This window comes from Pseudophryne corroboree, chromosome 3 (genome assembly GCF_028390025.1).
Source record: "Pseudophryne corroboree isolate aPseCor3 chromosome 3, aPseCor3.hap2, whole genome shotgun sequence".
In the NCBI taxonomy this organism is placed as follows: Eukaryota; Metazoa; Chordata; class Amphibia; order Anura; family Myobatrachidae; genus Pseudophryne; species Pseudophryne corroboree.
The window spans coordinates 732231078-732375256 of NC_086446.1; the positions used below are offsets into that span (position 1 = coordinate 732231078).

General features: G+C 48.1%; 1 protein-coding gene across 3 annotated transcripts; it reads right to left on the reverse strand.

Moving 5' to 3' along the window:
• Nucleotides 1-25682: 25682 nt before the first annotated feature.
• Nucleotides 25683-107773, reverse strand: MKI67 (marker of proliferation Ki-67). Of its 3 annotated transcripts, none has more exons than XM_063962217.1 (21): nt 107331-107773; nt 88799-88910; nt 88645-88726; nt 87803-87918; nt 87545-87611; nt 87430-87460; nt 86498-87346; nt 80868-81106; nt 78823-80599; nt 78230-78366; nt 77967-78138; nt 65856-65984; nt 61993-62696; nt 61255-61297; nt 60993-61076; nt 50117-54160; nt 49401-49574; nt 48025-48282; nt 30001-30081; nt 28357-29910; nt 25683-27651 (listed from the first exon to the last, which is right to left on the reverse strand). In XM_063962217.1, exons 2-21 carry the CDS (start codon nt 88888-88890, stop codon nt 27578-27580), a joined length of 10707 nt encoding a protein of 3568 aa, XP_063818287.1. In that variant the 5' UTR covers nt 88891-88910; nt 107331-107773; the 3' UTR covers nt 25683-27577. The 3 variants fall into 3 exon arrangements, with proteins under 3 accessions (XP_063818287.1, XP_063818286.1, XP_063818288.1); XM_063962216.1 differs by lacking the exon at nt 107331-107773 and adding an exon at nt 107117-107276; XM_063962218.1 differs by lacking the exon at nt 107331-107773 and adding an exon at nt 106973-107068.
• Nucleotides 107774-144179: the final 36406 nt, after the last annotated feature.

Here is a 144179-nt window from a genome sequence, read left to right on the forward strand (position 1 = left end):
AATAAAAAACCTAACAAATACTTTCATTTCTAGCAAGCTCAGGAGAGCCCACTAGGAGCACCCAGCTCTGGCCGGGCACAGATTCTAACTGAGGTCTGGAGGAGGGGCATAGAGGGAGGAGCCACTGCACACCAGATAGTACCTAATCTTTCTTTTAGAGTGCCCAGTCTCCTGCGGAGCCCGTCTATTCCCCATGGTCCTTACGGAGTTCCCAGCATCCACTAGAACGTCAGAGAAATATATATATATATATATATATATATATACTGCCCAGGGCGCTCCCCCCCAGCGCCCTGCAGGCCGATGGCGTGCGGGAGCGGAGCGCTACCACTGCTGCTCCCGCCCGTTCGCGGCGTACTGGCGGGGCGGGCACCGAAGAATGTCCCCCCGCCAGTGAACTACATACAAATATATATATATATATACTGCCCAGGGCGCTCCCCTCCAGCGCCCTGCACCCTGCAGGCCGATGGCGTGCGGGAGCGGGGAGTGCAGCGCTACCGCTGCTGCTCCCGCCCGTTCGCGGTGTACTGGTGGGGTGGGCACCGAAGTATGTCCCCCCGCCAGTGATAGTACACAAAATACAAATATATATATATATATATATAAATATACTGCCCAGGGCGCTCCCCCCCAGCGCCCTGCACCCTGCAGGCCGATGGTGTGTGTGGGAGCAGGGAGCGCAGCACTACCGCCGTTGCTCCCCCCTGCGGCACACTGGCGGGATGAACATACCCGGTGCCCGGGCACCTAAATATGTCCCCCCGCCAGCTCCTAGACCCTCAGCAACATGCCCCCAGGGCGCTCCCCCCCAGCGCCCTGCACCCTCCAGAGACGTTGGTGTGTGGGAGCCTGGAGCGCAGCACTACCGCTGCTGTTACCTCCGTTACTGAAGTCTTCTGCCGTCACTGAAGTCTTCTTTTCTTCCAATACTCACCCGGCTTCTTTCTTCTGGCTTCAGTGAGGGGGGTGACGGCGTGGCTCCGGGAACAAGCAGCTAGGCGCACCAAGTGATCGAACCCTCTGGAGCTAATGGTGTCCAGTAGCCGAGAAGCAGAGCCTTTAAACTAAGAAGAAGTAGGTCCTGCTTCTCTCCCCTCACTCCCACGATGCAGGGAGCCTGTAGCCAGCAGGTCTTCCTGAAAATAAAAAACCTAACATAAAGTCTTTTGGAGAAACTCAGTAGAGCTCCCCTAGTGTGTGACCCATCACTCCTGGGCACAAAGTCTGAGGTCTGGAGGGGGGGCATGGAGGGAGGAGCCAGTTCACACCCAGTTTAAGTCTTTTCAGTGTGCCCAAGCTCCTGCGGATCAGTCTATACCCCATGGTCCTTTTGGAGTCCCCAGCATCCTCTAGGACGTAGAAGAAATAAGATTTTAAACCTACCGGTAAATCTTTTTCTCCTAGTCCGTAGAGGATGCTGGGGACTCCGTAAGGACCATGGGGTATAGACGGGCTCCGCAGGAGACATGGGCACTATAAAGAACTTTAGAATGGGTGTGCACTGGCTCCTCCCTCTATGCCCCTCCTCCAGACCTCAGTTAGAAAAACTGTGCCCAGAGGAGACGGACAGTACGAGGAAAGGATTTTGTTAATCTAAGGGCAAGATTCATACCAGCCCACACCATCCACACCGTATAACATGGAATATACTAACCAGTTAACAGTATGAAACAAAACAGCATCAGCCCGAGACTGATCAAAACTGTAACATAACCCTTATGTAAGCAAAAACCATATACAAGTCTTGCAGAATTTAGTCCGCACTAGGACGGGCGCCCAGCATCCTCTACGGACTAGGAGAAAAAGATTTACCGGTAGGTTTAAGATCTTATTTTCTCTTACGTCCTAGAGGATGCTGGGGACTCCGTAAGGATCATGGGGATTATACCAAAGCTCCAGACCGGGTGGGAGTGCGGATGACTCTGCAGCACCGATTGAGCAAACATGAGGTCCTCATCAGCCAGGGTATCAAACTTGTAGAATTTGGCAAAAGTGTTTGAACCCAACCAAGTCGCCGCTCGGCAAAGTTGTAATGCCGAGACGCCTCGGGCTGCCGCCCAAGAAGAGCCCACCTTCCTAGTGGAATGGGCCTATACCGAATTTGGTAACGGCAATCCAGCCGTAGAATGAGCCTGCTGAATCGTGTTACAGATCCAGCGAGCAATAGTCTGCTTAGAAGCAGGAGCGCCAACCTTGTTGGCTGCATACAGGACAAACAGCCTCTGTTTTCCTAACCTGAGCCGTCCTGGCTACATACATTTTTAAGGCCCTGACTACATCAAGGAACTTGGATCCTCCAAGTCCCCCGTAGCCACAGGTACCACAATAGGTTGGTTCATATGAAACGATGAAACCACCTTAGCAAAAATTGAGGACGAGTCCTCAATTACATAGTAACATAGTATCTGAGGTTGAAAAAAGACAATTGTCCATCGAGTTCAACCTATTTGTGGTCTCCTATGCATGATGATTTGACTAAAATTTCTGACTGATGCTGCTGTCAGCCGTTGCATTTTATCCCTATTTATAGTAACTATAATGCATGACTATGCACCATACCCCTGGATATCCTTATCCATTAGGAATTTATCTAACCCATTCTTAAAGGTGTTGACAGATTCGGCCATTACAACTCCCTCGGGCAGGGAATTCCAAACACGTATTGTCCTTACCGTGAAAAAGCCTTTACGCCGTATTGTGCGGAATCTCCTCTCCTCTAACCTGAGCGAGTGTCCACGAGTCCTCTGTGTTGATCTAACCAAAAACAGGTCCCGCACAAGCTCTGTGTATTGTCCCCTTATATATTTGTAGATGTTGATCATATCCCCTCTTAGTCTCCGCTTTTCCAATGTAAACATGCCTAATCTTTCAAGCCTTTCCTTGTATTCCATCGTCTCCATGCCCTTAATTAGTTTGGTCGCCCTCCTCTGTACCTTTTCTAGCTCCAGGATATCCTTTTTGTAGTACGGTGCCCAGAATTGTACACAGTATTCAAGGTGTGGCCTCACTAGTGATTTATATAACGGGAGTATAATACTCTTGTCCCTAGCATCAATACCCCGTTTTATGCATGCTAATATCTTATTAGCCTTCTTTTCTGCAGTCCTACTTTGGGTACTACTGCTTAGCTTGCTATCTATGAGGACACCTAAGACCTTTTCCAATACAGAATCCCCTAATTTTACCCCATTTAGTAGGTAGGTGTAATTTTTGTTCTTGTTACCACAGTGCATTACCTTACACTTGTCTGTGTTGAAGCACATTCTCCATTTGGCTGCCCATGCTTCTAATTTAACTAAGTCGTTCTGAAGAGACTCGGCATCCTCCTCTGTATTTATAGCCTTACACAATTTGGTATCATCTGCAAAAATTGACACCATGCTCTCTAGACCTTCTGTTAGGTCGTTAATGAAAATATTGAACAATAGCGGTCCTAATACTGAGCCTTGCGGCACACCACTTAGCACTTCAGTCCAAGTTGAAAAAGATCCATTAACCACAACGCGCTGCTCCCTATTATCTAACCAGTTTTTGACCCAAGTGCATATTGTGCTTCCTAGCCCTGATTCTTGTAGCTTGTAGATAAGTCTCATGTGTGGTACAGTATCGAACGCTTTGGCAAAGTCTAAAAAGATTACATCTGCTCTATCTACATGGAAAATCAGATAGGGGCTTTTGTGAGACAAAGCCGCCAATTCGCACACCCGCCTTGCAGATGCCAAGGCCAACAACATGACCACCTTCCAAGTGAGAAATTTTAACTCCACCGTTTGAAGAGGTTCAAACCAGTAAGATTTTAAGAACTGTAACACCGTGTTAAGGTCCCATGGTGCCACTGGAGGCACAAAAGAAGGCTGTATGTGCAGCACTCCCTTTACAAAAGTCTGGACTTCTGGGAGAGAAGCCAATTCTTTCTGAAAGAAAATTGATAGGGCCGAAATCTGTACCTTAATGGAGCCTAATTTCAGGCCCATATCCACTCCTGTCTGCAGAAAGGGGAGAAACCGGCCCAGATGGAAATCTTCCGTAGGAGCATTCTTGGCCTCACACCAAGATACATACTTTCTCAAGATACGGTGATAATGCTTCGCCGTCACCTCCTTCCTAGCCCTTATCAGAGTAGGGATGACTTCTTCCGGAATGCCTTTTCCAGCTAGGATTCGGTGTTCAACCGCCATGCCGTCAAACGTAACCGCGGTAAGTCTTGGAACACGCAGGGCCCCTGTTGCAACAGGTCCTCTCAGAGAGGAAGAGGCCACGGATCTTCTGTGAGCATTTCCTGAAGATCTGAATACCAGGCCCTTCGAGGCCAATCTGGAACAATGAGTATTGTCCGCACTCTTTTTCGTCTTATGATTCTCAATATCTTTGAGATGAGTGGAAGAGGAGGAAACACATAGACCGACCGAAACACCCACGGTGTCACCAGGGCGTCCATCGCTACTGCCTGAGGGTCCCTTGACCTGGCCCAGTACCTCCGAAGCTTCTTGTTGAGGCGTGACGCCATCATGTCTATTTGAGGAAGTCCCCAATGACTTGTTATCTCTGCTAAAACTTCTTGATGAAGTCCCCACTCTCCTGGATGGAGATCGTGTCTGCTGAGGAAGTCTGCTTCCCAGTTGTCCACTCCCGGAATGAAGACTGCTGTCAAAGCGCTTACATGATTTTCCGCCCAGCGAAGAATCCTGGTGGCTACCGCCATTGCCACTCTGCTCCTTGTTCCGCCTTGTCGGTTTACATAAGCCACGGCTGTGACGTCTGACTGAATCAGAACTGGTAGGTCGCGAAGAAGATTCTCCGCTTGACGCAGGCCGTTGTATATGGCCCTCAATTCCAGTACGTTGATGTGTAGACAAGCCTCCTGGCTTGACCATAGTCCCTGAAAGTTTCTTCCTTGTGTGACTGCTCCCCATCCTCGGAGGCTCGCGTCAGTGGTCACCAGAACCCAGTCCTGAATGCCGAACCTGCGACCCTCTAGAACAGAGGTTCTCAAACTCGGTCCTCGGGAGCCCACACAGTGCATGTTTTGCAGGTAACCCAGCAGGTGCACAGGTGTATTAATTACTCACTGACACATTTTAAAAGGTCCACAGGTGGAGCTAATTATTTCACTTGCGATTCTGTGAGGAGACCTGCAAAACATGCACTGTGTGGGCCCCCGAGGACCGAGTTTGAGAACCTCTGCTCTAGAAGGTGAGCACTGTGTAGCCACCACAGGAGAGACACCCTGGCCCTGGGGGACAGGCTGATTTTCTGATGAATGTGAAGATGGGACCAGGACCACTTGTCCAGAAGATCCCACTGAAAAGTCCTCGCATGAAACCTGCCGAAGGGGATGGCCTCGTAGGACGCCACCATTTTCCCCAGTACTCGAGTGCAGTGATGGACTGACACCCTTTTCGGTTTCAACAGGTCTCTGACCATGTTCTGGAGTTCCTGGGCTTTTTCCATCGGGAGAAAAACCCTCTTTCATTCTGTGTCCAGAATCATGCCCAAGAAAGATAGCCGAGTCGTTGGAACCAACTGTGACTTTGGCAGATTGAGAATCCAGCCATGTTGCTGCAGCCCTCTCAGGGAAAGTGACACGCTTTTCAGCAACTGTTCTCTCGATCTCGCTTTTATCAGGAGATCGTCTAAGTACGGGATAATTGTGACTCCCTGCCGGCGCAGGAGCACCATCATTTCCGCCATTACCTTGGTGAAAATCCTCAGGGCTGTGGAAAGCCCAAACGGCAACGTCTGAAACAGTTAATGACATTCCTGTACAGCGAATCTCAGGTACGCCTGATGAAGGGGATATATGGGGACATGAAGATATGCATCCTTTATGTCTAGTGACACCATAAAATCCGCAGGCTGGAGATAACTGGGCGGAGCGATTCCATCTTGAATTTGAACTTTTTCAAGTACAGGTTTAGGGATTTTAGATTTAGAATGGGTCTGACCGAGCCATCCGGTTTCGGGACCACAAACAGGCTTGAATAGTACCCCTGCCCCTGTTGAAGAAGGGGAACCTTGACAACCACTTGTTGTTGACACAGTTTTTGAATTGCAGCTAAAACGATCTCCCTTTCTGGGGGAGAAGCTGGCAAGGCCAATTTGAAAAACCGGCGAGGGAGGAGGCACGTCTTCGAATTCCAGTTTGTAACCCTGGGACACAATTTCCATTGCCCAGGGATCCACATCTGACTGAACCCAGACGTGGCTGAAGAGTTGAAGACGTGCCCCCACTGGAGCGGACTCCCTCAGTGGAGCCCCAGCGTCATGCGGTGGATTTAGTAGAAGCCGGGGAGGACTTCTGCTCCTGGGAACTAGCCGTAGCAGGCATTCTCTTCCCTTTACCCTTACCTCTGGCGAGGAAGGAAGATCCCCGACCTCTTTTGGATTTATGCGACCGAAAGGACTGCATCTGATATTGCAGCGTTTTCTTCTGCTGTGGGGAAACGTAAGGTAAAAAAAGTAGATTTACCCGCGGTAGCTGTGGAAACCAGGTCCGCGAGACCTTCCCCAAATAAGTCCTCACCTTTGTAAGGCAAAACTTCCATATGCCTTTTTAAATCGGCATCACCTGTCCATTGCCGGGTCCACAGGGATCGCCTAGCAGAAATCGCCATGGTTGTTGGCTCTCGAACCTAGCAGGCCAACGTCCCTCATATATAAGACTGCGTCTTTAATGTGACCTAAGGTCAATAAAATGGTATCCCTATCCAGGGTATCAATGTCAGCTGACAAGGTATCTGTCCAAGCTGCCACGGCGCTACAAACCCAAGCCGACGCTATTGCCGGTCTGAGCAAGGCAACCGTATGTGTAGAAATTGATTTCAAGGTAGTCTCCTGTCTGGGATCAGCAGGATCCCTGAGGGCTGCCATATCTGGAGACGGCAGCACCACCTTTTTGGATAAGCGCGTCCACTCTGGGTGAGGATTACCACCGTAACCTGTCTTGCGCAGGGAAAGGATACGCCATAAGAATTCTCTTGGGAATCTGCAGTTTCTTGTCTGGAGTTTCCCAAGCTTTTTCAAATAACGCGTTCAGCTCATGAGATGGGGGAAAGGTTACCTCAGGTTTCTTTTCCTTAAACATGCATACCCTCTTGTCAGGCACAGAGGGGTCATCTGTGATATGTAAAACATTCTTTATTGCAATAATCATATAATGAATACTTTTGGCCACGCTTGGGTGTAACCTCGCATCATCGTAGTCGACACTACGGAGTCAGAATCCGTCTCGGTATCAGTGTCTGCTACTTGGGACAGGGGACGTTTCTGAGACCCTGAAGGGCCCCGTGACACAGCCAAAGCCATGGATTGACTCCCTGTTCTATTTCTGGACTCTGCTAAGTCCAATCTCTTATGTAACAAAGACACATTTGCACTTAAAACATTAAACATATCCATCCAATAATGTGTCGGCGTTGCCGACGGAGACACCACAATCATCTGCTCCACCTCCTCCTTAGCTGAGCCTTCCGCTTCAGACATGTCGACACACACGTACCGACACCCCCACACACTCAGGGAAATAACTATATGGAGACAGTTCCCCAATAAGGCCCTTTGGAGAGACAGAGTATGCCAGCACACACCCAGCGCCACCAGACCCTGGAATAAAATCCCAGTTAGGACAGCGATTTTATATAAATATATATATATATATATATATACACTCACTGCCCCAATTAAAAGTGCCCCCCCCCCCCTTTTTGCCCTCTGTCACCGTGTTCAGCAGGGGAGAGTCCGGGGAGCCAGCTTCTCTGCAGTGTGCTGTGGAGAAAACGGCTAAAACAGAAAAATGCAGCGCTTGAAATGGTCACATAAGCAAAAACAAGTAGTGTATAAAATCCTTATTTTAATAAAACATATGTTAAAAGGTGATCTGTAATAAATGAGTATATGTATCTAATAAGCTTTCACATGGTTCTCAAATCTCAATCATGATAGGTGTTTTTCAAATGTCAAAAAAGTCCTTGTGGAAGGTCGGTAATACGGAACCTGTTCCTATGATAGTCCCCTTGCATAGAAGGACCCTATGTCCTATCCGTGAATTTATAGTTACCACCAGCGTCCCTTGAGGTAATTAGGCGAAGCTGCGTCCGCAAATTGCTGTTCCTCAGAGGGTGGTAGATGTGGCTCCTCCACGGTAAGTATAGGTTCTTTTAAGGGTCCAAGTTGTTGAAAAGGTAATTGCGGGGGCTTGGTCCAGGTCCAATCCTTCCAAGGTTTAGGCAAACACACTATCAGGCAAGTCCCACCAACGCGTTTCGTTGCTTGCATGCAACTTTTTCAAGGTCCCGCTCAATTTTACAATACTGAGCGGGACCTCCGCAGTGTATATATATATATATATATATATATATATATATATATCAGCCAGTCCCTTGAGGTTTATTATTGCAGCCCAGGGCACCCCCCCCTGCGCCCTTCAGTGCCCGCTGTTAGTGTGTGTGTGTGTGTGTGTGTGTGTGTGTGTGTGTGTGTGTGTGTGTGAGCAATGAAGATCTGAAGTCTTCAGCCGCCTTTGAAGGCTTCTATCTTCCGGCTCTGTGAGGACAGCGGTGCGGCTCCGGGACGAACGGCGAGGGTGAGACCTGCGTTCCGACCCTCTGGAGCTAATGGTGTCCAGTAGCCTAAGAAGCAGAGCCTATCATTTAAGTAGGTCTGCTTCTCTCCCCTCAGTCCCACGATGCAGGGAGCCTGTTGTCAGTAGTGCTCCCTGAAAATAAAAAATCTAACAAAATTCTTTTTCAGAGAAACTCAGGAGAGCTCCCCTGTAGTGCACCCAGTCTCCTCTGGGCACAGGATCTAACTGAGGTCTGGAGGAGGGGCATAGAGGGAGGAGCCAGTGCACACCCATTCTAAAGTTCTTTATAGTGCCCATGTCTCCTGCGGAGCCCATCTATACCCCATGGTCCCTACGGAGTCCCCAGCATCCTCTAGGACGTAAGAGAAAACACAGTTAACCCACAAAGAGCCCTTCCAGGGAGACACAGAGGTATTTGGAGCCAGCACACCATGCCCTTATTGCTTATGCAAAGTTTAGCCGGGGCGCAGACTAAGGGTGTCATTCCAACCCGTTCGCACGCAGTTCTTCGCTGCGGTGCGAACGGGTCGGAACTGCACATGCGGACGACGTGCACAGCGAAAAAAGAAGACGCAGCGCCCATCGCATGAAGACTGACAGTGGAGAGACGTTCCGTGGTGGATACTCACCGTTGGATGCAGTTTTCGGGGAGCAGTCGTCTAAACGCAGGCGTGTCCGGGCAAACGGAGGGCGGATGTCTGACATCAAAGCCGGGAGGAACGTCGCTGGATCAGTCGCACAGGGTAAGTAGCTCCAGACTTAATCCTAGGTTGATGAAAACTTTTTTGCTTAGCAGGGCTGCACAAGCGAACGCAGCCCTGCTAAACTAAAATACACCCCCCCACAGGTGGGGATTAGTTGATCGCACCAGCAGCAAAAAGTTGCAGGCTGCGATCAACTTGGAATCACCCCCTAAGTACCCAGATTGGGGACTTAGTACACTAATAAATTGCTCCCCCTCTACTATGACCCCATGGTACTGCTGAGGTAATCTGGAGTCACACTAGAGGAGTTGTGCGTCTGTCAGTCAGCGTCTGTGTCCACTGCAGAGGGAAAATGGTGCTGGTGAGCTGCTGGATCTGCTCTTAGTGAAGCCCCACCCCTTCAATGGTGCACGGTCTTCCCGTTTTTTTTTTTATACTGGAGGAGGTAATTTTGCTTAAAATGGAAACAGAACCGTTTTAAGGGTTTGTTTGCCAGTGTGGGTACTGTGTACAGTGCACTGAGACGCAGTTGTGTACCGAGTCTGGACACAATCCGCCCGTTAGAAGCCGTGCGTCTCCATACCCTCATGCCGCCATAATGGCCGGCAACCCACTAACCGGGATGCCGGTTTAGTACTCACCACTCTTCTTTTTCTGGCTGCTAGGGGTGGCGGCGTGCTGCGGGAATGTACACTCGCCGTGGCAGGACTTGCGAATAGTTCCCTCTGGAGCTAGTGTCCTGTCAGTGGGGAACGGAACCATTAACCCTTCAAGAGGTTGGGCCATTCCCAACCCCTAAGTTCCACAAAGCAGGTAGGCTGGTGCCATCCAGTCCTGACTGAAAATAACAAAAATAAATGCAGAAAACTTTTCAGGAGCTTCCATAAGCGTGACCGGCCCCTCCAGGCACATTTTCTAAACTGAGTCTAGTACGAGGGGCATAGAGGGAGGAGCCAGCCCACACTATCAAATTCTTTAAGTGCCCATGGCTCCTAATGGACCTGTCTATACCCCAGTGTTTGCAAAAACGCGCTATAACGCGTATTTTACTCGGTTTTGATGACTGGGGACTCACATTTCAAACATGGGTCGATCCGTGGGACGCGCTCCGCTGCATCCAATCCCTAGCCTGCCAGATTATTGGTTCTGTGGCCTGGCTGCAGGCTTTAAAAAATAGGATTTTGGTACTTACCAGGTAAATCCTTTTCTTTGAATCCATAGGGGGCACTGGAGTACTCTTGGGATATGGACGGTGCGTAGCAAAGGAAGGCACATTTAAATAATAAGAATTTACTTACCGATAATTCTATTTCTCGGAGTCCGTAGTGGATGCTGGGGTTCCTGAAAGGACCATGGGGGATAGCGGCTCCGCAGGAGACAGGGCACAAAAGTAAAGCTTTTACAGGTCAGGTGGTGTGTACTGGCTCCTCCCCCTATGACCCTCCTCCAGACTCCAGTTAGGTACTGTGCCCGGACGAGCGTACACAATAAGGGAGGATTTTGAATCCCGGGTAAGACTCATACCAGCCACACCAATCACACCGTACAACTTGTGATCTAAACCCAGTTAACAGTATGATAACAGAGGAGCCTCTGAAAGATGGCTTCCTAAACAATAACCCGAATTAGTTAACAATAACTATGTACAAGTATTGCAGATAATCCGCACTTGGGATGGGCGCCCAGCATCCACTACGGACTCCGAGAAATAGAATTATCGGTAAGTAAATTCTTATTTTCTCTATCGTCCTAAGTGGATGCTGGGGTTCCTGAAAGGACCATGGGGATTATACCAAAGCTCCCAAACGGGCGGGAGAGTGCGGATGACTCTGCAGCACCGAATGAGAGAACTCCAGGTCCTCCTTTGCCAGGGTATCAAATTTGTAAAAATTTACAAACGTGTTCTCCCCTGACCACGTAGCTGCTCGGCAGAGTTGTAATGCCGAGACCCCTCGGGCAGCCGCCCAAGATGAGCCCACCTTCCTTGCGGAATGGGCCTTAACAGATTTAGGCTGTGGCAGGCCTGCCACAGAATGTACAAGTTGAATTTTGTTACAAATCCAACGAGCAATCGACTGCTTAGAAGCAGGTGCACCCAACTTGTTGGGTGCATACAGTATAAACAGCGAGTCAGATTTTCTGACTCCAGCCGTCCTTTAAATGTATATTTTTAAGGCTCTGACAACGTCCAACAACTTGGAGTCCTTCAAGTCGTCTGTAGCCGCAGGCACTACAATAGGCTGGTTCAGGTGAAACGCTGATACCACCTTAGGGAGAAAATGCGGACGCGTCCGCAGCTCTGCCCTATGTCGAATGGAAAATTAAATAAGGGCTTTTATAAAACAAAGCCGCCAGTTCAGATACTCTCCCGGCCGAAGCCAGGGCCAGTAACATAGTCACTTTCCATGTGAGATATTTCAAATCCACATTCTTTAGTGGTTCAAACCAATTGGATTTGAGGAAATCTAAAACTACATTTAGATCCCACGGTGCCACCTTAGGCACCACAGGAGGCTGTATATGCAGTACTCCTTTGATAAAAATCTGGACCTCAGGGACTGAGGCCAATTCTTTTTGGAAGAATATTGATAGGGCCGAAATTTGAACCTTAATAGATCCCAATTTGAGACCCACAGACAATCCTGATTGCAGGAAATGTAGGAAAACGACCCAGTTGAAATTCCTCCATCGGAGCACTCCGCTGCTCGCACCACGCAACATATTTTCGCCAAATACGGCGATAATGCTTCGCGGTGACTTCCTTCCTTGCCATTATCAAGGTAGGAATGACTTCTTCTGGAATGCCTTTTCCTTTTAGGATCTGGCATTCAAACGCCATGCCGTCAAACGCAGCCGCGGTAAGTCTTGAAAAAGACAAGGACCCTGCTGAAGCAGGTCCCTTCTCAGAAGTAGAGGCCACGGATCGTCCGTGACCATCTCTTGAAGTTCCGGGTACCAAGTCCTTCTTGGCCAATCCGGAGCCACTAGTCTTACTCCTCTTTGCCGTATAATCCTCAATACCTTTGGTATGAGAGGCAGAGGAGGAAAACATATACCGACTGGTACACCCAAGGTGTTACCAGCGCGTCCACAGCTATTGCCTGCGGATCTCTTGACCTGGCGCAATACCTGTCCAGTGTTTTGTTGAGGCGAGACGCCATCATGTCCACCATTGGTTTTACCCAACGGTTTAATAGCATGTGGAAAACTTCTGGATGAAGTCCCCACTCTCCCGGGTGAAGGTCGTGTCTGCTGAGGAATTCTGCTTCCCAGTTGTCCACGCCCGGGATGAATACTGCTGACAGTGCTATCACGTGATTCTCCGCCCAGCGAAGGATCCTGGCAGCTTCTGCCATTGCCCTCCTGCTTCTTGTGCCGCCCTGTCTGTTTACATGGGCGATTGCCGTGATGTTGTCCGACTGGATCAACACCGGTCTTCCTTGAAGCAGAGGTTCCGCCTGGCTTAGAGCATTGTAGATTGCTCTTAGTTCCAGAATGCTTATGTGAAGAGACTTTTTCAGGCTCGACCACACTCCCTGGAAATTTCTTCCCTGTGTGACTGCTCCCCAGCCTCTCAGGCTGGCATCCGTGGTCACCAGGATCCAATCCTGCATGCCGAATCTGCGGCCCTCCAATAGATGAGCCTCCTGCAACCACCACAGACGGGATACCCTTGTCCTCGGCGACAGGGTTATCCGCAGGTGCATCTGAAGATGCGACCCTGACCATTTGTCCAACAGATCCCTTTGCATGGAATCTGCCGAAAGGGATTGCTTCGTAAGAAGCTACCATTTTTTCCCAGGACTCTTGTGCATTGATGTACAGACACCTTTCCTGGTTTTAGGAGGTTCCTGACCAGGTCAGATAACTCCTTGGCTTTTTCTTCGGGAAGAAAAACCTTTTTCTGAACTGTGTCCAGAATCATCCCCAGGAACAGCAGACGAGTTGTCGGCATTAATTGGGATTTTGGAATATTCAGAATCCATCCGTGCTGCTTTAGCACCTCTTGAGATAGTGCTAAACCCATCTCTAGCTGTTCTCTGGACCTTGCCCTTATTAGGAGATCGTCCAAGTATGGGATAATTAATACGCCTTTTCTTCGAAGAAGAAATATTATCTCGGCCATTACCTTTGTAAAGACCCGAGGTGCCGTGGACAAACCAAACGGCAGCGTCTGAAACTGATAGTGACAGTTTTGTACAACGAACCTGAGGTACCCCTGGTGTGAGGGGTAATTGGAACGTGGAGATACGCATCCTTGATGTCCAAGGATACCATAAAGTCCCCTTCTTCCAGGTTCGCTATCACTGCTCTGAGTGACTCCATCTTGAACTTGAACTTCTTTATGTACAGGTTCAAGGACTTCAGATTTAGAATAGGCCTTACCGAGCCATCCGGCTTCGGTACCACAAAAAGAGTGGAATAATACCCCTTCCCTTGTTGTAGAAGAGGTACCTAGACTATCACCTGCTGAGAATACAGCTTGTGAATGTCTTCCAAAACCGTCTCCCTTTCTGAGGGGGACGTTGGTAAAGCAGACTTCAGGAAACGGCGAGGTGGCTCTGTCTCTAATTTCAACCTGTACCCCTGAGATATTATCTGCAGGATCCAGGGATTTACCTGCGAGTGAGCCCACTGCGCGCTGTAATTCTTGAGACGACCGCCTACCGCCCCCGAGTCCGCTTGCGAAGCCCCAGCGTCATGCTGAGGCTTTTGTAGAAGCCGGGGAGGGCTTCTGTTCCTGGGAAGGAGCTGCCTGTTGCTGTCTCTTCCCTCGTCCTCTGCCTCGTGGCAGATATGAATAGCCCTTTGCTCTCTTATTTTTAAAGGAACGAAAGGGCTGCGGTTGAAAGGTCGGTGCCTTTTTCTGTTGGGGAGTGACTTGAGGTAGAAAGGTGGATTTCCCGGCCGTAGCCGTGGCCACCAAATCCGATAGACCGACCCAAATAACTCCTCTACGCATCGCCTGTCCACTGTCGTGTCCATAAAGCTCTTCTGGCCGAAATGGACATAGCACTTACCCGTGATGCCAGTGTGCAGATATCTCTCTGTGCATCACGCATATAAAGAAATGCATCCTTTATTTGTTCTAACGACAGTAAAATATTGTCCCTGTCCAGGGTATCAATATTTTCGATCAGGGACTCTGACCAAACTACCCCAGCACTGCACATCCAGGCAGTCGCAATAGCTGGTCGTAGTATAACACCTGCATGTGTGTATATACCTTTTTGGATATTTTCCATCCTCCTATCTGATGGATCTTTAAGTGCGGCCGTCTCAGGAGAGGGTAACGCCACTTGTTTTGATAAGCGTGTTAGCGCTTTGTCCACCCTAGGAGGTGTTTCCCAGCGCTCCCTAACCTCTGGCGGGAAAGGGTATAAAGCCAATAACTTCTTTGAAATTAGCAGTTTTTTATCGGGGCACCCCACGCTTCATCACACACGTCATTTAATTCTTCTGATTCGGTAAAAACTACTGGTAGTTTTTTCACACCCCACATAATACCGTTTAGTGGTACCTGTAGTATCAGCTAAATGTAACATCTCCTTTATTGCCAAAATCATATAACGTGTGGCCCTACTGGAAAATACGGTTGATTCGTCACCTTCACCACCGGAATCAGTGCCTGTGTCTGGGTCTGTGTCGACCGACTGAGGCAAGGGGCGTTTTACAGCCCCTGACGGTGTTTGAGGCGCCTGGACAGGCACTAATTGAGTGTCCGGCCGCCTCATGTCGGCAAACGACTGCTTAAGCGAGTTGACGCTATCCCGTAATTCCACAAATAAAGGCATCCATTCTGGTGTCGACCCCCTAGGAGGTGACATCCTCATATTTGGCAATTGCTCCGCCTCCACACCAATAACGTCCTCATACATGTCGACACACACGTACCGACACACAGCAGACACACAGGGAATGCTCTATACGAAGACAGGACCCACTAGCCCTTTGGGGAGACAGAGGGAGAGTCTGCCAGCACACACCAAAAAGCGCTATATATGACAGGGATATCCTTATGATTAAGTGCTCCCTTATAGCTGCTTTTATATTAATATATTGCCATTTATTTTGCCCCCCCTCTCTGTTATACCCTGTTTCTGTAGCGCAGTGCAGGGGAGAGACCTGGGAGCCTTCCTGACCAGCGGAGCTGTGACAGAAAATGGCGCCGTGTGCTGAGGAGATAGGCCCCGCCCCTTTTTCGGCGGGCTCGTCTCCCGCTATTTAGTACATTTAGGCAGGGGTAAATATCTCCATATAGCCTCTGGGGCTATATGTGAGGTATTTTTAGCCTTTTTAAAGGTTTTCATTTGCCTCCCAGGGCGCCCCCCCCCCAGCGCCCTGCACCCTCAGTGACTGCCGTGTGAAGTGTGCTGAGAGGAAAATGGCGCACAGCTGCAGTGCTGTGCGCTACCTTAAGAAGACTGCAGGAGTCTTCAGCCGCCGATTCTGGACCTCTTCTTGCTTCAGCATCTGTGAGGGGGCCGGCGGCGTGGCTCCGGTGACCATCCAGGCTGTACCTGTGATCGTCCCTCTGGAGCTTCATGTCCAGTAGCCAAGAAGCCAATCCATCCTGCACGCAGGTGAGTTCACTTCTTCTCCCCTCTGTCCCTCGTTGCAGTGATCCTGTTGCCAGCAGGAATCACTGTAAAATAAAAAACCTAAGCTAAACTCTCTAAGCAGCTCTTTATGAGAGCCACCTAGAATTGCACCCTTCTCGGCCGGGCACAAAAATCTAACTGGAGTCTGGAGGAGGGTCATAGGGGGAGGAGCCAGTACACACCACCTGACCTGTAAAAGCTTTACTTTTGTGCCCTGTCTCCTGCGGAGCCGCTATCCCCCATGGTCCTTTCAGGAACCCCAGCATCCACTTAGGACGATAGAGAAATTTAAATGAGCAACCCTCCACTTCCCTCCTCCATACTCCCTGGATCCTCAGTGTTTTTTACTGAGCCGAATAGGAGCGACAGAGAATTGAACAATGGAGAATTACTTACATTATAAAATAACGGACAACAATAAAGTTGACACATAACGTTACTGACAACTAAACAGTTGACACTATAACCGATAGAACTTGAAAGTTTAAACCAGTCGGTGAGAATGTGTTACCATAAGATCCCCTGAACTTACCACAAAACCAGGTAAAACTGCTCTGGGTGGGCGTCCAGTGCCCCCTATGGATTCAAAGAAAAGGATTTACCTGGTAAGTACCAAAATCCTATTTTCTTTTTCATCCACTAGGGGTCACTGGAGTACTCTTGGGACGTACCAAAGCTTCCCCCGTGGGCGGGAGAGCTGTTTGGCACCTGTAACACTAGGCGGCCAAAGCTAGAAGCTGATGCCGCAACGTATCAAACTTGTAAAAGCGCACCAAACGTGTGCACTGCTGGCCATGTAGCCGCATGGCAAAACTGCGTCGTAGAAACCCCACGACCAGCTGCCCATGAAGTTCCCACAGAACGTGTGGAATGAGCTGTTACTAATGGAAACAGCTGTAACCTAGCATGAAGGTAAGCTTGACGTATGGTCAGTTTAATCTATATGAATAAGATCTGTTTAGAAGCTGGCCAACCCAGCTTGGCCGCATCAACGTATTCGTCTTACGAAATGTAGACGTTCGATACATAAACGCGTAATGCGCGTACCACAACCAAAGTTTCAGAATTTCCTGTTAACACAGGACCTATTATTGGTTGATTGAACTACTATTGTTAATTGATGTGAAAAGATGACACTATTTTTGGCAAGAAGGCGGGATTGGTCCGAAGATCCGCTCTGTCATCATGAAACATTAAATACGGTGGCTTGCATGACAAGGCACCCAAAGTTGAAACACGACTTGCCGAAGCTAGGGCTAGAAGAAAAATAGTTTTCCAAGTGAAACACTTAATATTCACTTGTTGCAAGGGTTCAAAATATGAAGACTGTAAGAAATCTAAAACCAGCTTCAAGCCCCATGGCGCTGTAGGTGGAATGAATGGAGGCTGTACTCTGAGGACACCCTGCAGAAAACGGTGTACAGACGGCAATAGAGCCAAACGTTTGTGAAATTAAATTGACAAAGCAGATACCTGCACCTTTAGTGTAGATAAACGCAGTCCTCCATCTAACCTAGTCTGTAGAAACAACAAAAGACGGAATAACTTGAAAGATGATGTCGGAAACTTCCGAGCTTCCCACCAACCTATATAGGCACGCCATATTCTGTAATAATGAGCTGCCCTAACCGGCTTCCTAGCTCGTAACATGGTTGTATAAATTTTCTTAAGAGTGCGGTCTCAATAACCGCCCCGTTAAACGCCGCCGCGCTAACTCGGGGAGCGGACAAACACCTCGGGACGGCAGCGGAAGCTAGCCGCCCCACTCACATACCTGCACGTAGCCCTGGTATGGTTAAGTTGTTTGGTCCTGAATTGGACGCATGGATTGCTGAGGCTACGGGAGGAAAGTCTGTTTTCTTACCATTGTCTCTACCGGTAGCGAGAAGGAGGTACGCTGGACCTGCGCGAACTCCACGGAGATCCGAGAACCAAGCTCTCAGAGACCAATGAGGCGCTACTAGTATGACTGTGGCCGACTTCTTGTGATCCGTTTTAGCAACAAAGGGGAAGAGCGGAAACGGTGGAAATAGATACACGAGGCTGTACAGCCACGCGATTGTGAGCCTCCGCCGCCACTGCCGTTGGATCTTGCGTTCTGGACAAATACTGGGCGTTTGATGATTGTTGTATGCGACCGTCGTCGCGTTGTCTGACTGCAGCTGGACAGACTGAGACCAAAGCATGTGCACTGCTTGTCGGAGCGCATTGTAAATTGCCCGTAGTTTCAGGACATTTATAGACAGCAATCTTTCGTGATCCGCCCAGAGACTCTGGAGCTGATAATTTTGAACTACAGCTCCCCAACCTCTGAGTCTAGAGTCCGTCATTAGAACTATCCAATTACAGGCGCTGAATTGTTTTCCTGCGGTTAGATTGTGTACTTTGAGCCACCAGATTAGAGATACTCTGGCCCGTGGCGACAACCTCACTCTGTGTTGAATCTGCAGATGCAAGCCCAACCACTGTGCGAGCACCTCCAGTTTAAAAGTACAAGAGTGAAATCTTCCGAACTGAATAGCTTCGACAGCCGTCACTCTTGTGCCTAAAAGGCGAATGCACAAATGTACCGAGACTGTGCGTGGCTTGAGCCCGAATTGTATTAGATGACGAAAACTCAGTACTTTATGTTTTGGTAGGTAATTTCTTTGATTTACCGGATGGAGAATCATTCCTAGGAATTGAAGTGATTGAGACGAATTCAGAACTGATTTCTTGAATCTGACAATTCCACCGTGTTGAACTAGTTCATTGTACGTTAGTAGTATTTGTTGAACTAGAGCTGTGATGAGAAGGTTATCTAAGCACAGAACCATTATCACCAGCCGGGATCTGAGAATAACTTATCCCAGACACCACCCTTGTGACAACCCGAGACGCTAATGAGAAACCAGAGAGTTTGAATGATGGACTGCCAACGTCTAAGTATGCCAGATGTAGTGGCAAAATTTTGAACACGCAAAAACGCATTCTTGACTTCTAGGGAGAATATGATTTCAATGGTTGTAAACCTGCAATCACTGACCGCATGAATTCCACTGATTGAGCCACTTTTGGTATATAACAGTCGGCCGGGTGCGGTACTACAAACAAAATTGTACTAAGCTTGAATCTAGGAGACACTGAATTGCGGTCTACAGAACTGCCTTTTTGTCGTCTGACACAGGTCGGCTAGTTTTGGAACTAGCCTTGACAAACCACAGCAAAGGTGGTAGACAATGGAACTCTATGTGTGATTGAACACTAATTATGTAACCGCCGATCTGTAACCGCAGATCTGTGGATTTCAGTAATAATGTCGAATGAGACATCCGTTCTCGACCACGTGTCGTGTGTTGTAGAACAACTGGAAAAGACTGAGGGTTAAAAGATTTGAACCCTGGTGCAGTTTTATTTGTAAGAACTGGTGTGGCAATGGCTGTAAATAGACTCTCACACCGGAGCGTGAGAACTGAAACGTTCTAATTTAGGAGTAAAGAACACATTTTCGTGTAAGGCCACGCAAAGCGTCTGTCAACCACAAAGAGTGATGATGGACTACGAGAACTAACATGGCTGACAGCTATAGCAGACATGCGTAAATTCTCAGGCGACATACCAATGTGAGTAACAAGTCGTCGAAACTGTTTTGAGGCCAGAACTGGCTATTAACTACGTCTGCGACTATAATGTCGGTAACCCAAACCCCAACTACAGCATAAACATTGTCTTTAGCATAGGTGGAATGTCCACACTGACTAGTTATTAAGTGTAGGTGCAGGCGGGACCCGGACAGTTTTGACACCAAGAAATGCTGTCATAGACTCTGGTATATTGAATGTCTTAATAATAGAATTAGAACTATGAACGCACACACACCCGCACAGGCGCTCGCTGCGTTCTATCCTATAGGAACGCTTGCCTCTGAACTAGGTTCCTTAGTGACATTAAAACTCAGAACCTTGCGTCTGGCATTGAATCTTATTGTACCACACAGCCGATGTTAGCATGCGCCCTCTGATGGGTACTGTTTACTTATTATATATTATCAGTTATTTATATAGCGCACACCTATTCCACAGCGCTCTCACAGAGAATACATAACCCTCCAGATGAGCATGTGACTACGTTATAAACAGTTAGATGTAGCCGCTCAAATAGGATTAGGATATATATCCGGATGCGTACTGGTATTCCCACCGTGCACGTGGACCCTTAAATAAGTAACGTGCACATAACTAGACAAGTATTGCTGCACACTTTTTTGTGACAGAAAATTCCTAACACCACCCCTGCTCCTCTAGTGGGGAAGTGTTGTAGGACAGCAGATAAAAATTCCTGGACAAAGAAACCGGAAATTGAGGTAAAATGGTGTCCAGCCATGTGCTTAGTGCCATACGCTTTCACCATATGTTAAGTATAAGAAAAAATAAACAATAAAAATCAATTTCCACTTTACAGTAATATTAGTTACCACAGATCAGGCATACATTACATATTACCGCCTATATACATATGTAGTATACTTCCTATACTACAATATCCATATTGAATCACCATGCATATATTAGTTTTAACCTAAGATGCATATCATTTATAACCTATGCCTGCACCTCGTGCTGCGGATATAATCATCCCCCCCTGTGTCCCGCGATCTCCCCCTGTGCAGCCGCAGTGCTGTTCCCTCTCCCACCGCCATAGCTAGCAGAGGGGAGCCGGGGAGCAGCGGGGGACGGATGTAGAAGCCCAGCGGCGGCAGCCTGTCTGTCCGCGGCTGGGCTGAATAGCGGGCAGCGGGAGTGCACTGTGATCAGTGTGCTCCCGCTGAGAACAACGTGCGGCCAGAGCGCCGGACGTCTATGTAACGGCGGCCAGCGGGGAACCTGGAGCGGGCGGCCAGCCGGGTGTATGTAGCGGCGGCCCGCAGGGTCTGTAGCGGCGGCCAGCGGGGAGCATGAAGCGGGCGGCCAGCGGCGGAAGACCACGCTCCCAGCACCTGCTGTCTGGGAGCGCATCGGCGGCTAGGTAGCAGCGGCCAGCGGGGAACATGGAGCGGGCGGCCAGCGGCGGAAGACCACGCTCCCAGCACCTGCTGTGTGTCTGGGAGCGTGCAGTACTGGGGGAGTACACTAACCTTGCGGAAGCTGTGGAAGCTAACCGCACGATCTCCCCCTGCAGTCTCTCCTTCGTCTTGTGGCAGCAGCGCTGAAAGCGCTTGTTAGAAAAAATCACGACTCCTCTGAAATCTCCTCCACCCAGCTGGAGGAGATGGCCGCTCAATCCTGGACCCTCACTTCTCTGTAAGTGGGGAAAGGACCGCATGTTGCCTGGCTGACACGGCCGTGCTTCTCCTGCAAGCGCCCACGTGTCAGCAGCGGCTGGAGGCAGTACAATTCCGGACCCACACTTCTTAGTAAGTGGGGAAGGTATTGTCTGAAAAATCAAAAATGAAATAAAAAAGTAAAATCAAATGTGAGCTTTCAGCTCATGATGTGCTTCCTTTGAGGCACATAAAAACACTGAGGATCCAGGGAGTATGGAGGAGGGAAGTGGAGGGTTGCTCATTTAAATGTGCCTTCCTTTGCTACGCACCGTCCATATCCCAAGAGTACTCCAGTGACCCCTAGTGGATGAAAAAGAAATAAGAGGTGGAGCCTTGCCAGTCCGGACTTGATAGCACAGCTCTCCTCGATTTGGTGAGTTGTACCTCTGACAGCAGATAACCTGTGCCTGGAGGAGGGTGTTGAGTCTGAGTGCTGCCAGTGTTCCGCAGCCGGGGAATGGGGCTGGGTACTCCGTGATCCCGCTGCCAGCTCCAGGTGGTGATGCAGATTTAGCTCTGAGCTGTTAAAATCAGCGGCGGCAGAGGGGCTAACTGTTCCCACGGTGGGTGCTGGTTCAGGGACCCGAGCTGCCGGCATTACAATGAGTCTCACTGACTAATGCCGCCACCAGCGCTGCGCCTGTCTGCCCACCACCAATGCCCCAGAGCCCTGTGCATTAAGACGGCCACTGCAGTGAGTGACTCGGGTCCAGTTTCTTGGCCAGAGGGGGGAGGAGACACTCTCCCTTCTCCTCCACCCCCAGACTCAAATGCTGCATGTGCCTGACTTGTTTAACTATTCCAAGTCCCTCCCTCTATTGCTGTTGACACGGACACCTGGCTGTTGCACCCCGGTCCTGATGGTCACCGGCGCCAAAAGTTCTTGGGAGGGATGCAGAGGCCATCTCCATGTACAGTAGCAGCCCCTGATTGTAAGCACTACTGATGCCAGGCAGGAAAAGCAATACTATTGTAGTACAAGTGGAAAGTGCTGCCATCCTCTCTCGGTCACTCCCTCTCCCCCCCCATCCACTGTCTCCCAATCTCCGTCTCTCCCCCCTCTGTCCATCACCTCGCTATCCGTCTCCCCCCTCAGTCTCCTCTCTCCGTCCTCCCCGTCATTCTCTCACCTCTTCTTTCCTCCCTCCCCTTCCCTGATATAATTCATCTTCTATCCCTTTACTAAATTATTCCACTAGCATTTCCTTTAGGGCACGTGATATAGCAGCTTATTTGTTTTCTGCCCTTCACCCCCACTGATACTTTCCCTTCATGTCCCGGTGAACCCTTTCAACTCAGTTTACCCCCTTATCTCCCTCCTACACATGCCCTCTGCTTCTACCGTCACCCTCTCCATCCTCCAATGCCTCTCTGCATCACCCACTGCTTCTCCCTCTTACCCTTTTCTTGTAACCCATTGCCCTCCATTTCTCCGTCCCCATTACCCTGTACCTTTGCCCGTCACCCAATGCCATGTGGCATATTGTGAACTCGGGGTGGAGGAGAGGGGCCCAAAGAATAATTTTGCACCTGGGCCCACCACTCACAAGTTTCACCACTGGGTTGGAGGGATTTAAAACTGGATTTAGAGTAAACTGTCTTTTTTTTATTTTTTAAGACTAGCTTAAAATACAGTAGTGTTACAGCATATAAAGAGACATTTAAATAAAAATACACCGGTTTATACAGCAGAACTTTGCATTCCCAGAACAAAAAGTTAAGCTACTTTTGGAAGAACAACTATAGTTTCTTCTGATTGTCCCCCAAGTTTGGCATCACTTTAGTAGTGTTTGCGCACCATGTGTTTTAATGGCTCATTAATGGCAATGCTGCAACTACTGTATTTTAAGCTCCGGTATTACAAAAAATAGTATTTGCCTTCATTCTGATGACCCAGGAAAAGTCTTATAGGATCCAATTTTTTTTGAAAATGAGGGGTCCTTATGACCCATTTTTTTTTGGCTCAGCGCGATCACTGTACCCCATGGTATTACATGGATCCCCATTATCTTCTAGGATGTAAGAGAAAACCATGTTTTAGACTATAAATGTTAGATACTTCCTTTCTGTTTATTAGTATCTTTTCTGTATTCCTTTTCCCCATAAGGCACAGAAGTCTAGAATATGACACTCACAATTCCTAATCCAACTTGCAAGTTGGTAAGGAATTGCTGGGCTTTCCCCGACATTGTCACATCTGTCAAAGTCGAAAAATATCATGATGCATACCCCTTGTACTAACCCCTCATGCACACGCGTGCTGCTCGTGCACCTGTTCCCCCGTGCGTACACATACCCGCAAGTTGCGTAGGGGACGCTCCTGCGTCTCGTGCGCATGAGATGTGTATTTACGGCGGAGTTTGTGAGCGTGCGACTCGATCGTAGCATATTTAACCCAAATAGTGCATTTTGTAGATAATATTCCACTAGACCAAGTCAGCGAGTATGATTAGTTTAAACAGTTCCTGGACAGAGAGATTCCTCTTTGCATGATAGGAAGGGTCAGATAAAGGTTGAAAGGTGGTGTCTAGTATCCAGCTGTATGGTATTTTAAGGGTAACATTCCGGTGTTAGTTAGGAAAGGATCGCTCGCTCCTGCGTATAGTTATGTACAGAAGTAGATTATGAACATTAACTGTATTTGCTTTAAATTACACATGCGGGGGGAATCCAGAGGATACCACCCACAAGAGCAGTTGGGGAAAGACACAGCCCACCTGTTCAAATCCACCTATGACCTTTCCTGTAATGTAGAGACACATCCCTGTGTCCAATGAGATTACAGGGATCATTGTATTGTGAAGGTATGTTGTGTATATAAAGACCACTGTTGCCTGGCCCTGGCCAGCCTCAAGACTCTGAAGGCTTTCTACCTGAGGACTGGATCCAGGTCGCGCTTGCGAATGATTTCCCACGTATGTATATTCTCTGTAGCCATTGTTCGTCTTATTCTCTGTTATTCTGTTAGTTTGTAGTGTAAAACTTGTACTGTTTTCCCCTTTTTCTCTGAATAATCCACGGCAGTGTTAGAGCTGCTGTGGTTTTAACCAAACCCGGTGTTGTGTTTTCACTTTCCTGCAAAGGGCTCTCTTAGCGTCTCAATCGCTCAAACAGCATACACATTAAGGTTTTTAAGCGTTACATCATTACAGTATTTGACTACTAAGGTTTAGAGTATAAGCATATTCTTACTGTGTTTTATTAATAAGGTTTAAGGGTTATCAACTGTGTGTGCGCCCGCTGTGTATTCCGTACACTCAGCGCAGCGTGTACGCCAAGTGCGTAGCACGTGCGGGACTCTGTACGCAAATAGCGTACAAAGTGCGTAGCACGTGGTCTAGCGGCTCCACGGAAATAGTGTATAGCTTTATGTTTGAAGATAATAATTGACATTATCACATCTGATGCACCTGGGTGGCTGCTGTAAGACCTTCCATTAGATGACACTCAGAGGGACCTCCCAGCCCCTCTGCTTCCCTCTATCAATGCCTGCCATGCAGCCAATCACTGCAGATTAGCAGCCGGCTGGGAAAATATAAAGACAGACCTCACCTTCCCTATGTACATCTGGTAGCTGTAGAGAGTACCAGCTGCCATGACAATGTACGGTCATAATGTTCCAATCATCAGCAGACCAAAAAGCCAAATTTGAACAGTTTTTGGGAAAAAAAAAAAAAAAAAAACACACTAGCCAGTTGACGAATGGAGTAAAATGTAAATGTCTGCAAACTGGTAAATTAGCAGATAGAAAGTATACCGTGTAGACAGAAGTGATTTGACAGAAAGGAAATAGATTGATATTTTATTGGTGTCAGTATTTTGTAGGTCCACCACATGCAGTGATTACTGCAGGAACCCTTCTTGGCAAACTGTCCATAGTTCTTGGATAACAGCAGGCAGTATGGTTTGCTATTCCATCTTAAGTAGAGACCAATTATGACACTGAAGATTGAGACTGTCTAGAACGTACCAGAAACTTCAATTTATCCCAGAGATTCTCAGTGGTGTTAAGATCTGTACTGAGCTGGACAGTCCATCCAGGGTTGCCAAACTTTGTTTACCAGTCCAACATCACCCTGGAAACATGACATTGCACAGCCTACGATGATCCCCTTTTCAAACTGTTAGCTACTCCCAGCAAGCAATTTCGTTAACTAATCAGAGCCCCTCTACCCATTATATACCTTTATAAAACGTGTCTGCTGCTGGAGCACACCATTATGCTGGGGGGAGGTTTTGTCCAATCACTTGTCTACATATTGTAGCTCTTACCCATCAACTCCTTTTTGGATTTCCTCAGTTCAGGATCAAAATACATTACCTGCCGATGGGTCTAAATTCAAGAATTCTTCACATTCATGCTACTATATGTATACAACTGATGTACTTGTGCCAAAATAGAAGCATTACATGTCCGTAAAAATAAAAAACAAAACAAAAATACAAATTCAATTGAAACAGGTCTAAAAAGAAAATCAATTTGCTAACCATCCAGAAAATAAATTTTAGTTTATTGATTGGTGTTTACAAAGCAATCATGTTTCATAAAATCCAACTAAATTGGATTCAGCCCTTAATAGGACTGTCTGTAAGTAAAATGCTAAACTTAAAGACTGCACAATCCTTTAAAATGGAAATACAGCAACATTCTTAAACATTTGCAAGTCTATTTTAAAATTTGGCAATCATTTGCTGTCTTACAGAGTCAGATATTAAACCAAGGCTTCACAGCAACAATACAAGTTAGACTTCTTGTGCACTGTACATTCTCAATAAGTAGCAAACAGGTAAGGTAGCAGGGGTGTAAATGATCACAATATTAAGTTTTCACCAAAACATACTTGCTCATCATGTATATAAGCAAAATAAAATGCTCTACATTAACTATAAAAACAGCAAAAAATGTAACAATCTGCAAGGGTAATTACTAATGGGTAGTATTACGTTATAAAGGAAAGTATGCCTGAAGATCACTTTAAATATAGCATTTAATGTTTTTTTTTTCTTTGTTTAAATACACTACTCCAACATAGAAAGCAGTCTTAAATATACCAAATGTTTGATAAGCAGCTGTCTCCTGGACACTTAGGAGACAGTCCCCATAATATTTATGAGACTGAAGAACATGAACCCATCTGGAACCAGTTACTGGGGGTGTGGTTCATTGGGTCAACATTAACTAGGTCGACAGTCATTAGGTTGACCACTATTGGTCAACACTCATCAGGTCGACATGGAAAAAGGTTGACATGAGGTTTTTTTTTGTCTCTTTTGTCGTAAAGTGACCAGGAAACCCAATTAGTGCAGTGTCCCCTCGCATGGCGAACCAAAGGTGCCTCGTACAGGTTACTATTCCCAATCGTAGTACACGTGTATTGTCAAGTATGAACGTTTTAAAGAATAAAAAAAAATATGGGAAAAACTTTGGTCGACCTAATGACTGTCGACCTAAGTATGATCTACCTAAAGACCGGATACCATTACTGGCCTGAAGCAACAACTGAGGTAACAGATTTGGGGTACTCATGTGAAAACAGATTCAGCCCACAACCGGACTGTCATTAATGTTCTTTAATATTCCCTGGCCTTTAAAAATGTGCAGTGTTGTGAACGGCAACAATATGATCACACTTCTAAATAGAAAAGGACAAAACACACTATATTCACACCACAAGCCACACAACACTAATATAAAAGGTTAACTCATCTTTATGCATTGTAAAAATATTTTTAGATGTCTTCTCCTAGCTGCCAATGGTCTCACCTGCTCAATGTTTAAATAGAAACAGCAGTGACCAAACATTTCAGCTACTAAGACTGACAGGATATAGAACAGATAGCAAAAAACAACAAATCACAAGAACACCTTTAAATAGTTAGATATGAGGTCTAAAATGACATTGTTAAGACATCATGGTGATTTTGGCTTTAAATAATTACAGACCTAGCCAGAGTGGAATGATTTGAAATACAATGAGCTTTACTATTCAGCAAGGCAAATTACAAAATGTGACAATCATTCCAATATTTTATTTAAAACCCCCCCCACAATATATATATATTTAAAAAAAAATTAAGACTGGCAGTTTCGTTTATTAAACATACAAGCCAATCGGATATTAAAGCGCAAGAATAACCATGTTAAAAAAAATTCAGAAACAGCAAATTATTCCCCAATCTTCAATCCGTTTTCTGCACAAGACTTAAAACAAGCTTTTTCATGACAAAGATGATAAAAACAATAAAATGTTTTTTTCTTTTCTTTTTTACAATAGTAAGAAGCAGTGCTAAAGATTTAAAACATCTAGGACGAAAGTTACATTTAAACTGTAATCTCTAGCTGGTTTGGCTTTATTTACAAATCATGAAAAATTCATGCGTTCCGCTATTTCCTGTTACGTGTGCTTGTCCTGGTTTTAAGTACTATAGCTTTTTTCTCAGCAGCAGTCAGTGTGGTCTCTGAAGAGAAATAGAAGGACAAAAAGTGAGTAACCATGTACATTTAGAACTTTACATTACCTTAGTCATACAGGTTTTACAACCACACATTTAAAGTTACTAGTTCCCACGGGACCAAGTTAAACAAGGAGGCTGCTACCCGCACTGCCAAAAGCCATTATCACAGCTCTCTTCTCTAGCATTTCAGTAACAGTCATCTACTCAGTGGACATTTAGCCCAGAATTACTCTTGCTCACAGCCATTCCTCTTGGAGACAAGTTCCACCCTTCACTGATTTCCTCTCTCACCTTGCTTACCAGCTGTATTGTGTACAGAGAATTGTGGTAGTGATCTGTGCTCTGTTTAGGTCTTGATTATTGTAATGTTATGCAATGTTCAGTGTACCATGTACTGTCCCTACAGTTGGTACTGTGGACCACTTATGGAGACAAATAATAATGCCACCCCACCCTGCATTTTTAAAGGGACAACCCATATTAGTTTACCTGTAATGCATTACAAAACAAGTCCCTAGAAATCCAGCTAGAGGCAGTAGTGGAAGGTCAGTAGGTAGCAGTGCATCTTTAGCACACTCAGTATAGCAGAAACCAAATAAATGGTTTCAGAGAACAGGTTGCTAACCAGCCTACAATGTAAAATTGTATTTGGCAATTATATATAGTTTTAAAACGACAAAAAAAAAAAAAAATATTACTTTCAATTACCTTTTTTACTTCTTTTTGCTGAACTAGATGTTGCTATCTGCTTTTCTTTCAATAAGGACTCTGTTTCTTCACCTTTCTGCGTTTTGCTATTCCTTGCATTTCTCTTGCCACGACCTGTAGGACTATTTAGAGTTTCTGGTTGCTCAATCAGATTGGGTTGGGAGTGAGATCCCTCACGAAAGTCACTCGGTGCTGCAGAGCTTGCAATCTTTCTTTTTACTCCTCGTGTGGCTTTTACTAAAGTACTCACTGCTTCTTCAGCCCTTTCTTTACTTGAAACACCCCTCCCCTGATATTTAGGTTTAACAGGAGACTGGCTACTTATATTCTCAGTAGAAGCCTCCTTAGCAGCAGCCACTGCCTTTCTTCCTCTTGAAGGTATGAGTTTAGGGATCTTCGCAACGTCTTTATTTTCACTATCCAATTCCTTAGCTGCAGCTCTTCGTCCACGTGCATGCTTTGAAGTGTTCTGATTCACGAGTTCTGAAGATTCAACACTAGATGCCTGCTGTGTAACAAAATAGGACTGAACATCTAGCGTTTTAAGCATTCTTCTACCTGTACTCCTTTTAGTTCCTAATTCTTCAGTTGTTTGCAACTCGGCTGAAACATTTGCATCCAAACTGCGTTTCTTTGGTCCATCCTTTTCTGGCAGATCTGAAGTGCTAATTTTCGATGCTCTCTCTTGTGAATTTGCTGCTCCTCTTTTACGTGTATCAGGAACTTCTTTAGCAACACTGTTTATGGTTAGAGAATCTGCTGAAGGTTCCACTTTCTCCTCTGTGTCTGCTTCACGGCGAGGCCTTTTAGCTGATACAACTAAATCTGGTGTATCTAGTTTGATTTTTGCCTTAGACCGACCACCACGAGCAGATACCTCAGTGTCCTGTGCGGTCGCTTCATCTCTTGAATTTCCAACAGTGACCACTAGAGGGTGCCATTGTACAGATTTTGTCCTAGATGAAGTTTCAATAGAAGTATGCTGTGCACCTGAAGACTGTAATGTTTTGCTTCTAGCAGACCTCTTTTCTTTTACTTCAGCTGGTTTGGATTTGACGATCTTAGATACAATTTTTTTACCCCGCGTTGCTCTTGTAGACTTTTCAGTTTCTACTTCAGTGTCATGTTTGGGCTGCTCTTCATGACTAAGGTTGGAGCTTTCTTGCAAGATTTGATTTCTTCTTCCTCTTTGTCTGGCAGCTGGAGCAACAGGGGACAGTTTCTGCTCATGTGCATCTGAAATAGACACCTCACTAGTTTCTCTTTCAGTACTAGACTTCTTTGTTGGTGTAACTTTTTGGAGTGCCTTAACAGTTTCAGGTAACACGGTTTCAGAATTGCCTAAATTAACAGTCCCAACAGAGTTATCTCCCAAAGCCTTTCTATTCCGCCTTCCACGCAAAGCCTTAGTCGGCACCTCAGCAGCCTCTTCGTTTAATAAATCCTTCTCCCGCCTGGTTGATCTTTTGAGACCCTTCGTTTCTGGGCTCTTAACTGCTGCATCAGTATTTTCCTTTGAAGTTTCTTCTGGTTTAGAAACATTAGAATTTGCATCTAAAAAAAGAAATTGATATCAATGCTGGCTTAAATATACAAATAAAGTCGACTTCTATTATTTAACAGTATGGTATTCTATTTACTCACCTGCTTCCACATTCTTGCGTCTTCCAGCTCTTCTGGCAGCAGGTGAAGTTTTAACATCTCCTGAACTGGATTTAAGATTACCTAATGCAAAAAGAAAAATTCCATGATGGTCAAGACTTTAAAGTAAAATTCTGAGTTCACCTTACATAGCTCAGCGTTAATTACATGTAACAGCTGAACCAAACCTACAGTAGAAACACTTATCACGAGTACACACTAGACTACCTTGTTCCGATGCCGATTGGAACGATACATCGGCCTGTCCAGTGTGTACGCACAATCTGCACCCCCCTGCCATCATTAGAGGTCTTTTGGTCGGCACTGCTGTATCATTTAGAAGACAGCAATGACACGTTGCTTCATCACCCCTCTGCATCGGCAAGCGCTTATGCACCTGCCAATACAGGGTCCCGTGACGACGGTCAGGTACACATCACTCTAGTGTGTACACAGCATTACAGGAGATTGAGGCAAGAGTGCTAACCTACGCAGGCAACACAAAATCAGGATTTTGGTACTTACCAATAAATCCCTTTCTCCGATTCCACAGGGGCCACTGGAGCACAGTTACAATGGGGAAAATAGTAGGCAGTAATTGGGAGCTGGCACTTTAAAAATTCTAACACTGTGGCTAGCTCCTCCCCTACTATCTCCCCTCCAAGCCAGTCTACGTAAAACTGTGCCCGAGGAGAGCTGGAATAAACAAACTTGAAGGTAGAGGAGGTTAACGCCATGTAAACCAGGATAACACAAAACCACCCTGAAACTTAACCCAACAAAAAAGGTAAAACTGAACCCAACAAGCAGTCACAGTGATCTGCAAACCTTAAGCAAAAAAGGAGGAACAGCGCTGGGTGGGCGTCCAGTGGCCCCTGCGGAATCGGAGAAAGGGATTTATCGGTAAGTACCAAAATCCTGATTTCTCCTTCAACCACTAGGGGCCACTGGAGCACAGTTACAATGGGGACGTCCCAGAGCTCCCAAAACGGGTGGGAGAGCGCTGAGAGTCCTGTAAAACCGCTCGGCCAAACTGCGATGCAGAGGCCACAAACGTGTCAAACTTGTAGAATTTGACAAACGTATGTCGGCCCGACCAAGTAGCCGCCCGACAAAGTAGTTATCGAGACCCCACGGGCAGCCGCCCACGAAGGTCCCACAGAGCGTGTAGAGTGCGCTGAAATCGAAGATGGAGGTTCCCGAGAAGCAGCCAAATAAGCTTGTCTGATGGTCAGTCGAATCCATCGAGACAGTCTGCTTAGAAGCCGGCCAACCACGGCGGGCCGCATCGTAGAGAACAAATAAGGAATCTGACTTCCGAATAGTTGAAGTCCTCTCCACATAGATCTTGAGCGCTCTGACAACGTCCAATGATCTCGAATCCGGCGAGTCCACAGAGAGTGCCGCAACCACAAGAGGCTGATTGTTGTGAAAATCAGACACCACCTTAGGTAGAAAAGACATACGAGTACGAAGCTCGGCCCTATCCGCATGAAACACCAGGTAAGGAGACCTACACAAGAGAGCCCCAAGTTCTGACACCCATCTAGCTGAAGCCAGTGCCAGGAGAAGAACCACCTTCCAGGTGAGATTTTATCTCCACTGATTCCAGGGGCTCAAACAATGAAGACAGCAGAAGAAAGGAGAGGACCAGATTGAGGTCCCATGGCGCTGTCGGAGGGCGGAAGGGAGGCTGTATTTGAAGAACCCCCTGAAAGAAAGTCTGGACTTCTGGCAGCATGGCTAACTTTTTCTGGAAGAAAACCGAAAGAGCAGAGACCTGCACCTTTAGCGAACCCAGTCGTAAGCCTGCTGAAAAACCTGCCTGCAAAAAACGGAGAAGACGGGCTAAGCAAAACACGGAAGGAGAAAAGTTTCGATGTTCACACCAGGCTACATAAGCCTTCCAAATGCGGTAGTAGTGAGAAGATGTGACTGACTTTCTAGCCCGAAGCATAGTAGGTATAACCGTACGAGGAATCCCCTTCCTTTTCAAGATGGCTTTCTCAACAGCCACGCCGTCATACGTAGCCTGCGTAAGTCTTGATAAAGAAAAGGACCCTGTTGTAGAAGATCGTCTCGTAGTGGCAGGGGCCAAGGTTCGGCTACCGACAACAGGTGTAGGGTGTAGTACCAAACCCTGCGTGGCCAATCCGGAGCCACCAGGAGGACCAGAGCGTTCTCTCTTGATGCGCTGCAGAACCCGTGGCAACAGCAGGAACGGAGGAAAGAGGTAAACGAACTGGAAATTCAAAGGAGCTGCGAGAGCATCTACACCGGCCGCCGCCGGGTCCCTCGTCCGAGAGTAATACAGAGGCAACTGATGGTTCAGGCGGGACGCCATGAGGTCGATCTGTGGTTTTCCCCATCGGCGGACCAGTTGCCAAAACACCTGGGGATGTAGAGACCACTCTCCCGGGTGCATATCCTGTCGGCTTAGATAATCGGCTTCCCAATTGTCCACTCCCGCAATAAATATCGCAGAGAAGGACAGAGCATACTTTTCCGCCCAGAGAAGGATGTTGGTGACCTCCCTCATCGCTGCACGTCTGCGAGTGCCGCCCTGACGGTTGATGTACGCCACCGTCGTGGCGTTGTCGAACTGAACTCTGACCGCTCGGCCATGTAGTAAGTGATGCACCTGAAGCAGAGCATTGTACACCGCCCTTAGTTCGAGAATGTTTATGGGGAGAACAGATTCGTGTATTGACCAACGCCCCTGAAACCGATGTTCCAGGGTCACTGCTCCCCAGCCTCGCAGACTGGCGTCCGTGGTGAGGAGAGTCCAATCCCATACACCGAACCGCCTTCCTTCCAACAGATGCGTCGACTGGAGCCACCAGAGAAGAGACGACCGTGCCTTTGGGGATAGCCTCACCCTTTGATGAAGGAACAGATGAGATCCTGACCACTGATGTAGAAGACACAGCTGAGACGGTCGAGAGTGGAAGCGACCGTACGGAAGAGCTTCGAACGCTGCTACCATCTTTCCCAGAAGGCGAATGCACAGATACACTGATACCCGATGGTTTCGAAGAACAGACCTTACCAGAGTCTGCAGAGACAGGATCTTGTCCTGAGGAAGGAAAACCCTCTGACGGACCGTGTCGAAAATCATCGCCAGAAACAGCCGTTGTGAGGGGTATAAGTGAGACTTCGGGAAATTCAGGATACACCCGTGACGAATCAGAAGGTCCTGTGTCATCCGGATATTCTGAAGCAACAGTTCTGCCGAGCTTGCTTTTATTAGCAGATCGTCCAGATAGGGAACAATCGTCACACCCTGCTTCCGAAGTAGGGCCATCATGACCGCCATGACCTTTGTGAATACTCTGGGAGCAGAAGAGAGACCGAAAGGAAGGGCCTGGAACTGGAAATGAGCGTCCTGTATCGCGAAACGGAGAAAAGCCTGATGAGGCGGCCAAATGGGAACATGCAAGTATACATCCTTGATGTCTAAGGATGCCAGAAACTCGTTTCTCTCCAACCCCGCAATAACAGATTGGAGGGACTCCATCTTGAACTTGAATACCCTCAAATACGGATTGAGATCCTTCAAGTTCAGGATTGGCCTGACTGAGTTCGGTACGAGAAACAGGCTTGAGTAATAGCCCTGCTTTCGAAGATGAGAGGGAACAGGGATCACCACCCTTGCGGATAGAAGCTTCTGGACCGCTGCATGTAAGGCAACTCTGTCGGAAACTGGCAAACCCGTGGTAAAAAAACGCTGGGGAGGTTGTTCCTGAAAATCGAGCTTGTAACCGCAAGTGATTATATCCCGGACCCAAGCGTCTGGGCAGGACTGTACCCAGACCTCATTGAAATCCCACAGACGAGCTCCCACCCTGTGATCTCCCAGGTGGGAGGGAAGCCCGTCATGCGATGGTAGAGGACTTAACCTCTGACTGGGCTGAGGCTGCGGACTCTCTACCCCTGCCTTTACCTCTATGGCCACGGAAGGTAGAAGTTCCTCCCCTGGCCTTGAAACCTGGAAGGGGTACGAAAGGAGCGACCCCGATATGGCCTGCGAGTGGCTGGAGCAGCAGAAGGAAGATAAGTCGACTTACCTTCGGTGGCCTGAGAGATCCAGGCATCCAGATCCTTACCAAACAGAACCTCACCCATAAAGGGCAACGCTTCTGCCGCCCTTTTGGATTCTGTATCCGCTTGCCACTGCCGAAGCCAGAGAGCTCTGCGGGCCGCAATTGCTAAAGCGGAAATCCTAGCCCCGAGAATACAGATGTCCTTGGATGCTTCGCAAAGATAAAGGGCTGATTCACGGATGTGTTCCGCCCACTGTATCAATTGCTCTGCCGGCAATTCGTCACGAATTCCAGAGGACAAGTGCTCCGCCCACGCTTCGAACGCCTTGTTGACCCAACAACCTACCTGCGCCAGGCGATGCAATACCGCCGCCGCGTAAATAGTCTTCAAGGTGGATTCCAACTTCCTATCAGACGCCTCCTTAAGCGAAGTTGCTCCCGGAACCGGTAGGACAGTCTTTTTGGACAGACGAGATACCGAAGGATCCACAATCGGAGAGGTCTCATAACGTTTCCTGCTATCTGCGGGAAAAGGATAGAAAGACAAAATTTTCCTTGATACCTGAAATTTTGCATCTGGATGTTTCCAGGCAGCCGTTATGAGCGCATCCAGCTCCTCCGAAACTGGAAAGGTCACCGGCAGGCATTGGTTGGTGCCAAACCTTGAAGGGCGTAAGGCGTCCTGCTCCGTCTCTTCCACTTGTAAAACTGAGCGAATAGCAGTAATAAGAGCCTCTATACCCTGGGTTCAGAGTCCCCGTACACCTGATCGTCATCAGTATCCAGTATATCGACATCCGGAATATCCTGTACATTTAACCCTGCCTCCTCTAATTGAGGCATATCATCGTCAAAGTCCTGCAACACAGAGGCTAGCAATCTCTTTTTTGAAGCCTGCTGAGGGGGGCTAAAGGACGGGGGCTTGGGAAGGGATTACAGCCCTAGAGAGCCCTTCTACGGACTTAGCCAATGAGACAGCTCAAGCAGGTTCTGGCTTCGGTGCCGGGACAAGTTGTCGGAACCGGGCCGCCTCTCTATCTTCCCGAGAGGCCTTTAGTTCCCTAGTCAGCAAAGACATAACCTCTGAGTTCTGTCGTCCATGCAGGGGCGCTCTGGGTTTCAGAGGAGGGCTGAGCAGATGGTTCAGACCCACGTTGCTCACTTAAAAGGTGCCCCTGTTTTTGTGCTGCCTTGGAGCCTTTACTAGCCATGGCAGCCCCTAACAACCGTGACCCTCCTTTACAAGAAACAGCAATAAGCAGGAGGGGGGAGAGTAGGGAAAAACGCAGCCACAGCAGCCCAATCTATCCTACACGATACTGTGCAGCTACAGGCTTTAAAGAAGTATATAGATGCCCCCCAGTGCCCCCCTTCCCCACTGTAACAGGCTCACTGTGGTCCGTGCAGTGCCGTGGCGCTTCTCTATCCCGCGCTGCTGCAACGGAAATGGCCGCCAGCGCGCGCTGAGTCCGGCGGCGCAGAGCGGGACTAAGCTCCGCCCCCTCCGCAAAGGCGCCAAGTTTGAAGTTGCTTTGCGCCTTTTACACGATCCCCGTAGCGGCTCTGTGAGCCGCGCTGAGCGGGGATCCGAGCGAGGAGGGGGGCGGGCGGGCGACAAGCCCGATCTGAACTGAGGTCTCTGTATTTAAAATAAGAATTTACTTACGGATAATTCTATTTCTCGTAGTCCGTAGTGGATGCTGGGAATCCGTAAGGACCATGGGGAATAGCGGCTCCGCAGGAGACTGGGCACAAAAGTAAAGCTTTAGGACTACCTGGTGTGCACTGGCTCCTCCCCCTATGACCCTCCTCCAAGCCTCAGTTAGGATACTGTGCCCGGACGAGCGTACACAATAAGGAAGGATTTATGAATCCCGGGTAAGACTCATACCAGCCACACCAATCACACCGTACAACCTGTGATCTGAACCCAGTTAACAGCATGATAACAGAGGAGCCTCTGGAAAGATGGCTCACAACAACAATAACCCGATTTAGTTAACAATAACTATGTACAAGTATTGCAGACAATACGCACTTGGGATGGGCGCCCAGCATCCACTACGGACTACGAGAAATAGAATTATCGGTAAGTAAATTCTTATTTTCTCTGACGTCCTAGTGGATGCTGGGAACTCCGTAAGGACCATGGGGATTATACCAAAGCTCCCAAACGGGCGGGAGAGTGCGGATGACTCTGCAGCACCGAATGAGAGAACTCCAGGTCCTCCTCAGCCAGGGTATCAAATTTGTAGAATTTAGCAAACGTGTTTGCCCCTGACCAAGTAGCTGCTCGGCAAAGTTGTAAAGCCGAGACCCCTCGGGCAGCCGCCCAAGATGAGCCCACCTTCCTCGTGGAATGTGCTTTTACAGATTATGGCTGTGGCAGGCCTGCCACAGAATGTGCAAGCTGAATTGTACTACAAATCCAACGAGCAATAGTCTGCTTAGAAGCAGGAGCACCCAGCTTGTTGGGTGCATACAGGATAAACAGCGAGTCAGATTTTCTGACTCCAACCGTCCTGGAAACATATATTTTCAGGGCCCTGACTACGTCCAGCAACTTGGAGTCCTCCAAGTCCCTAGTAGCCGCAGGTACCACAATAGGCTGGTTCAGGTGAAACGCTGAAACCACCTTAGGGAGAAATTGAGAACGAGTCCTCAATTCTGCCCTGTCCGTATGAAAATCAGGTAAGGGCTTTTACAGGATAAAGCCGCCAATTTGACACGCGCCTGGCCGAAGCCAAGGCCAACAGCATGACCACTTTCCATGTGAGATATTTCAAATCCACAGATTTAAGCGGTTCAAACCAATGTGATTTTAGGAACCCCAAAACTACATTGAGATCCCAAGGTGCCACTGGAGGCACAAAAGGAGGCTGTATATGCAGCACCCCCTTGACAAACGTCTGAACTTCAGGAACTGAAGCCAGTTCTTTCTGGAAGAAAATTGACAGGGTCGAAATCTGAACCTTAATGGATCCTAATTTTAGGCCCATAGACACTCCTGTTTGCAGGAAATGCAGGAATCGACCCAGTTGAAATTCCTCTGTAGGGGCCTTCCTGGCCTCGCACCACGCAACACATTTACGCCAAATGCGGTGATAATGTTTTGCGGTTACATCCTTCCTGGCTTTGATCAGGGTAGGGATGACTTCATCCGGAATGCCTTTTTCATTCAGAATCCGGCGTTCTACCGCCATGCCGTCAAACGCAGCCGCGGTAAGTTTTGGAACAGACAGGGTCCTTGCTGGAGCAGGTCCCTTCTTAGAGGTAGAGGCCATGGGTCCTCTGTGAGCATCTCTTGAAGTTCCGGGTACCAAGTCCTTCTTGGCCAATCCGGAGCCACGAGTATAGTTCTTACTCCTCACCGTCTTATAATTCTCAGTAACTTGGGTATGAGAGGCAGAGGAGGGAACACATACACTGACTGGTACACCCACGGTGTTACCAGAGCGTCCACTGTTGAGGCGGGACGCCATCATGTCCACCTTTGGTTTTTCCCAACGGTTCACAATCATGTGGAAGACTTCTGGGTGAAGTCCCCACTCTCCCGGGTGGAGGTCGTTCCTTCTGAGGAAGTCTGCTTCCCAGTTGTCCACTCCCGGAATGAACACTGCTGACAGTGCTATCACATGATTTTCCATCCAGCGAAGAATCCTTGCAGCTTCTGCCATTGCCCTCCTGCTTCTTGTGCCGCCCTGTCTGTTTACATGGGCGACTGCCGTGATGTTGTCTGACTGGCTCAGCACCGGCTGACCTTGAAGCAGAGGTCTTGCTAGGCTTAGAGCATTGTAAATGGCCCTTAGCTCCAGGATATTTATGTGAAGTGATGTCTCCAGGCTTGACCACAAGCCCTGGAAATTCCTTCCCTGTGTGACTGCTCCCCAGCCTCGCAGGCTGGCATCCGTGGTCACCAGGACCCAGTCCTGAATGCCGAATCTACGGCCCTCTAGAAGATGAGCACTCTGCAACCACCACAGGAGAGACACCCTTGTCTTTGGTGACAGGGTTATCCGCTGATGCATCTGAAGATGCGATCCGGACCATTTGTCTAGCAGGTCCCACTGGAAAGTTCTTGCGTGGAATCTGCCAAATGGAATTGCTTCGTAGGAAGCCACCATTTTTTCCCAGGACCCTTGTGCATAGATGCACTGACACTTGGCCTGGTTTTAGGAGGTTTCTGACTAGTTCGGATAACTCCCTGGCTTTCTCCACCGGGAGAAACACCTTTTTCTGGACTGTGTCCAGGATCATTCCTAGGAATAGAAGACGTGTCGTCGGGATCAGCTGCGACTTTGGAATATTGAGAATCCAACCGTGCTGCCGCAACACTACTTGAGATAGTGCTACCCCGACTACCAACTGTTCCCTGGATCTTGCCCTTATCAGGAGATCGTCCAAGTAAGGGATAAATAAAACTCCCTTCCTTCGAAGGAGTATCATCATTTCGGCCATTACTTTGGTAAAGACCCCAGGGTGCCGTGGACAAACCAAACGGCAGCGTCTGAAACCGATAGTGACAGTTCTGTACCACAAACCTGAGGTACCCTTGGTGAGAAGGGTAAATTGGGACATGGAGGTAAGTATCCTTGATGTCCAAAGACACCATATAATCCCCTTCTTCCAGGTTCGCAATCACCGCTCTGAGTGACTCCATCTTGAATTTGAACCTTTGTATGTAAGTGTTCAAGGATTTCAGATTTAAAAATAGGTCTCACCGAGCCGTCCGGCTTCGGCACCACAAACAGCGTGGAATAATACCCCTTTCCCTGTTGCAGGAGGGGTACCGTGATTATCACCTGCTGGGAATACAGCTTGTGAATGGCTTCCAATACCGCCTCCCTGTCGGAGGGAGACGTCGGTAAAGCAGACTTTAGGAAACGGCGAGGGGGAGACGTCTCGAATTCCAATTTGTACCCCTGAGATACCACCTGAAGGATCCAGGGGTCCACCTGTGAGTGAGCCCACTGCATGCTGAAATTCTTGAGACGGGCCCCCGCCATGCCCGAGTCCGCTAGTGAAGCCCCAGCGTCATGCTGAGGACTTGGCAGAAACGGAAGAGGGCTTCTGTTCCTGGGAACTGGCTGTTTTCTGCAGCCTTTTTCCTCTCCCTCTGCCACGGGGCAGAAATGAGGAGCCTTTTGCCCGCTTGCCCTTATGGGGCCGAAGGGACTGCGCCTGATAATACGGCGTCTTGGAGGCTACCTGGGGTAAAAATGTGGATTTCCCAGCAGTTGCCGTGGCCACCAGGTCTGATAGACCTACCCCAAATAACTCCTCCCCTTTATAAGGCAATACTTCCATATGCCCTTTGGAGTCAGCATCACCTGACCACTGCCTCGTCCATAACCCTCTTCTGGCAGAAATGGACAGCGCACTTACTCTTATTGCCAGTCGGCAAATATCCCTCTGTGCATCACGCATATATAGAAATGCATCTTTTAAATGCTCTATAGTCAGTAATATACTGTCCCTATCTAGGGTATCATTATTTTCAGTCAGGGAATCCGACCAAGCCACCCCAGCACTGCACATCCAGGCTGAGGCGATTGCTGGTCGCAGTATAACACCCGTGTGAGTGTATATACATTTTAGGATATTCTCCTGCTTTCTGTCAGCAGGTTCCTTAAGGGCGGCCGTATCAGGAGACGGTAGTGCCACCTGTTTAGACAAACGTGTGAGCGCTTTATCCCCCCTAGGGGGTGTTTCCCAACGTGCCCTATCCTCTGGCGGGAAGGGGTATGATGCTAATAACCTTTTAGGAATTATCAGTTTTTTGTTTGTTTTTTATCGGGGGAAACCCACGCTTCATCACACACTTCATTTAATTCCTCAGATGCAGGAAAAACTACAGGCAGTTTTTTCTCACCAAACATAATACCCTTTTTAGTGGTACTTGTATTATCAGAAATATGTAAAACATTTTTCATAGCCTCAATCATGTAACGTGTGGCCCTACTGGAAGTCGCATTCGTCTCTTCATCGTCGACACTGGAGTCAGTATCCGTGTCTATATCTGCCATCTGAGGTAACGGGCGTTTTCGAGCCCCTGATGGCTTTTGAGACGCCTGGACAGGCACAAGCTGAGTAGCCGGCTGTCTCATGTCATCATTTTTGTCACGTAATTCCTTCCATAAGCTCAGCCACTCAGGTGTCGACTCTGTAGGGGGTGACAACTCCATTACAGGCAATTGCTCCGCCTCCACACCATGTTCCTCCTCATACATGTCGACACAATCGTACCGACACACAGCACACACAAAGGGAATGCTCTGATAGAGGACAGGACCCCACTAGCCCTTTGGGGAGACGGAGGGAGAGTATGCCAGCACACACCAGAGCGCTATATATATACAGGGATAACCTTATAGAAGTGTTTTTCCCCTAATAGCTGCTGTTTTATTAATACTGCGCCTAATTAGTGCCCCCCTCTCTTTTTTAACCCTTTCTGTAGTGTAGTAACTGCAGGGGAGAGCCAGGGAGCTTCCCTCCAACGGAGCTGTGAGGAAAAATGGCGCCAGTGTGCTGAGGAGATAGGCTCCGCCCCTTTTTCGCACTTTTCTCCCGCAATTTTATGGATTCTGGCAGGGGTTAAAATACATCCATATAGCCCTGGGGGTTATATGTGATGTATTTTCGCCAGCCAAGGTGTTTTTATTGCTGCTCAGGGCGCCCCCCCCCAGCGCCCTGCACCCTCAGTGACCGGAGTGTGAAGTGTGCCTGAGGAGCAATGGCGCACAGCTGCAGTGCGCTACCTTGGTGAAGACAGGATGTCTTCTGCCGCCGATTTTCCGGACCTCTTCTTGCTTCTGGCTCTGTAAGGGGGCCGGCGGCGCGGCTCTGGGACCGGACTCCGAGGCTGGGCCTGTGTTCGGTCCCTCTGGAGCTAATGGTGTCCAGTAGCCAAGAAGCCCAAGCTGGCAGCAAGCAGGCAGGTTCGCTTCTTCTCCCCTTAGTCCCTCGATGCAGTGAGCCTGTTGCCAGCAGGTCTCACTGAAAATAAAAAACCTAAAACTAAACTTTTTCTAAGAAACTCAGGAGAGCCTCCTAGAATGCACCCTTCTCGGCCGGACACAAAAATCTAACTGAGGCTTGGAGGAGGGTCATAGGGGGAGGAGCCAGTGCACACCAGGTAGTCCTAAAGCTTTACTTTTGTGCCCAGTCTCCTGCGGAGCCGCTATTCCCCATGGTCCTTACGTAGTTCCCAGCATCCACTAGGACGTCAGAGAAATAAATAATTAAAATAGCCCGAGCTACCCAGGCCTATAGTAGCAGTGGAAAAGCGGGGGAAGGAGGGTAGGGGAAGGGCAGCATAGAGCACTCAATGTGGTGGATTGGCAGCGACACACGTCGCACGCAGCGGTGTCCGGCCACACATACTTACCGCTGCCGAACTGCCAGAATCTTCAGCCGACGGAGCGGCCACGACGCGCGCCGCACGCAGCGGTGTCCGGCCGGCTCCGGAGAGCTAGTGTCTCCTTCAGCCGGGGCCCATCCCGAGCTGCACGCAGCTGCGATGGGACCCCGCCGGCAGCCTCCCGCGGTGCAGACTGGCAGTGGCAAAGCTGCCAGTCTGTGGATGTAAGTAAGAAAAAGAAAAAAATTCTTCAGAGAAGACCCCAGTGAACCAGCTCCCCTGGGCACAAATTAAAGACTGGCTTGGAGGGGAGATAGTAGGGGAGGAGCTAGCCAGTGTTAGAATTTTTAAAATGCCAGCTCCCAATTACGGCCTACTATTTTCCCCATTGTAACTGTGCTCCAGTGGCCCCTAGTGGATGAAGGAGAAAATAGGATTTTGGTACTTACCAGGTAAATCCTTTTCTTTGAATCCATAGGGGTCACTGGAGTACTCTTGGGATATGGACGGGCTTCCGTAGGAACACAGCACTGAATATTTAAATTTAGTAACACTCCACCCCTCCATATCCCCGAGCACTTACTCAGTGTTTTTTACTGAGCCGAACAGGAATTAAGAGAGGTTAATAATGGAGTATTACATATAACATAACTGACAATAACGAAGTTAACCCATAACGTTACTGACAACTAACAGTTGACACCCTAACCAGCACTTGTAACTTGAACCAGTCGGTGAAAATGTGTTACCATAAGATCCTCAGAACTAACCCCAAGTAAGTAAACTGCTCTGGGTGGGCGTCCAGTGACCCCTATGGATTCAAAGAAAAGGATTTACCTGGTAAGTACCAAAATCCTATTTTCTTTTTCATCCACTAGGGGTCACTGGAGTACTCTTGGGACGTACCAAAGCTTCCCCCGTGGGCGGGAGAGCAGTTTGGCACTTGTAACACTAGGCGGCCAAAGCTAGATGCTGATGCCGCAAAAGTATCAAACTTGTAAAAGCGCACAAACGTGTGCACTGAAGACCATGTAGCCGCCCGGCAAAGCTGCGTCGCAGAAGCCCCACGACCAGCTGCCCATGAAGTTCCCACAGAACGTGTGGAATGAGCGGTTACTGACGTAGGCGGTTGTAACCTAGCATGAAGGTAAGCCTGGCGTATGGTCAGTTTTATCCATCTGGATAAAGTTTGTTTAGATGCTGGCCAACCCATCTTGGCAGCATCATAGAGAACAAATAACGTATCCGTCTTACGAACTGAAGACGTTCGGGTTACATAAACGCGTAACGCACGAACCACATCCAGAGTTCCAGAATGTGCTGTCAACACAGGAACTACTATTGGTTGATTGATGTGAAAAGATGACACTACCTTTGGTAAGAAGGCGGGATTCGTCCGAAGTTCCGCTCTGTCATCATGAAACACCAAATACGGTGGCTTGCATGACAAGGCACCCAAATCCGAAACACGCCTTGCCGAAGCTAAGGCTAAGAGAAAAATTGTTTTCCAAGTGAGAAACTTTATATCCACTTGTTGTAAGGGTTCAAAATATGAAGACTGTAAGAACTCCAAAACCAGATTCAAGTCCCATGGCGCTGTAGGTGGAATGAAAGGAGGCTGTACCCTGATTACACCTTGGAGAAAGGTGCGTATAGACGGCAATAGAGCCAATCGTCTTTGAAAGTAAATTGACAAAGCAGATACCTGCACCTTTAGTGTAGATAAACGCAATCCTCCATCTAAGCCTGATTGTAGAAACAACAAAAGGCGGCATAACTTGAAAGCTGATGTCGGAAATTTCCGAGCTTCACACCAACCTATATAGGCTCGCCATATTCTGTAATAATGAGCTGCCGTAACCGGCTTTCTAGCTCGTAACATGGTTGGTATAACTGAATCTGGAATGCCCTCTCTTTTTAAGAGGGCGGTCTCAACAGCCACCCCGTCAAACGCAGCCGCGCTAAATCGGGGTAAAGAAAAGGACCCTGTTGTAACAGGTCTGGACGTATCGGGAGCGGCCACGGATCGTCTGCGAGTAATCCTCGAAGATCCGAGAACCAAGCTCTCCGAGGCCAATGAGGCGCCACTAGTATGACTGTGAGCGACTCTCTTTTGATCCGTTTTAGCACCAGAGGGAGCAGCGGAAACGGTGGAAACAGATACACCAGACTGTACGGCCACGCGACAGTGAGAGCATCCACCGCGACTGCCTTTGGATCTCTTGTTCTGGACACATACTGGGGCGTTTGATGATTGTGTCGAGATGCCATCAGGTCCACCTGAGGATAACCCCATCGCTGAACCAACATGTGAAACACTTCTGGATTTAATGACCATTCGCCTGGGTGAAGATCCCGACGACTGAGATAATCCGCTTCCCAGTTGTCCACTCCCGGAATGAACACGGCCGACAATATCACCTGGTGGTATTCTGCCCAATTGAGGATTCGAGCTACTTCCCGCATTGCCATGCGGCTTCTCGTTCCTCCTTGTTTGTTGATGTATGCGACCGCTGTCGCATTGTCCGACTGCACTTGGACAGGCTGAGAGCGAACCATGTGCACCGCTTGTCGTAGCGCATTGAAAATCGCGCGGAGTTCTAGAACATTTATTGACAGCAATTTTTCGTGATCCGCCCAGAGACCCTGGAGCTGACAATTTTGAATTACCGCTCCCCAACCTCTGAGACTGGCGTCCGTAGTTAGAATTATCCAATTGCAAACTCCGAACCGTCTTCCTGCGGTTAAATTGTGTTCCTTGAGCCACCATAGCAGAGAAACTCTTGCTATTGGTGACAACCTCACTCTGTGGTGAATCTGCAGATGCGAGCCCGACCACTGGGCAAGCACGTTCAGCTGAAATGGACGAGAGTGAAATCTCCCGAACTGAAGCGCCTCGAAAGCTGCCACCATTGTGCCTAACAGGCGAATGCACAAGTGTACCGACACTGTGCGTGGTTTGAGTACTAATTGTACTAGATGGCGTAGCATTTGTACTTTCTGTTGTGGTAGGTAAATCCTTTGATTGACCGTATCGAGAATCATACCTAGGAACTGAAGGCGTTGAGACGGAATCAGATGTGATTTCTTGAAATTGACAATCCAACCGTGGTGAACCAATACATTGTAAGTTAGCAGCGCATGTTGGGTAAGTATCTGTTGAGACGGAGCTTTGATGAGCAGATCGTCTAAATACGGAACTATCGTCACTCCCAGGGATCTGAGGTGAGCTATCATCACAGACATTACTTTGGTGAATACCCGAGGCGCTGATGACAGGCCAAACGGCAGAGCCTGAAACTGGAAATGGTTCTGGCGTATTGCAAATCGTAAGAATTTCTGATGAGGCTGCCAAATTGGAATGTGTAAGTACGCATCCTTGAGGTCTAGCGCAATCATAAATTCCTTGGTCTCTAACCCCGCAATCACCGACCGTAGAGACTCCATTTTGAATCTGTAGTAAGTTACGTACTGATTGAGGCCCTTTAAGTTCAATATTGGTCTGACTGAGCCATCCGGCTTCGGGACCACAAATAGACTTGAATAATAACCCTGACCCTGTTGGTGTACAGGGACCGGAATCAACACTGCCGAATCCAGTAAGGACTGAATGGCAATTTGCAAAACTGTCCTCTTGTCGTCCGACAGAGGCAAACCTGTCTTGAAAAACCGCAGAGGCGGAAGACAGTCGAACTCTATTTTGTAACCTTTTAACACTAAATTGCGAATCCAGCCCTCCGCGGACGTGTGGAACCACGCCCCATGGAACGTGTGAAGGCGTGCTCCCACAATTGGAGATCCGAGATGGGCTGGTAACCCGTCATGCCACTGGCTTGTCGGTAACCTTAGCGTCTTGGCGAGTTGTGTTGGTTTGACGGAAACCACGTCCTCGACCACGTCTAGCTGGCGTGGCGGATCCTCTGCCACGTCCTCGAAAGGGCTGGGGTCTAAAGGAATTGAACGAAGGTCCAGCGTACCTTCTTCTTGGCGCAGGTGGAGGCAATGGTAAGAACACAGACTTACCTCCCGTAGCCTCCTTAATCCATGCGTCCAATTCTGGACCAAACAACTTCTTGCCATCGTAAGGCAACGCCTCTATACTTCGTTTGACCTCTGCCTCCGCTTGATAAGTACGCAGGTAGAGTGCTCTTCGTGCCGTAACTAGCGAAGATGAAATACGAGAAGTGAGCTGACAGACGTCAGTAGACGCTGTACAGAGATACTCTACAGCCTCAATCATTTGATTCACCTGAATTATCAGGTTTTCGTCATGTAAAGCCGATTTGAGTTCTGTAAGCCATATTATGAGCGCCTTAGTGACCCAAATGCCAACCAATCCAGGTCTTAGCATCACACCTGCTGCTACATACATGGATTTAAGCATAGTTTCTATCTTACGATCTGACGGATCTTTAAGCGTAGTAGCTGATGGCACTGGTATGGTTAATTTCTTGGTAAGCTTTGACACTGAAGAATCAACTATTGGTGGATTCTCCCATGTACCCGTTACCGATTCTGGAAACGGATAACTAGACTTAAATCTGCGAGGTATAGAAAACCGTTTATCTGGATTCTGTCTGGATTCTACTAACATCTGATTTAGAGAATCCGACACAGGAAAACTTACTGGCGTCTTCCGTCGTTTAGTAAATATGACCTGATCATTGGTGAGAGGCTGCTCAGCTTCAGGAAACCTTAGCGACTGCCGTACCGCTCTGATGAGATCATCAATGCCGGAACTGTTAACATCCTCGCCGTCTGACTCCACTTCGCCCTCCTCCCCCTCATCGTGTTCCGTGAGGTCTGGGATGGAATCGTCAGACTGCAACATAGCAGACACTGGAAAATCATAAGACATATGAAAATTATCCCGTTTGCCCAAAATGGATTTGGACCCTACGCAAGGCTGAGACGCCTCCGGTAGTTCTGGCGGTCTCACCCTAGACTCAGCTCTTAGCGTTTCTCGCTCCAGACGAGCAGCGGTCATTTCTGTCTGAAATTTCTCCAGTACATTTACTAACATACCCCACGGAGGGTCCGGTGATGAAATTGGTTGCAAAACCGGAGCAGAAATGGTATTCTGAACGGAATCCACAAAACATACGTTACATGTGGTAGATCCATCCGGTAACACACTGCCACATACTTTGCAAATATGCTTTTTAGTTTTTGCTGGTGTCTTACTCATTATGGCGACAGACAATACAATACACAAAACACAGACACCTGCACGGCTCAGTAAAATAGCAATAAGGTGGCTCTGTATATATATCTGGCCCAGTGCAATACACGTGGCCAGTACTATGAAATTTGATCCCAAATTCCCACGAACACCCCTGCGCCTCCGGTGGAGAAGAGATGTAGGACAGGAACGTTCTGGAATCACAGAGGAAGACACAGGAAGCTGTTAAAAATGGCTGCCCTGCTCTACTTATACACATAATCACAGTGCTGCATTCACTGATTATACTGTAATAATCCCTCTGCTGCTGCAGTATTTCACTGATATGTCCCCCCCTGTAATGGCTGTTTATCTTATTACAGCGGCAGCGCAGCGTGTGGGCCCCCAGCGGGTATCGTAGAGCGCTATGTGCCTCGTGTGTCCCAGCGGTGGGCTCCTATATATAGCGTGTCAGCTACCCAGGTAGCGCTGCTGTTCCGAGGTGCCTGGCCGGAGGCTGTGGCCTAACGGGCGGGTACCTGAGCGGGGAGAGCCGCGGCGCCTGCACGGAGGTCTGTGTCGACCGTGCGGGCGCCTGAGTGGGGAGAGCCGCTGCGCCTGCACGGAGGTCCGTGCCGAACGTGCGGGCGTCTGAGTGGGGAGAGCCGCGGCGCCTGCACGGAGGTCCGTGCCGAACGTGCGGGCGTCTGAGTGGAGAGAGCCGCGTGCCTGCACGGAGGTTCTGAGCGGGCCGGAATGGGCGGGCGCCTGAGCGGGAAGATGCCGGAGGCTGAGAGGGGAGAGCCGCTCTGCCACTTGCCGTCACCCAGCACTATGTCCCCATACGTCGGGGCGGCAGCGGGAGCTGACCGCCCCGTTTCACATACCTCACTCCTGCAGACGTGCGGAGGCTCCGACGGGGCTTTTCAGTAAGCGCCGGCCAGCCAGTGCAGGAGGATGTGAGGGCTGTGAGGGAGCTCTTTCAGAGAGGCCCGACACGCCCGTGCTGCAATCAGCAGCTGCACTATCCCTGACCCTGCCTTTTGGAAGGGGGACAGGGATGTGTCAAACAGTAGAAAAAATAAAAATAAAAATGAAAAATAAAACTTTCTTCTGACTTCAGCTAAGCATGTGTTGCCACGTGCAGCACAGAAAAAACACTGAGTAAGTGCTCGGGGATATGGAGGGGTGGAGTGTTACTAAATTTAAATATTCAGTGCTGTGTTCCTACGGAAGCCCGTCCATATCCCAAGAGTACTCCAGTGACCCCTAGTGGATGAAAAAGAAATACACTTTGTGCATTATGAACTTTGCCCTCTTAGGGTAAAGTAGCCCAACTACCACAGGGCACAAAAGCCACCCGACAAGCAGGTCCACACCCTTCCCTCCCCAAAAATCTACACAGATTAGGTGTAGAAACAGTAATCATTTACCTACTGCATGGACTCCAAATAAAAGGTTACCTTCAACAAGAACTGCAGATTGTATGTTTTGTCTTGCTTTTCCCCTTCGTTTACGTGGCACAGGGAGTAAAGTGTGGATTTCTTCAGCTGGAATTGTGTTTTCTTCTGGTAGCGACATCTCTGGAGCATTTGTTGGTTCATCTTCATTCTGTCTTGAAGTCTTCACATTTTTAATATTCCGACGAGAAGGCTTCTTACTTGTTTTTGCATCAGTTTTATCTTCTAATGGCTCTTGGGACAAGTTAGTGGCTTCTAAAGCTAAAAGAGAGGTGTCAATTTAGTAACAAGTAAAAAAAAAAAAAATCTTTAGAGCACCCCAAGCTGAACAGGGACAACAACAAAAATTGGCCAAAAATGAAAGTAAATAAATATCTGAAGAAAACAATATCTGACCTACAGGTCAACTTCTTGGTGGCATCATAACAAATCTTTATAGTCTGACATTTTCCGAAAAGTGCACAACTTTTTCTCACACCATTTTATAAAAACATTATCGACCAAACGAAAAAGGTGTGGTTGGGAACTTCTTGCATCAGGAAGTCTTGCAAGCCCTATGATCATACCAGGCAAAGGAAATCATGGCATATAAAGGCACAGCAATGATTAAAAAGTAGCGTAATGTGCAAATTAGCACAGGAATGAAAGTGTTTGGGTTATACAGTGGGCCAGTAGGGATATATTTGTTTAAAGAGGTTTTATTATGTTCCCCCTTTCCCCTCTCTCCACCAAACTATACATGTTAAGATTTTTAGCCTTTCTGGGTAAGTTTTGTGATGTAGGCCATGCACCATTTTAGTTTACCTGCTTTGTACACACTTTAATGTATTTATATCCTTCTGGAGATATGGTCTCCAGAACTGGACACTATTCCAAATGAGGCCGTATCAATGACCTATAAAGTGGCATTATTACTTTTTCCTGCTACTGATTCCTCTCCCTATGCAACCAAGCATCTGACTTGCCTTTCTTATTGCTGTGTTACATTGCTTACCTGCCTTTAAGTCGCTTGAAATAGTGACTCCTAAATCCCTTTCCATTATAGGGTGTTGATTTGACACAGAATGAACCCATTAGTGGCAAGCTGAAATGAGCTAAAAGACCCGTTTGGGCATCCAGACTGCACTGTTATGCAAAGCAACTTGGCGGGTTTAACCATTTTAGCTAAACCGGGGCTAGTCTGGGCAGGAGATCGGGCGAGATAACCAATTGAATCACCCTCATTAAGTGTGATCACATTTAGGCTAAGGTTGGTTTAGTTTGCTACCCCATGTGCAAACATTGCTGGGGACATCTACTCACAGATACCAGAAAGTTTTAAACCTATTACATTTCAGCCAGCAGCAACTGCCAAGAACCCTCATTGCCTGGTTTCTTACCTTTCACAGTTTGCTCAGTCACATTTCTCTTTGATCGGCCGCGCATCGAAGGTCTTTCAGTCACAATTATGACTGAATCATTTAGAGCTTCTTGGTTTGACTCTTCCACATTTTCGCTTAAGTTTAGGGTCTGGGATGAAGACTCTGTTATTGACAAATTAATGTTTTGTTTGCCTAGGAGGTTAGAAAGAAGTCCCATTATTTTCAGCATTGAGTATGCATACCAATGCAGTATATGCCATAGAGTACAGTAAAGGAACAGCAGTGGGTTAAATACAGTGGTTCCCAAACTTTGAGCACCTAAGAGTCTTTTTTTCATGGCACCCCTAGTATAAAAGTTTGCTAAATTTAGATAAAATAAGTAAACTGTGCCTAGCTGTCATCCCTGGGTTCAGTTATGTGGTGGTGTACAGTTCTGATTGTCCGCATGTTTTATGATAGGCAAAACCAGTGCTAGGTCTGTCAATCACTTAGACCATAAATCTGATTTGGTCCTGGACCTCCAACCCGAGGCAGCCCAGGGTGCCTAGACACAGTTTGGGAACCACTGGTTTACTATATTAAACCTGCACATTCGTGATACATTTGAGTGTTACCAAGTACAAAAATAAAATTTCCCTCCTAGGAAATGAAAGGAATAAACAGTCTTCCCTACAATAAAACAGATGTTGAAGTATCAAATAATAATTATTATTTTTTTAAATGAGGAAGCTTACTTTGTGCAGTCTTGGCAGGCCTTCCTCTGCGCTTCGGTGAAGTAATTTTGCCCTCAGAAACCGGATATTCCTTGGGTACTTCTACAGTGTTTCTGGATCTTCCTCTGCGTGCAAACAAGGTCTCGTCGTCAGAAACTGCACCCTTGAGTACAGAAGTCGTACTTTTTAACCTTTCACTATGTGTAGAAGTAACTTCACTAACTTTGTCAGCCACAGATTCCTTTGGTACATTTGTTGCAACTTTAGGCCTACGCCTGACTGTCTGTGAAGTCACCTCACTATCTGCAACTAAAACGGTCTCTTTGGACACTTTTGTTACACCTCTTTTCCTTCCTTTGCGTTTTTTTGTAGTAATCTCATCAGCAATTAGAACAGATTCCTTTACTATCCCAGCCTTGCCTTTAGTGCTTTCTTCACGTATTGGTGAAAGTACTTTACCATCATCAACTGTTCCAGATTCTATGGGTACTACTCCAGTGCTTCTAGTGTTTCCTTTGCGTTTTGGTTTTGTCACCTCACCAGACATGGAGACAGATTCCTTGGGTACTTCTGTGTTAATTCTTCCTCTGCGTGTAGGTGAAGTCAACTCCACATCTGGAACAGCAGCAGATTCTTTTGCCACTTCTCCAGTGCTTCTAGGTCTTCCCCTCCGTGTAGGTGTAGTCACCTCACCAGACACAAGAACAGACTCCTTGGGTATCGTTGCAGTGCCAGGTCTTCCTCTACGAGTAGAAGTCACCTCACTGTCTGGCACAAGAGCAGATTCTGTGGGAACTTCAGTTGTGCCAAGTCTTCCTCTGCGTGTAGGTGAAATCAATTCCACATCGGGCACAGCAACAGATTCTTTTGCCTTTACTTCAGTGCTTCTTGGTCTACCTCTCCGTGTGGATGAGGTCACCTCACCTGGCACAAGAACAGACTCCTTGGATAATTCTGCAGCACTAGGTCTTCCTCCTTCTGTAGGTGAAGTCACTCCAGGTACAAGAACAGTGTCCATGGGTGCTTTTGCAGAGCTAGACCTTCCCCTTTGTTTCTGAGAAATCACCTCCACTTCAGTACTAGCAGATTTCATGGGTACTTGTGCAGCACTAGGTCTTCCTATACGTAGAGGTGAAGTTACATCAACAGGCACTGGAACAGATTCTTTGGTGGTGCCAAGTCTTCTTTTACGTGTAGATGAAATACACACATCTGGAACAGGTTCTTTTGGTGTTGTTTCACTAGTGCTTCTAGGCCTCCCTCTCTGTTTAGGTACAGCTACCTCATCAAAAACAGCATTCTCAGGTACTTTTACTTCTTGTATTGGAGACGACACCTTCACATTAGGCACAACAGCAGGTTCCATGGGTATTTTTGCAGCACTAGGTCTTCCTCTCCGTGTAGGTGAAGTCACCAAATTACGTACAAGAACAGTGTCTTTGGGTGCTTTTGAAGTGCTAGACCTTCCGCTTTGTTTCAGAGAAGTCACCTCCATATCAGTAACAGCAGTAGATTCCTTAGGTATATCTACTGCGCTAGGTCTTCCTCTTCGTGAAGGTGAAGTCACCTCAACGTCAGTCACAACAACAGATTCTACGGGTATTTTTGTTGTGCTAGGTCTTCCTCTACGTGAAGGCGAAGTCACCTCATCAGTAACAGCAGCAAATTCCTTGGGTACTTTTGCAGCACTAGGTCTTCCTCTACGTGAAGGCGAAGTCACCTCAACATCAGTCACAACAGCAGATTCTATTGGTACTTTTGCAGCACTAGGTCTTCCTCTACGTGAAGGTACCTCAGTCACATCAGATTCTATGGGTATTTTTGCTGTGCTAGCTCTTCCACTATGTGAAGGGGACGTAACCTCACCAGATTCTATGGGTGTTTTTGCTGTGCTAGGTCTTCCTCTACGTGAAGGCGAAGTCACATCAGTAACAGCAGCAGATTCCTTGGGTATATTTGCTGTGCTATGTCTTCCTCTACGTGAAGGTGTAGTCACTTCAACATCAGTCACAACAGCAGATTCTATGGGTATTTTTGCTATGCTAGGTCTTCCTCTACGTGAAGGCGAAGTCACCTCATCAGTAACAGCAGCAAATTCCTTAGGTACTTTTGCAGCACTAGGTCTTCCTCTACGTGAAGGTGAAGTCACCTCAACATCAGTCACAACAGCAGATTCTACTGGTATTTTTGTTGTGCTAGATCTTCCTGTATGTGACGATGAAGTCACTTCAACATCAGTCACAGCAGATTCTATTGGTATTTTTGCAGCACTAGGTCTTCCTCTACGTGAAGGTACCTCAGATTCTATTGGTATTTTTGCTGTGCTAGCTCTTCCACTATGTGAAGGGGACGTCACCTCAACCTCAGATTCTATGGGTGTTTTTGCTGTGCTAGGTCTTCCTCTACGCGAAGTCACATCAGTAACAGCAGCAGATTCCTTGGGTATATTTGCTGTGCTATGTCTTCCTCTACGCGAAGGTGCAGTCACCTCAACATCAGTCACAACAGCAGATTCTATGGGTATTTTTGCTGTGCTAGGTCTTCCTCTACGTGAAGGCGAAGTCACCTCATCAGTAACAGCAGCAAATTCCTTGGGTACTTTTGCAGAACTAGGTCTTCCTCTACGTGAAGGTGAAGTCACCTCATCAGTCACAACAGCAGATTCTATTGGTATTTTTGTTGTGCTAGATCTTCCTCTATGTGAAGATGAAGTCACTTCAACATCAGTCACAGCAGATTCTATTGGTATTTTTGCCGCACTAGGTCTTCCTCTACGTGAAGGTACCTCAACATCAGTCACATCAGATTCTATTGGTATTTTTGCTGTGCTAGCTCTTCCACTATGTGAAGGGGATGTCACCTCAACATCAGATTCTATGGGTGTTTTTGCTGTGCTAGGTCTTCCTCTACGTGAAGGCGAAGTCACATCCGTAACCGCAGCAGATTCTATGGGTATTTTTGCTGCGCTAGGTCTTCCTCTACGTGAAGGCGAAGTCACCTCATCAGTAACAGCAGCAAATTCCTTGGGTACTTTTGCAGCACTAGGTCTTCCTCTACGTGAAGGTGAAGTCACCTCAACATCAGTCACAACAGCAGATTCTATGGGTATTTTTGCTGTGCTAGGTCTTCCTCTACGTGAAGGCGAAGTCACCTCATCAGTAACAGCAGCAAAGTCCTTGGGTACTTTTGCAGCACTAGGTCTTCCTCTACGTGAAGGTGAAGTCACCTCAACATCAGTCACAACAGCAGATTCTATGGGTATTTTTGCTGTGCTAGGTCTTCCTCTACGTGAAGGCGAAGTCACCTCATCAGTAACCGCAGCAAAGTCCTTGGGTACTTTTGCAGCACTAGGTCTTCCTCTACGTGAAGGCGACGTCACCTCATCAGTCACAGCAGCAGATTGTATTTGTATTTTTGTTGTGCTAGATCTTCCTCTATGTGAAGATGAAGTCACTTCAACATCAGTCACAGCAGATTCTATTGGTATTTTTGCAGCACTACGTCTTCCTCTACGTGAAGGTGAAGTCACCTCATCAGTCACAGATTCTATGGGTATTTTTGCTGTGCTAGCTCTTCCACTATGTGAAGGGGACGTCACCTCAACATCAGATTCTATGGGTGTTTTTGATGTGCTAGGTCTTCCGCTACGTGAAGGTGAAATCACCTTATGCACAACAGCAGATTCTATTGGTATTTTTGTTGTGCTAGATCTTCCTCTACGTGAAGGGGAAGTCACCTCCACATCAGTAACAGCATCAGATTCCTTGAGTACTTTTGTAGCACTAGGTCTTCCTCTACGTGAAGGTGAAGTCAACTCATCTGGCACAACAGGCTCCTTTGGTATTTCACCAGTGCTTCTAGGTCTTCCTCTCCGTGTAGGTGAATTCACCTCAGACACAAGTACAGACTCTTTGGGTCCTTTTGCAGTGCTAGGCCTTCCCCTTTGTTTTGGAGAAGTCACATCACCAGCTGTAGGAATCGATTCCTTGGGTACCATGCTCCTAGGACGTTTGTGCCTCTGTAAACTTGCTCCATCAGAAACTGGAAGAGTTTCCTTAGATACTTCTAAATAGAAAGAACAGTGTCAGATTAGTACTACTTGGGTGAAATTATACAAAAAAGAATCACATTACAGTTCAGTTGGTGCTTGATTTTTGGTGTGGTCTTACAGAAAAAGCAATCTTGCTGCATGTATCTAGTACTCATGGGACACCAGATTTTATTTTAATAGTAATGCAGTTTATTTAACCTTAAACTTCATAAACAGAGGCAATTTGCAATATAAGAGCTCTTCCATTTCAGTCCCAAATTGATTATGACGATAATTTTACATTGTTAGCCTACTCAAGCAAGTATGGTTTTAGTGCAAACCATATAATTTTCAACACTATGTAGCAAGGTAATCCAATGCCATTCAAGTGTGCTCCTTCCTTTCTCAAATGAAACGCAATACTAGAAATGCTCTTTGCAATATTCCATTACCCTAGAGAATTTTATATATTTTTGTGTGGACAATAGCAGTCCAGCTTTTAGTGATACCCGACCTTGAGCAGATTATTAAATCAAAATAAATGTACTAATTAAGTCACCTATTGGTATCCTTAAAACCTTGACAGTAGGCAAAAATGATTGGACACCGACAGCAAACAGATGAGATTTTATTGATGTCAGTAGTTTGTAGTTCCACTACTTGCAGTGAATACTGCTGACCTTCTTGCCAAACTGTCAACAAGTTCCTGGACAGCAGCAGGCGGTTAAGTACAGTGACTGACTGCGCTACTGAAGGGTGAATCAATCTTGAATGCACTCGTCACTCCAATTCATCCCAGAGGTTCTCAGTGGGGTAAGATTTGGACTGAGCTAGCCAATCCACCCAGTTTACCCAATTTTCTGTATACCAGGTCCAGCATCGCACTGGAAACATGACATCGCTCAGCCTACTGGGGGGGGAGGGGGGCTTTGGGGGAAATGTCCAATCACGTGTGTGTGTGTATATATATATATATATATATATATATATATAAATATATATATACACACACACACACATATATACACACACACACTAATACATTACATTAACTGTAAAAAAAAATAAGAATTTACTTACCGATAATTCTATTTCTCGTAGTCCGTAGTGGATGCTGGGAACTCCGTAAGGACCATGGGGAATAGCGGCTCCGCAGGAGACTGGGCACAAAAGTAAAGCTTTAGGACTACCTGGTGTGCACTGGCTCCTCCCCCTATGACCCTCCTCCAAGCCTCAGTTAGGATACTGTGCCCGGACGAGCGTACACAATAAGGAAGGATTTATGAATCCCGGGTAAGACTCATACCAGCCACACCGTACAACCTGTGATCTGAACCCAGTTAACAGCATGATAACAGAGGAGCCTCTGGATAGATGGCTCATAACAATAATAACCCGATTTAGTTAACAACTATGTACAAGTATTGCAGACAATCCGCACTTGGGATGGGCGCCCAGCATCCACTACGGACTACGAGAAATAGAATTATCGGTAAGTAAATTCTTATTTTCTCTGACGTCCTAGTGGATGCTGGGAACTCCGTAAGGACCATGGGGATTATACCAAAGCTCCCAAACGGGCGGGAGAGTGCGGATGACTCTGCAGCACCGAATGAGAGAACTCCAGGTCCTCCTCAGCCAGGGTATCAAATTTGTAGAATTTTGCAAACGTGTTTGCCCCTGGCCAAGTAGCTGCTCGGCAAAGTTGTAAAGCCGAGACCCCTCGGGCAGCCGCCCAAGATGAGCCCACCTTCCTTGTGGAATGGGCTTTTACAGATTTTGGCTGTGGCAGGCCTGCCACAGAATGTGCAAGCTGAATTGTATTACAAATCCAGCGAGCAATAGTCTGCTTAGAAGCAGGAGCACCCAACTTGTTGGGTGCATACAGGATAAACAGCGAGTCAGATTTTCTGACTCCAGCCGTCCTGGAAACATATTTTCAGGGCCCTGACTATGTCCAACAACTTGGAGTCCTCCAAGTCACTAGTAGCCGCAGGTACCACAATAGGTTGGTTCAGATGAAACGCTGAAACCACCTTAGGGAGAAAATGAGGACTAGTCCTCAATTCCGCCCTGTCTGAATGGAAGATCAGATAAGGGCTTTTACAGGATAAAGCCGCCAATTCTGACACGCGCCTGGCCGAGGCCAGGGCCAACAGCATGACCACTTTCCATGTGAGATATTTTAACTCCACAGATTCAAGTGGTTCAAACCATTGTGACTTTAGGAACCCCAAAACTACATTGAGATCCCAAGGTGCCACTGGAGGCACAAAAAAGAGGCTGTATATGCAGTACCCCTTTTACAAACGTCTGAACTTCAGGAACTGAAGCTAGTTCTTTCTGGAAGAAAATTGACAGGGCCGAAATTTGAACCTTAATGGACCCCAATTTTAGGCCCATAGACACTCCTGTTTGCAGGAAATGCAGGAATCGACCTAGTTGAAATTCCTCCATCGGGGCCCTACTGGCCTCGCACCACGCAACATATTTTCGCCAAATGTGGTGATAATGCTTTGCGGTTACATCCTTCCTGGCTTTGATCAGGGTAGGGATGACTTCATCTGGAATGCCTTTTTCCTTCAGGATCCGGCGTTCAACCGCCCTGCCGTCAAACGCAGTCGCGGTAAGTCTTGGAATAGACAGGGTCTTGCTGGAGCAGGTCCCTTCTTAGAGGTAGAGGCCACGGCTCCTCCGTGAGCATCTCTTGAAGTTCCGGGTACCAAGTCCTTCTTGGCCAATCCGGAGCCACGAGTATAGTTCTTACTCCCCTCCGTCTTATAATTCTCAGTACTTTTGGTAAGAGAGGAAGAGGAGGGAACACATACACTGACTGGTACACCCACGGTATTACCAGAGCGTCCACAGCTATTGCCTGAGGGTCCCTTGACCTGGCGCAATACCTGTCCAATTTTTTGTTTAGGCGGGACGCCATCATGTCCACCTTTGGTTTTTCCCAACGGTTTACAATCATGTGGAAGACTTCTGCTGAGGAAGTCTGTTTCCCAGTTGTTCACCCACGGAATGAACACTGCTGACAATGCTATCACATGATTTTCCGCCCAGCGAAAAATCCTTGCAGCTTCTGCCATTGCCCTCCTGCTTCTTGTGCCGCCCTGTCTGTCTACGTGGGCGACTGCCGTGATGTTGTCCGACTGGATCAGCACCGGCTGACCTTAAAGCAGAGGTCTTGCTTGGCTTAGGGCATTGTAAATGGCCCTTAGCTCCAAGATATTTATGTGAAGTGATGTCTCCAGGCTTGACCACAAGCCCTGGAAATTTCTTCCCTGTGTGACTGCTCCCCAGCCTCGCAGGCTGGCATCCGTGGTCACCAGGACCCAGTCCTGAATGCCGAATCTGCGCCCTCTAGAAGATGAGCACTCTGCAACCACCACAGAAGAGACACCCTTGTCTTTGGTGACAGGGTTATCCGCTGATGCATCCGAAGATGCGATCCGGACCATTTTTCCAGCAGGTCCCACTGGAAAGTTCTTGCGTGGAATCTGCCGAATGGAATTGCTTCGTAGGAAGCCACCATTTTTCCCAGGACCCTTGTGCACTGATACTTGGCCTGGTTTTAGGAGGTTTCTGACTAGTTCGGATAACTCCCTGGCTTTCTCCTCCTGGAGAAACACCTTTTTTTTTTTTTTTCTGGACTGTGTCCAGGATCATCCTTAGGAATAGAAGACGTGTCGTCGGGATCAGCTGCGATTTTGGAATATTAAGAATCCAACCGTGCTGCCGCAACACTACTTGAGATAGTGTTACCCCGACTACCAACTGTTCCCTGGATCTTGCCCTTATCCGGAGATCGTCCAAGTAAGGGATAATTAAAACTCCCTTCCTTCGAAGGAGTATCATCATTTCGGCCATTACTTTGGTAAAGACCCGGGGTGCCGTGGACAAACCAAACGGCAGCTTCTGAAACTGATAGTGACAGTTCTGTACCACAAACCTGAGGTACCCTTGGTGAGAAGGGTAAATTGGGACATGGAGATAAGCATCCTTGATGTCCAGAGACACCATATAATCCCCTTCTTCCAGGTTTGCAATCACCGCTCTGAGTGACTCCATCTTGAATTTGAACCTTTGTATGTAAGTGTTCAAGGATTTCAGATTTAAATTAGGTCTCACCGAGCCGTCCGGCTTCGGTACCACAAACAGCGTGGAATAATACCCCTTTCCCTGTTGTAGGAGGGGTACCTTGATTATCACCTGCTGGGAATACAGCTTGTGAATGGCTTCCCATACCGCCTCCCTGTCGGAAGGAGACGTCGGTAAAGCAGACTTTAGGAAACGGCGAAGGGGAGACGTCTCGAATTCCAATTTGTACCCCTGAGATACCACCTGAAGGATCCAGGGGTCCACCTGTGAGTGAGCCCACTGCACGCTGAAATTTTTGAGACGGGCACCCACCGTGCCTGAGTCCGCTTGTAAAGCCCCAGCGTCATGCTGAGGACTTGGCAGAAAACGGGAGAGGGCTTCTGATCCTGGGAACTGGCTGTTTGCTGCAGCCTTTTTCCTCTCCCTCTGCCACGGGGCAGAAATGAGGAGCCTTTTGCCCGCTTGCCCTTATGGGGCCCAAAGGACTGCGCCTGATAATACGGCGTCTTCTTAGGTTGAGAGGCTACCTGGGGTAAAAATGTGGATTTCCCAGCCGTTGCCACCAGGTCTGTTAGACCTACCCCAAATAACTCCTCCCTTTTATAAGGCGATACTTCCATATGCCTTTTGGAATCAGCATCACCTGACCACTGTCTTGTCCATAACCCTCTCTGGCAGAAATGGACAGCGCACTTACTCTTGATGCCAGTCTGCAAATATCCCTCTGTGCATCACGCATATATAGAACTGCATCTTTAGTCAGTAATATACTGTCCCTATCTAGGGTATCAATATTGTCAGTCAGGGAATCCGACCAAGCCACCCCAGCACTGCACATCCAGGCTGAGGCGATTGCTGGTCGCAGTATCACACCCGTGTGAGTGTATATACATTTTACTGCTTTCTGTCAGCAGGTTCCTTAAGGGCGGCCGTATCCTGGGACGGTAGTGCCCTTAGACAAGCGTGTGAGCGCTTTATTCACCCTAGGGGGTGTTTCCCAACGTGCCCTATCCTCTGGCAAGAAGGGGTATGATGCTAATAACTTTTTAGGAATTAACAGTTTTTATCGGGGGAAACCCACGCATCATCACACACTTCATTTAATTCCTCAGATGCAGGAAAAACTACAGGCAGTTTTTTCTCACCCAACATAATACCCTTTTTAGTGGTACTGGTATTATCAGAAATGTGTAAAAACATTTTACATAGCCTCAATCATGTAACGTGTGGCCCTACTGGAAGTCACATTCGTCTCTTAATCGTCGACACTGGAGTCAGTATCCGTGTCGGCGTCTGTATCTGCCATCTGCGGTAACGGGCGTTTTAGAGCCCCTGATGGCTTTTGAGACCCCTGGACAGGCACAGGCTGAGTCGCCGGCTGTCTCATGTCATCAATCTTTTGTAAAGAGCTGACACTGTCACATATTCCTTCCATAAGCTCAACCACTCAGGTGTCGACTCCCTAGGGGGTGACATCTCCATTACAGGCAATTGCTCCGCCTCCACACCATTTTCCTCCTCATACATGTCGACACAACGTACCGACACACAGCACACACACAGGGAATGCTCTGATAGAGGACAGGACCCCACTAGCCCTTTGGGGAGACAGAGGGAGAGTATGCCAGCACACACCAGAGCGCTATATATATATATATATACAGGGATAACCTTATATAAGTGTTTTTTCCCTTATAGCTGCTGTTTTATTAATACTGCGCCTAATTAGTGCCCCCCTCTCTTTTTTAACCCTTTTCTGTAGTGTAGTAACTGCAGGGGAGAGCCAGGGAGCTTCCCTCCAACTGAGCTGTGAGAGAAAATGGCGCCAGTGTGCTGAGGATAGGCTCCGCCCCCTTCTCGGCGGCCTTTTCTCCCGTTTTTCTGTGGAATCTGGCAGGGGTTAAAATTCATCCATATAGCCCTGGGGGCTATATGTGATGTATTTTCGCCAGCCAAGGTGTTTTTATTGCTGCTCAGGGCGCCCCCCCCCCCTAGCGCCCTGCACCCTCAGTGACCTAAGTGTGAAGTGTGCTGAGGAGCAATGGCGCACAGCTGCAGTGCTGTGCGCTACCTTGGTGAAGACAGGATGTCTTCTGCCGCCGATTTTCCGGACCTCTTCTTGCTTCTGGCTCTGTAAGGGGGCCGGCGGCGCGGCTCTGGGACCGGACTCCGAGGCTGGGCCTGTGTTCGGTCCCTCTGGAGCTAATGGTGTCCAGTAGCCTAAGAAGCCCAATCCACTCTGCACGCAGGTGAGTTCGCTTCTTCTCCCCTTAGTCCCTCGATGCAGTGAGCCGGTTGCCAGCAGGTCTCACTGAAAATAAAAAACCTAAAACTAAACTTTCACTAAGAAGCTCAGGAGAGCCCCTAGTGTGCACCCTTCTCGGCCGGGCACAAAAATCTAACTGAGGCTTGGAGGAGGGTCATAGGGGGAGGAGCCAGTGCACACCAGGTAGTCCTAAAGCTTTACTTTTGTGCCCAGTCTCCTGCGGAGCCGCTATTCCCCATGGTCCTTACGGAGTTCCCAGCATCCACTAGGACGTCAGAGAAATAAAAATACATTACACACTGACTTATTGTAGGACCTAAAATTGCCAATGACTGCTGGCAGGGAGGTAGAGCAGGAATGGCTGCTGCAGTGCAGTCAACAGTTCAGACTGGTGGGCGGCGATCCTATCAAATTTTTTTGTGTCGCCAGCTATTTGTCACCCATTAACAAAAGCTTGCACTACTTTAGCTTGGACTTGAGACACCGTGCATGTGTACCTGATGTTACAGTTGGTAGAGTCAGTCGCTTTGAAGATCTTCCTTTCCCTCTCACTGGGTGGTTAGTAGAGCTGCCTTCCAGTGCTAGCCAAAGTCACAAGAGAGTGCGATTTAGTTTAACAGAAAATGAAAATTGAGACACTTCCCATTTTAAAACTAAACAATCCATTTTCTAATTTAATAGGATAGCCATGCAATTTGCCTAAAAATATTCTACCAAAGTACATTACTGAAGGCGGTACTTAAGTTTTTAAATACTTACATTTCGCAGACTGGTTGCTGTTTCTGGGATCTGTAGATAAAGCCTATTAAAACAAAACAAGTTATTCGAGTCCCTGAACCATGTACACAAACCTCAGAATTACAGCAGAGCAAAATCCCTCATTTTATGTGCATCCGTTTCGCTTACAATTGAAATGGCCCCACAGTCAAATCGTTCAAAGTGAATAATAAAATTCTGCCATTAAGTCACCAACTACAACGTTTCTAAGGAAGCATTTTTCCCCACACCGAATAGCTCCAGGAGTACACTGCCATCACAGGTTGGGATCCCTAATGCTAGCTCCACTGGCTACAAGAGTAACTCAGTTTCCAGTCCACTCTACACTAGCCATTGAATGGTTTATAGTGGACAGTAGTCCTTAACAGCTGTCATGATTATGCTGGCCCTTGGGAGTGGAAGGACCAATCTCCAAGCTCAGTACACCCTCAAGGTTTCAGAGTAACCTGTGGCAATGAAGGAAATGGTTTACACAGATTCTAAAAGCTAGAGTACTTATTCTTATAATTGTTTAATTAAGTCAGTTTGCCCAATATATAAAAATACAGCTGACAGAGCTCACTATACACCACTACTGTGTGAGCATGCATGTGGCTTTAAAAATAAACCATAAAACGACAACATATTGAAGCAACTAGGACAAATATTCAAGTAGTATCCACAAGGGTAAATTGTTACTTTAAAAAAAAAAAAATTGTTGAATTGTAAAAAACAAGTTACCTCTTCAACAGCAGATTTCTTTGGTGGTGTTTTTATTAGATTTCTTATACCAAATATTTCTTCTATCGGACGGGTATTGTCAGTTGATTCAGCTAGTTGAGGCGGAGTATTCATCAACTGGCTTATATCAATGTTCTCAATTGGTTGTCCTTTCTCCTTGGGAGTCTTCATTAAGCGTTTTATTCCAGTCATGTCCTCAACTGGCTGTCCTCTCTCCTTAGGAGTCTTCATTATGCGTTTTATTCCAGTCATGTCCTCGACTGGTTGTCCTCTCTCCTTTGGTGTCGTCATTATGCGCTTGATGCCCATAAATTCTTCTACAGGTACTCCCTTCTGCTTGGGAGTCTTCATGAGGTGGTCAATGCCAAGCACTTCAAGTTTGGTGGATCTACGGCTTTGCGCTTGTACAGTCTGAGCTTCCTTTGGTGTCCTTAGTAGTTTTTTAAGTGCATGAGCATCGGTTATTGGTTTTCCTTTTTGTTTTGGCGTTTTCATAACGTGTCTGATTCCAGAAAGAGCTACAGATCTTCTGTTTTCCTTGGATGATTTTGAGGTCTCTTCGTCTGCATTTTCTGATAATGCATTGCTTGCTGTACTTCTTTCTGGTGAAATAGGACTTTTGAGAAATCTAGATACAGCATCACGACTGTACTGCTTGCGCTGTGCAGTGGCAGGACTACTTAATGGGGAAACCACCATTTCACCTGTACACAAAGACAAAACTGCTTAAAAATTTGCAATAAAACAGGTTTATTTTACTTTTGAATTGTGAGGGTGAAGGAGAGGGGTCACTTCTATTAAAAACTTTTTTTTTGCTAGCCATATTCTTTAAACGCAATGCAAAGATAGACCCTTCTACTAATAAGGCATTTCACACAGGTGGCACCCTACATCGTATTCACATGACTAGGACCCCAACTAATTTCAGACACACTATGACCAATACTGTTCTATTTATTCTATATTTATTCGTATTGGCGTGATATACAGGCCACCAGGTCAGGAAGAGGAACTTGACAAGAACCTATTGCAGGACATAACTAACATGGCATTAAAAGGAGAGGTAATAATCATGGGAGACTTTAATCTTCCTGATGTAAACTGGGAGGTGTCTGTTGCTAGTTCCACTAGAAGTAGGAACATTTTAAATTCCCTTCAGGGAGCATTCCTCCACCAATTGGTGAGGGAGCCCACTCGGAAAGACGCAATATTAGACTTAATACTTACAAATGGAGACAGATTATCGGACGTAAAAGTGGGTGAAAACCTGGGATCCAGTGATCATCAAGCAGTATGGTTCAGCATTAAGACAGACTGACTCGTCCCATACAAAAACAAAGGTGTTGGATTTTAGGAAGGCTGATTTTGTAGGGATGGGAAAATGTGTAAGTGATTCTTTGGCAGAGTGGAGGAACTTGGAAACAGTGCAGGAGAGGTGGGAAACATTAAAATGTGCAATATTGAAGGCAACAGACCTTTGTATCAAAACGGTTAGGAAAAACACAAGGAAAAGGAAGCCAGTGTGGTTTGCAAAAGAAGTCGCAAATATTGTGAGAGCAAAAAAGATGGCTTTTAGGAAATATAAGCAGACACAAAATAATGAAGACAAAAAGATATATCTTGTTAGACAGAAGGAGACAAAGAAGGTAATCAGATGTGCAAAGGCACAAGCTGAGGAGAAAATGGCCCAGTCAGTGGATAAAGGAGGCAAAACTTTTTTTTAGGTATATAAGCGAAAGGAGAAAAACAAAAGGCGGAATTATAAAACTAAAGACGGACACTGGGAGTCTTGTTGAAGGAGACAATTTAATAGCAGATCTTAATGATTATTTTTGCTCAGTATTTACTACTGAAAGAGAGGGGAAGGGGCCACAGTTAAGTTGCAGGGATATACAGGAAAATGAAACAAGTACATTTACAGAGGAGAAGGTCTTAACAGAACTCTCAAAGCTGAAAGTGGACAAATCTATGGGGCCAGATGGGATACATCCAAGGATACTAAAAGAACTTAAAGAGGTGCTGGTAGCACCATTGACAGAATTATTCAACCAGTCATTAGCTGCAGGAGTAATTCTAGGGGACTGGAAAAGAGCAAACGTAGTCCCACTGCACAAAAGTGGAAGCAAGGAAGAGGCAAACTACAGACCAGTGAGTCTTACATCAGTAGTAGGGAAATTGATGGAAACACTCAAAAGAAAGTTGTAGATTATCTCAAATCTGGCAATTTACTGGATCCCAAACAGCATGGATTCACTGGGGGGAGATAATGTCAAACAAATCTTATTGACTTTTTTGATTGTGTGACTAAAGTGATGGATAAAGGTGAAGCCATGGATATAGCTTATCTAGACTTAAGTAAGGCTTTTGACACAGTTCCACATCGCAGACTGCTAAATAAACTTGAAAGTTTGGGATTGGATATTAGGATTATTGAATGGATAAGATCTTGGTTGAAGGATAGAAAACAGAGTTGTGGTAAATGGAGTGCATTCACAGGAGGGAAATGTTACCAGTGGAGTACCCCAGGGATCTGTACTTGGACCAGTGCTTTTTAATATCTTTATTGGTGACATTGCAAATGGCATTAAAGGGAAAGTATGCCTTTTTGCAGATGACACAAAGGTATGCAACAGGGTAGACACATAAGGTGGGGTAAAAAATTATTGAGGATCTAGGTAGACTAGAGGAATGGTCAAGAGTCTGGCAATTACAGTTTAATGCCAAAAAATGCAAAATCATGCACTTGGGTCTCAAAAATCCTAAAGCTAAATACAGTATTAATGGCACTATACTGGAAACTACTGAGGAGGAAAGGGATCTAGGAGTCACTATTTCAGATGACTTAAAGGCAGGTAAGCAATGTAACAAGGCAATGAGGAAGGCTAGTCAGATGCTTGGCTGCATTGGGAGAGGAATCAGCAGCAGAAAGAAATAAGTAATAATGCCACTGTATAGGTCATTGGTACGGCCTCATCTAGAATACTGTATTCAGTTCTGGAGGCCATATCTTCAAAAGGATATTAATACATTAGAAACTGTACAAAGGAGGGCAACTAAAATGGTGCATGGCCTACATCACAAAACATACCCAGAAAGACTAAGAAATCTCAATATGTATAGTTTGGAGCAGAGAAGGGAAAGGGGGGACATGATAGAAACTTTCAAATATTATCAAGGGTTTTAACAAAGTCCAGGAGGGAAACATTCTCCAAATGAAGAGAAGCAATAGGACACGAGGACATGCACTGAGACTGGAGGGGGGGAGGTTCAGGGGAAATTTGCGGAAAAATTATTTCACAGAAAGGGTAGTGGACAAGTGGAATAGCCTCCCATCAGAGGTGGTAGAGGCTAAGACAGTAGAGCAATTTAAACATGCATGGGAAAGACATAAGGATATCCTTACAAAGAAATAAGGATCAAATAAGGTTAGAGATAAAAATATAAAAAAAAAAAAAGGGGGGGGTAGACTAGATGGGCCAAGTGGTTCTTATCTGCCGACAAATTCTATGTTTCTACTGATGTCGAGAAACTACTCAGAAGCTTTTAAGATTAAGACTACGTTGATCACTGGCTGAATATCTGGTCACAGTTCATCACAACAGGCCCAAAACCTAAATGAAGGACATTGTGATCGAGAACTGTGGCTGTACCATATTACTGCCACTTATATTAATCTTTTAAGTATTAGTCAAATCCCTATAGTCACCAGTCTATACTGTGTCAGCATGTTCCAGTGTCCACTGGTGGCTGACTGAGAAAATGTTGTGTCTTAATGTTCAGATGCTAATAGGGGCAAAATTTGAATTAGACCCTATTTACCAGAAATAGAGTAGGACTAACAGCTACTGTACATAAATACCAACCTGATTCTTCTGGAGTCTGCATGGACATCTCAACAAGCATTGATTTTGGAGTGTCTGTTTTAGAGACTTCCAATCTGCTACTACTGCGTCGCTTTTGGTTTTCAGGAGTCCTAAATAACTCAGTTATACCTGAAGTAAAATAAGAGATTTATCGTAAGTGGATAGGTCTGTGTCCAAACATTTCACCAATATTCAATTATAATTCTGAGTTCAAAGGGTGGACAGGAGCCCATTATCATCAAGCTAGTTCTCATCTGTAGAGTACCAGTATGATTTTTATATGGTGATCTTAAGCAGAACTATGAACATAAATGTGTAAATGCAATATTAGAGTCTCAAAAAGGAGATTTATGGTAGACTTACCATAGTTAAATCTTTCTGCGAGGTACACTGGGTTCCACAAGGAATACATCAGGGTGTAGAGTTGGATCTTGATCCAGAGGCACCAACAGGCTAAAGCTTTGACTGTGCCCAGGATGCACTGCATGGCCTCCTCTATAACCCCGAATCCAGACACTGGAGCTCAGGTTTGTTAACCAGTCCAATGCAGTAGCAGGTAAAAGATAAGGCAGATGTTAGTCACAGAACCACATTCGCACAACAGAAGGGACTAGCGGCTAATGCCATAGAAACCCAAAGAAGCTAAGTGCATCATGTTGGGCGCCCTGTGGAACCCAGTGTACCTCGCAGAAAGATTTAACTATGGTAAGTCTACCATAAATCACAATTTCTGCAGCGGGATACACTGTGTTCCTCAGGGAATACATCGGGGATGTCCTAAAGCAGTTCCTCATGGGACGGGACGCACTGTAGCGGGCACAAGAACCCAGCATCCAAAGGAAGCATCCCGGGAGGCGAAAGTATCAAAGGCATAAAAACTAATGAACGTGTTCAGGACCACATAGCCGCCTTGCACAAGCCTCGGCGGGCCGCCCAAGAATGTCCAACAGACTGAGTAGAGTGGGCTTTGACAGCAGCAGGAGATGGAAGACCAGCCTGTACATATACTTGTGCAATCACCATTCTAATCCATCTTGCCAAAGTTTGATTATTCCCAGGCCAGCCACGTTTGTGAAAACCAAAAATTACAAAAAAGGGTATCGAACCTCCTGAGAGGCAGTCCTCTCCACGTAAATACGGAGACCCCGTACCACATCCAAAGACCGCTCTTTGGAGGACAAACCAGAAGACAAAAGCCAGAACCACAATCTCTTGGTCAAGATGGAAAGACACCACCTTAGGTAGATAACCGGGACGAGATCTAAGAACTGCCCGGTTATGGTGAACGACAGGACAAAGCGCCCAAGTCAGACACCCTCCTAGCAGAAGTAATAGCCAGCAGAAACACGACCTTAAGCGTAAGATATTTAAGGTCCACAGACTCAAGAGGTTCAAATGGAGACTCTTGTTGGGCATTCAAGACAACAGACCGATCCCATGGAGCCACAGGAGGGACATAGGGAAACAGAATCCCTAAAACACCTTGAGTGAATGTCTGAACGTCAGGAATAGACACAATCTTCCTCTGAAACCACACTGACAAGGCAGAAATATGAAACTTGAGGGAGGCCAGACGAAGGCCTAAGTCTAGGCCCTGTTGCAGAAAAGCCATAAGTCTGGTAGTTCTGAAACTGTATGCATCGTAATTCTTAGCAGTACACCAGGTGAAGCAAGAATTCCAGAACCTGTAATAAATCCGTGCAGAAGTCTGTTTGCGGGCCTTTAGCATAGTTTGGATAACCACCTCTGAGAATCCTTTGCCCCTCAGGAGTGAAGCTTCAAGAGCCACACCGTCAAAGCCAGTCTGGCCAGGTCCGGTTAGACAAGGGCCCTGAACGAGGTGGTCTGGGCATTGAGGAAGTAGAAGAGGACACTATTGATAGACCCTGCAGGTCTGAGAACCAATGCAGTCTGGGCCATGCTGGAGAGACTAGTAATATTCCTCCTTGCTTGAACTTCCGTAGTACCCTGGGCAGGAGTGACACTGGAGGGAACATGTATGGCAGCTGAAAGCTCCATGGAATTGCCAGTGCGTCCACGATTGCTGCTTGAGGATCCCTTGTCCTTGATCCGAAGACCGGAACCTTGTGATTGTGTCAAGACGCCATCAGGTCTACATCTGGTAGGCCCCACTTGTCCACTAGGAGTTGAAAGACTTCCGGATGAAGACTCCACTCTCCGGCATGTACGTCCTGACTGATGAAATCCGCTTCCCAGTCTAGGACTCTGGGAATGAACACTGCCGATATTGCTGGCAGGTGGCGTTACGCCCAAAGAAGGATTTTTGACACTTCCGTCAATGCCATGCGACTTCGAATGCCGCCTTGATGATTTATGTATGCCACCGTGGTGTTGTCTGATTGTACTTGAACAGGCCTGTTCTGTATCAGATGCAGAGCAAGAGTCAAAGCATTGAACACTGCCCGCAATTCCAGAATGTTTATCGGGAGGAGATTCCCCCTTGGACCACCGACACTGGAGAGAGTGTTGCTCTAGCACCGTGCCCCAACCCCGCAGCCTGACGTCCGTAGGCTCAACTGTTGGTCCTGTAGCCATCAGCTCAGTGACAGACAAACCTCGGGAGTCAAGGAGATCATTTGATACCCGATTCGATAAAGCAGGTCGTCCCAGTTGGAAAAGATTAACCTCTGCAGAGGGTGGGATTGAAACGGAGCATATGACCTTAGTGAAGATACGAGGGGCCGTTGCCAGTCTAAATGGCAGTGCCTGGAATTGATTGCCAACAGCAAACCGCAGATATTGCTGATGTGATATGGAACTAGGTATATGCAGGTAAGCATCCTGTATGTCCAGAGATACCATATAGTCTTTGGGTTCCATGGCCAGTACAATAGAGCGCAGAGTTTCCATACGGAATTTGGACACTCACAAATTTGTACAATGATTTGCGGTTGAGTATAGGCCGGAAGGACCCATTATGTTTTGGGACTAGAAACAGGGTTGAATAGTATCCCCTGCCTCTCTGGGACAGAGGTACCAGCACTACCACTCCTGTGTCCAGGAGGGATCGCACAACCAGGTGTGGCGCTTGCACTTTCAACAGATACACCCATGCGTCTCAAGTGTGTCAACCAGACCTGGGCGAATTGCAGAAGCCGGCCTAACACCCTGGGATACACCATGGGGAGGCCTGGCCCAGCAGCAGGCTTGTCTTGTTTGGAAGCAGGTTGACAGGCAACCCAGGATTGTTTAGGTTTGGCTTAGTACTTTTGGAAGCACGAGCCTGTCTCAGGTACTCCTGACCCTTTGATTTCCCTGGAGGTCGAAAGGAACGAAAAGCGGTACTCTTCACCTTCGGTGCAGAAGGATTAGTACTTGGGAGAAACGCAGTCTTAGCAGTCGCCAAGTCAATCACAATCTTATTCAGATCTTCCCCACATAGGATGTCTCCCTTAAAGGGGAGCACCTCCAAGGTCTTCTTAGAGTCCAGGTCCACCTTCCAGGACCTCAACCACATAACTCAGCGAGCCAGTATAGACGTATTGGCCGCCATTACACCTGCCTCAGAGGACGCCTCCTGAATATAGTGGGAGGCAGTGGTAATACGAGACAGATATTGTCTGGCAGTGTCAAAAATATCCTGTGGCCGCTCTTCCTCTAATGCCTGAACCCATGCTTCAATTCCTTTTGCGGCCCAGGAGGCTGCTTATAGTGAGTCTATGTACAGCAACTGTAAGGGAGTAAATAAGACTTCAGGCATCCCTCCACACGCTTATCAGTCGGTTCCTTCAGTAAGGTGACAGGCAGAGTAGAGGGCACACCACAAGACGGGTGACATGAGAGTCCACCGGCGGTGGATTTTCCCACTTGTTACTCAACTCCGCAGGGATAGGATAACAAGCTAGCATCTTCTTAGACGGGGAGAATCTCTTTCCTGGAGAAGACCAGGGTTCTTGACGTATGTCTATTAAATGGTCAGAATGTGGCAAGACTACTTTAGCAACCTTCTGACGTTTGAATTTATCAGGTATCTTAGACGCAGTAGTGGGATCTACCTCATCATCAATTTGTAGAATCAGCTTAATAGCCTCCACTAGGTCAGGAACATCAACCTGAGTTGTAGATTCCTCGTCAGAAGCAACTGCATCAGTGTTTGACGGATCAGTATATTCCCAATCCTCATCAGAATTATCCGAAATATTAGTGGATTGTGAGGAGGAAGCGGCCCACTTAGATGACCCCTCGACCCCAGAGGGACGTGGGGTAGACTATTGTCGAACCAAAGTTTGATTTAATTGTTGTATCTGGGTAGAGTGTCCACTCAGGGCAGATTAACTACAGGGAAACTACAAACCTCGGGAGTCAAGGAGATCATTTGATACCCGATTCTTCTTTGGGACCTCCTCTGCCATTGCAGCCACATATTGTCAATTGTGGCTGCAATGGCAGAGGAGGTCCCAAAGAAGTGTCACAAGCGTATTCAGCACACTTGAGAACACTGCCCAAGGTGGCTCCTGATTGGCTACAAGGGCTACAGGCTGACTGGGAGATGTATGGCACCCAGAACACAAACCATCAGTTAAAAACTTCCCCCTCCAGTAAATCCAAGCAATGCATGATGCAGGAGCGCCCACGGGTTTCCCGCCCTTTGTGGCAGACACAGTGAATGTAGCCGTAGAACGCAACAGTAAAATATAGCCAGACAAATACAATATCTACAAAACACTCCCTTATTTACATGACAGTAAATACAGAACAAACAGAATAAATGCGGTATGAGGCGACTGAAGAGCGCGGTAAAATAGGGATTTTTGTTTACTTACCGTAAAATCTCTTTCTCTGATTCCATCTGGGGGACGCTGCGCCATTACTTGTGGGTTAGAGGTGTGTGGTAGTGGAGTTTGGCACAGAACTATTAAAACCTGACTCCTCCCCCCTCTAACCCCTCCCATCTCCTTCCTGCCTAGCCAGTACCTCAGTTAACGTTTAGCCAAGCCAAAGGAGATAGACCAACAAAAATTTTCTGGTTAAACCAGACAAGATAGACCAACAAAAATTTACTGGTTAAACCAGACAAACATCTGGGAGGGATCGCAGCGTCCCCCAGATGGAATCAGAGAAAGAGATTTTACGGTAAGTAAACAAAAATCCCTATTTCTCTTTCATCCATCTGGGGGACGCTGCGCCATTACTTGTGGGATTTCCCAAAGCAAGCCAATAAGAGGAGGGAGACGGAGACGGCATAGCCGTCCGCAAAATGTGACGCCCAACAAAGGCAGTCTACAAACTGAAAGTATGAAAACTGTAAAATTTATTAAACTAATGCACAGATGACCATGTCGCCATCCGACACAGCTGCTCAATAGGCGCACCCCCGCGAACAGCCCAAGAAACTCCAACAGCTCGAGGTGAAGGAGCTCGGATTGACTCAGGAACTGAAACGGCAGAAGACTGATATGGTCGAAGGTACCCAACGAGCCACTATGTACTTGGAAGCCGGACAATCTCGTTTGGACGCATCAATTAAAAACCAACAAAGCATCCGTACGATGGATATAATCCGCACGAGATAAAGAAAACCATAAGGTCCTAAGCTCATCTAAAAAATCAACTGGGAATCCTCCGTGGAAGGGGAAAGAGTAACGCTGGAAGGACAATGTCCTGATTTAGATGAAATGCTGACACAACTTTCAGAAGGAATGTTTTGTTCGCAGAACCCCCCGATTATCATGAAACACCAACAAGGGTGGACTGCAAGAAAATAGCTGCCAATACAGATACTCATTTTGCTGAGGCAATTTTCTATAGGAAAACAATAGAGGAACGTTAGACACCGCAATTCTACAGATTCCAAAGGGTCAATGGAGATTTTTGAAGAGACGTAAGGACTAAGGTAAAGTCCCAGGGAAGAACCGGAGGAACAAAAAGGTAGCTAAATCCGCAGAAATCCCTGAAGGAACGTCAGAACCTCTGGAATGATAACCAGTCTCTTTAGAAAAAAGAACCGTCAAGGCAGAAACCTGACCCATTTGTGAAGAAAGTCTCAGACCCTTATTGAGACCCTCCGGAAGGAAGAATAACAGACGAGGAACTCTAAACAAATCCGGTGTTAAACCACGCTTTTTACACCAAGCAACGTAAATACGCCACACTCTGTGGTAAATCTCAGAAGCCACCGGCCTGCTAGTCTGAATCATAATTTACACAACAGGACGAGAATAAAACTTTTTTTTTTTTTTTTTTTTTTTTTTTTTTACTTGAAAACCAGCCGATTCAACCTGGGTAGTGAGATGGTCCTTGAATCCTAAGATGTGGATGCGGAGGGGGTCGGAATGGTTCCCTGATGACCATAGTGCGCAGAAGAGCGTACCACTGTCAGCCTGGCCAATCTGGGCCACCAGAATGATTGGAAGATCTTCTCTCCGAATGCGTTGAAGCAGACTTGGAGTTAGTGGAAATGTTGGCACCTAACCCAGCTGAAAGTGCCACAGCGCCATCAGTGCATCGATTAGAATTTCTAGAGGGACCCGAGTACTACATCGGGTATCCCCGACCAGCTACTAGAGTCAGAACACCACCCGGTGAAGTTCCCACTCTCCTGGATGCACCGTGTGACGGCTTAAGAAATCCGCTTTTCAGGTCTCGATTCCTGGCATGTGAATCTCGGATCTGGTCGGAACCCAATGTTCCGACCATATGAAAATCTTGTTTATGTAAGCAACCGCCGTGGTGGTGTTGGACCGAATCCGCACTTGATGACCCTGTACTCTGGTTTGAATCCGGAGTAGTGCCTACCGAATCGTCCTCAACTCCAAGATGTTGATCTGCAACTCTGACTCTTTGACTGGCCTCGAGCTCTGGTCAAATTGGAGCTGTGAAGCCACCAGCGAAGTGACTGACGAGTCTGTACAGACAAGCGGAACAGCTGTAAGTTGAGATGAGGCCCTGTCCGAGTCCAACAGTTGAGAATCTGAGCCTGAAGGAGTCGAGCATGAAACTTGGCATATGGAACTGCCGCGAAGGTTGCCACCATCCTGGAAATGCAGCAGTGCTCAAATTCTGGACTGTATGTCCTGAATGAGGGAGAACACTTTCTGTTGTTGGTATCGAATAAGAGTTCCAGAAACATTATCTTCTGGGAATGAAGCCAAGACGACTTTGGACAATCTATTATTGATCCAAATAACTGTAGGGTCTCTATTGTGAGACGCAAGGTCTGGTGAAGAATCAACTCTGACGGTGCCCTGATCAACAGATCATCCAAATACAGAGTAATGTTGACTCCCTGACGCTGCAAAACTGCAACCGCATGGTCTATGATCTTTGTGAATACCCGAGGAGCCGTGGCTAGGCCAAAGGGAAGAGCCTGAAACTGAAATGTCAAGGCTGACGGTGACTCTAAGAGCTTTATGATCCGTACAAATAGGAACAAGCAGATATGCGTCTTACAGTATGTCTAATGCAACCAAATATTCCCCTGTTTCCATGGCGATGATAATCGAGGGGATGTAGTCCATTTTGAGCTTTTGGGTTGAAACGAACCGTCCACTTTGTCCACGGGTAAAATCCCCAACCTCTCTAATGAGCGGGAACTAGAAAAATTTTCTTAATTTCGTAGATGAGTGGCTGTTGCATGACGAAGAACTCGACGGCTGGAGGGACCGTTTGGAAGAGAAGTGAAGAACACACGATACGGGACTGGTTCCTCGAGATCTAACGTATATCCTCTGGATATGACCTCCGTCACCTACCTATTTGGTTTCGACAGGAGTCGCACTTCTTTGAACTGTAGTAACAGAGTCCCGACCGTCACTGCTCCCTCCGGCGTTATGCAGTAGGTTTGTCGGTAGGTTTACTTCTACCTCTGAAACTGTTTTCGTGGATATGTGGAGACAGCACGAAAGGAATGGAACTACCTCTGTCCTGTACATGAAAGGAACAAACCCTTGTATTTGGTTTCGGAAGGAACAGCCGGAAGAAAGGGCTCCTGCCCTCCTGTAGTAGCTGAAATAATCTTCTTTTATTCCGACCCAAAGAGAACTCACCTTCAAAGGGTACCGCCGACAAGGTCTGTTGGAGTCAAAATCGGCATTCCAACCCCGAAGTCAAAGAGACCGTCTTGCTGTCACGGTCAAGGCAGAAATACGGGAGTGTAGTGTAGCAGAATCAATCAAGGCCTCACCCACATAAATAAGAGTCTCTGAAATCTGTCCTGCTAATTGAATGGCTTCCGATGGATCGTCAGATTGCATTCCAGATATGACCTGTGCTAGTCCGTCATCCGCGGCCCTGAGGACCCAAGCGCCAGCTAGAATCGTGATAAAGAAAACAGATCTAGGCATTGCTTCAATCATCCTATCTGTAGGATCTTTCCATGTCACCGACTGTACCGAAGGAATAGCCGTAGCTCCTGCTAAAAGTGAAATGAGTGTGCCTACCTTTGGGCTGTTTTCTGTAAAAGGATATAGAAATTTTAATTTCTTAGGGACTTGGAACGATAATCCGGTTTAAGTCAGGCCTCCTTTAAAATATCCCTGTTATTAAGAGTCTGCCGGATGGTGTCTAACAGCAATCTAACACTTGAGCTAATAACACAATAATTTTTTCAGACCGAAACTTTGTCCCACTCTGGGTCTATGTCCCCATTCTCCAATGGGACTGACTCTAACTCCTCCCCCATAAAGTTATAGCGGGCAACGGTTGTGACCGTGTTGTAGTAGGAAAACTGTCGGCAAGTTTACAAACTTGTTTAGGGATTGAGTTAAATTAGCAAGACATCTGCCCATATTTTGAGCCCACGGAGGCAGAGACAGGTCCGCAGAACCTTCCTGTTGGTCCACCACCGATGCACCAGAGCATAAAGGATATAGGGTACCCGCGTCCGCCCTACCCTTAGCGAGCCTTGACTCACATTGCAAGTAGGCAATTTAAAAACCCCTAGGGTGTCTTCCCCCTTCTGGAAAATTCTGGTCTCGCCAGGATTCGAACACGGGATGCACGCATTACAGGTGGAGACTGAAACCACTATGACATCACAGACCACCTTATGTTCATAATGAAATTTTTTAAAAACAAATGCACTACCAATGTACTATAAACTCAGTAGAGTAGTGGTCAGCACTGTGAAGCATACTGTGTAATTTATATTGAGACAAATTCTGTTCACTCATTAAAGTATAGAATACATAATGCCCCCAAAGTATACTTGTTGTTAGGTGACCTCCACTGAATAAACAGGGTGAGTATTACTTAAAAGGTGTCCAAGCTCAGTGCTGTGTGTCTCACCGCGTCCCCCATACTGCCTGGAGAAGATGGCGGCCGGAGCTTTGTAAACGCTGTACGGGAGTGTGTGTCAGGTAGTGCAGGGCGGGAATCCGTCCCTTCTCTGAAGCAAGTGCGCGCCGGGTAGCTCAGCGTAGGCGCGCTATAACCGGAAGTTTACAGTTCCCGCCGCGTCCCCCTGTTCGGGTAGCGGCTCCCGTACACCGCTACATACAGTGACTCTGTTCGGCAGCAGCTACCGGGTGTCGCTACTTACAGCGGCCACCGGGTGTCGCTACTTACAGCGGCCCTGCTCAAGCAGTGACTCCCGTGCGCCGCCATCTGATTGCTAGTGGCTCCCGCGCGCCGCTACTCACAGCGGCTCTGTTCGGCAGCATCTATCCACATATCTCCCAGGGAGTGACTCACCACTCTCCCGGGCTACTCCGCCAACAACCTTAGTAGGAATAAATAAATCCTTGGTAATGCGCTCCTCCGTTCACCTCCCGAGAGAGAGCTGGGGTGGGGGTGGGGGGAGGGGGGGGGGGGGAGATAGGGGGAACATAATAAATATATAAAGATATAGGAAGGATATAGGAAGGATAGACCAATACTGTCAGAGACAGATTGTGTCTATCCTGTACCTTCTCACTGCCGACTTCTTAGAAATAGGAATCCAGCCCCAGTGACCGAAGTGTGGTGACCTCCAGCGGCAGATTATAGAGTGGGAACTTATCTAACCCCACTCTAATAGTACCTGTCACCTGTATACAGGGACTAGGCACTTAAATAATAAAATAAGAAAATACCTAACTAAAATATTCAGAGAGAAAAAAATCTGTGTCTGTACTCCACAGGCACAAAACAAAAAACTGAGGTACTGGCTAGGCAGGAAGGAGATGGGAGGGGTTAGAGGGGGGAGGAGTCAGGTTTTAATAGTTCTGTGCCAAACTCCACTACCACACACCTCTAACCCACAAGTAATGGCGCAGCGTCCCCCAGATGGATGAAAGAGAAATACACTCAACAGTATATACTGCGTAGCATTATATATCTGACCCCGACGCACCCAGCCCCCCAGGGTACAGAATAGTGATAGCTATGATACACTGAAAGTGAATTTCATACAGCAGATACAGGCAGTCAGTGACAATGCAGAAATTATTTTATACACAATAAAACTGCACACGTGTGTATCTCTCTCTGTGTCTCTCTCTCTCTCTGTGTCTCTCTCTCTCTCTGTGTCTCTCTCTCTCTCTGTGTCTCTCTCTGTGTCTCTCTCTCTGTATCTCTGTATCTCTCTCTCTGTATCTCTGTATCTCTCTCTATCTCTCTCTCTCTCTGTATCTCTCTCTCTCTGTATCTCTCTCTCTCTGTATCGCTCTCTATCTATCACAATGCACAGCCAGATACTGGATGTATTTGTCAGGACACTTGTACCAAATATTCTGGTAGAGACACACTTGTTAACCATCACTGTCTTTAGAATGACATGTAGAATACTTAAGTGACTGTAAAATCACAGTGCTGATGAGGCAGGTGGATTTACAGAGACTTTGCCCTGCAGTCCCGGAGATGAGACGCAGCTACTTGAGAAGATGGCGCCGAAATCTCAATTAGGGAGTGACGGAGAGTGAAAAGCAGCTCCAGGGCAGGCACACTAGCAGTAGATGGCATCCGGGGCTGGGGGAGGGGCTACAGGTCAGCACCTTATCCCCTATGCTGGACCTCACCGAGTGCTGTGGAGCCTTATGAAAACGGATTTTACACAATCCGACCTGTGCTCCCTGCCCTGGTGGATATAGGGGGGTCCCTGTACTGAGTGTCCACGCCAGCGGTGCATCTCCAGGGGCCGCAACCGGATCGCAATTTAGCGGCGGGTCCCACCTGGGGGGCCCCTCTTACTTCCGCCCTAAGAAGCAGCCATGCGATCCAGAAAAGCATATGCGGTGGTGTGCCTGGGAACTGGAGCGCCTCAGCTACAAGTACCCAGGAAGTCGGCCAGCGAGAGCATGCAGCGCTGCTGGGGAGGTGATGGAGCCACAGCACAGTATGTCACAATGACAAAGTGTTGCAGCCCTTGCAGTCTTCTAAAAGCTCTTTTCGGGGCTGCCTAGTGCAGCCCCCCATTTAGTGACCTGCTCTGCAGGCACCAACTTACTAACTGAGCTACAGTGTCCGGAGGCGGGGTTATAGAGGCCATGCAATGCATCCTGGGAAAAGTCAAAGCTTTAGCCTGTTGGTGCCTCTGGATCAAGATTCAACTCTACACCCCGATGTATTCCCTGCGGAACAGTGTACCCCGCTGCAGAAATTAAATATTTGCTACTTCCTCAAGGAAACGACAAAGACAAGACATGCTACAACCTTGGTCTATAACCGTGGTTTCCAAACTTTTTTGACTCACGGCGCCATAGAGTATCAGAATTTTTTTCACGGCACCCCTAGGCCAAAAATTTCTTGAGAAATTTAGAAAGAAATTTTAAATTAAGTCGATTGTGTTAATATGTCATCCTTAGGCTCAATTGTGTGGTGAGGGACAAGATTTGCTTCTGTTTGGCCACATTTTATGACTGACAGCTACCAGCATTGGTTTTGCTTATTATATTGACCATAAATAATTTGAATTGGTCCTGGACCACCAATCCAAGGCACCCCTGCAAGTGTCCCGATGCACCCCTGGGAGCCACGGCACACAGTTTGGGAACCACTGGTCTATAATGCTTTTAATAAAGCAGTGCATGACTTACACATCGGCTTAGTACTGACTGCATGCCCAATAGCTTAATCTCTCCAATGTGCACATTACTCATGATAAACAAAGGTAACCTCTCGGAACTATGAAGTGCATGGAACCTGACACTTCAGAGACAGACGCAAAACTCTCACCAGTAAAGCTTTCATCATGAGCAGTGTTGAGTTTTAATGCTTGGTTCCTCACAACTTTAGGCACATGTCCAGCCAAGTTTACAGTTCTTGTATAGGCTCTGCCAACCAGGATTGTTGCAGGAGAATCTGCATGCCCTGTGCTCGATTGATCTTTCAGTTTTTTTAATGGAGTCTGAAAACAATAGAAAACGTTAAACTTTCCAGAATCCATTTGCTAAGTCTTATAAAGTGGAACCATAACTTTAAAGAAAGCGAAACCATACCTTTAATTTCAGTTTCTTCTGTGCTTGTTTCTTCTGCATTTGTTTCTTCTTAGTAACCACCTTTACAACAGGTCTGTTTGTTTTCTTTTGGTGCTTTGCAATTCCAATTTTTACCACATCAGCCCATGATTTGGCCACTGAAGAGATGCAACAAAGTTATACTTAGAAACATAATAGCCCAAAACAGACTTTAGAGGTGGCACTCTTGTGGCCTACTTTCAAAGAGCAGTATTGCATTTATATTGGGGTCCAAATTGTTATGGAACAATGTATAGGTTGACAACAAATGGGGTCAACATGAGTTTACTTTCATATTTTACAAGATTGACGTGGACTACAATTGGAAACGGTAACCTGTGCCAAGCGCAGCGAGGCACCTTGCCCGAAGCCATGCGACGCGGTGCACTAATTGGGGTTCCCGGTGACTGTACGGTGAAAACGACAAAAAAAAATAATTAAAAAACTCATGTCGACCAATAGTTGTCAACCTAGACACTGTCAACCTAAGTGTGGTCGACCTTCAATACCACATCCATAAATATTACATGTTTACTAAATATAATTATGTGGCTATTAAGTTTCCAAAGCCTTACCAAGTAGATTGGCTTCCGTGGCACCACTTTTCCTTCTAGAACGTATAATTTCATAAGCTTCAATTTTCCGACTTCTACGCGGAGTTTTCTTCAGAGTTATTGATTTCCGCGACTGTTTTGGGGTCTTTGTGGTGAGGGAATCACTTGTAACTTGTTCTAGAACATTTGGTGGTGTACCAATACGTGAAACTGAAAAACGTCCCTTTGTATATGGTGTTGCTGGAGACTGCTTTGTTGGCGTTATTGCATCACCCAGCATCTTGGCTGTTGTGGAGGACTTTGTAGAAGGCGACCTTTTTGCAGGTGTTGCTGACAAAGATTTTACTGGTGTCACTTTTTTTGCAACAGGAGACCTCTTGGCCGATTTGGGAGATTTGGTAGCAATTGATTTTGCTGCAGGCGACCTCTTGGCCGGGGTGGACAATTTTGCTGCAGGCGACCTCTTGGCCGGGGTGGACAATTTTGCTGCAGGCGACCTCTTGGCCGGGGTGGAAAATTTTGCTGCAGGCGACCTCTTGGCCGGGGTGGAAAATTTTGCTGCAGGCGACCTCTTGGCCGGGGTGGAAAATTTTGCTGCAGGCGACCTCTTGGCCGGGGTGGGCGATTTTGCTGCAGGCGACCTCTTGGCCGGGGTGGGCGATTTTGCTGCAGGCGACCTCTTGGCCGGGGTGGGCGATTTTGCTGCAGGCGACCTCTTGGCCGGGGTGGGCGATTTTGCTGCAGGCGACCTCTTGGCCGGGGTGGGCGATTTTGCTGCAGGCGACCTCTTGGCCGGGGTGGAAAATTTTGCTGCAGGCGACCTCTTGGCCGGGGTGGAAAATTTTGCTGCAGGCGACCTCTTGGCCGGGGTGGAAAATTTTGCTGCAGGCGACCTCTTGGCCGGAGAAGGCAATTTTGCTGCAGGCGACCTCTTGGCCGGAGAAGGCAATTTTGCTGCAGGCGACCTCTTGGCCGGAGAGGGCAATTTTGCTGCAGGCGACCTCTTGGCCGGGGTGGAAAATTTTGCTGCAGGCGACCTCCTAGCCGGGGTGGAAAATTTTGCTGCAGGTGACTTCTTTGCCGGAGAAGGCGATTTTGCAGCAGGCAACCTCTTGGCAGGAGAGGGCGATTTTGCAACAGGCAACCTCTTGGCAGGAGAGGGCGATTTTGCAACAGGCAACCTCTTGGCAGGAGAGGGCGATTTTGCAACAGGCAACCTCTTGGCAGGAGAGGGCGATTTTGCAACAGGCAACCTCTTGACAGGAGAGGGCGATTTTGCAACAGGCAACCTCTTGGCAGGAGAGGGCGATTTTGCAACAGGCAACCTCTTGGCAGGAGAGGGCGATTTTGCAACAGGCAACCTCTTGGCAGGAGATGGCGATTTTGCAACAGGCAATCTCTTGCCAGGAGATGGCGATTTTGCAACAGGCAACCTCTTGCCAGGACTCTTGGCCGGAGAGGGTGATATTGCAGCAGCTGAATTTTTGGCCGGAGAGGGAGATTTTGTAGCAGGTGACCTCTTGGACGGTGTTGTGGACTTAAGTTTTACTGGTGATTCCTTGCTTGGAGACTTAACTGGTGTTCTCTTAGCAGCGGTGATGGACGGAGATTTTACTAGTGCCTTAGTGGACGGAGATTGCTTCATTGGTTTTGCCTTGGCAGAGACTGTGGACGGAGAACCAACAGGTGACTTCCTACCCAAAGGACTTTTTGCTGGACTAGAAGATGGTGATCTTCTGGCTGGTGTCAATGACATTGCAGAGCTTGCAGACTGCTTTAGAGAATGTTCAAAAATTTCCTAAAAACAAAAAAAAACAAAAAACTGAAGTGATACATTAACTGCTCATAAACACAGTGATATCCAACCTGCATTCAGCAGAGTGCATAACATCATTGATTTCACTGTAAACTAAAGAGTAATTGGCATTTTTAATTCTACTGTAGTTTGACACTGCGGCAAAGCACCTAAAAAGTTAATACAAATATAAATACGCATCCTTAGAAATCAAATTTGATAAAGGGTGTAATAAAACAAAAAAACAACAATAAAAACAAATGGCATTTACCTTTATCACAGATTGCTTGAGGCCAAAGCTTTTCCTCGTAGCATTACGAGGAGAATTGATAGACAAGCTTCGTCGAGCAGGAGTTGCACCTTTTTTGAGGGGAGAGTTTGGAGGCAGCCTCTTATCAAAAAGTTCTGGACTTAACTGTCCACCAAATGAGACCCTCTTTTTTTTGAATGGCGGTTCTGGCAAGCCAAGTTCATCACTTCTTCGTTTTTTAGGTGATTTCCTCTTTACGACTATTTGAAAATAAAAACAGTGGAGATTTTGCATTATTAAAGTTGTACAGAAACTGATGATCATAATTTTTACAGTTATTCTGGTACCTATTGCATGTATACTTTAATAAAATTACAAGTCAAAAAATAGGATTTCAATTACCTACCGGTAAATCCTTTTCTCGTAGTCCGTAGGGGATACTGGGGTTCCATTTAGTACCATAGGGATGTACCAAAGCTCCCAGGTGGGAGAGTGCCGAAGATCCTGCAGAACTGATTGACCAAACCGGAGATCCTCAGAGGCCAAAGTATCGAACTTCTGGGTGTCTCGGCTTTACAGCTCTAGGGCAGCCGCCCAGGAAGAACCCACAATCTACTAAGGTGGGCATGTACAGATTTTGGAACCGGTAAACCTGCCGTGGAATAAGCATGCTGGATAGTGAGCCTGATCCAGCTTGCAATTGTCTGCTTTGAAGCAGGACACCCAATTTTATTGGGATCATATAGAATGAACAGCGAGTCTGATTTCCTGTGACGAGATGTCCTCTTTACATATACCTTCAAAGCCCTCACAACATACAAAGACTTTGAAGTAGTGGAAGTGTCTGTGATAACCGGAACCACAATAGGTCGGTTAATGTGAAATGCTGTCGCCACTTTAGGAAGAAATTGCTGAGTTCTGAGTTCAGCTCTGTTCTCATGAAAAATTAAATAGGGGCTCTTGTGAGACAAAGCGCCCAGCTCCGACACGTCGTGCTGAAGCCAAGGCCAACAGTATGATGGTCTTCAACGGAAGATATTTTACGTCCACCTCCTGTAATGGTTCAAACCAGTCCGATTGGAGGAACTGCAGCATCAAATTGAGATCCCAAGGTGCCATGGGAGGCACAAAGGGAGGTTGGATGCGCAGAACACCTTTCAAAAACGTCTGGACCTCAGGGAGAGAAGCCAATTGTTTCTGAAAGAAAATGGACATGGCCGAAATCTGGACTTATATGGAGCCCAGGAGTAGGCCCACATTCACACCTGCCTGCCGAAAAAGTAGGAAACGTCCTAAGTGAAATTCCACCACAGAATAAGTTCTGCTCTCACACCAAGACTTATTTCTTCCAAATATGGTGGTAATGTTTAGACGTTACCCCCTTCCTGGCTTATTAGGGATCCCTCTTCTGGCTAAAAAACAGCCGTTCAACTACCATGTCCTCAAACGTAGCCGCGGTAAATCCTGACAGACGAACGGGCCTCGTTTCAGAAGATCTTCGCAAAGAGGTAGAGGCCACGGATCTTCGAGGAGCATCTCCAGAAGGTCTGCGTACCAGGCCCTTCTTGGCCAGTCCGGAGCAATGAGTATTGCTAAAACCTTTTCCTTTTTATTGTTTTGAGAATTCTTGGGATCAGAGGAAGTGGAGGAAACACGTACACCATCTGATACACCCATGGAGTCGTCCGAGCGTCTACAGCCACTGCCTGTGGGTCTCTCGACCTGGAATAATACCGCTTGAGCTTCTAGTTGAGACGGAGATGCCATCATGTCGATTTGAGGATATCCCCACCGACATGTCAAGCACCTGAACACTTCCGGGTGAAGGCCCAGGTGCAGGTCGTGTCTGCTGAGGAAGTCTGCTTCCCAGTTGGCTACTCCCAGAATGAAGACGCTGACAACGCCCACAGCGGATTTTTCTACTTAGAGGAGAATTCTTGACACCTCTGACATTGCTGATCTGCTTTTTGTTCCACCCTGTTACTTTATGTACGTCACTGCCGTTACATTGTCCGACTGGACTTGAATGGCACGATCCTGAAGATAAGAGGCCTGCAGAAGGGCATTGTATATGGCCCGAGTTCCAAAATGTTTATTGGAAGGACAGCTTCCTGACTTGACCATCTTCCTTGAAACTGCACCCCCTGGGTGACTGCTCCCCAACCTCAGAGGCTTGCATCCGTGGTTAACAGGATCCAGTCCTGAATTCCGAACCTCCGGCCGTCGACGAGGTGTGAGGTCTGTAGCCACCACAGAAGGGAGATCCTGGCTTTTGGCGACAGACTAATCCTCTGGTGCATCTGAAGATGAGATCCGGACCATTTGTACAACAGATCGAGCTAGAAGGATCTTGTGTGAAACCTTCCGTATTGAAGCGCCTCGTAAGAGGCCACCATTTTTCCCAGAAGGCGAATGCATAGATGCACAGATATCCGGGTTGGCTTCCGGTCAACCGTAACCATCGACTGGATTACCAATGCCTTTTCCAACAGAAGGAACCCTTTCTGCGACTCCGTGTCCAGTTTCATTCCCAGGAAAGAGCCTCCGTGTTGGCTCTAGGTGAGATTTTGGAAGGTTCAGAATCCACCCGTGATCCTGGAGAAATTTGGTTAAGAGGCCAATGCTGTCCAGCAACTTCTCCCTGGACGGCGCCTTTATCAGAAGACTGTCCAGGTACGGAATGATGTTCACTCTCTGCTTGCGTAGTATAAACATCTCTGCCATCACCTTGGTGAACACCCTCGGTGCTGTGGAGACCAATGGCAGGGCCTGGAACTGGTAGTGACAGTGCTGTAGTACAAACCGTAGATAAGCCTGGTGAAGCAGCCAGATCGGAAAGTGAAGGTACGCATCCCTGATATCCAGAGACAAGGAATTCCCCTTCCTCCAGACCTGAGATCACCGCTCTGAGACTCCATCTTGAACACTCTTACGAACGGATTCAAGGACTTGAGGTTCAGAATTGATCGTACCAAACTCTCAAATTTCGGTACTACAAACAAGTTGGAATAGTATCCCATGTTGTGCAGATGAAGTGGAACTGGAACAATGACTTGAGTCTGTACCAGTTTTTGGATGGCCTGCTGTAAAGTTATACTTGCCTCTTGTGAAGCTGGTAAGCCTGATTTGAAGAATCTGTGAGGTGGGAACTCTTGGAACTTTAGTCTGAAGCCCTGGGAAATAAGATCTATTACCCAGGGACCCCGACACAAACTTGACCAGATGTGACCTAAGAATTGTAGTCGGGCTCCCATCTGACAGACCTCCAGGCCTCGTGGTCCACCATAATGCTGAAGGCTTTGGGGAAGCATAGCCTGAGCTCTGTTCCTGAACACCTGCAGTTGCTAGTTTGCGTGGTTTACCTCTTGCGCCTCTGGAGGCCGTAGAAGCACCTCTGGATTTTCTCTCAAACTAGGCCATCCGAAAGGACTGTAAATCTGAAGCGGAATAAGCTTTCCTGGCTGAGGGAGCTGCGGAAGGAAGATAAGTAGACTTACCCGCAGTAGCTTTGGAGATCCATTTGTCTAATTTGTCTCCAAACAAGGCCGCTCCTGTGAATGGTAGGCCTTCCACGCCTTTCCTGGAGTCCGCATCAGCAGTCCACTGGCGTAGCCACAATCCCCCTGCGTGCTGACATTGCCATAGCGGTGGTGCGTGCATTAAGCAAACAAATCTCTTATGGCTTCCACCATAAAGTTCGCAGAGTCCTGTATATGCTGCAGGAGTAAAACATCCCCCCTAGACAAGTAATTTAACACCTCAATTAGGTTACCTGACCATTTAAGCAATGGCTTTTGTGATCCACGAACATGCAATAGTGGGTCTTTGGGCCACACCAGCAGCTGTGTACAATGATTTGAGTGTAGTCTCAATTTTATGATCAGCTGTATCTTTTAGGGAGGCTGCACCAGGGACAGCCAATACAATTTTACGTGACAGCCTAGAGACTGATGCATCCACTATTGGTGGATTGTCCCATTTTTTCCTATCCTCAAGAGGAAAAGATGAGAGCAACCTTTTAGGGGTTTGAAATTTCTTATCAGGATTAACACACGGTTCTTCAAACAGGGTATTCAATTCCTTTGACGCAGGAAAAGTGACGGAGGACTTTTTTACATTAAAATAAGATTCCTCACACTCCTCCAACACCTTATAAGGAATTTGCAGAACCTCGGATAGCCTCTATAAGAGTCTCTATCCCCTGTGACAGAGTAGCATCCCCCCCTCCAAATCCACCTCACGCTACTCCATGTCTGACCAGTCAGCATCAATGTCAGACTGCAGGATATGGGCCAGAGATAATTTTTGCGGACAAATGGGAGGGGACTGCGACGCTGGTTTGGGGACTGAGTCTCTATTCATAAACTCATCCCCAGTTTGTCTTCAGTATTGCATCTCTTTCTTATTGCAGGATAGCTTTGTAGAAATATTTGCGATCATTCCCTTAATGGAATTAACCCATTCCGGTTCAGCCCTGCTATTCTGGGAAGGTGCACTGCCCTGAGTACCCAGTAGTGAGCCCTCTGGTGAAGAGGAACACTCCGCTGTACTAGAAACGCATGCATTGCCTTAAAATGGGTGAGAAAACAGTTTTAAGGCTGTTTTTGCCAGTGTGGGTACTGTGTACAGTGTACGAAGACGGAGCTGTGTACTGTGTCCGGAGACGTAATCCGCCCGTTAGAAGCCGTACGTCTTTGTACCCTCATGCCGCCATAAATAGCCGGCGACCCGCTAGTCGGGATGCCGGCTTAGTACTCACCACTCTCTTTCTGGCTGTTAGAAGTGGAAGCATGCTGCAGGAATGTACGCTCGCCGTGGTGGGGCTTGCGGATAGTTCCCTCAGTAGCTCAGTGTCCTGTCAGCAGGGAACGGCACCATTAACCCTTCAAGAGGTTGGGCCATTTCCCCCTCTAAGTCCCACGAAGCTGACAAGCTGGTCCCAACCAGCCCTGTCTGAAAATAACAAAATAAATGCAGAAAACTCTTCAGGAGCTTCCATAAGCGTGACCGGCTCCTCCGGGCATATTTTCTAAACTGAGTCTGGTAGGAGGGGCATAGAGGGAGGAGCCAGCCCAAACTATCAAATTTTAAAAGTGCCCATGGCTCCGAGTGTACCAGTCTATACCCCATGGTACTAAATGGAACCCCAAGTATCCCCTAGGATGTGAGAAAACAAAACTGAAGCTATTGTTAATGCTACAAGCTACTCAAAGTTTAAATGTACAAATGGTAGTCCAGAGGGTGTAAAAATAATGGCATTAGCAGAAACCGCTACATAACATGCTACTTAATTGTAGCATAAAGCAAATAAAACACTTCAATTTTACCACTCCAAGGACAAAATAACATCTGGCCACACTTTTGATCAGAAATAAGTTTACCTATCCAAACACAACATGCAACGTTTTTCGCAGTCTCATGGAGTAAATATCTAGGCATTGCGAACTCAAGTGCTAAAGCCAACTATGTACTATATGGAGGAAACAAGCTCCCTCCCTATGCCAACATCACATGCTACCTGTGGTCATTTGTGGAGCACTGCAACAGCTCTGCGTACAGATGCACATTACCCGTAAACATATAACTACTACCAGGTTCCCTAGACATTTCCATTAATCAGCTAGTGAATACTTAGTGCTGCAGGGCTATACCTTCACTACTTTTTCCTTCAGTCGCGATGGTCTTGGATGGGGTTTCTTTAACACCTTGATCTTTAGACGCACTTCGCCTACCATGAGTAGGGGATTTGCCACCTGGACTGTTTAGTACTTTTTGTTCAGGAACTGAATTACTGCTTCGCTGATTACTTGAAGAGTCAGATGCTTTGCCATCACTCCCTGGTGAGAGCAACGGTGTAGCTACATTGGCTAGCTCAGCACTTGCAGACCTTCTGGGAGATCGTTTCCCTGAAGTAGCATTTGAAATTGGAGTCACTTGTTCCTGGGAAGCAGAGTTCAGTTTATCAGATCTTCTCTGTGGAGTCTGTATAGGTTCTGGCACAAGAACTCCATGGGATGACTCATTATGTACCTCTTTAGTTAAGGTTCTAGGACTTGCAGTTTCCATGGCACTGCTGCGTTTCTGTAAAATTTTAGGACTTCTTGATGGACTTTTAGAAGACTCCCCAATTCTGCTGGAAGAAAGTGATCTAGCTTGCACATTAACCTCTCTGCTTCGAACTACATTGCTGTCACTTGATTGACTTCGGGAAATGCGCCTGGACCCAGGAGACTGGGTCTTATCATTAGCCTGGAAATTTTTACGAACGGTTGATTTTTTGGAGCTGCCTCCATCCTTCAGAGGGGTTTTATTTTCTTTTTTTGGGGACACAACTTCACTTTTCAACATTTTATATAGTTCGCCAAAAGGAGACAGATCTTTGGAAGCCTCCGATGAAGTAGTCTGCACTGATCGCCGCGAATGAGTAATTTTGGAGGTGTTGCCTTCAGATTTCCGTTTGTTTTTATTAGTTAGGAAATCGTCAATCCGCACAGTTTCATCTGTTTAAACATAAAGGAAATTTTTAACAACAAGGCTGAAGGGAATGAATAAAGACTTTGGAATAAAGTAGTAAGAGTCATACTTGTGTCTGAAGACTGGTTACTTGCAAACACCTGGAAGGGAGGAAACAAATAAAAATTATAGACACTGGCACAATGCAAAGATCTCATAACCAGTTACACAGAAGACAATGCTACCTTGTAAGTGTCAGAATCAAGGCCTGTAGATTTTCGTCTTCCTTGATGGGCCTGAGGTTTCAGAAATCTGTTAAAAAGTCAAGTTATGTTATTACGTCTATCCATCCACGTAAAATTGCAGCCTAATTTGTTAAAGCAGGTCAGCTAAACTTTTCCAGAAATATTCTGTTCAGATGTATCGGCCATTGATGAAGCGAACAAAATTGTAAACAAGTTTCATTTTTACAGCATCAAAAATTAAAGCCAGCAGTTACTTACCTAAAGGAACGATCAATAATGGTGAGCACGTCGCCATCCTTGAGGCGTACAGGGTGTTTAATAGCAATTCCATTTAGCTGAGTTGGGTTCACGTTGCTTAAATTGATAACAAAAACCTAAAACAATTACATTCCAGCTTTAGTAAAATCAATTACCAACTTAGTCCTTCTCTCACAAAAAAAAAGTGAAACATTAACATCGCAAAAGACTAGCTGCAGTTAAGAGCCATTTCGGGTCACAGGCAAAGTTTAATTTATAGCTAACTCAAAAAGAACTTGCATTAGTTTAAAATGTAGAACTTATGGATGCCATATGCATGGAGAGGGGAAGAGCCTTTATTTCACATGGGAGTAACTTTTAATGCTTAAAGAGCTTATCAGTACCAAAAATTTTGGGTGAAGTCTGGATAATGAAATCTTTCTACACAAAACCAGCAGACTACCTTAACTCTACAGAGCAATGTAGGCAGCTCATTAGGCACCTAGTCAAAGCCATTAAAAAGGACAAAAATACCCTAAAGTGGCGTATGTACAACATTGCATTTTACTCTGTAGAAGAATGCTCATGCACAGACTACATCGGTTTCATATATAAAAAAAAAAATAAACACTTGCCAGACAAGCTAGCAATGTATCTGTACAGACAACCATAAAGGCCAACTTTCTCAAATGGCTTGGTCTTTCCATAGTAGCAAAAACTAACAAGAAGAGGACTTGGCAAAAATTAGATTTGATAACAGCAGACAGGGAAGACTGACTCCATTTGAAATGTTTTTTATCAATCTTATATACAGCAAACAAAATGTCAGTGCTAATGGCATGTTAATACGGAATACTATTTACCTCCCCATTATCCTTGACTTCAACTTTACAGTGTTCTTTGGAGACATGTGGCAGTTGAATGCGTATGTCACATTCAGTTTTCCTGTATAGGAGAGAAACAAACATCACCTATACATCTTGACCACATCACAAGAGCCCAAAAGAACCAACGTACCTTCCAAACAAGCATGTAGCTGCAGTCAATGGGAAGTGTGTTCCATCAGTACCATTTCTTTTAATAACCACAATTTCACCGTGACGAGGCATCTTTAGCACAATCTTCTTACCTAAAAAGAAAATAGGATTTTACTTACCGGTAAATCTATTTCTCGTAGTCCGTAGAGGATGCTGGGGACTCCGTAAGGACCATGGGGAATAGACGGGCTCCGCAGGAGATAGGGCACTTTAAGAAAGACTGACTCTGGGTGTGCACTGGCTCCTCCCTCTATGTCCCTCCTCCAGACCTCAGTTAGAGAAACTGTGCCCAGAGGGTATGAACAGTACGAGGAAAGGATTTATATAACCTAAGGGCGAGATTCATACCAGCCACACCAATCACACCGTATAACTTGTGATAAACTACCCAGTTAACAGTATGAACAAGTAACATAGCTTCGGTTCAAGACCGACCAACTATAACATAACCCTTATGTAAGCAATAACTATATACAAGTCTTGCAGAAGAAGTCCGCACTTGGGACGGGCGCCCAGCATCCTCTACGGACTACGAGAAATAGATTTACCGGTAAGTAAAATCCTATTTTCTCTAACGTCCTAGAGGATGCTGGGGACTCCGTAAGGACCATGGGGATTATACCAAAGCTCCCAAACGGGCGGGAGAGTGCGGATGACTCTGCAGCACCGATTGAGCAAACAGGAGGTCCTCCTCAGCCAGGGTATCAAACTTATAGAACTTTGCAAAGGTGTTTGACCCCGACCAAGTAGCAGCTCGGCACAGTTGTAGTGCCGAGACCGCTCGGGCAGCCGCCCAAGAAGAGCACACCTTCCTAGTGGAATGGGCCTTAACAGATTTAGGCAATGGCAATCCTGCCGAAGATTGCGCCTGCTGAATCGTGTTACAGATCCAGCGAGCAATTGTCTGCTTTGAAGCAGGAGCGCCAACCTTGTTGGCCGCATACAGAACAAACAGTTTCAGTCTTCCTGATCCTAGCTGTTCTGGTCACGTAAATCTTCAAAGCCCTGACCACATCCAGGGACTCTGTGTCCTCCAAGTCCCGTGTAGCCACAGGCATGACAATAGGTTGGTTCATATGAAAAGATGAGACCACCTTGGGCAGAAATGGAGGGCGAGTCCTCAACTCTGCCCTATCCACGTGAAAAATCAGGTATGGGCTTTTATATGATAAAGCCGCTAATTCCGAAACACGCCTTGCAGAAGCTAAGGCCAACAACATGACCTCTTTCCAAGTGAGGTATTTCAACTCCACTGTTTTGAGTGGTTCAAACCAAGGTGACTTGAGGAAACTTAATACCACGTTAAGATCCCAAGGCGCCACCGGAGGTACAAAGGGAGGCTGAATATGCAGCACTCCCTTCACAAAAGTCTGTACTTCAGGAAGAGAAGCCAATTCTTTTTGAAAGAAAATGGATAAGGCTGAAATTTGGACCTTTATAGACCCTAATTTTAGGCCCAAATTCACTCCCGTTTGAAGGCAGTGAAGCAGACGGGCCAAATGGAACTCCTCCGTAGGAGCAGCTCTGGCCTCACACCAAGAAACATATTTCCGCCATATACAGTGATAATGTTTCGATGTCACATCCGTCCTAGCCTTGATCAGGGTAGGAATGAGCTCCTCCGGAATCCCTTTTTTAGCTAGGATCCGGCGTTCCAACCGCCATGCCGTCAAACGCAGCCGCGGTAAGTTTTGGAACAGACAGGGCCCCTGCTGCAGCAGGTCCTGCCTTAGAGGAAGAGGCCACGGATCTTCTGTGAGCAACTCTTGCAGATCCGGATACCAAGTCCTCCTTGGCCAATTTGGAACAATGAGAATTGTTCTGACCTTTCTTAGTCTTATTAATCTCAACACCTTGGGTATGAGAGGCAGAGGAGGAAACACAGACCGATCTGAACACCCATGGTGTCACCAGAGCGTCTACCGCTACCGCCTGAGGGTCTCTTGACCTGCCGCAAAACCTCTTTAGCTTTTTGTTGAGACGGGACACCATCATTGTCTATTTGAGGCAGTCCCTACCGATCCACGATCTGTGTGAAGACTTCTTGATGAAGTCCCCACTCTCCAGGATGCAGGTCGTGCCTGCTGAGGAAGTCCGCCTCCCAGTTGTCAACCCCTCGGGATGAACACTGCTGATAGTGCGCTTACATGGCCTTCCGCCCAGCGCAGAATCCTGGTCGCCTCTGCTATGGCCACTCTGCTCCTTGTGCCGCCTTGGCAGTTTACATGAGCCACTGCCATGATATTGTCCGACTGAATCAGAACCGGTTTGTTCTGAAGCCACTCCTCCGCCTGGCGTAGGGCGTTGTAAATGGCCCTTAACTCCAGGACATTGATGTGGAGACAAGTCTCTAGGCTTGACCAGAGACCTTGGAAATTTCTTCCCAGTGCGACAGCCCCCCAACCTCGGAGGCTCACGTCCGTGGTCACCAGGATCCAGTCCTGAATGCCGAACCTGCGACCCTCTAGGAGGTGAGCACTGTGCAGCCACCACAGGAGAGATACCCTGGCCCTGGGAGACAGGGTGATCCGTTTCTGCATCTGTAGATGGGACCCGGCCCATTTGTCCAATAGGTCCCATTGAAAAGTCCTCGCATGGAACCTGCCGAAGGGGATGGCCTCGTATGAAGCCACCATCTTCCCCAGAACCTTTGTGCAATGATGCACCGAAACCTTTTTTGGCTTTAAAGGGTTCCTGACCAGGGCTATGAGCTCCTGAGCCTTCTCCACCGGAAGAAAAACTCTTTTTTTGGTCTGTGTCTAGAATCAGGCCCAAAAAGGCCAGACGCCTTGCAGGTACTAGCTGGGATTTTGGTAAATTGAGAATCCAGCCGTGCATTCTGTAACATCTTCACGGACAGAGACACGCTGTCCAGCAACTTCTCCCGAGATCTCGCCTTTATAAGGAGATCGTCCAAGTACGGGACAATTGTGACTCCCTGCTTGCGCAGGAGCACCATCATTTCCGCCATTACCTTGGTGAAAATTCTCGGGGCCGTGGAAAGACCAAACGGCAACGTCTGAAATTGGTAGTGACAATCCTGTACTGCAAATCTCAGAAACGCCGGGTGAGGGGGGAAAATCGGAACATGAAGGTACGCATCCTTTATGTCAAGGGACACCATCCAATCCCCTCCCCTCCAGGCTGGCTATGACAATTCTGAGCGATTCCATTTTGAACTTGAACCTCTTCAAGTACAGGTTCAGGGATTTTAGATTTAGAATGGGTCTGACCGAACCGTCCGGTTTCGGTACCACAAACAGGGATGAATAATAACCCTCTTCTTGCTGGAGATGAGGAACCTTGATTATCACCTGTTGAATGTACAATTTGTGAATTGCCGCTAACACTAGCTCCCTCTCTGACGGGGAAGCCGGCAGAGCCGATTTGAAAAACCGGCGAGGGGGCATGTCTTCGAATTCCAGTCTGTATCCCTGGGAAACACTCTATTGCCCAGGGATCCACCTGTGATTGAACCCAGACGTGGCTGAAAAGACGAAGACGTGCCCCATCTCTTTTTAAACTTCCTTCACCGTGTGTAAGCAGGGAAGAATCCGGGGAGCTTCCTCTCAGCGTTCTGTGGAGAGAGAAATGGCGCTGGTGAGTGCTGAGGGAGTAGCCCCGCCCCCTCGGCGGCGGGCTTCTGTCCCACTCAAAATCGTGTAAAATGGCGGGGGCTCAATTATATACATGTACAGTGCCCAGCTGTACATGTATATACCTATTTGCCATCTAAGAGGTGTTATTATTGCTGCCCAGGGCACCCCCACCCTGCGCCCTGCACCCATACAGTGACCGGAGTGTGTGAGGTGATGTGGAGCAATGACGCACAGCTGCAGTGCTGTGCGTTACCTCTGTGAAGCTGAAGGCTTCTGCCGCCTGAGACGTCTTCTTGCTTCTGTTCTTCTGGCTCTGTGAGGAGAACGGCGGCGTGGCTCCGGGGGTGGATGCCCAGGACGAACCTGTGTTCACCCCCTCTGAAGCTAATGGTGTCCAGTAGCCGAGGAAGCAGATCCTATCAGTTTAGTAGGTCTGCCCCTCTCTCCTCAGTCCCTCGATGCAGGGAGCCTGTTGCCAGCAGTGCTCCCTGTGAAAAAATAAGAATTTACTTACCGATAATTCTATTTCTCGGAGTCCGTAGTGGATGCTGGGGTTCCTGAAAGGACCATGGGGAATAGCGGCTCCGCAGGAGACAGGGCACAAAAAGTAAAGCTTTTCCAGATCAGGTGGTGTGCACTGGCTCCTCCCCCTATGACCCTCCTCCAGACTCCAGTTAGGTACTGTGCCCGGACGAGCGTACACAATAAGGGAGGATTTTGAATCCCGGGTAAGACTCATACCAGCCACACCAATCACACCGTACAACTTGTGATCTAAACCCAGTTAACAGTATGATAACAAAAGGAGCCTCTGAAAGACGGCTTCCTACAACAATAACCCGATTTTTGTAACAATAACTATGTACAAGTATTGCAGAATAATCCGCACTTGGGATGGGCGCCCAGCATCCACTACGGACTCCGAGAAATAGAATTATCGGTAAGTAAATTCTTATTTTCTCTATCGTCCTAGTGGATGCTGGGGTTCCTGAAAGGACCATGGGGATTATACCAAAGCTCCCAAACGGGCGGGAGAGTGCGGATGACTCTGCAGCACCGAATGAGAGAACTCCAGGTCCTCTTTTGCCAGGGTATCAAATTTGTAAAATTTTACAAACGTGTTCTCCCCCGACCACGTAGCTGCTCGGCAGAGTTGTAATGCCGAGACCCCTCGGGCAGCCGCCCAAGATGAGCCCACCGTCCTTGTGGAATGGGCATTTACATATTTTTTGCTGTGGCAAGCCTGCCACAGAATGTGCAAGCTGAATTGTACTACAAATCCAACGAGCAATAGTCTGCTTAGAAGCAGGAGCACCCAGCTTGTTGGGTGCATACAGGATAAACAGCAAGTCAGATTTCCTGACTCCAGCCGACCTGGAAACTATATTTTCAGGGCCCTGACAACATCCAGCAACTTGGAGTCCTCCAAGTCCCCAGTAGCCGCAGGCACCACAATAAGCTGGTTCAGGTGAAACGCTGACACCACCTTAGGGAGAAACTGGGGACGAGTCCACAGCTTTGCTCTGTCCGAATGGACAATCAGATATGGCTTTGTGAGATAAAGCCGCCAATTCTGACACTCGCCTGGCCGAGGCCAGGACCAACAGCATGGTCACTTTCCATGTGAGATATATCAAATCCACAGATTTGAGTTGTTTAAAACAATGTGATTTTAGGAATCCCAAACTACGTTGAGATCGCCCAGTGCCACTGGAGACATCAAAAAGGGGTTGTATATGCAGTACTCCCTTAACAACTTCTGGACTTCAGGAACTGAAGCCAATTTCTTTCTGGAAGAAAATCGACCGGTCGAAATTTGAACCTTAATGGACCCCAATTTGAGACCCATATACACTCCTGCTTGCAGGAAATGTAGGAATTAACCTAGTTGAAATTCTTCCGTGGAGCCTTCCTGGCCTCACACCATGGAACATATTTTCACCTAAGCGGTGATAATGTTGTGCGGTCACCTCCTTCCTGGCTCTGACCAGGGTAGGGATGACCTCTTCCGGAATGCCTTTTTCCCTTAGGATCCGGCGTTCACCCGCCCTGGCGTCAACGCAGCTGCGGTAAGTCATGGAACAGACATGATTCTTGCTGAATCAAGATCCTTTCTAGTATCTCTTGAAGTTCCGGGTACCAAGTTCTTCTTGGCCCAAACCGGAACCACGAGTATAGTTCTTACTCCTCTCCTTCCTATCATTCTCCATACACTGGGTATGAAAGGCAGAGGAGGGAACACATACACCGACTGGTACACCCACGGTGTTACCAGAGCGTCCCAGCTATTGCCTGAGGGTCTCTAGACCTGGCGCTTCATGTGGGACGCCATCATAACCACCTTTGGTCTTTCCCAACGGTTTACAAACATGTGGAAACTTCCAGATGAAGTTCCCACTTTTCCGGGTGGAATTCATTTATGCTGAGGAAATCTTCCTAGTTGTCCACTCCCGGAATGAACACTGCTGACAGTGTTATCACATGATCTTTCGCCCAGCGAAGAATCCTTGCTGTCATTGTCCTCCTGCTTCTTGTGCCGCCCCGTCTGTTTACGTGGGCGACTGCCATGATGATGTCCTACTGGATCAGCACCGGTTGACTTTGAAGCAGAGGTCTTCCTAGGCTCAGAGCATCGTAAATTGCCCTTAGCTCCAGTATATTCATGTGGAGAGAAATCTCCAGACTTGACCACACTTCCTTGGAAATTTCTTCCTTGTGTGACTGTTTCCCAGCCTCTCAGGCTGGCATCCGTGGTCACCAGAACACAGTCCTGAATGCTGAATGTGCTGCCCTCTAGAAGATGAGCACTCTGCAGCCCCCACAGAAGAGACACCCTTGTCCTTGGAGACAGGGTTATCCGCTGATGCATCTGAAGATGCAATCCGGACCATTCGTCCAGCAAATCCCCCTGAAAAGTTTTTGCGTGAGATCTGCCGAATGGAATCGCTTCGTAAGAAGCCACCATTTTTCCCAGGACTCCTGTGCATTGATGCACTGATACTTGGCCTGGATTTAGGAGGTTTCTGACTAGGTCGGATAACTCCCTGGCTTTCCCCTCCAGGAGAAATACCTCTTTCTGGACTATGCCCAGAATCATTCCTAGGAACAGCAGACGTATCATCGGAAAACAGCTGCGATTTTTGGAATATTTAGAATCCACTCGTGCTGTCGTAGAACTACTTTAGATAGTTCTTTTCCGACCTCCAACTGTTCTCTGGAAACTTGTCCCTTTCAGGATATCGTCCAAGTAAGGGATAATTTAGATGCCTTTCTTCTTTTAAGAATCATCTTTTCGGCCATTACCTTGGTAAAGGCCCGGGGTGCCGTGGATAATTCAACGGCAGCGTCTGAAACTGATATTGACAGTTCTGTATCACGAACCAGAGGTACCCTTGTTGAGAAGGGCAAATTTGGACATGGAGGTAATCCTTGATGTCCAGGGACACCATATAGTCCCCTTTTTTCCGGTTCTCTATCACTGCTCTGAGTGACTCCATCTTGATTTGAACCTTTTTATGTAAGTGTTCAAAGATTTCAGATTTAGATTATGTCTCACCAAGCCGTCTGGCTTCAGTACCACAATATAGTGTGGAGGACTAATACCCTTTTCCTTGTTGTAGGAGGGGTACTTTGATTATCACCTGCTGGAAATACAGCTTGTGAATTTTTTTCCCAATACTGCCTCCTTGTCGGAGGGAGCCGTTGGTAAAGCAGGCTTCAGGAACCTGCGAGGAAAAAATGTCTCGACTCTCCAATCTGTACCCCTGGGATAATACTTGTATGATCTAGGGGTCAACTTGCGAGTGATCCCACTGCGCGCTGAGACTCTTGAGACTACCCCCCCACTGGTGGAGGGCTTCTTTTCCTGGGAAGGGGCTGCCTGCTGCAGTCTACTTCCCTTTCCTCTATGTCTGGGCAGATATGACTGGCCTTTTGCCCGCTTGCCCACATGGGAACGGAAGGATTGAGGCTGAAAAGACAGTGTCTTTTTCTGCTGAGATGTAACTTGGGGTAAAAAGGTTGGATTTCCCAGCTGTGGCCGTGGCCCCCAGGTCCGACGGACCGACCCCAAATAACTCCTTCCCTTAATACGGCAATACTTCCATGTGCCGTATGGGATCTGTATCACCTGACCACTGTCGTGTCCATGACATCTTCTGGGAGATATGGACAACGCACTTATCTTGATGCCAGAGTGCAAATATCCCTCTGTGCATCTCGCATACATATATATAGAATGCATCCTATTAAATGCTCTATATCAATAAAATATTTTTAGTCAGGGAATTCGACCAAGCCAACCCAGCACTGCATCTCCAGGCTGATGGCGATCGCTGGTCGCAGTATAGCCACCGTCTGTGTGTATATACTTTTTAGGATATTTTTCCAGCTGCCTATCAGCTGGCTCCTTGAGGGCGGCCGTATTTGGAGACGGTAACGCCACTTGATAAGCGTGTGAGCGCCTTATCCACCCTAAGGGGTGTTTCCCAACGCGCCCTAACTTCTGGCGGGAAAGGGTATAACGCCAATATTTGCTATCGGGGTAAACCCACGCATCATCACACACTTCATTTTATTTTATCTGATTCAGGAAAAACTACAGATAGTTTTTTCACTTCCACATAATACCCTTTTTTGTGGTACTTGTAGTATCAGAAATATGTAACAGCTCCTTCATTGCCCTTAACGTGTGGCCCTAATGAGGAATACGTTTGTTTATTCACCGTCGACACTGGATTCAGTGTCCGTGTCTGTGTCTGTGTCGACCGACTGAGGTAAATGGGCGTTTTTTATAAAAAAAACCCTGACGGTGTTTCTGAGACGCCTGGACCGTTACTAATTGTTTGTCGGCCGTCTCATGTCGTCAACCGACCTTGCAGCGTGTTGACATTCTCACGTAATTCCCTAAATAAGCCATCCATTCCGGTGTCGACTCCCTAGAGAGTGACATCACCATTACAGGCAATTTCTCCGCCTCCTCCAGCATCGTCCTCATACATGTCGACACACACGTACCGACACACAGCACACACACCTGGAATGCTCTGACAGAGGACAGGACCCCACTAGCCCTTTGGAGAGACAGAGGGAGAGTTTGCCAGCACACACCAAAAAACGCTATAATTACATAGGGACAACCTTATATAAGTGTTTCTCCCTAATAGCATCTTTATATATATATTTATATCGCCAATTTGTGCCCCCCCTCTCTGTTTAAACCCTGTTTCTGTAGTGCAGTGCAGGGGAGAGCCTGGGAGCCTTCTCTCCAGCCTTTCTGTGAGAGAAAAAATGGCGCTGTGTGCTGAGGAGATAGGCCCCGCCCCTTTTACGGCGGGCTCGTCTCCCGCTCTTTAGTTAAGTTTGGCAGGGGTTAAATATCTCCATATAGCCTCTGGGGGCTATATGTGAGGTATTTTTAGCCAGTATATAGGTTTACATTTGCCTCCCAGGGCGCCCCCCCCCCAGCGCCCTGCACCCTCAGTGACAGCGTGTGAAGTGTGCTGAGAGGAAAATGGCGCACAGCTGCAGTGCTGTGCGCTACCTTTAGAAGACTGTCAGAGTCTTCAGCCGCCGATTCTGGACCTCTTCTAACTTCAGCATCTGCAAGGGGGCCGGCGGCGCGGCTCCGGTGACCATCCAGGCTGTACCTGTGATCGTCCCTCTGGAGCTAATGTCCAGTAGCCAAGAAGCCAATCCATCCTGCACGCAGGTGAGTTCACTTCTTCTCCCCTCAGTCCCTCGTTGCAGTGATCCTGTTGCCAGCAGGACTCACTGTAAAATAAAAAACCTAAGCTAAACTTTCTCTAAGCAGCTCTTTAGGAGAGCCACCTAGATTGCACCCTTCTCGGCCGGGCACAAAAATCTAACTGGAGTCTGGAGGAGGGTCATAGGGGGAGGAGCCAGTGCACACCACCTGATCTGGAAAAGCTTTACTTTTTGTGCCCTGTCTCCTGCGGAGCCGCTATTCCCCATGGTCCTTTCAGGAACCCCAGCATCCACTAGGACGATAGAGAAAAGTAAAAATCCAAACAAAAATGCTTTCTGTAGCAAAGAACTCGAGAGCTCCCTGCAGTGCACCCTTCATCCTCTGGGCACAGTGTAAAACTGAGGTCTGGAGGAGGGACATAGAGGGAAGAGCCAGTGCACACCCAGAATCCAAAGCTTTCTTAAAGTGCCCCATCTCCTACGGAGCCAGTCTATTCCCCATGATCCTTACGGAGTCCCCAGCATCCTCTAGGACGTTAGAGAAAAATAATATTTTACTCACCGGTAAATCTATTTCTCGTAGTCCGTAGTGGATGCTGGGAACTCCGTAAGGACCATGGGGAATAGCGGCTCCGCAGGATACTGGGCACAACTAAAGAAAGCTTTAGGACTACCTGGGGTGCACTGGCTCCTCCCTCTATGACCCTCCACCAGACCTCAGTTAGGATACTGTGCCCGGAAGAGCTGACACAATAAGGATAGGATTTTGAATCCCGGGTAAGACTCATACCAGCCACACCAATCACACCGTATAACTCGTGATACTATACCCAGTTAACAGTATGAAATATAACTGAGCCTCTCAACAGATGGCTCAACAATAACCCTTTAGTTAAACAATAACTATATACAAGTATTGCAGACAATCCGCACTTGGGATGGGCGCCCAGCATCCACTACGGACTACGAGAAATAGATTTACCGGTGAGTAAAATCTTATTTTCTCTGACGTCCTAGTGGATGCTGGGAACTCCATAAGGACCATGGGGATTATACCAAAGCTCCCAAACGGGCAGGAGAGTGCGGATGACTCTGCAGCACCGAATGAGCGAACTCTAGGTCCTCCTCAGCCAGGGTATCAAACCTGTAGAATTTAGCAAATGTGTTTGACCCCGACCAAGTAGCTGCTCGGCAAAGTTGTAAAGCAGAGACCCCTCGGGCAGCCGTCCAAGAAGAGCCCACCTTCCTCGTGGAATGGGCTTTTACAGATTTAGGATGCGGCAGTCTAGCCGCAGAATGTGCAAGTTGAATCGTGCTACAGATCCAGCGAGCAATAGTCTGCTTTGAAGCAGGCGCACCCAACTTGTTGGGCGCATGCAGGATAAATAGCGAATCAGTCTTTCTGACTCCAGCTGTCCTGGAAACAGATTTCTAGGGCCCGGACTACATCCAGCAACTTTGAGTCCTCCAAGTCACGAGTAGCCGCAGGCACCACAATAGGCTGGTTCAAATGAAACGCTGAAACCACCTTTGGGAGAAATTGGGAACGAGTCCTCAATTCCGCCCTATCCATATGGAAAATCAGATAAGGGCTTTTACAAGACAAAGCCGCCAATTCTGACACACGCCTGGCCGAAGCCAAGGCCAACAGCATGACCACTTTCCACGTGAGATATTTTAGTTCCACGGCTTTAAGTGGTTCAAACCAATGTGACTTTAGGAAATCCAACACCACGTTGAGATCCCAAGGTGCCACTGGAGGCACAAAAGGGGGCTGAATATGCAGCACTCCCTTAACAAATGTCTGAACTTCAGGTAGTGAAGCCAGTTCTTTTTGGAAGAAAATCTATAGAGCCGAAATCTGGACCTTAATGGAGCACAATTTTAGGCCCATAGTCACCCCTGACTGTAGGAAGTGCAGAAATCGACCTAGCTGAAATTCCTCCGTTGGGGCCTTCCTGGCCTCACACCACGCAACATATTTCCGCCATATGCGGTGATAATGGTTTGCGGTCACTTCTTTCCTAGCTTTAATAAGCGTAGGGATAACTTCCTCCGGAATGCCCTTTTCCTTCAGGATCCTGCGTTCAACCGCCATGCCGTCAAACGCAGCCGCGGTAAGTCTTGGAACAGACAGGGCCCCTGCTGCAGCAGGACCTGTCTGAGCGGCAGAGGCCATGGGTCCTCTGAGATCATTTCTTGAAGTTCTGGGTACCAAGCTCTTCTTGGCCAATCCGGAACAATGAGTATAGTTCTTACTCCTCTCCTTCTTATTAGTCTCAGTACCTTGGGTATGAGAGGCAGAGGAGGGAACACATACACCGACCGGTATACCCACGGTGTTACCAGAGCGTCCACAGCTATCGCCTGAGGGTCCCTTGACCAGGCGCAATATCTTTTTAGCTTTTTGTTGAGGCGGGACGCCATCATTTCCACCTGTGGCCTTTCCCACCGGTGTACAATCATTTAGAAGACTTCTGGATGAAGTCCCCACTCTCCCGGGTGGAGGTCGTGTCTGCTGAGAAAGTCTGCTTCCCAGTTGTCCACTCCGGGAATGAACACTGCTGACAGTGCGAACACATGATTTTCCACCCATCGGAGAATCCTTGTGGCTTCTGCCATTGCCATCCTGCTTCTTGTGCCGCCCTGTCGGTTTACATGGGCGACCGCCTTGATGTTGTCTGACTGGATCAGCACCGGCTGGTGTTGAAGCAGGGGTCTTGCCTGACTTAGGGCATTGTAAATGGCCCTTAGTTCCAGAATATTTATGTGTAGGGAAGTCTCCTGACTTGTCCATAGTCCCTGGAAGTTTCTTCCCTGTGTGACTGCCCCCCAACCTCGAAGGCTGGCATCCGTGGTCACCAGGACCCAGTCCTGTATGCCGAATCTGCGGCCCTCTAGAAGATGAGCACTCTGCAGCCACCACTACAGCGACACCCTGGTCCTTGGAGACAGGGTTATCAGCCGATGCATCTGAAGATGCGATCCGGACCACTTGTCCAACAGATCCCACTGAAAGATCCTTGCATGGAACCTTCCGAATGGAATTGCTTCGTAAGAAGCCACCATCTTTCCCAGGACTCGCGTGCAGTGGTGCACAGACACCTGTTTTGGTTTTAGGAGGTCTCTGACTAGAGATGACAATTCCTTGGCCTTTTCCTTTCGGGAGAAATACTTTTTTCTGTTCTGTGTCCAGAACCATCCCCAGGAACAGTAGACGCGTAGTAGGAACCAGCTTCGACTTTGGAATATTCAGGATCCAGCCGTGCTGTTGTAGCACTTCCTGCTACACCGATAAACAACTGTTCCCTGGACCTCGCCTTTATAAGGAGATCGTCCAAGTACGGGATAATTAAAACTCCCTTTCTCCGAAGGAGTATCATCATTTCGGCCATTACCTTGGTAAATACCCTCGGTGCCGTGGACAGACCAAACGGCAACGTCTGGAATTGGTAATGACAGTCCTGTACCACAAATCTGAGGTACTCCTGGTGAGGAGGGTAAATGGGGACATGCAGGTAAGCATCCTTGATGTCCAGTGATACCATGGAATCCCCCTCGTCCAGGCTTGCAATCACCGCCCTGAGCGATTCCATCTTGAACTTGAACCTTCTTATATAAGTGTTCAAGGATTTTAAATTTAAAATGGGTCTCACCGAACCGTCCGGTTTCGGTACCACAAACATTGTGGAATAGTAACCCCGTCCTTGTTGAAGGAGGGGTACCTTGATTATCACCTGCTGAGAATACAGCTTGTGAATCGCCTCCAGCACTGCCTCCCTGTCCGGGGGAGCTGTCGGCAAGGCAGACGGACTTGAGGAAACGGCGAGGGGGAGACGTCTCGAATTCCAGCTTGTACCCCTGAGATACTACTTGTAGAATCCAGGGATCCACCCGTGAGCGAGCCCACTGGTCGCTGAAGTTCTTGAGACGGGCCCCCACCGTACCTGGCTCCGCCTGTGGAGCCCCAGCGTCATGCGGTGGACTTAGAGGAAGCGGGGGAGGACTTTTGTTCCTGGGAACTGGCTGTATGTTGCAGCTTTTTCCCTCTACCTCTGGGCAGAAAGGACGCGCCTCTAACCCGCTTGCCTTTCTGGGGCCGAAAGGACTGTACCTGATAATACGGTGCCTTCTTTGGCTGTGAGGGAACATGGGGTAAAAATGCTGACTTCCCAGCTGTCGCTGTGGAAACGAGGTCCGAGAGACCATCCCCAAACAACTCCTCACCCTTGTAAGACAATACTTCCATGTGCCTTTTAGAATCTGCATCTCCTGTCCACTGCCGAGTCCACAATCCTCTCCTGGCAGAAATGGACATTGCGTTTATTTTAGATACGTGCCGGCAAATATCCCTTTGTGCATCTCTCATGTACAAGACAGCGTCTTTAATATGCTCTACGGTTAGCAATAGTGTCCCTGTCTAGGGTATCAATGTTTTCAGACAGGGAATCTGACCACGCAGCTGCAGCACTGCACATCCATGCTGAAGCAATAGCCGGTCTCAGTATAATACCAGAGTGTGTATATACAGACTTCAGGATAGCCTCCTGCTTTCTATCTGCAGGCTCCTTTAGGGCGGCCGTGTCCGGAGACGGTAGTGCCACCTTTTTTGACAGACGTGTGAGCGCCTTATCCACCCTAGGGGATGTCTCCCAACGTGACGTGTCCTCTGGCGGGAAAGGGTACGCCATTAGTAACTTTTTAGAAATTACCAGTTTCTTATCGGGGGAACACACACACTTCATTTAATTCATCAGATGGGGAAAAACCACTGGTAGTTTTTTCTCCCCAAACATAATACCCTTTTTTGTGGTACCTGGGGTAATATCAGAAATATGCAACACATTTTTCATTGCCGTAATCATGTAACGGGTGGCTCTATTGGAATGAACACTAGTCTCATCATCGTCGACACTGGAGTCCGTATCCGTGTCGACATCTGTGTCTGCCATCTGAGGTAGCGGGCGTTTTAGAGCCCCTGATGGCTTTAGAGACGTCTGCGCAGGCACAGGCTGAGAAGCCGGCTGTCCCACATCTGCTATGTCGTCAAACCTTTTATGTAAGGAGTCGACACTGTTGCGTAATTCCTTCCACATAACCATCCACTCAGGTGTCGACCCCGCAGGGGGTGACATCACATTTATCGGCACCTGCTCCGCCTCCACATAAGCCTCCTCATCAAACATGTCGACACAGCCGTACCGACACACCGCACACACAGGTAAATGCTCTGACTGAGGACAGGACCCCACAAAGCCCTTTGGGGAGACAGAGAGAGTATGCCAGCACACACCAACAGCGCTATATAACAGGGATTAACACTATAACTGAGTGATTTTTCCCAATAGCTGCTTGTATACACAATATTGCGCCTAAATTTAGTGCCCCCCCTCTCTTTTACCCTATGTAGTCTGGAAACTGCAGGGGAGAGCCTGGGAGCGATCCTTCCAGCGGAGCTGTGAGGGAAAATGGCGCCAGTGTGCTGAGGGAGATAGCCCCGCCCCTTTTTCGGCGGACTTCTCCCGCTTTTTTCTATGTATATCTGGCAGGGGTATTTTACACATAACAGTCTCTATGACTATATTATGTGTTATTTGCCAGCCAAGGTACTCAATATTGCAGCCCAGGGCGCCCATTCCCCCCCCCCCCCCCCCATCAGTGACCGGAGTGTGAGGTATGCATGGGAAGCAATGGCGCACAGCTGCAGTGCTGTGCGCTACCTTGATGAAGACCGAAGTCTTCTGCCGCCGATTTCCAGGACCCTCTTCTGGCTCTGTAAGGGGGACGGCGGCGCGGCTCCGGACGACCGAGGCTGGGCCTGTGTTCGATCCCTCTGGAGCTAATGGTGTCCAGTAGCCTAGAAGCCCAAGCTAGCTGCAAGCAGGTAGGTTCGCTTCTCTCCCCTTAGTCCCTCGTAGCAGTGAGTCTGTTGCCAGCAGATCTCACTGAAAATAAAAAACCTAAAATAAACTTTCTTTTTCTAAGAGCTCAGGAGAGCCCCTAGTGTGCATCCAGCTCAGCCGGGCACAAAATTCTAACTGAGGTCTGGAGGAGGGTCATAGAGGGAGGAGCCAGTGCACACCAGGTAGTCCTAAAGCTTTCTTTAGTTGTGCCCAGTCTCCTGCGGAGCCGCTATTCCCCATGGTCCTTACGGAGTTCCCAGCATCCACTAGGACGTCAGAGAAATTTAAGTTAACACTGTGTAGATAGATGTCTGAGGTTTACAAAGTGGCTAACGATCACATTGATTATGCAGCTATATGACCATCTGCTGCACTAGAACTATATGACATAGTAAGCACATGGTGAAGATCAAACCGTAACAGAAACTACATCCGAAAAATAGTTTTGCGCCCAATAATGTAAACAGTAGCTCCTCCTTCATACACACAAACCATAATATACAACTAAATGGAACTTAAATGGTAGAAATCAATTGGAGATGAAGGGTACAAATTATCGTTGCAGTGGCGTTTAAATGCCGGCAACGATACTTCCATCTCGCACCCTTCAAGCGGCCGATTACCAGATTTGCATAAAAGTGCTTGCTACCATGGTGCAAACAATTTTATGCAAGATCGGGCTGCCGTACAGCACAGCTATTGACGCAACTGATTTCGCTGGGCAAAGGGATTCACCGGCAAGATCCCCCCCAATAGTCAAGCTAGGATAAACTTATGCTTGATGCTAAAGTGGCGTTAATAGATTCATCCCAATTACAGTTCTGAGCGTTAATTCCGCTTTATTAACGTAATACTATAATGGTACACATCTGCAATAAATAGACCAATCACCCAATTCTGATTATTGCACAGTATATACACTGCACTGTCGTTCACAAACCTGTCAGATCGTTTCCTGACAGAGTGCTGCATGACACCTGTCAATACTGACCAGCAGATATTACACAGCAGTTCTGTACAGAAATAGCCTCAATCACTGCATGTTCATATAGGAACAATAATTGTGTACTGTGCATGCAGGAAATTGGCTGTACTCTGCCTCATTTCAGCCATCAAGGAAAAAAAGTTCTCATCTTTCAAGTGCGTATCTAGCTTAACAGTACTAATTAAGAGGAAGAGATTGACAACTTTTGTATCAAACTGCCAGGCAGCAGACCACACATAGGAGTAAACCTTAAGAAAACTTAGCATAATATATATATATATATATATATATATATATATATATATATATATATATATATATACGTACACAATCTCCTTTAGACTTTACTGACAAAGATGGAGATAAGCACATGGCAAAGATGGTAAGCAGACAGCATGTGACAAAGGAGTCCTGCTCTCTGCATCCTGACAGGCTATATATGGCCTCTACGCTACAGAGATCAGTCAACACAGAAGCACGTGTCCATAACTCAGGCCATAATACTACAGTTGCCGTTCTACGTTCCACATAAACCACACATCTGACAGCCAATGAACCCACCAAATAATCTGTGCATGTGGCCCCATACCTGGCACTTCATCACCCATCTTAACTAAACAAATCCACTGTATAAATAATCAGTTGGCTGTAAAAATTTTCAAAGATTTGTGAGGAAATCTGAATAATTGTTTATCTTAGAAGTAAAAATAGTTTAACCACTATCCCCCAATCAACTTCACCACAGTGGCATTAGCTTTATAACTATCCACCTCATACCCCAGGCACACACACAGCTGCCCACATCATAGCCCAGGCACATACACACAGCAGCTGCCCACCTCATACACCAAGCACACACCGCAGCCCACCTCATTGCCCAGGCACACAGCAGCTGCCACATAGCCCAGATGCCATATCCCAGGCACACATACAGCAGGTGGCCCCCTCATACCCCAGCTGCCCACCTCATTCCCCGGGCACGAACACACAGCAGCTGCCCACCTCATACCCCAGGCGCACGCACAGCAGCTGACCCCCTCGTACCCCGGGCGCACGCACACACATAGCAGCTGCCCACCTCATACCCCGGGCGCACGCACACACATAGCAGGTGCCCACCTCATACCCCGGGCGCACACCGCAGCCCACCTCGTTGCCCAGGCACATACCCCAGATGCCATATCCCAGGCGCACATACAGCAGGTGGCCCCCTCATAGCCCAGCTGCCAACCTCATACCCCAGGCGCGGACACAGCAGCTGCCCACCTCATACCCCTGGCGCGCGCACACAGTAGCAGCTGCCCACCTCATACCCCGGGCGCGCACACAGTAGCAGCTGCCCACCTCATACCCTGGGTACACAGCCGCTGCCCACCTCATACCCTGGGTACACAGCCGCTGCCCACCTCATACCCTGGGTACACAGCCGCTGCCCACCTCATACCCTGGGTACACAGCCGCTGCCCACCTCATACCCTGGGTACACAGCCGCTGCCCACCTCATACCCTGGGTACACAGCCGCTGCCCACCTCATACCCTGGGTACACAGCCGCTGCCCACCTCATACCCTGGGTACACAGCCGCTGCACACCTCATACCCTGGGTACACAGCCGCTGCCCACCTCATACCCTGGGTACACAGCCGCTGCACACCTCATACCCTGGGTACACAGCCGCTGCCCACCTCATACCCTGGGTACACACACACAGCAGCTGCCCACCTCATACCCTAGGTACACACACACAGCAGCTGCCTATCTCCAACAAACATCACCCCGCACCACCCCTTTAAGCCCCGGGTAAATGCTCGCCTCCTACTACACGCCGGGTAAACATACAGTAACGGACCCACTCCCCATTTACCCCGGGCGCACACACGTAGTAATTGCCCCCTCCCCTTAAACACCGGGCACACGCAGTAACTGCCCCCCCTCCCCTTACACCCCGGCACAGTGCGAACCTCCTCGCTGGCAGAGCCCATACGGCACGCACGGAGTGAGCAGGCAGCCAGCGGCAACTACTCTTCACGAACACAGGGAGATGGCGGGAGAAACAGACCGCGCACACACCGGCCGGCTCTCGTCGCTGCGGCGGGGACACTGACCTTTGGAGAGGCGGGGCGCTCAGTCCATGAGCCCGGGGACGGTCGGAGGAAGCCGGAGCGGAGGGTTCCAGCAACAGCAGCGCTCAGTCTGCCGCGTCCGTTACTGACGAATCGGCGCCTCCGCGGTGCACACACTGCGCAGGCGCGAACCTCAGTCAGCGCCAAACTGCGATCACCACACTGCCACTCAGTATCCTTCCGCCGGCTCACTCACCTGCACGGCGCTCTCTGCCACAGCGAAACTTCACCGCGACCCCGTGTCCCCAGTGTCTCTACTGCGAACCCAGACCCTCCTTCCACGGTGGGACGCGACGCAACGGAGGAAGACGAATCTCAGAACGGGAAGCGGCGTTCCTGGCCGGACTATTTCACGCGAGGCGCACGAATACCATGAATATTTATGAAGTTTGAAAGTGTTTCAAAAAACAGCGCGAAGGACGGCTATTGGCCGGGGGCGGGCACGTGAGCGGCACGGCAGCCAATCCGAGACGGCGGTGGGCAGGGGCAGACGAGCGGAAGGGAGGGGGGAAGCGCGCAGTCCCCTCAGACAAAGAATATGATGATGACGAGAAGTGAGTGAGCGCGATCCATTATGGCGGCAAACGAGTACCAGCTGTCGGGGAGACGGGGCCGCAACAACCCCCCACCCCCTCAGCAGTGGCGGGGACAGGGCTGTCTGGTTGTGTGCAGGGATAAAAGGTGGTCACGCAAAGACGTTTTACGTGAGGCGTTAGGGGACCGTGACTTAGTCCCGACGTTACTGGTTTGCTGTGCGGCTGTCATTGTCCGCATGGAAGAGACTGGTCTCAGCAGGAGCACGTGTCCTTATTGTGCAGCGTTATCCAACATGCAACAACAAGCACTAAGGACGTGGAGCCCCTGTCCCTTGTTTTAACGTGCTAAAGTTTATTTTGACACGTGTAAAGTGTGTGTAAAATAAATATATATATATTTTGGAGCGAAAAGAAACAATTTACACACGTGTAGAGGGGTCCATTCAATGATAACTCACCACTTGTGATAGCTGCAGTGACTAGGTCGGCATGAGTTTTGGGGATTTTTTTGTGTCGATTTCTTCATTAAGTGACCAGGAACCCCAATTAGTACACCATGTTCCCTCACCATGCTTTGGTCAAGGTGCCTCGCTCTGCTGCACTCGGCATAGTTTACTATTTCCAACCGTATTCCGCTTGGATCGTAAAGTATGAAAATGGAAAAAAATGTGAAAAACCCATGTCGACCCTTTTATGTCAAACTAGTGACCATGTCGACCAATAATGGTTGACCTAATGAGTGTTGACCTAAAGACAGAAGTTGCATTTTTCCACACTATGGCTTATAGCATTAACCAACCAGGCAATAAAATGGGTTAGCTGGGCGCTGTGAACCAGATGATGGATAATTCTGTGGTGGCCAATCAATCGCAATTCTCATCTGTTGCACGAGAGTGTGCACCAAACGCAAAGATCCAATTAAAAATTACAATTTGCGGTGATGCCCATAAAAAAAGATTTAATAGCTCCTGTGGCTCTCCAGCTATTGTGAAACGAGATGAGCGGATTCGGTTTTACTCGGTTTTACTCGGTTCTCAAAACCGAATCTTATTGGCTCACGGATGTCACGTGTTTTGGATAGCCAATAAGATTCGGTTTTGAGAACCGAGTAAAACCGAATCCGCTCATCTCTAGAAACTACATGTCCCAATATACCCTACCACAGTTTTTGTTATGGTAGATTCTAGTTTCACTTTGTGGAGAGGACCTTTCCCATAAGCCCCTGGGTCCATGTCACAAACTATTTGGAATAGTAGCCTGTGGCAAGCGGAGCGAGACACCGATCCCAAAGCGTGGCGAGTGAAGCGATCCCGCGAGGCTCCAATGGTGCATAGACAAAAAAAAAAAATTACCTCAAATGAACGGAGAAAACATTTAGGTGCTGTAAGGGCGGAAGTTATCTACTGCCCTCTTGTTCTGTCACTTCCAGGTCCTTATCACAAAGGGAACATAGACACAACTGTTTTGTTATTAGGGAATGCAAGAACTGTGGCAGGGCATGCTGGGATGTGAAGTTTCACAACAGCTGGAGAGCAACAGGTTGGCCAGGCCTGCTCTAGCTCGATTAGGTTAGCTGCTTGCAGCTTTCAAGGCATAGAACTACAAAACCAAGATTTCTCATACGTCCTAGAGGATGCTGAGGACGCTTCAAGAACCATGGGGTATAGACGGGATCCGCAGGAGACATGGGCACTTTAAGACTTTGAATGGGTGTGAACTGGCTCCTCCCTCTATGCCCCTCCTCCAGACTCCAGTTAGATTCTGTGCCCAGTGAGACTGGGTGCACTCTGAGGAGCTCTCCTGAGTTTCTCTGAAAAATACTTCTGTTAGGTTTTTTATTTTCAGGGAGCACTGGTGGCAACAGTCTCCCTGCATCGTGGGACTTAGGGGAGAGAAGTAGACCTACTTCTGTGAGTTTCAAGGCTCTGCTATTTAGGCTACAGGACACCATTAGCTCCTGAGGGTCTGATCGGTAGGTACGCCTAGATGCTCGTACCTGGAGCCCGCCGTCACCCGCTTTGCAGAGCCAGAAGTCAGAAGACTTCAGTGACGGCTTTGAGGTACCGCACAGCGCGCCATGCTCCTACGCACACAGCGGCACTACAGAGGGGGGGCGCCCTGGGCAGCATAAATCCTCATTTCAAGAGTGGTATTAAGTGCCTGGGCACTAAATCCGAACCCCCGCCAGTATAAATATTTAAAAATTAGCGGGGCTGAAGCGCGCCATTAAGGGAGCGTGGCTTAGCCCTCACAGCTCTCATTAGCGCCATTTTCTCTTCACAGAGCTGCAGAGACGCTGGTCCTGTCCTCCTACACTGCTGTACAAGTAACAGGGTGAAAAGGGGGGGGGGGCACACTTAATTTGGTGCTGGTTTATTGATAATAAAAGCGCTAACAGGTCTGAGGCATTGTTTATAACGTTTCAGAACCGGGATAGGCGCTGGGTTGTGAGCTGGCAAACTCCCTGTGTTTCTCTGACAGACTTTACTGTGGGTCTGTCCCCTATAGCCCCAGTGTGGTTGTGGGTGTCGGTACACGTGTGTCGGCATGTCTGAGGCTGAGTGCTCTTCCCAGGAGGAGGCTGGAGTGGGGACAAAAGGCTGTGAGAGTGACCCTGTCGGCACCACCGACTGCTGATTGGGTAAATGTGTTGAGCGTTTTGAATGCAAATGTGGCTCTATTGAATAAAAGATTGGATAAATCTGAGTCTCAGAATCAGGCATGGAAAAAATCCATGGAGGATGTATTATCACAAGTCCAGACCCCCTCGGGGTCACAAAAGCATTCATTTACCCAGATAGCGGATACAGATACCGACACGGACTCTGACTCCAGTGTCGACTATAGTGATGCCAGATTAAATCCTAAACTGGCTAAGAGCATTCAATACATGATTGTGGCGATAAAAGACGTGTTACATATCTCGGAAGACCCTGCTGTTCCTGATACCAGGGTCTGTATGTATAAAGGAAAGAAACCTGAGGTAACATTTCCTCCCTCTCATGAACTGAACACGCTTTTTGAAAAGGTTTGGGAAAATCCTGACAAGAAATTTCAGATTCCCAAGAGAATTCCAGTGGCATATCCGTTCCCCTCTGGGGATAAGGATAAGTGGGAGTCACCCCCCCGCGGTAGACAAAGCTTTATCACGGCTGTCCAAAAAGGTAGCGCTTCCATCCCCTGACACAGCAGCCCTAAAGGATCCTGCTGATCGTAAGCAGGAAAATACGTTGAAATCCATTTATGTCACTACGGGTACGCTACTCAGACCTGCCGTCGCATCGGCATGGGTGAGTAGCGGTATTGAAAAGTGGGCAGATAACTTGTCATCTGATATAGATACCCAGGATAGGGAAAGCGTTCTCTTGACACTAGGTCATATCAGGGACGCTGCAGCCTACCTAAAGGAAGCTGCAAGGGACATCGGCCTTTTGGGATCAAGGGCCAATGCCATGGCAGTCTCAGCTAGGAGAGCATTGTGGATTCATCAATGGAATGCTGATGCTGACTCTAAGAAGGCTATGGAGTCTCTGCCGTATAAAGGTAGTGTTTTGTTTGGTGACGGTCTCGCTGACCTGGTATCTACGGCTACCGCGGGTAAGTCATAATTTCTACCTTATGTTCCTGCGCAACAAAAGAAAACGCCCCACTATCAGATGCAGTCCTTTTGGCCCAATAAATACAAAAAAGGACAAGGGTCTTCCTTCCTTGCTTCTAGGGGAAGAGGAAAGGGAAAAAGGTCACCAGCTGTGGCAGGTTCCCAAGAGCAGAAGTCCTCTCCGGCTTCTGGCAAATCCACCGCATGACGCTGGGACTCCTCTGCGGGAGTCCGCACCGGTGGGGGCACGTCTCCAACTCTTCAGTCAAGTCTGGTCTCGTTCGGCCCTGGATCCTTGGGTATTAGAAATAGTGCCCCAAGGGTACAAACTGGAGTTTCAAGACGTTCCCCCTCACAGATTTTTAAAATCGGCCTTACCAGCTTCTCTCCCAGACAGGGAGGTAGTATGCGATGCAATACAAAAGCTGTGTCAAAATCAAGTCATTATCAAGGTGCCCCCGTCACAACAGGGAGAAGGCTTTTATTCGAGCCTGTTCATGGTCCCGAAGCCGGACGGCTCGGTCAGACCAATTCTGAACCTAAAATCCCTAAATTTCTATCTGAAAAAATTCAAATTCAAGATGGAATCTCTCCGAGCAGTGATATCCAGTCTGGAGGAAGGGGATTTTATGGTGTCGGTCGACATAAAGGATGCCTACTTACACATCCCCATATATCCTCAGCATCAGGCTTACCTGAGGTTTGCTATTCATGATTGTCATTACCAATTTCAGACCTTGCCGTTTGGTCTGTCCACGGCTCCGAGAGTTTTCAACAAAGTTATGGCGGAAATGATGGTTCTCCTGCGCAAGCAAGGAGTCACATTTATCCCGTACTTGGACGATCTCCTAAAAAAGGCGAGATCCAGGGATCGATTACTGCAGATCATTACGATTTCCCTGACGGTTCTGCAGCAGCATGGTTGGCTCCTGACCTTGCCAAAGTCACAGTTGACTCTGACAAAAAGACTCGTTTTTGGGAATGATTCTGGACACAGAACTACAGACAGTTTTTCTTCCAGAAGAGAAGGCTCTGGAAATTCAGAGTCTTGTCAAACAAATTCTGAAGCCGGCAAGAGTGTCAATCCATCAATGCACTCGAGTTCTAAGGAAGATGGTGGCGGCCGGCCTACGAGGCCATCCCTTTTGGCAGGTTCCATGCCAGGGTGTTTCAGTAGGATCTGTTGGACAAGTGCTCCGGATCCCATTTGCACATGCACCGGAAAATAATCCTGTCCTCCAGGTCCAGAATCGCACTCCTGTGGTGGCTCCAAAGCTCTCTCCTCCTAGAGGGACGCAGGTTCGGGATCCAGGATTGGATACTGGTGACCACGGATGCGAGTCTCCGGGGCTGGGGAGCAGTCACACAGGGGGAAACTTTCCAGGGAAGATGGTCAAGCCAGGAAGTTGATCTACACATAAACGTGTTAGAGTTAAGGGCCATTTACAACGGCCTTCTTCAAGCGGAACGTCTTCACAACCTGCCCGTCCTGATCCAGTTGGACAATATAACAGCAGTTGGGCACATAAACCGCCAGGGCGGCACAAAGAGCAGAGCGGCAATGGCAGAGACCACATAGATTCTCCGCTGGGCGGAAAGACATACAAGCGCTCTGTCGGCAATATTAATTCCAGGAGTGGACATCTGGGAAGCAGACTTCCTCAGCAGACACAATCTCCATCCGGGAGAGTGGGGTCTTCATCAAGAGGTCTTCACAGAAGTGACAAGTCTTTGGGGAACTCCTCAAATAGACATGATGGCATCTCGCCTCAACAAGAAATGTCAGAGATATTGTTCCAGGTCAAGAGACCCTCAAGCAATAGCGATGGACGCCCTGGTGACACCATGGGTGTTTCAGTCGGTGTACATGTTCCCTCCGCTTCCACTCATTCCAAAGGTGCTAAAGATCATAAGAAGAACAAAGGTTCAGGCGATCCTCATTTTTCCGGACTGGCCAAGAAGGGCTTGGTATCCAGATCTTCAGGAATTACTCATGGGAGATCCCTGCCCTCTTCCTCTACGAGAGGATCTGTTACAGCAAGGGCCGTGCGTGTTCCAAGACTTACCGCGTCTTCGTTTGACGGCTTGGCGGTTGAACGTCGGATCTTAGCCCGAAAGGGTATTCCCAGTGAAGTCATTCCCACGCTTCTTCAGGCTAGAAAAGAAGTAACGGCGAAACATTATCACCGTATTTGGAGAAAATGTGTCTTGATGTGAATCCAAGAAGGCTCCTACGGAAGAATTTCAGCTAGGCCGGTTTCTCCATTTTCTGCAAGCAGGTGTGGATGATGGGTCTAAAGTTAGGCTCCATTAAAGTGCAAATTTCGGCCTTATCAATTTTCTTTCAAAGAGAATTGGCCTCCCTTCCGGAAGTTCAGACTTTCGTGAAAGGCGTGCTACACATCCAACCTCCATTTGTGCCCCCAGTGGCGCCATGGGATCTTAACATGGTGTTGCGGTTCCTTCAATCACATTGGTTTGAACCTTTGCAGACAGTAGAGTTGAAATTTCTCACGTGGAAAGTGGTCATGCTGCGGCATTGTCTCACAAGAGCCCTTATTTAATCTTCTTCCATGAAGATAGAGCAGAGTTAAGGACTCGTCAACAGTTTCTACCGAAGGTGGTTTCATCGTTCCACATGAACCAACCTATTGTGGTGCCTGTGGCTACTGCCGCCTTCGCTGAGTCAAAATCCCTCGATGTGGTTAGAGCTTTAAAGATTTACGTCGCTAGGATGGCTCAACAGAGGAAAACAGTAGCTCTGTTTGTCCTGTATGCGCCCAACAAGATTGGGCTCCTGCTTCCAAGCAGACTATTGCGCGCTGGATCTGCACTACGATTCGGAATGCTCATTCTACGGCTGTATTGCCGTTTCCGAAATCGGTGAAGGCCCACTCTACCAGGAAGGTGGGCTCGTCTTGGGCGGCTGCCCGGGGGGTCTCGGCATTACAACTCTGCCGAGCAGCTACTTGGTCATGTTCAAACACTTTTGCAAAATTTTACAAGTTTGATACCTTGGCTGATGAGGACCTCATGTTTGGTCATTTGGTGCTGCAGAGTCATCCGCACTCTCCCGCCCATTCTGGAACTTTGGTATAAACTTCATGGTTCTTGAAGCGTCCCCAGCATCCTCTAGGACGTATGAGAAAATAGGATTTTCTCTAATGTCCTAAGTGGATGCTGGGGACTCCGTAAGGACCATGGGGAATAGCGGCTCCGCAGGAGACTGGGCACATCTAAAGAAAGCTTTAGGACTAACTGGTGTGCACTGGCTCCTCCCCCTATGACCCTCCTCCAAGCCTCAGTTAGATTTCTGTGCCCAACGAGAAGGGTGCACACTAGGGGCTCTCCTGAGCTTTTTAGTGAAAGTTTTAGTTTAGGTTTGTTATTTTCAGTGAGACCTGCTGGCAACAGGCTCACTGCATCGAGGGACTAAGGGGAGAAGAAGCGAACTCACCTGCGTGCAGAGTGGATTGGGCTTCTTGGCTACTGGACATTAGCTCCAGAGGGACGATCACAGGCCCAGCCATGGATGGGTCCCGGAGCCGCGCCGCCGGCCCCCTTACAGATGCTGAAGCAAGAAGAGGTCCATAAATCGGCGGCAGAAGACTTTCCTGTCTTCATAAGGTAGCGCACAGCACTGCAGCTGTGCGCCATTGCTCTCAGCACACTTCACACTCCGGTCACTGAGGGTGCAGGGCGCTGGGGGGGGCGCCCTGAGACGCAATAAAACATGACAGAAATACCTTACATGGCAAAAAATACATCACATATAGCTCCTGGGCTATATGGATGCATTTAACCCCTGCCAGAATATACAAAAAACCGGGAGATAAGGCCGCCGTAAAGGGGGCGGAGCCTATCTCCTCAGCACACTGGCGCCATTTTCCCTCACAGCTCAGTTGGAGGGAAGCTTCCTGCTCTTCCCTGCAGTCACTACACTACAGAAAAAAGAGAGGGGGGCACTAATTAGGCGCAGTATTAAAACATACAGCAGCTATAAGGGGAAAAACACTTTTCTCTAACGTCCTAAGTGGATGCTGGGGACTCCGTTAGGACCATGGGGAATAGCATAGCGGCTCCGCAGGAGACTGGGCACATCTAAAGAAAGCTTTATGACTATCTGGTGTGCACTGGCTCCTCCCCCTATGACCCTCCTCCAAGCCTCAGTTAGATCTCTGTGCCCGAACGAGAAGGGTGCACACTAGGGGCTCTCCTGAGCTTCTTAGTGAAAGTTTTAGTTTAGGTTTTTTATTTTCAGTGAGACCTGCTGGCAACAGGCTCACTGCATCGAGGGACTAAGGGGAGAAGAAGCGAACTCACCTGCGTGCAGAGTGGATTGGGCTTCTTAGGCTACTGGACATTAGCTCCAGAGGGACGATCACAGGCCCAGCTTGGATGGGTCCCAGAGCCGCGCCGCCGGCCCCCTTACAGAGCCAGAAGGCAGAAGAGGTCCGGAAAATCGGCGGCAGAAGACGTCCTGTCTTCAACAAGGTAGCGCACAGCACTGCAGCTGTGCGCCATTGCTCTCAGCACACTTCACACTTCGGTCACTGAGGGTGCAGGGCGCTGGGGGGGGGCGCCCTGAGACGCAATAAAAACACCTTGGATGGCAAAAAATGCATCACATATAGCTCCTGGGCTATATGGATGCATTTAACCCCTGCCAGAATCCATAAAAAAGCAGGAGAAAAGTCAGCGAAAAAGGGGCGGAGCCTATCTCCTCAGCACACTGGCGCCATTTTCCCTCACAGCTCCGTTGGAGGGAAGCTCCCTGGCTCTCCCCTGCAGTTACTACACTACAGAAAGGGTTAAAAAAGAGAGGGGGGCACTAATTAGGCGCAGTATTAACTATACAGCAGCTATAAGGGGAAAAACACTTATATAAGGTTATCCCTGTATATATATAGCGCTCTGGTGTGTGCTGGCAAACTCTCCCTCTGTCTCCCCAAAGGGCTAGTGGGGTCCTGTCCTCTATCAGAGCATTCCCTGTGTGTGTGCTGTATGTCGGTACTTTTGTGTCGACATGTATGAGGAGAAAAATGATGTGGAGACGGAGCAGATTGCCTGTAATAGTGATGTCACCCCCTAGGGGGTCGACACCTGAGTGGATGAACTGTTGGAAGGAATTACGTGACAGTGTCAGCTCTGTATAAAAGACAGAGGTTGACATGAGACAGCCGGCTACTCAGCTTGTGCCTGTCCAGACGTCTCATAGGCCGTCAGGGGCTCTAAAGCGCCCGTTACCTCAGATGGCAGATATAGACGCCGACACGGATACTGACTCCAGTGTCGACGGTGAAGAGACGAATGTGACTTCCAGTAGGGCCACACGTTACATGATTGAGGCAATGAAAAATGTTTTACACATTTCTGATAATACGAGTACCACCAAAAAAAGGGGTATTATGTTCGGTGAGGAAAAACTACCTGTAGTTTTCCTGAATCTGAGAAATTAAATGAGGTGTGTGATGATGCGTGGGTTTCCCCCGATAACAACGGATAATTTCTAAAATGTTATTGGCATTATATCCTTTCCCGCCAGAGGTTAGGGTGCGTTGGGAAACACCCCCTAGGGTGGATAAAGCGCTCACACGCTTGTAAGGGCTCTACCTTCGCCTGAGATGGCCGCCCTTAAGGATCCTGCTGATAGAAAGCAGGAGGGTATCCTAAAAGGTATTTACACACATACTGGTGTTATACTGCGACCAGCAATCGCCTCAGCCTGGATGTGCAGTGCTGGGTTGGCGTGGTCGGATTCCCTGACTGAAAATATTGATACCCTAGATAGGGACAGTATATTTTTGCCTATAGAGCATTTAAAAGATGCATTTCTATATATGCGTGATGCACAGCGGAATATTTGCCGACTGGCATCAAGTCTAAGCGCGTTGTCCATTTCTACCAGTAGAGGGTTATGGACACGTCAGTGGTCGGGTGATGCGTATTCCAAACGGCATTTGGAAGTATTGCTTTATTAAGGGAGGAGTTATTTGGGGTCGGTCTTTCAGACCTGGTGGCCACGGCAACAGCTGGGAATTCCACGTTTGTACCCCAGGTCGCCTCTCAACATGAGAAGACGCCGTATTATCAGGCGCAGTCTTTTCGTGGACAAGCGGGCAAAAGGTTCCTCATTTCTGCCCCGTGACAGAGGGAGAGGAAAAAGGCTGCAAAAATCAGCCAGTTCCCAGGAACAGAAACCCTCTCCCGCCTCTGCCAAGCCCTCAGTATACGCTGGGGCTTTACAAGCAGAATCAGGCACGGTGGGGGGCCCGTCTCAATGAATTTCAGCGCGCAGTGGGCTCACTCGCAAGTAGACCCCTGGATCCTTCAGGTGATATCTCAGGGGTACAAATTAGAATTCGAGACGTCTCCCCCTCGCCGTTTCCTAAAGTCGGCTTTACCGATGTCTCCTTCTGACAGGGAGACAGTTTTGGAAGCCATTCACAAGCTGTATTCCCAGCAGGTGATAATCAAGATACCCCTCCTGCAACAGGGAACGGGGTATTATTCCACACTGTTGTGGTACCGAAGCCGGACGGCTCGGTGAGACCGATTCTAAATCTAAAATCTTTGAACACTTATGGGCCCTACTCACTGGCCGAGGTGCCCGACGGCCGATACGGCCGACGAGCGACCCGGCGGCGGGGGGGGCAGTGACGGGGGGAGTGAAGCTTCTTCACTCCCCCCGTCACCCGGCTCCATAGACGTGCAGGCAAATATGGACGAGATCGTCCATATTGGCCTGCATGCACAGCCGACAGGAGACCAGCGATGAACGAGCGCGGGGACGCGCATCGTTCATCGCTTAAGTCTCCACACTGAAAGATATGAACGAGATCTCGTTCATTTATGAACGAGATCGTTCATATCTTTCAAAATATCGGCCAGTGTGTAGGGCCCATTACGTACAGAGGTTCAAATTCAAGATTGAGTCACTCAGAGCAGTGATTGCGAACCTGGAAGAAGGGGACTACATGATGTCTCGGGACATCAAGGATGCTTACCTTCATGTCAAAATGTACCCTTCTCACCAAGGGTACCTCAGGTTTATGGTACAGAACTGTCACTATCAGTTCAGACGCTGCCGTATGGATGGTACACGGCACCCCGGGTCTTTACCAAGGTAATGGCCGAAATGATGATATTCCTTCGAAGGAAGTGAATTTTAGTTATCCCTTCCTTGGACAATTCCCTGATAAGGGTAAGATCCAGGGAACAGTTGGAGGTCGGTGTAGCACTATCTCAGGTAGTGTTGCGGCAGCACGATTGGATTCTCAATATTCCAAAATCGCACCTGGTTCCGACGACGTGTCTTCTGTTCCTAGGGATGATCCTGGACACAGTCCAGAAAAAGGTGTTTCTCCCGGAGGAGAAAGCCAGGGAGTTATCCGAGCTAGTCAGGAACCTCCTAAAACCGAGCCAAGTCTCAGTGCATCAATGCACAAGGGTTCTGGGTAAAATGGTGGCTTCCTACGAAGCAATCCCATTCGGCAGATTCCACGCAAGAACTTTCCAGTGGGACCTGCTGGACAAATGGTCCGGATCGCATCTTCAGATGCATCAGCGGATAACCCTGTCACCAAGGACAAGGGTGTCCCTCCTGTGGTGGTTGCAGAGTGCTCATCTTCTAGAGGGCCGCAGATTAGACATTCAGGACTGGGTCCTGGTGACCACGGATGCCAGCCTGCGAGGCTGGGGAGCAGTCACACAGGGAAGGAATATCCAGGGCTTATGGTCAAGCCTGGAGACATCACTTCACATAAATATCCTGAAGCTAAGGGACATTTACAATGCTCTTAGCTTAGCAAGACCTCTGCTTCAAGGTCAGCCGGTGTTGATCCAGTCGGACAACATCACGGCAGTCACCCACGTAAACAGACAGGGTGGCACAAGAAGCAGGAGGGCAATGGCAGAAGCTGCAAGGATTCTTCGCTGGGCGGAAAATCATGTGATAGCACTGTCAGCAGTATTCATTCCGGGAGTGGACAACTGGGAAGCAGACTTCCTCAGCACGACCTCCACCCGGGAGAGTGGGGACTTCACCCAGAAGTCTTCCACATGATTAAAAACTCGACAGGTATTGCGCCAGGTCCAGGGACCCTCAGGCAATAAGCTGTAGACGCTCTGGTAACACCGTGGGTGTACCAGTCAGGGTATGTGTTCCCTCCTCTGCCTCTCATACCCAAGGTACTGAGAGTGATAAGATGGAGAGGAGTAAGCACTATATTCGTGGTTCCGGATTGGCCAAGAAGGACTTGGTAACCGGAACTTCAAGAGATGCTCACGGAGGATCCGTGGCCTCTACCTCTAAGAAGGGACCTGCTCCAGCAAGGACCCTGTCTGTTCCAAGACTTACCGCGGCTGCGTTTGACGGCATGGCGGTTGAACGCCGAATCCTGAAGGAAAAAAGGCATTCCGGATGAAGTCATCCCTATCCTGATCAAAGCCAGGAAGGATGTAACCGCAAAAACATTATCACCGCAATTGGCGAAAATATGTTGCGTGGTGCGAGGCCAGTAAGGCCCGACGGAGGAAATTCAACTGGGTCGATTCCTACATTTCCTGCAAACAGGAGTGTCTATGGGCCTGAAATTGGGGTCCATTAAGGTTCAAATTTCGGCCCTGTCAATTTTCTTCCAAAAAGAACTAGCTTCAGTCCCTGAAGTTCAGACGTCTGTAAAAGGGGTACTGCATATTCAGCCTCCTTTTGTGCCTCCAGTGGCACTTTGGGATCTCAATGTAGTTTTGGGTTCCAAAAGTCACATTGGTTTGAACCACTTAAATCTGTGGAGTTAAAATATCTCACATGGAAAGTGGTCATGCTGTTGGCCCTGGCCTGGGCCAGGCGCGTGTCAGAATTGGCGGCTTTATCCTGAAAAAGCCCTTATCTGATTTTCCATTCGGACAGGGCGGAATTGAGGACTCGTCCTCAGTTTCTCCCCAAGGTGGTTTCAGCGTTTCACCTGAACCAACCTATTGGTGGTGCCTGCGGCTACTAGGGACTTGGAGGCCTCCAAGTTGCTAGACGTTGTCAGTGCCCTGAAAATATATGTTTCCAGGACGGCTGGAGTCAGGAAATCTGACTCGCTGTTTATCCTGTGTGCACCCAACAAGCTGGGTGCTCCTGCTTCTAAGCAGACTATTGCTCGTTGGATTTGTAGTACAATTCAGCTTGCACATTCTGTGGCAGGCCTGCCACAGCCAAAAATCTGTAAATGCCCACTCCACAAGGAAGGTGGGCTCATCTTGGGCGGCTGCCCGAGGGGTCTCGGCTTTACAACTTTGCCGAGCAGCTACTTGGTCAGGAGCAAATACGTTTGTAAAATTCTACAAAATTGATATCCTGGCTGAGGAGGACCTGGAGTTCTCTCATTTGGTGCTGCAGAGTCATCCGCACTCTCCCGCCCGTTTGGGAGCTTTGGTATAATCCCCATGGTCCTAACGGAGTCCCCAGCATCCACTTAGGACGTTAGAGAAAATAAGAATTTACTTACCGATAATTCTATTTCTCATAGTCCGTAGTGGATGCTGGGCGCCCATCCCAAGTGCGGATTGTCTGCAATACTTGTACATAGTTATTGTTACAAAAATCGGGTTATTATTGTTGTGAGCCATCTTTCAGAGGCTCCTCTGTTATCATGCTGTTAACTGGGTTCAGATCACAGGTTATACGGTGTGATTGGTGTGGCTGGTATGAGTCTTACCTTCCTTCCTTATTGTGTACGCTCGTCCGGGCACAGTATCCTAACTGAGGCTTGGAGGAGGGTCATAGGGGGAGGAGCCAGTGCACACCAGATAGTCCTAAAGCTTTCTTTAGATGTGCCCAGTCTCCTGCGGAGCCGCTATGCTATTCCCCATGGTCCTAACGGAGTCCCCAGCATCCACTACGGACTATGAGAAATAGAATTATCGGTAAGTAAATTCTTATTATATAAGGTTATCCCTGTATATATATAGCGCTCTGGTGTGTGCTGGCATACTCTCCCTCTGTCTCCCCAAAGGGCTAGTGGGGTCCTGTCCTCTATCAGAGCATTCCCTGTGTGTGTGCTGTGTGTCGGTACGTTTGTGTCGACATGTATGAGGAGAAAAATGATGTGGAGACGGAGCAGAGTGTCTGTAACAGTGATGTCACCCCCTAGGGGGTCGACACCTAAGTGGATGTATGTTGAAAATTACGTGACAGTGTCAGCTCTATATAAAAAAAACAGTGGTTGACATAAGACAGCCGGCTACTCAGCTTGTGCCTGTCCAGACGTCTCATAGGCCGTCAGGGGCTCTAAAGCGGCCTTTACCTCAGATGGCAGATACAGATGCCGACACGGATACTGACTCCTGTGTCGACGGTGAAGAGACAACCGTGATTTCCAGTAGGGCCACACGTTACATGATTGAGACAATGGAAAATGTTTTTATACATTTCCGATAATACGAGTACCACCAAAAAGGGGTATTATGTTCGGTGAGGGAAAAACTACCTGTAGTTTTCCTGAATCTGAGAAATAAAATGAGGTGTGATGATGCGTGGGTTTCCCCCCGATAACAAATTTCTTAAAAAGTATTGGCTGCATACCCTTTCCCGCCAGAGGTTAGGGTGCGTTGGGAAACACCCCCTAGGGGGGATAAGGCGCTCACACGCTTGTAAGAACAAGGGCTCTACCCTCTCATGAGATGGCCGCCCTTAAGGATCCTGCTGATAGAAAGCAGGAGGGTATCCAAAAAGGTATTTACACACATACTGGTGTTATACTGCGACCAGCTATCGCCTCAGCCTGGAGGTGCAGTGCTTGGTTGGCATGGTCGGATTCCCTGACTGGAAATATTGATATCCTAGATAAGGATAGTATATTATTGCCTATAGAGCATTTAAAAGATGCATTTCTATATATGCATGATGCACAGCGGAATAATTGCCGACTGGCATCAAGTATAAGTGCGTTGTCCAAGTCTACCAGTAAAATGGTCAGGTGATGCGGATTCCAAACGGCATTTGGAAGTATTGCCTTTGAAAGGGAACATTTGGGGTCGGTCTTTTAGACATGGTGGCCACGGCAACAGCTGGGAAATCCACGTTTGTACCCCAGGTCGCCTCTCAAAATAAGACGCCGTATTATCAGGCGCAGTCCTTTTTTGGCAAGCGGACAAAAGGTTCCTCTTTTCTGCTCGTGACAGAGGGAGAGGGAAAAGGCTGTAGAGATCAGCCAGTTCCCAGGAACAGAAACCCTTTCCCGCCTCTGCCAAGCCCTCAGTATGACGCTAGGGCTTTACAAGCTCAGGCACGGTGGGGGCCCGTTCTCAATGAATTTCAGTGCGCAGTGGGCTCACTCGCAAGTAGACCCCTGGATCCTTCAGGTAATATCTCAGGGGTACATATTGGAATTCGAGACGTCTCCCCCTCGCCGTTTCCAAAAGTCGGCTTTACCGACGTCTCCCTCTGACAGGGAGGCAGTTTTGGAAGCCATTCACAAGCTGTATTCCCAGCAGGTGATAATCGAGGTACCCTTCCTGCAACAGGGAGCGGGGTATTATTCCACACTATTGTGGTACCGAAGCCAGACGGCTCGGTGAGACCGATTCTAAATCTAAAATCTTTGAACACTTACATACAGAGGTTAAAATTCAAGATTGAGTCACTCAGAGCAGTGATTGCGAACCTGGAAGAAGGGGACTACATGATGTCTCGGGACATCAAGGATGCTTACCTTCATGTCAAAATTTACCCTTCTCACCAAGGGTACCTCAGGTTATGGTACAGAACTGTCACTATCAGTTCAGACGCTGCCGAAGGGATGGTCCACGGCACCCCGGGTCTTTACCAAGGTAATGGACGAAATGATATCCCTTCGAAGGAAGGGAATTTTAGTTATCCCTTACTTGGACGATTCCCTGATACGGGTAAGATCCAGGGAACAGTTGGAGGTCGGTGTAGCACTATCTCAGGTAGTGTTGCGGCAGCACGATTGGATTCTCAATATTCCAAAATCGCAGCTGGTTCCGACAACTTGTCTTCTGTTTCCTAGGGATGATCCTGGACACAGTCCAGAAAAAAGGTGTTTCTCCCGGAAGAGAAAGCCAGGGAGTTATCCGAGCTAATCAGGAACCTCCTAAAACCGAACCAAGTCTCAGTGCATCAATGCACAAGGGTTCTGGGTAAAAATGGTGGCTTCCTACGAAGCAATCCCATTCGTTAGATTCCACGCAAGAACTTTCCAGTGAACCTACTGGACAAATGGTCCGGGTCGCATTTTCAGATGCATCAGCGGATAACCCTGTCGCCAAGGACAAGGGTATCCATCCTGTAGTGGTTGCAGAGTGCTCATCTTCTAGAGGGCCGCAGATTCGGCATTCAGGACTGGGTCCTGGTGACCACGGATGCCAGCCTGCGAGGCTGGGGAGCAGTCACACAGGGAAGGAATATCCAGGGCTTAGGGTCAAGCCTGGATACATCACTTCACATAAATATCCTGAAGCTAAGGGCCATTTACAATGCGCTAAGCTTAGCGAGACCTCTGCTTCAAGGTCAGCCGGTGTTGATCCAGTCGGACAACATCATGGCAGTCACCCACGTAAACAGACAGGGTGGCACAAGAAGCAGGAGGGCAATGGCAGAAGCTGCAAGGATTCTTCGCTGGGTGGAAAATCATGTGATAGCACTGTCAACAGTATTCATTCCGGGAGTGGACAACTGGGAAGCAGACTTCCTCAGCACGACCTCCACCCGGGAGAGTGGGGACTTCACCCAGAAGTCGTCCACGTGATTAAAAAACTCGACAGGTATTGCGCCAGGTCAAGAGACCCTCAGGCAATAGTTGTAGACGCTCTGGTAACACAGTGGGTGTACCAGTCAGTGTATGTGTTCCCTCCTCTGCCTCTCATACCCAAGGTACTGAGATTGATAAGATGGAGAGGAGAAAGCACTATATTCGTGACTCCGGATTGGCCAAGAAGGACTTGGTAACCGGAACTTCAAGAGAGGCTCACGGAGGATCCGTGGCCTCTACCTCTAAGAAGGGACCTGCTCCAGCAAGGACCCTGTCTGTTCCAAGACTTACCGCGGCTGCGTTTGACGGCATGGCGGTTGAACACCGGATCCTGAAGGAAAAAAGGCATTCCGGATGAAGTCATCCCTATCCTGATCAAAGCCAGGAAGGATGTAACCGCAAAAACATTATCACCGCAATTGGCGAAAATATGTTGCGTAGTGCGAGGCCAGTAAGGCCCGACGGAGGAAATTCAACTGGGTCGATTCCTACATTTCCTGCAAACAGGAGAGTCTATGGGCCTGAAATTGGGGTCCATTAAGGTTCAGATTTTGGCCCTGTCAATTTTCTTCCAAAAAAGAACTAGCTTCAGTCCCTGAAGTTTAGACGTTTGTAAAAGGGGTACTGCATATACAGCCTCCTTTTGTGCCTCCAGTGGCAATTTGGGATCTCAATGTAGTTTGGGTTCCAAAAGTCACATTGGTTTGAACCACTTAAATCTGTGGAGTTAAAATATCTCACATGGAAAGTGGCCATGCTGTTGGCCCTGGCCTGGGCCAGGCGCGTGTCAGAATTGGCGGCTTTATCCTGTAAAAGCCCTTATCTGATTTTCCATTCGGACAGGGGGAATTGAGTACTCGTCCTCAGTTTCTCCCTAAGGTGGTTCCAGCGTTTTCACCTGAACCAACCTATTGTGGTGCCTGCGGCTACTAGGGACTTGGAGGAATCCAAGTTGCTGGATGTTGTCAGGGCCCTGAAAATATGTTTCCAGGACGGCTGGAGTCAGGAAATCTGACTCGCTGTTTATCCTGTATGCACCCAACATGCTGGGTGCTCCTGCTTCTAAGCAGACTATTGCTCGTTGGATTTGTAGTACAATTCAGCTTGCACATTCTGTGGCAGGCCTGCCACAGCTAAAATCTGTAAAAGCCCGTTCCACAAGGAAAGTGGGCTCATCTGGGCGGCTGCCCGAGGGGTCTCGGCTTTACAACTTTGCCGAACAGCTACTTGGTCAGGGGCAAACATGTTTGCTAAATTCTACAAATTTGATACCCTGGCTGAGGAGGACCGGGAGTTCTCTCATTCGGTGCTGCAGAGTCATCCGCACTCTCCCGCCCGTTTGGGAGCTTTGGTATAATCCCCATGGTCCTTACGGAGTCCCCAGCATCCACTTAGGACGTTAGAGAAAATAAGAATTTACTTACCGATAATTCTATTTCTCTGACGTCCTAAGTGGATGCTGGGGACTCCGTCAGGACCATGGGGATAGCGGCTCCGCAGGAGACAGGGCACAAAAGTAAAAGCTTTAGGATCAGGTGGTGTGCACTGGCTCCTCCCCCTATGACCCTCCTCCAAGCCTCAGTTAGGTTTTTGTGCCCGGCCGAGAAGGGTGCAATCTAGGTGGCTCTCCTAAAGAGCTGCTTAGAGTAAAAGTTTTGTTAGGTTTTTTATTTTCAGTGAGTCCTGCTGGCAACAGGCTCACTGCAACGAGGGACTTAGGGGAGAAGAAGTGAACTCACCTGCGTGCAGGATGGATTGGCTTCTTAGGCTACTGGACACTAGTTCCAGAGGGACGATCACAGGTACAGCCTGGATGGGTCACCGGAGCCGCGCCGCCGACCCCCTTGCAGATGCTGAAGAGAGAAGAGGTCCAGAAATCGGCGGCTGAAGACTTCTCAGTCTTCATGAGGTAGCGCACAGCACTGCAGCTGTGCACCATTGCTCTCAGCACACTTCACACCAACGCTCACTGAGGGTGCAGGGCGCTGGGGGGGGGCGCCCTGGGCAGCAATGAAAGTACCTATGCTGGCTAAAAATACATCACATATAGCCTCTGGGGCTATATGGATGTATTTAACCCCTGCCAGGTTGTCAGAAAAACGGGAGAAGAAGCCAGCCGAAAAGGGGGCGGGGCCTATTCTCCTCAGCACACAGCGCCATTTTCCTACACAGCTCCGCTGCTAGGAAGGCTCCCAGGCTCTCCCCTGCACTGCACTACAGAAACAGGGTTAAAACAGAGAGGGGGGGCACTAATTTGGCGTTAGAAATATATAAAAAAGATGCTATAAGGGAAAACACTTATATAAGGTTGTCCCTGTATAATTATAGCGTTTTGGTGTGTGCTGGCAAACTCTCCCTCTGTCTCCCCAAAGGGCTAGTGGGGTCCTGTCCTCTATCAGAGCATTCCCTGTGTGTGTGCTGTGTGTCGGTACGTGTGTGTCGACATGTATGAGGACGATGTTGGTGAGGAGGCGGAGCAATTGCCTGTAATGGTGATGTCACTCTCTAGGGAGTCGACACCGGAATGGATGGCTTATTTAGGGAATTACGTGATAATGTCAACACGCTGCAAGGTCGGTTGACGACATGAGACGGCCGGCAAACCAATTAGTACCTGTCCAGGCGTCTCAAACACCGTCAGGGGCTTTAAAACGCCCATTTACCTCAGTCGGTCGACACAGACACGGACACTGACTCCAGTGTCGACGGTGGGAAAAAAAAAACAAAAAACGTATTTTCCATTAGGGCCACACGTTACATGTTAAGGGCAATGAAGGAGGTGTTACATATTTCTGATACTACAAGTACCACAAAAAAGGGTATTATGTGGGGTGTGAAAAAACTACCTGTAGTTTTTCCTGAATCAGATAAATTAAATGAAGTGTGTGATGATGCGTGGGTTTCCCCCGATAGAAAATTATTGGCGTTCTACCCTTTCCCGCCAGAAGTTAGGGCGCGTTGGGAAACACCCCTTAGGGTGGATAAGGCGCTCACACGCTTATCAAAACAAGTGGCGTTACCGTCTCCAGATACGGCCGCCCTCAAGGAGCCAGCTGATAGGAGGCTGGAAAATATCCTAAAAAGTATATACACACATACTGGTGTTATACTGCGACCAGCGATCGCCTCAGCCTGGATGTGCAGCGCTGGGGTGGCTTGGTCGGATTCCCTGACTGAAAATATTGATACCCTTGACAGGGACAGTATTTTATTGACTATAGAGCATTTAAAGGATGCATTTCTATATATGCGAGATGCACAGAGGGATATTTGCACTCTGGCATCAAGAGTAAGTGCGATGTCCATATCTGCCAGAAGATGTTTATGGACACGACAGTGGTCAGGTGATGCAGATTCCAAACGGCACATGGAAGTATTGCCGTATAAAGGGGAGGAGTTATTTGGGGTCGGTCCATCGGACCTGGTGGCCACGGCAACAGCTGGAAAATCCACCTTTTTTACCCCAAGTCACATCTCAGCAGAAAAAGACACCGTCTTTTCAGCCTCAGTCCTTTCGTCCCCATAAGGGCAAGCGGGCAAAAGGCCAGTCATATCTGCCCAGGGATAGAGGAAAGGGAAGAAGACTGCAGCAGGCAGCCCCTTCCCAGGAACAGAAGCCCTCCACCGCTTATGCCAAGTCCTCAGCATGACGCTGGGGCCGTACAAGCGGACTCAGGTGCGGTGGGGGGTCGTCTCAAGAGTTTCAGCGCGCAGTGGGCTCACTCGCAAGTGGACCCCTGGATCCTACAAGTAGTATCCCAGGGGTACAGATTGGAAATTCGAGACGTCTCCCCCTCGCAGGTTCCTGAAGTCTGCTTTACCAACGTCTCCCTCCGACAGGGAGGCAGTATTGGAAACAATTCACAAGCTGTATTCCCAGCAGGTGATAATCAAAGTACCCCTCCTACAACAAGGAAAGGGGTATTATTCCACACTATATTGTGGTACTGAAGCCAGACGGCTCGGTGAGACCTATTCTAAATCTGAAATCTTTGAACACTTACATACAAAGGTTCAAATCAAGATGGAGTCACTCAGAGCAGTGATAGCGAACCAGGAAGAAGGGGACTATATGGTGTCCCTGGACATCAAGGATGCTTACCTCCATGTCCCAATTTGCCCTTCTCACCAAGGGTACCTCAGGTTCGTGGTACAGAACTGTCACTATCAGTTTCAGACGCTGCCGTTTGGATTGTCCACGGCACCCCGGGTCTTTACCAAGGTAATGGCCGAAATGATGATCCTTCTTCAAAGAAAAGGCGTCTTAATTATCCCTTACTTGGACGATCTCCTGATAAGGGCAAGGTCCAGAGAACAGTTGGAGGTCGGAGTAGCACTATCTCAAGTAGTTCTACGACAGCACGGGTGGATTCTAAATATTCCAAAATCGCAGCTGTTTCCGACGACACGTCTGCTGTTCCTAGGGATGATTCTGGACACAGTCCAGAAAAAGGTGTTTCTCCCGGAGGAGAAAGCCAGGGAGTTATCCGAGCTAGTCAGAAACCTCCTAAAACCAGGCCAAGTGTCAGTGCATCAATGCACAAGAGTCCTGGGAAAAATGGTGGCTTCTTACGAAGCGATTCCATTCGGCAGATTTCACGCAAGAATTTTTCAGTGGGATCTGCTGGACGAATGGTCCGGATCGCATCTTCAGATGCATCAGCGGATAATCCTGTCTCCAAGGACAAGGGTGTCTCTTCTGTGGTGGCTGCAGAGTGCTCATCTACTAGAGGGCAGCACATTCGGCATTCAGGACTGGGTTCTGGTGACCACGGATGCCAGCCTGAGAGGCTGGGGAGCAGTCAAACAGGGAAGAAATTTCCAAGGAGTGTGGTCAAGTCTGGAGACTTCTCTCCACATAAATATACTGGAGCTAAGGGCAATTTACAATGCTCTGAGCCTAGGAAGACCTCTGCTTCAAAGTCAACCGGTGCTGATCCAGTCGGACAACATCACGGCAGTCGCCCACGTAAACAGACAGGGCGGCACAAGAAGCAGGAGGGCAATGGCAGCAAGGATTCTTCGCTGGGCGAAAAATCATGTGATAACACTGTCAGCGGTGTTCATTCCGGGAGTGGACAACTGGGAAGCAGACTTCCTCAGCAGGAACGACCTCCACCCGGGAGAGTGGGGACTTCATCTGGAAGTCTTCCACATGATTGTGAACCGTTGGGAAAGACCAAAGGTGGACATGATGGCGTCCCGTCTGAACAAAAAACTGGACAGGTATTGCGCCAGGTCAAGAGACCCTCAGGCAATAGCTGGGACGCTCTGGTAACACCGTGGGTGTACCAGTCGGTGTATGTGTTCCCTCCTCTGCCTCTCATACCCAAGGTACTGAGAATTATAAGACGGAGAGGAGTAAGAACTATACTCGTGGCTCCGGATTGGCCAAGAAGGACTTGGTACCCGGAACTTCAAGAGATACTAAGAAGGGACTTGCTTCAGCAAGGATCATGTCTGTTCCAAGACTTACCGCGGCTGCGTTTGACGGCATGGCGGTTGAACGCCGGATCCTAAGGGAAAAAGGCATTCCGGAAGAGGTCATCCCTACCCTGGTCAGAGCCAGGAAGGAGGTGACCGCACAACATTATCACCGCATTTGGCGAAAATATGTTGCATGGTGTGAGGCCAGGAAGGCCCCCACGGAGGAATTTCAACTCGGTCGATTCCTGCATTTCCTACAAACAGGAGTGTCTATGGGCCTCAAAGTGGGGTCCATTAAGGTTCAAATTTCGGCCCTGTCGATTTTCTTCCAGAAAGAATTGGCTTCAGTTCCTGAAGTCCAGAAGTTTGTCAAGGGAGTACTGCATATACAACCCCCTTTTGTGCCTCCAGTGGCACTGTGGGATCTCAACGTAGTTCTGGGATTCCTCAAATCACATTGGTTTAAACCGCTCAAATCTGTGGATTTGAAATATCTCACATGGAAAGTGACCATGCTGTTGGCCCTGGCCTCGGCCAGGCGAGTGTCAGAATTGGCGGCTTTGTCTCACAAAAGCCCATATCTGATTGTCCATTCGGACAGGGCAGAGCTGCGGACTCGTCCCCAGTTTCTCCCTAAGGTGGTGTCAGCGTTTCACCTGAACCAGCTTATTGTGGTACCTGCGGCTACTAGGGACTTGGAGGACTCCAAGTTGCTAGATGTTGTCAGGGCCCTGAAAATATAGGTTTCCAGGACGGCTGGAGTCAGGAAAACTGACTTGCTGTTATCCTGTATGCACCCAACAAACTGGGTGCTCTTGCTTCTAAGCAGACGATTGCTAGTTGGATGTGTAGTACAATTCAGCTTGCACATTCTGTGGCAGGCCTGCCACAGCCAAAATATGTAAATGCCCATTCCACAAGGAAGGTGGGCTCATCTTGGGCGGCTGCCCGAGGGGTCTCGGCTTTACAACTTTGCCGAGCTGCTACTTGGTTAGGGGCAAACACGTTTGAAAAATTCTACAAATTTGATACCCTGGCTGAGGAGGACCTGGAGTTCTCATTCGGTGCTGCAGAGTCATCCGCACTCTCCCGCCCGTTTGGGAGCTTTGGTATAATCCCCATGGTCCTGACGGAGTCCCCAGCATCCACTTAGGACGTCAGAGAAAATAAGAATTTACTTACCGATAATTCTGTTTCTCGTAGTCCGTAGTGGATGCTGGGCGCCCATCCCAAGTGCGGATTGTCTGCAATACTTGTACATAGTTATTGTTACAAAAATCGGGTTATTATTGTTGTGAGCCATCTTTTCAGAGGCTCCTCTGTTATCATGCTGTTAACTGGGTTCAGATCACAGGTTGTACAGTGTGATTGGTGTGGCTGGTATGAGTCTTACCCGGGATTCAAAATCCTTCCTTATTGTGTACGCTCGTCCGGGCACAGTATCCTAACTGAGGCTTGGAGGAGGGTCATAGGGGGAGGAGCCAGTGCACACCACCTGATCCTAAAGCTTTTACTTTTGTGCCCTGTCTCCTGCGGAGCCGCTATCCCCATGGTCCTGACGGAGTCCCCAGCATCCACTACGGACTACGAGAAATAGAATTTTCTCTGACGTCCTAGTGGATGCTGGGAACTCCGTAAGGACCATGGGGAATAGCGGCTCCGCAGGAGTCTGGGCACATCTAAAGAAAGCTTTAGGATCACCTGGTGTGCACTGGCTCCTCCCCCTATGACCCTCCTCCAAGCCTCAGTTAGATTTCTGTGCCCGACGAGAAGGGTGCACACTAGGGGCTCTCCTGAGCTCTTTGTGAAAGTTTTAGTTTAGGTTTATTATTTTCAGTGAGACCTGCTGGCAACAGGCTCACTGCATCGTGGGACTAAGGGGAGAAGAAACGGACTCACCTGCGTGCAGAGTGGATCGGGTTTCTTAGGCTACTGGACATTAGCTCCAGAGGGACGATCACAGGTTCAGCCTGGATGGGTCCCGGAGCCGCGCCGCCGGCCCCCTTACAGAGCCAGAAGAGCGAAGAGGTCCGGTGAAATCGGCGGCAGAAGACGATCCTGTCTTCAGATAAGGTAGCGCACAGCACCGCAGCTGTGCGCCATTGCTCTCAGCACACTTCACACTCCGGTCACTGAGGGTGCAGGGCGCTGGGGGGGCAGCGCCCTGAGACGCAATAAATCGATAAAAACCTTATATGGCTAAAATAAATGCATCACATATAACTCCTGGGCTATATGGATGCATTTAACCCCTGCCAAAACATACAGAAAAACGGATGATAAGGACGCCGAGAAAGGGGCGGAGCCTATCTCCTCAGCACACTGGTGCCATTTTCCCTCACAGCTCAGTTGGAGGGAAGCTCCCTGGCTCTCCCCTGCAGTCACTACACTACAGAAAGGGGTTAAAAAAGAGAGGGGGGCACAAATTAGGCGCAGTATAAACAATACAGCAGCTATAAAGGGAAAAACACTTATATAAGGTTATCCCTGTATATATATAGCGCTCTGGTGTGTGCTGGCAAACTCTCCCTCTGTCTCCCCAAAGGGCTAGTGGGTCCTGTCCTCTATCAGAGCATTCCCTGTGTGTGTGCTGTGTGTCGGTACGTTTGTGTCGACATGTATGAGGAGAAAAATGATGTGGAGACGGAGTAGAGTGTCTGTAATAGTGTTGTCACCCCCTAGGGGGTCGACACCTGAGTGGATGTACTGTTGAAATTGCGTGACAGTGTCAGCTTTGTATAAAAGACAGTGGTTGACATGAGACAGCCGGCTACTCAGCTTGTGCATGTCCAGACGTCTCATACAGTGGGCTCTAAAGCGCCCGTTACCTCAGATACAGACGCCGACACGGATACTGACTCCTGTGTCGACGGTGAAGAGACAACCGTGATTTCCAATAGGGCCACTCATTGCATGATTGATGCAATGGAAAATGTTTACACTTTTCTGATAATATGAATACCACCAAAAAAAGGGGTATTATGTTTGGTGAGGAAAAACTTCCTGTAGTTTTCCTGAATCTGAAAAATAAAATGAGGTGTGTGATGATGCGTGGGTTTCCCCCCGATAACAATTGATAATTCTAAAAAGTTATTGGCAGTATACCTTTTCCCGCCAGAGGTTAGGGTGCGTTGGGAAACACCCCCTACAGGGGATAAGGCGCTCACACGCTTGTAAGAACAAGGGCTCTACCCTCTCTTGAGATGGCCGCCCTTAAGGATCCTGCTGATAAAAAGCAGGAGGGTATCCTAAAATGTATTTACACACATACTAGTGTTATACTGCGACCAGCAATCGCCTCAGCCTGGATGTGCAGTGCTGGGTTGGCGTGGTCGGATTCCCTGACTGGAAATATTGATATCCTAGATAAGGACAGTATATTATTGCCTATAGAGCAATTAAAAGATGCATTTCTATATATGCATGATGCACAGCGGAATATTTGCCGACTGGCATCAAGTATAAGTGCGTTGTATTCTACCAGTAAAGTGGTCAGGGATTCCAAACGGCATTTGGAAGTATTGCCTTAAAAAAGGGGATGTACCCTAGGTCGCCTCTCAAAATAAGACGCCGTATTATCAGGCGCAGTCCTGGTTGGCAAGCGGACAAAAGGGTTCCTCTTTTCTGCTCGTGACAGAGGGAGAGGAAAATGGCTGCAGAGATCAGCCAGTTCCCAGGAACAGAAACCCTTTTCCGCCTCTGCCAAGCCCTCAGTATGACGCTAGGGCTTTACAAGTTCAGGCACGGTGGGGGCCCGTTCTCAGTGAATTTCAGTGCGCAGTGGGCTCACTCGCAAGTAGACCCCTGGATCCTTCAGGTAATATTTCAGGGGTACAAATTGGAATTCGAGACGTATTCCCCTCGCCGTTTCCAAAAGTCTGTTTTACCGACGTCTCCCGCTGACAGGGAGGCAGTTTTGGAAGCCATTCACAAGCTGTATTCCCAGCAGGTGATAATTAAGGTACCCCTCCTGCAACAGGGAACGGGGTATTATTCCACACTATTGGGGTACCGAAGCCAGACGGCTCGGTGAGACCGATTTTAAAATCTAAAATCTTTGAACACTTACATACAGAGGTTCAAATTCAAAATTGAGTCACTCAGAGCAGTGATTGCAAACCTGGAAGAAGGGGACTACATGATGTCTCGGGACATCAAGGATGCTTACCTTCATGTCAAAATTTACCCTTCTCACCAAGGGTATCTCAGGTTATGGTACAGAACTGTCACTATCAGTTCAGACGCTGCCGTAGGGAGGGTCCACGGCACCCCGGGTCTTTACTGAAGTAATGACCGAAATGATGATATTCCTTCGAAGGAAGGGAATTTTAGTTATCCTTTACTTGGACGATTCCCTGATAAGGGTAAGATCCAGGGAACAGTTGGAGATCGGTGTAGCACTATCTCAGGTAGTGTTGCGGCAGCACGATTGGATTCTCAATATTCCAGATTCGCAGCTGGTTCCGACGACTTGTCTTCTGTTCCTAGGGATGATCCTGGACACAGTCCAGAAAGAAGGTGTTTCTCCCGGAGGAAAAAGCCAGGGAGTTATCCGAGCTAGTCAGGAACCTCCTAAAACCAAACCAAGTCTCAGTGCATCAATGCACAAGGGTTCTGGGTAAAAATGGTGGCTTCCTACGAAGCAATCCCATTCGGCAGATTCCACGCAAGACTTTCCAGTGGAACCTACTGGACAAATGGTCCGGGTCGCATCTTCAGATGCATCAGCGGATAACCCTGTCACCAGGGACAAGGGTATCCCTCCTGTGGTGGTTGCAGAGTGCTCATCTTCTAGAGGGCCGCAGATTCGGCATTCAGGACTGGGTCCTGGTGACCACGGATGCCAGCCTGCGAGGCTGGGGAGCAGTCACACAGGGAAGGAATATCCAGGGCTTATGGTCAAGCCTGGAGACATCACTTCACATAAATATCCTGAAGCTAAGGGCCATTTACAATGCTCTAAGCTTAGCAAGACCTCTGCTTCAAGGTCAGCCGGTGTTGATCCAGTCGGACAACATTACGGCAGTCACCCACGTAAACAGACAGGGTGCCACAAGAAGCAGGAGGGCAATGGCAGAAGCTGCAAGGATTCTTCACTGGGCGAAAAACCATGTGATAGCACTGTCAGCAGTTTTCATTCCGGGAGTGGACAACTGGGAAGCAGATTTCCTCAGCACGACCTCCACCCGGGAGAGTAGGGACTTCACCCAGAAGTCTTCCACATGATTATAAACCGTTGGGAAAAACTCGACAGGTATTGCGCCAGGTCAAGGGACCCTCAGGCAATAGCTGTAGATGCTCTGGTAACACCGTGGGAGTACCAATCAGTGTATGGGTTCCCTCCTCTGCCTCTCATACCCAAGGTACTGAGATTGATAAGATGGAGAGGAGTAAGCACTATATTAGTGGCTCCGGATTGGCCAAGAAGGACTTGGTAACCGGAACTTCAAGAGATGCTCACGGAGGATCCGTGGCCTCTACCTCTAAGAAGGGACCTGCTTCAGCGGGGACCTTGTCTGTTCCAAGACTTGCCGCGGCTGCGTTGACGGCATGGCGGTTGAACGCCGGATCCTGAAGGAAAAAGGCATTCCAGATGAAGTCATCCCTATCCTGATCAAGGCCGGGAAGGATGTAACCGCAAAACATTATCACCGCATTTGGCGAAAATATGTTGCGTGGTGCGAGGCCAGTAAGGCTCGACGGAGGAAATTCAACTGGGTCGATTCCTACATTTCCTGCAAACAGGAGTATCTATGGGCCTGAAATTGGGGTCCATTAAGGTTCAAATTTCGGCTCTGTCGATTTTCTTCCAAAAAAGAACTAGCTTCAGTCCCTGAAGTTCAGACGTTTGTTAAAGGGGTACTGCATATACAGACTCCTTTTGTGCCTTTAGTGGCACTTTGGGATCTCAAGGTGGTTTTTGGGTTCCAAAAGTCACATTGGTTTGACCCACTTAAATCTGTGGAGTTAAAATAGCTCACAGAAAAAGTGGTCATGCTGTTGGCTCTGGCCTGGGCCAGGCGCGTGTCAGAATTGGTGGCTTTATCCTGTAAAAGCCCTTATCTGAGTTTCCATTCGGACAGGGCGGAATTGAGGACTCGTCCTCAGTTTCTCCCTAAGGTGGTTTCAGCGTTCACCTGAACCAAACCTATTGTGGTGCCTGCGGCTACTAGGGACTTGGAGGACTTCAAGTTGCTAGACGTTGTCAGGACCCGGAAAATATATGTTTCCAGGACGACTGGAGTCAGGAAATCTGACTCGCTGTTTATCCTGTATGCACCCAACTAGCTGGGTGCTCCTGCTTCTAAGCAGACTATTGCTCGTTGGATTTGTAGTACAATTCAGCTTGCACATTCTGTGGCAGGCCTGCCACAGCCAAAAAAAAAAAAAATCTGTAAATGCCCACTCCACAAGGAAGGTGGGCTCATCTTGGGCAGCTGCCAAGGGGTCTCGGCTTTACAACTTTGCCGAGCAGTTACTTGGTCAGGAGCAAATACGTTTGTAAAATTCTACAAATTTGATACCCTGGCTGAGGAGGACCGGGAGTTCTCTCATTGGGTGCTGCAGAGTCATCCGCACTCTCCCGCCCGTTTTGGGAGCTTTGGTATAATCCCCATGGTCCTTACGGAGTTCCCAGCATCCACTAGGACGTCAGAGAAAATAAGAATTTACTTACCGATAATTCTATTTCTCGTAGTCCGTAGTGGATGCTGGGCGCCCATCCCAAGTGCGGATTGTCTGCAATACTGGTACATAATTATTGTTACCAAAAAATTCGGGTTATTGCTGTAGTGAGCCATCTTTTCTAGAGGCTCCTCTATTATCATGCTGTTAACTGGGTTCAGATCACAAGTTGTACAGTGTGATTGGTGTGGCTGGTATGAGTCTTACCCGGGATTCAAAATCCTTCCTTATTGTGTACGCTCGTCCGGGCACAGTATCCTAACTGAGGCTTGGAGGAGGGTCATAGGGGGAGGAGCCAGTGCACACCAGGTGATCCTAAAGCTTTCTTTAGATGTGCCCAGACTCCTGCGGAGCCGCTATTCCCCATGGTCCTTACGGAGTTCCCAGCATCCACTACGGACTACGAGAAATAGAATTATCAGTAAGTAAATTCTTATTATCGGTAAGTAAATTCTTATTTTCTCATAGTCCGTAGTGGATGCTGGGCGCCCATCCCAAGTGCGGATTGTCTGCAATACTTGTACATAGTTATTGTTACAAAAATCGGGTTATTATTGTTGGGAGCCATCTTTTCAGAGGCTCCTCTGTTATCATACTGTTAACTGGGTTCAGATCACAAGTTATACGGTGTGATTGGTGTGGCTGGTATGAGTCTTACCCGAGATTCAAAATCCTTCCTTATTGTGTACGCTCGTCCGGGCACAGTATCCTAACTGAGGCTTGGAGGAGGGTCATAGGGGGAGGAGCCAGTGCACACCAGTTAGTCCTAAAGCTTTCTTTAGATGTGCCCAGTCTCCTGCGGAGCCGCTATTCCCCATGGTCCTTACGGAGTCCCCAGCATCCACTACGGACTATGAGAAATAGAATTATCGGTAAGTAAATTCTTATTTTAATACCTACTGGTAAATCCTTTTCTCTTAGTCCGTAGAGGATGCTGGGTGCCCGTCCCAGTGCGGACTCTATCTGCAGTAATTGCTTATTAGTTATTGGTTGTGTTACACACAGGTTGTGTTTCTGTTATGTTCAGCCTGTTGTTGACATTGTTCATGCCGTTGACTGGATTTCTGTTATGCCATGTTGTACGGCGTGTTTGTGGTGTGAGCTGGTATGTATCTCACCCTTAGTTTAACAATAAATCCTTTTCCTCGAAATGTCCGTCTCCCTGGGCACAGTTCCTATAACTGGAGTCTGGAGGAGGGGCATAGAGGGAGGAGCCAGTTCACACCCATTCAAAGTCTTAAAGTGCCCATGTCTCCTGCGGATCCCGTCTATACCCCATGGTTCTTGAAGCGTCCCCAGCATCCTCTACGGACTAAGAGAAAAGGATTTACCGGTAGGTATCAAAATCCTATTTTCTCATACGTCCCGGAGGATGCTGGGGACACATCAAGAACCATGGTGTATAGACGGGATCCACAGGAGACATGGGCACTTTAAGACTTTCAAATGGTGTGACCTGGTTCCTCCCTCTATGCCCCTCCTCCAGACTCCAGTTTAGAATCTGTGCCCAGGCAGACTGGATACACTCTGAGGAGCTCTACTGAGTTTCTCTGAAAAGACTTTATGTTAGGTTTTTTATTTTTAGGGAGGACTGCTGGCAACAGTCTCCCTGCTTCGTGGGACTTAGGGGAGAGAAGTCAGACCGACTTCTAATTAGTTTAAAGGCTCTGCTTCTTTGGCTACAGAACACCATTAGCTCCTGAGGGTTTGGAACACTAGGTACGCCTAGGGGTTCATTCCCAGAGCCCGCCGTCACCCCCCTTGCAGAGCCAGAAGACAGGTGAGTAGAAGAAGAAAAGAAGACTTCAGTGACGGCTTCTGAGGTACCGCACAGCGATCGCGCTGCGCGCCATGCTCCCACACACAGCGGCTCGGTAGGATGCAGGGCGCAAGTGGGGCGCCCTGGGCAGCATATAAATCCTCATATGTGACTGGCAAAGAGTGGTATGAGTGCCTAGGCACTAAATCCTGACCCCCACGAGTATAAATATAATAAAAAATAGCGGGGCTGAAGCGCGCTATTAAGGGGGCGGGGCTTAGCCCTCACAGCTCTCATCAGCGCCATTTTCTCTCCACAGAGATGTAGAGACGCTGGTCCTTCCTCACACTACTGTACACATAACAGAGTGGAAAACGGGGGTGGGCACAGTTGATTTGGTGCAATATAAGTTAATTATAAAAGCGCTACAGTTCTGAGGCATTATATAAGGGTCTCAGAACCGGGATTGAGCGCTGGGTTGTGAGCTGGCAAACTCCCTCTGTGTCTCCCTGACAGACTTTACTGTGGGTCTGTCCCCTATATGCCCGGTGTGTCGGTGGGTGTTTGGTACACGTGAGTCGGCATTTCTGAGGCTGAGTGCTCTTCCCACAAACGGCTGTGGGAGTGACCCTGTCGGCACCGCCGACTCCTGATGGGGCGTGGTACATGTGTGTCAACATGTCGGTGGCTGAATGTTTTTTCCCAAGAGAAAACTATAGTAGGGACACAGTCGTGTGTGGGTGGCCCTGTCGGCACCACCAATATCTCACTGGGTAAAAATTTGCATGATAATGTGATGCATATCAGAAAGGGTATATATATATATATTTCTCTGATGTCCTAGTGGATGCTGGGGACTCCGTCAGGACCATGGGGAATAGCGGCTCCGCAGGAGACAGGGCACAAAATTTAAAAGTTTGACCACTAGGTGGTGTGTACTGGCTCCTCCCCCTATGACCCTCCTCCAAGCCTCAGTTAGGTTTTTGTGCCCGTCCGAGCAGGGTGCAATCTAGGTGGCTCTCATAAAGAGCTGCTTAGAGTAAAAGTTTTGATAGTTTTATTATTTTCAGTGAGTCCTGCTGGCAACAGGCTCACTGCAACGAGGGACCTAGGGGAGAAGAAGTGAACTCACCTGCGTGCAGGATGGATTTGCTTATTAGGCTACTGGACACTAGCTCCAGAGGGACGATCACAGGTACAGCCTGGATGGGTCACCGGAGCCGCGCCGCCGACCCCCTTGCAGATGCCGAAGTAAGAAGAGGTCCAGAAACCGGCGGCTGAAGGCTTTTCAGTCTTCATGAGGTAGCGCACAGCACTGCAGCTGTGCGCCATTGCGCTCAGGCACACTTCACACCGGCGGTCACTGAGGGTGCAGGGCGCTGGGGGGGGCGCCCTGGGCAGCAATGTTAATACCTTTCTGGCTAAAAAGAATACATCACATATAGTCCATGAGGCTTTATGGATGTATTTCACCCCTGCCAGGTCTCAGAAAAACCGGGAGAAGAGCCCGCCGGAATAGGGGGCGGGGCCTATCTCCTCAGCACACAGCGCCATTTTCCTACACAGCTCCGCTGCTAGGAAGGCTCCCAGGCTCTCCCCTGCACTGCACTACAGAAACAGGGTAAAAAACAGAGAGGGGGGGCATTTTTTGGCGATATTATATATATTTAAGCAGCTATAAGGAAACAACACTTATATAAGGTTGTTCCTATATAATTATAGCGCTTTGGTGTGTGCTGGCAAACTCTCCCTCTGTCTCCCCAAAGGGCTAGTGGGGTCCTGTCTTCTATCAGAGCATTCCCTGTGTGTCTGCTGTGTGTCGGTACGTGTGTGTCGACATGTATGAGGACGATGTTGGTGTGGAGGCGGAGCAATTGCCGGTAATGGTGATGTCACCCCCTAGGGAGTCGACACCGGAATGGATGGCTTTGTTTATGGAATTACGTGATAATGTCAGCACGCTGCAAAAGTCGGTTGACGACATGAGACGACCGGCAAACCAGTTAGTACCTGTACAGGCGTCTCAAACACCGTCAGGGGCTGTACGAATCTAGTGTCGACGGTGAAGAAACGAACGTATTTTCCAGTAGGGCCACACGTTATATGATCACGGCAATGAAGGAGGCTTTGCATATCTCTGATACTGCAAGTACCACAAAAAGGGGTATTATGTGGGGTCTGAAAAAACTACCTGTAATTTTTCCTGAATCAGAGGAATTGAATGACGTGTGTGATGAAGCGTGGGTTACCCCTGATAAAAAACTGCTAATTTCAAAGAAGTTATTGGCGTTATACCCTTTCCCGCCAGAGGTTAGGGCGCGCTGGGAAACACCCCCTAGGGTGGACAAGGCGCTCACACGTTTATCCAAACAAGTGGCGTTACCGTCTCCTGATACGGCCGCCCTCAAGGATCCAGCTGATAGGAGGCTGGAAAATACTCTAAAAAGTATATACACACATACTGGTGTTATACTGCGACCAGCAATCGCCTCAGCCTGGATGTGCAGTGCTGGGGTGGCTTGGTCGGATTCCCTGACTGAAAATATTGATACCCTGGATAGGGACAGTATTTTATTGACTATAGAGCAATTAAAGGATGCATTCCTTTATATGCGAGATGCACAGAGGGATATCTGCACTCTGGCATCAAGAGTAAGTGCGATGTCCATATCTGCCAGAAGAAGTCTATGGACACGACAGTGGTCAGGCGATGCGGATTCCAAACGGCATATGGAAGTATTGCCGTATAAAGGGGAGGAATTATTTGGGGTCGGTCTATCGGATTTGGTAGCCACGGCAACAGCCGGGAAGTCCACCTTTTTACCTCAAGTCCCCTCCCAGCAGAAAAAGACGCAGTCTTTTCAGCCGCAGTCCTTTCATTCCTATAAGAACAAGCGAGCAAAAGGACATTCATATTTGCCCCGAGGCAAAGGAAAGGGTAAGAGACTGCAGCAAGCAGCCCCTTCCCAGGAGCAGAAGTCCTCCCCGGCTTCTGCAAAGGCCTCAGCATGACGCTGGGACCTTACAAGCGGACTCAGGGGCGGTGGGGGGTCGCCTCAAGAATTTCAGCGCACAGTGGGCTCACTCGCAGGTGGACCCCTGGATCCTGCAGGTAGTATCTCAGGGTTACAGGTTGGAATGCGAGAAGTCTCCCCCTCGCCGGTTCCTAAAATCTGCTTTGCCAACGTCTCCCTCAGACAGGGCGACGGTATTGGAAGCCATTCACAAGCTGTATTCTCAGCAGGTGATAATCAAGGTACCCCTTCTACAACAGGGAAAGGGGTATTACTCCACGCTATTTGTGGTACCGAAGCCGGACGGCTCGGTAAGACCTATTCTAAATCTGAAATCTCTGAACCTGTACATACAAAAATTCAAGTTCAAGATGGAGTCACTCAGAGCAGTGATAGCGAATCTGGAAGAAGGGGATTTTATGGTGTCCTTGGACATCAAGGATGCTTACCTTCATGTCCCAATTTGCCCTTCACAAAGGGCAAGATCCAGAGAACAGCTGGAGGTCGGAGTAGCACTAACTCAAGTAGTGCTCCAACAGCACGGGTGGATTCTGAATTTTCCAAAATCCCAACTGATCCCGACGACACGTCTGCTGTTCCTAGGGATGATTCTGGACACTGTTCAGAAAAAGGTATTTCTTCCGGAGGAGAAAGCCAGGGAGTTATCCGAACTCGTCAGGAACCTCCTAAAACCAGGGACAGTGTCTGTGCATCAATGCACAAGAGTCCTGGGAAAAATGGTGGCTTCTTACGAAGCGATTCCATTCGGCAGATTTCATGCACATATTTTTCAGTGGGATCTGCTAGACAAATGGTCCGGATCGCATCTGCAGATGCATCAGCGGATAAAATTGTCGACAAGGACAAGGGTCTCTCTGCTATGGTGGTTGCAGAGTGCTCATCTGTTAGAGGGCCGCAGATTCGGCATACAGAACTGGGTTCTAGTGACCACGGATGCCAGCCTGAGAGGCTGGGGAGCGGTCACACAAGGAAGAAACTTCCAGGGCGTGTGGTCAAGCCTGGAAACGTCTCTTCACATAAATATACTGGAACTACAATGCTCTAAGCCTGGCAAAACCTCTGCTTCAGGGTCAGCCGGTGTTGATCCAGTCGGACAACATCACGGCAGTCGCCCACGTAAACAGACAGGGCTGCACAAGAAGCAGGAGGGCAATGGCAGAAGCTGCAAGGATTCTTCGCTGGGCGGAAAATCATGTGATAGCACTGTCAGCAGTGTTCACCACATGATTGTAGTCCATTGGGAAAGACCAATGGTGGACATGATGGCGTCCCGCCTCAACAAAAAACTGGACAGGTATTGCGCCAGGTCAAGAGACCCTCAGGCAATAGCTGTGGACGCTCTGGTAACACCATGGGTGTACCAGTCAGTGTATGTGTTCCCTCCTCTGCCTCTCATACCCAAGGTACTGAGAATTATACGGCAAAGGGGAGTAAGAACGATACTAGTGGCTCCGGACTGGCCAAGAAGGACTTGGTACCCGGAACTTCAGGAGATGCTCACGGAAGATCCGTGGCCTCTACCTCTAAGAAGGGATCTGCTTCAGCAGAGACCGTGTCTATTCCAAGACTTACCGCGGCTGCGTTTGACGGCATGGCGGTTGAACGCCGGATCCTAAGGGAAAAATGCATTCCGGAAGAGGTCATCCCTACCCTGGTCAAAGCCAGGAAGGAGGTGACTGCACAACATTATCACCGCATTTGGAGAAAATATGTTGCATGGTGTGAGGCCAGGAAGGCCTCGACAGAGGAATTTCAACTGGGTCGATTCCTACATTTCCTGCAAACAGGATTATCTATGGGCCTCAAATTAGGGTCCATTAAGGTTCAAATTTCGGCCCTGTCGATTTTCTTCCAGAAAGAATTGGCTTCAGTTCCTGAAGTCCAGACTTTTGTAAAAGGAGTACTACATATACAGCCCCCGGTTGTGCCCCCAGTGGCACCGTGGGATCTCAATGTAGTTTTGGATTTTCTCAAATCCCATTGGTTTGAGCCACTCAAATCGGTAGATTTGAAATATCTTACATGGAAAGTAACCATGCTACTGGCCCTGGCTTCAGCCAGGAGAGTGTCGGAATTGGCGGCTTTATCGTATAAAAGCCCATATCTGATTTTCCATTCGGACAGGGCAGAATTGAGGACACGTCCTCATTTTCTGCCTAAGGTGGTATCAGCGTTTCACCTGAACCAGCCTATTGTGGTGCCTGCGGCTACTAGCGATTTAAAGGATTCCAAGTTGCTGGACGTTGTCAGAGCATTGAAAATATATATTTCAAGGACGGCTGGAGTCAGAAAATCTGACTCGCTGTTTATACTGTATGCACCCAACAAGCTGGGTGCTCCTGCTTCTAAGCAGACGATTGCTCGTTGGATTTGTAGCACAATTCAACTGGCACATTCTGTGGCAGGCCTGCCACAGCCTAAATCTGTCAATGCCCACTCCACAAGGAAGGTGGGCTCATCTTGGGCGGCTGCCCGAGGGGTCTCGGCATTACAACTCTGCCGAGCAGCTACGTGGTCAGGGGAGAACACGTTTGTAAAATTCTACAAATTTGATACCCTGGCTAAGGAGGACCTGGAGTTCTCTCATTCGGTGCTGCAGAGTCATCCGCACTCTCCCGCCCGTTTGGGAGCTTTGGTATAATCCCCATGGTCCTGACGGAGTCCCCAGCATCCACTAGGACGTCAGAGAAAATAAGAATTTACTCACCGGTAATTCTATTTCTCGTAGTCCGTAGTGGATGCTGGGCGCCCATCCCAAGTGCGGATTGTCTGCAATACTTGTACATAGTTATTGTTACAAAAAAATCGGGTTGTTTATTGTTGTGAGCCATCTTTTCAGAGGCTCCTACGTTATCATACTGTTAACTGGGTTCAGATCACAAGTTGTACGGTGTGATTGGTGTGGCTGGTATGAGTCTTACCCGGGATTCAAAATCCTTCCTTATTGTGTACGCTCGTCCGGGCACAGTATCCTAACTGAGGCTTGGAGGAGGGTCATAGGGGGAGGAGCCAGTACACTCCACCTAGTGGTCAAACGTTTAAATTTTGTGCCCTGTCTCCTGCGGAGCCGCTATTCCCCATGGTCCTGACGGAGTCCCCAGCATCCACTACGGACTACGAGAAATAGAATTACCGGTGAGTAAATTCTTATTACCGTATATACTCGAGTATAAGCCGAGTTTTTCAGCACATTTTTTGTGCTGAAAAAGCACCCCTCGGCTTATACTCGAGTGATGCGCCCGGAG

Coding starts and splice junctions, on each gene's coding strand:
- MKI67 (XM_063962217.1), bottom strand. CDS start 88,890: ATGCCTCGTCACGGTGAAATTGTGGTTATTAAAAGAAATGGTACTGAT. Junction 81,107..86,497: donor TGAAGGAAAAAGTAGTGAAG/GTATAGCCCTGC, acceptor ATTTTCAAATAG/TCGTAAAGAGGAAATCACCT. Junction 78,139..78,229: donor AGAAGAAACTGAAATTAAAG/GTATGGTTTCGC, acceptor TATTGTTTTCAG/ACTCCATTAAAAAAACTGAA.